Source organism: Diadema setosum, chromosome 20 (genome assembly GCF_964275005.1).
Source record: "Diadema setosum chromosome 20, eeDiaSeto1, whole genome shotgun sequence".
Lineage (NCBI taxonomy): Eukaryota > Metazoa > Echinodermata > Echinoidea > Diadematoida > Diadematidae > Diadema > Diadema setosum.
The window spans coordinates 10,799,799-10,943,977 of NC_092704.1; the positions used below are offsets into that span (position 1 = coordinate 10,799,799).

Here is a 144,179-nt window from a genome sequence, read left to right on the forward strand (position 1 = left end):
TCGCAGGTGCAGTATTCACTGGTATTTTACTTCCAGCCTTTTCAGACGATAGGGAAAAATGTCTCTTGTAATCATCTTTTTGAATGTGTTAGCTTGCCGACCTATTGTATGACATGCGTTTGCCATTCGTCCATGGTCATGTCGGCTTCTTCTGCAGGCGCCCGGCCGCCAACTCTTCGCTGCTAAATCAAATTAACTTACTCCAAACTCAAAAGCCCATGAGCAAATTTGAATACTCGGAAAAGACTCATCCGCGCATTCCGACTAGCTTGGATGCTCTCTACGGGCATTCTAATTTGAACGATGTAAATGCTTAAATTATTGATTGGCGGAAGTGCGAGATTGAATGATTAAAAAAAAAAAGGTTGAATGACTACCTTCATAGCGCTTTCTTTTTCTTTTCTTTTTTTTTTTTTTGCGAGCGAGCAATTTTGAATGACCTGATTTGAAACTGAATGGTACACGTCGTAAAAAGATCGCAAAACCCTATATAACAGTAATTCAGTGATATTTACATATATTATATATATATATACATGCGTGTTTTAAACACTTCTGAGTCAATATACTGCTTTATTTACATTTTAAACCCTTTTAAAATGATATGTAGGCCTACATTCAAGCGATGGTGGTGGGCTCATGATTTCAGAAAAATACTACATGTGAACTGCTACAGGTGATCGATGATATTCGTACTCAAACTTTATAAACGTATAGAAGTCAGAAAACCCTTTGCGTCTTAATAACAATTGCTTGGATTGCAAAATGATCTATGATTTCTCTTAAAGAAGAGATTGCTGATAAAAAATCCCCCAAAATCAAAATGTTATCAACGAGAAGAACATTAATAGGCAGAATGGTGATTTGGTATTTAAATTGGATCAGGAGTAACACGTTTTATGTGACTGAATATAGTATCAAATTAATTGCTTTGCATGAAAATTTCGTACGTTGTTTGTACGTGTTTGACAGACAGTAAATTGTCTTGGCATTAGGTTATATTAACAGTGCGTGTTTTGATTGTATCATTATCTAACGTCAACCCTCAAACCTTTAATGCAGTGAAATCAGTGAAGATTCTTGAATTGAAAGTAGCTTGACTTTCATGCCCTTAGTCATGACTATTTAGTACAGATAATTACAATCTATATACTCTTTCGTGATATATCGTTAAGTGTTTGCAGCAATAATGATGTAGTATGCGTGAAGAAAATGCCAGCGCATACAGTTATGTATAAGTTGTGTACCGTGTTACTCCGAAAATCTCATTCCCGAGGTTTGTCGATCGAAGGCAGTTCTGTGATGTCGGTGGGATCCGCCATTCTGCTATCGTCAATGCCGCCGAAAACGGACTGTAACCCGATACTGGACACTCCGCCACAGAGGTCCTTGACCGCCCGCCTGAAGTTAGGGTTCCGGGAGGCGTAGATGATGGGGTTCACACACGAGTTCGCAAAGGCCAAGACAACAAAAACGCGGTAGAGGGGACTGTACAGGTGGGTGTAGTGGACAAGACCGACGTTGAAGGCGAGAAAGCCGAGCTGGTCGGGAGTCCAGCAAATGACGAAGGTGACGATGACGATCAGAAGGAGCCGGATGACTCGACGTCGAGCCGTCAGGAGTTTCAGGGCGTGTTTCTGCTGCTCCGTGCCCGACGTCAGGTTTTGTGTTCGCACACGCAGACTTCTTATCGTCAGGATGTGCGCGAAAACCATCACAATGACTGGTACGACATACTCGATGAGAAACAGAGCCACTCCAACAACTTTCTGGAAAGTCGGTGAAGGGAATTGCACAATACATGCGCCTTCTTTAATGTACGTGATGTAAAGACTGTATGTGTTAACGACGAAGGCCAAAACCCAAATGAACCCGAGCGCGATCGTGCTTCTATGTGCTGTGAACAGACGTTGGTAGGTGAACGGATAACGAATGGCCATCAACCTCTCGATCGCAATCGTCGTCAGGGTGAAAATCGAGGCACATATCGATGTCCACATGAGCACTGATGAGTGGACGACGCGGCAGTAGAGTTGGCCTAGCGGTGTATTCGGGAGAGTGTCGATCTCATCGTGGGGGATAACAAAGATAGACGTCATGAGGTCGGCGACGGCCAGCCCCGCAATCAACGTATCAGTGGAACAGCGTCTACGCCGCCATCGAAAGAGCACGAGGATGACCAGGAGGTTGCCAATAACGCCGACCATGGCGAAGATAAGTTGGAGGATCTGCCACCACGGCCAGGAGACATGTTTCCACGACCACTCGAATGAATACGATATAGTTGTGTCATCGAGAACTTCGATCTCCTCCGTCAGCAACTCCTCGGTAAAGAAAGCAGTGAACCTTTGTGACATCGCGGTCGACATGGTCAATGTTTCAGCCGTCGGCATGGATGTCTGTTCCCCTCTTGGTCATATAGAAATTCACCTGGATATGGACAATGGCGGTTGATAACTTGATTTACGTGAAATTTCTTTATGTATTCATTAACCGTTTAAGCCTTCTAGATATTAATAATATTCATAACGATGAGAGATATATTGTGTATCATGCTACCTTCTTCAATTTATTGTTTATTTTGTCCTTTCATTTTCACTGTGGTTTTTATTTGTACTATTTCCTGAGTGATATTCATTAAACGAGATTTTCTCATCGACACGCTCCTCACATCCCAAATCAACGAATGCATCGTACATATGCTTCGTACATAAATCGAATTATGATAATGCGTTGCTTCTACGTTGCTGATAATGAAAGGGAATATCCGTTCTCGTTGGACTTGCACTGTCACCTTCTACTATATAATTTTACCAATTTATCATTTTTTCATAGTTGTTTTCGTGAAGATAGTTTCATCACTCTGCTGTTTGATAAAAAGAGACTCTCTAGAATGAAATGAATATTTTAAAACAGGAGTATTGGACCCTGAATCTGATGAAGCCCCATATTTTTGATTGGGTTCATAACTAATGGGGGATCAAACAAAAGTATCAATGCCAGTGAACAAAGGGTATCATAAATATTCCAGATAGGAAAATCAATCTGGATAATGATTCCCCTACCGTCTTGCATTACCATATGAAAAGAGTAACTAGAAGGTCACCGGTCCGTATAGACGCATATCGTACTGAAGGGTGTAATTAGTTAAGCATTTTGTTTTGTATCTGGATGACTAATCTTGTTACTGTCGTCAGACTGAAACGGTCCCCTTCCCCCAATAACAAAACAAAACAAAACAAACAAAGAAACAAACGACTAAAATCATGAAAATTCACCAGCTGTAACGAAAAAAAAAAATCCTCAAATTTATAGACTTTACACTAAAAAAAAAAAAAAAAAAAAAAAAATCCGGGTCAGAACTGACCCGAAACCGGGTCCGTTGGTGTCACACCCCGTTCCGGGTCAAAAATGACTTGGAATTTGGTCATGGAGACTCGGAATGGAACCACCTTGACTCAATTCATGACTCTGAATGGGGTCATATCTGACCCCATTCCTTGTCATTTCTGACCCGAAACGGGGTGTCACCCCAACGGACCCTTTCCGGGTCATTTCTGACTCGGGTGTTTTAAGAGTGTAGATTCCGTAAATCAGAGTTGATTCTAATTTTCTCGCTATAATTTTCATTCAGTTCAGACTGCTTGGATATGGATTGTGTTTATATATTTTATCATCAATACGTCAGAAAAAAAAAACAACAGCAAAGAAGAGGACAACTCCCCAGTTTACTTGAAGAGTGATAATCCGGCATGGCATAAATCGCAATGTGCTTGAAGACAAAATAAATAAATAGAGAAACAAATAAATAAATAAATAAATGATATTTATCCTGTAAATTTTCTCTTTGAATTGTTGCCTTATGATACCTGTTTCCATTACTTGCTGCCATAAACGAAATGTATACATGGTGTGGTATGATCGAATTTCTAAGCAAGCTCCTAACCGTTAACTGGAACACTGCCGACGCCGACTTTTTAAAAGGGGGGGGGGGGGGCAAGTTATCATTTCTGGAGCCACTTCTGGGTTCATCAGCTACCAAGCAAACGAAACAAAAACACACCCACAAAAAAAAAAAAAAACAACAACAAACCTTACCGGCACTTCCCGGGTTAAAAAAGGTGGAGGGGGCTTAAGTGGTTAGACCATGTAATGTGTTAATATGTATTATGAAGAAGTTTTTAGCTGTATACATGACTTATCGCACACCCAAAGTCAAAATCTTTCGCTTCTCGATGCCGAATGTTTTTATGCAACAAATACTTATCATGACGACATGAAACATTGCAACTTTTGTTTTAGAGGAGACTCTTTAATCAACAAAAAAAGCAAAACAAAGCAAAACAAAGCAAACAAACAGTAACAACAGTAACAGTAACAGTAAAAACCCCGCTAACATCAAAGCTGTAATATTTATATGAATAGGGTATCGGTAGTCAATGTTTGATCGCCAAACCTACATCATATTTTCTTCCTTTAAAAATCATGTTTGTTTGTTCCTGTCTTCCTTCAAACTGACATATTATTGAGATTTTTTTTTTTTTTTTTTTTTGGGGGGGGGGGGGCGTGTTTTCTTACTATGAACTGACAATACTCGAGTATTGTCAGAATCAGTAATAGATAGACAAGACACGAAAATAGAGGAGCTGCGGCAATATAGTGTAAGCTCAATAACTTTACAGGTCCTTGTACTTTTATGAAATGGAAAGGGAAAAAAATCCTAACAAACCGATGATTATACTCCATTACCAAATTCCAGTGAAAAGGAACTGTAACCTGAGGATCATCCTCTTTACGCGAGGCTTAATAAAGAGAAAATCCTTCCCGAGACAAACTCATTAGCTGCTTAGCAAAAACGACATCACTTGTCGAAAATGGCAAATCAGTTTGACTTTGACCTGAATTGAGCTTAAACATATTACAATGCTGTTTACAGATTATAGGCCTTTAAAAGCACACCATCCGGACAAGTCTAATGCCATTCGCAAATTTGCTTAAAATGCGAACTACATTTAGAAAAAAAAATAACGCAACCAAACATGTATACCATTTTAGTGTACAGTGCATCCCCCTTTGAATCGCGTGCAACGCAAATATAAATTCTCTTCAAAGAAATTTGACAAATTTTGCGATAATTCATAGTGAGACATAGATTTCAACAGAAAGAGTAATGTCCGAAAGAAACTTGATTGTTTGGATTGAAGACATATATAGTTTAAAACTTAAGACTTTAATCACAAAAGGACTTGACCATATTATGGCTTGTGAAAAACACACACTTTTTTTTTTTTTTTTTTTTTGCTTGTTGGTTAGAATGTCAGTGGTAAAAATGTCAATGGTTAAATTGCCAAGGGTAAAAACGTCAGAGGTAGGAATTGCAGGAGTAAATATGTCATGGCAAAAGTATCATGGTAAAAAGTGTCAGAGGTAAAAATGTCAATGGTAAAATGTCACGCGTAAACTGTCATAGCGGTAAATATAAATGTAAATAATATATATATATATATATATATATATATGTCAGGAACAAAAAAGTTACGGGAAAAGTGTCAGTGGTATAACTGTCCGGGGAAAAATGCCACGTGTAAAAAAAAAAAAATGTCAGAGGTCAAAATGCTGAGGGTTAAATGTCAGGCGTAAAAATATAATGAAGTAAATGTTATGGAGAAAATGTCAGGTACAAAAATGTCAGGGAAACACATCTTAGAAAAATGTCTAGCGGTAAAGATGTCAAGGGCAAAAATGTCACGAGTAAAATGTCAGGGACAGAAATGTCAGGGGAAATATTATGTCAAGGATAAAAGAAAAAGTTTCGCTCTATGGCAAAAAAAAAAAAAAAAAAATGTTAAGAACCAGACTTTTCCCATAGTCATCTTATACCATTGACATTTTTACCTGACACTTTTCAATTACAGTCAGTTAAAATTATCTTGAACATAGATACGGTGGAAAACGTTTTTCGTACCTGAATGTATAGCGTCTCTTGAATTTCTTGGAAAATAATCATTATGCCAGTCAATTGTTAGTTTTGCCTTCAAAACTGCCTCACTTTTGTTGTGACGACGTGATGTGAAGATGTATTTGATGTAAAGGGCATATAGCGGGAAATGTCAAAGAAACTAAACTTAAATCATTAGTTAACGCTCAAAATAGTCACTAATAATCGGTCAGTTTGTAATAATCAGTGGCTACATTTGAAAGTTATTTCTTATCGTTTATGATATTTTATCTGTACCTAATGATTGTCAGCATTTATGAAATCATGAATGGATTTAATTACCTTTGGCAGTAATACTTTGCACTTTTGAAAACTATTTCATCAGATACAAAATCCTTCAAGTATAACGAAGCAAGGGTAACGGGATAAGATAACAACTAATATAGATTAGCAGAAAAAAAAATGAATATCAATCATAGATAGATAAGCATAAAAGCATTGTTTGAGGAAGCATAAAATTATACATACATGGTTTTAAAAAGTGTAAAATACACGTTCCGCCCTGTTAATACTGGCAGTGCACTTACCTGAAATGTTGTGTATCCTCCGGCTGTATTATGATAACTGTTCCTATCTTCAACGACTATATTATTTTGATCTGCAGACGAGTGATTTGCTCTTTTAGCACTTTACAACTTTCCACACAGTATTAAAGAAAGAAAATATTAGGAAATACAATTTGCAGAAGCTGTATACCTTTCATGAAGATTCTGTCTTGTAAGTAAAAAGAACTCTTCCGTTATTATTAGTCCGCGTAGTGTTCTCAGTTCATCCGGGCGAACTGGCGCGAAGAAGACAAAGACAAGCGTTTAAAAGATCCTGAGGGCGCGGAGCATCAGACGGCTTGCAGGCGTCGGATGAGCGTCAAATGCGTATACTAGTAGTCGCTACAAAAACTCGTGACTGCGCCATGCGGTGACACACAAAACTCCACCTATATAGACCTCCCGGACTATTTTGTGACTTTCATTATCTATAGTGATTAGCGAGCTTTAGATCGCGACGCGAACGCTATTTAAAAGACGATGCTTCGTCCCGAATTGATGAAACACCTGTCTCGCGCATGTGTAGAACACATTTTCCTTTTTTAACTACCTTAGCATCTTCTTAGCGTTCGCGTTGCAGATCTATAAAGCTCGCTTTTCCTTGGATACCGCGTCCTCTGCTTTGTAATAGTGTTCACTGTCATATCGTTTGTAATATCGACACATACACACACACACGCACACACACACACACACACACACACTCTCTCTCTCTCTCTCTCTATCGCATATAATAATTATGTCATACCTTTAAATCAATTTCACTAGTTTGAATTTTACCCGTAATTCCTTTTCGGACTGACTTCTCTTTTTTAAATTGCTCTATACAGATTCGGTGTTTCACAGCAGACACTATAATTTCATATGCAGTACAGTATGTCCCCCCCCCCAAAAAAAAAAAAATACAATCGATTTTCGCATTGATAACTTTCAAAATGATGATTGAACAATTTAAATGCTATTTCGGGGAATGAAACTACAACTTCTTACCTACACTTTGCAGAAAACCCCATTAAATTTGGTTAAGTGGTCACAGATAAATGTGGATTGTTGTTAAGCATGTCATGGGCCTGTTTCTTCCAAGTTCAGTACTTGCAAGGAGGTACTTGATGCTCTTGGAACTGAGAACACAATGGACAAAACTTGGAGGGAAGGGATTCCTGACACTGACATGCTCTACAAAGATCTTTATTTCTCTTTGACCACTGAAGCAAATCGGATGGGTTTTTTGTAAGATGTGGGTAATGAGCTATGTTTTCATACCTTGAAATTGTACTTGGATTGATTCACTATTCTTAAAGTCATTGTTGCGGACGGTCCCGTTGTATATTTTTTTTTTTTTTTTTGGGGGGGGAACATACGGTATATTATATAATGAAGTCACTTTAACACGCATATTTCACATGTGTGTGTGTGTGTGTGTATGAAAACTGGTGTGCACAAAATGAAAAGGAGTAAAACGATAAACAGACTGCACTGTCGGGGATGGAAAAATAGGAAAATGGTTGTTGATCTTGTATTATATAACGACTGAAGAGATCCTTGTCATTTGATTGGTTGTCTGACATTGATTATTCGGCCCATTTCACTATGACGTCATCATCCGTGCAATTGTGGTTCCATTTACCGTGCAATTTTGGATCCATACGATCTGCTCCATTGCACGCTCACTGCAAGCCCGGCTTACTACGCGTATACGCTTGCGTGTACGTGTTGCAGTGTATGTATGCGACAGCGCGCTACTGATAATGGCGTAAAGGCTAAAGCACTCAGTAAGCACTCTCGCGATCTCAGATTCTCTCTTGTTTCTAAACGAATAAAACATGAAAGGACAAGGATCTCTTTCAGGCGTTATATAAAACAAATAATAAATGTTTTTCATCCGTGCAATGGACAGAATATTTCATTTGGTGAAAGATGAAATGTTCGATCCATTCAACTCGGCGGCGCCTGGTTGAATGGATCATTTCATTCATTATTTGTATACTATCTTCTGTTGTGTTGCTCTATTATATGTCAGAAACGCCCCCCCCAAAAAAAAAAAAAAAAAAAACCACAACAAAACAACAACAACAACAAAAAACAAAAAAACAAATAAACCAAAAAAAAAAAAAAAAAAAAAACGCCAAGAACAACCTCATTGAACATTTGTGATGTAACAGCGAAATACGGGTGGGTCCGCATAGCGTTCTTCTAATCTGTACATGGGAAATCATTAGCAGAGTGAAAAACAGACTGATCCGGCATACGGATTGAGGGGAATATATACACAAATGCAAATTGCTGCCAAGGCCGATCGGTCAATTAATTGCTAATGATGACGACTCGTTTCTCATACTCCCAAAGGGACAACGTGAAATTTCTTCTCTGGTTGCTTTTTCCCCCACTTGAAATAACAATCAACGGCAGTACATGAAATCCACCCCCAATGGTTAATATTTCCCGCTCGCACATTGTAGCATTGTCGTTTTAGATCACAAGTCATTAGGAAGTTTGTTTCCTCTGTGATGCTTATGCATGTTAATGAATGGCATATATTTCTTTTTTTTTTTCTCGTTGCGGTAAAGATATACTTTTCGTTACTTCATTATCTTCTATTTACAAATATACGATAAACATTTTGGCCCGAATTCACGAAGGTGGTACAAATGAAACCATGGTTTAAACCATGGACAAAAACCATGGAGCGCCAAGTGTCGCATGGAATATTTCGTTACGAAATCAGTCATTTCGTCGATGAAATGATTATTTTGTAAAGAAATGACAACATTTTGTAACTAAATGAACATTTCGTCCACGAAATGATAATTTCGTTAACGAAACAGTCATTTTGTCGACGAAATGACCAATTTCGTAACGAAATATTCCGTTTGACACTTGGCGCTCCATAGTTTTTGTCCATGGTTTAGACCATGGTTTTGTTTGTACCACCTTCGTGAATTCGGGCCTTTAGGTTCATTGCGATCACATCTGTTTGCTTATGATTTCGTTCACTGAAAAAACAACAACAACAAAACCCAAAGTATGATGTGCATCATCTCATTGAGAGAGATTGCGTCTCTAAAACACGACTGATTTGATTGAGGAGACGATGAGATAGTGGCAGATCTTCCGTGACCTCTGCACTGCAACAAGTCCTGTGTTAAATATGAAACACCGAGATGGTGTTAAATTTCTGGTGCTCATTAACACCTCCGTGTGTCATTTCTAAATATAGAATTGTGTTTGTTGTTTTTTTTTATATAGTTTCTTAGTTACTGTTCTTCTTGTTGATTTGGAACTTAAACAAGACGATCAAGAATTTTTCAAAAAAGTACTTGATTTTTGAAAAAAAAAGTGTGAACACATTTACACCACAGTAACACCAGTTGGTGTGGTCTCCTATTGAAGCTGGACGGGTGTTATACCATTGATATTAACGCAAGCAATATCAAATCAACACCATGCGGTGTCATTGTTGAATTAACACCAGCGCAGTGTCAAAAATATCACAAGCTACAGTGTCAAATCAACACCATGAAGTGCCAAGTGAAATTTTTCAACAACATCACAACATACTTTCTACACCTGTGGGTGTGGTCCTCTATCAACACTTGATCGGTGTTAGATTTAACACCCATGGTGTTAAATCTAACAACGATGTTTTTACAGTGTGGGTGTCACTTTCACCTATACGAACTAAGCATTGCCAAACTCGGATAGATTTGCGACAGCATCGTTTTGGATTGTTTTTTTCCGAAAGGGATTCAGCTCATTGGCTAACTAGCACATGATTATTAAGGGTGCTAGGCACTTTTACTGTTAAAATGCTATTATCTACATTTTAAAGTGCTGGGTGACGCTCGTTATTCCGAAAGTTTATCAATCCGAAAATGAAGTGGGGTTCCTTATTGCAAAGGTTCGTTGTTCAGAAACACACAAATTCTCTACACCTTAATGTTCCTTTATCTAGAAATGAAATACGGTTCGTTTAACTGAACATTGCTTGCGTTATTCCGAAGGTTTTTTTAATCTGAAAATGAAAAAAAAGATTTGTTAAACCGAAGGTTCTCTTATGCGAAAATGAAATAAGGTTCGTTAATCCGAAAATGTTCAAAAAAGAATGAAAGAAAAGGAACATATTTAATGAACCTTTGGAATTACGAACTTTATTTCGTTTTCATATTAACGAACCTTAATTCATTTTCGGATTAATGAACCTTCAGAACGAACTGTAACATAATTGTATAGATTATTATATTATATAGCACTCATTCATGTTAACAAAGTCGTGCTCTCGTTCTATCTCAAAGTTCGAGATTTCTTTTAATTACAGGTTGAATTCTATGTTCTTCTCGATAAACTTCTTTCTGCCAAAACTAAAAGGCTTAAATATTTTAATTGATAGTCATGGATAGTTTGCAAAGCGAGTCATCTTACTCCCGTGATGAGGAGAGTCACATTTCATGATTTCAGTCGGTGTTAGTGCAACAGATGGATTTAGCATTAGTTTATTTTGCATTCGTTACACGGAACAATTCAGATCTAGTATATCAGCGGCAATGTTAAGGTGAAATAAGTACAAACAGACACTAACAATACATAGGCCTAACTAGGGAAGAAAAATAAAACCCAGTATGCTAACATCTACCAAAAGCAATGATGACAATGATGCTACAACTTTGAGAATTGTTTCAGTTTATTATGAGTTAGGGCAGTTTTAATAATTTTTTGCACATGCTATATGATCTACGCTTATACTTACATGCAAAATGTTATACATACATGACATATGTACTCTCTTGTAGTCATTGAGGGTGCTATAATACAGAGTAACTTGTTGAAATAATATATCGTATATACACTTTGAATGCTGACTGCCTTTAAACCTGATCATTTTGAAACGATTATGCCGATTTCTATTTTTGTGGCAGTCTATCCTTTCTGGCCGTTCGATTTGCTGCTAGGCTTGTTACGCATTTACAAAATTTATGACATGCCCCTACTAGTCAGTAATAGTTGGGGGGAAATGCCGTTATGGAGATGGATGTTGACTGCGTCATCATGCAACAGCGGTACAGTGTCTGAGCAGGTGAACGGGTTCCGTGCAATTGAGAAGTGCTATTATACATGCCGTTCAAGAGAGAGAGAAAAAAAAATTGTGTGTAACCTTATTTTGGTTATTTCTTTGCCTATTATCGTTCCGTCAGTGCTTTCAACATGACCTCCACCTGTGGGTTCTCCTTGTCAGCAGTGTGCTAATTTTCATCATTATAGGTCATGTGATGTAGGCCTTGCCCTTGTAGTAACTGCAGTATGTTATACCTTACCTCGTTGTTGCTAAAAAGCACTTCGCTCAGATCGTATCCATCTAGGGGAATGCTTGGAACCTCTGCCCCCGCAATGCTGGCAATGGTAGGAAGGAGGTCTAGTATGCTACCGAGCTCTGCAGAAGGGCCCGGCTGGATTTGTCCAGGCCAGTGAGCGATGAAGGGGACTCGCATGCCTCCTTCATACGTCGAAAATTTCCCACATTTCAGCGGCCCGCTGCTACCACCGAGTGTGTATTCTTTCAAGTTCCCACTGCGAAAACCAAAACCGGACGGAGGCAGTATGATTATGCTTTCTCTTTCAGGAATAAGGCAGGTTGACTATACTTTATAATTCAAATACTACCACTGTACTAATATTATTATCCGAAGAACATTGTAAAGTCCTTTTCCCGTCACCCACTATAGATAGAGAAATTTTGATACTTCCAGTATTTAAGTCATGATAGAACTGGTTATCAATCAATCGACTACAATAGACCTTATGTATACCTACTGACAACTTTAAATGATGTAAAAACCATTCATCTATTCAAAAAGCAGTTTAGAGACATGATGTATATCAATACATGACTGAAAATTGCACGTCGCGAGTTATTCCTATGGATGTTCTCACTACTAAGATCTTGTTGTTTTCTGTTTCCTTGTTTTATTTTTTCCTTGGGCAGTTGTTTTAATTTAGTTTGCTTTCACGCTAATTATAATTTTCTCAACAATGAATATCATTTTTTTTTCCATGCAAGTAACGGTCCCTCTATACTCTCTCGGAATATTGGGTCTATTACTATCCCATTGCTTTTCTATGTCATAAAAGGGGAATTCCAGACAATTTTTCATAAGTTTACGTCATGGAATACATATATCGAGAGCTCAGTGTATAGATTTTTTTCTTCGAATTTATTGCGGTCATTTAGGAGAGAAACTAATACCTTGAACAACCTTATGTATATTATTGTTACGACCAAAATCACTCTGAGAATGATCGCAGAAAAGAAACAATCAACTATTGTTCAGGCGGTTTATTAGCAGTGATATTGTGGGTACAGACTCGTAATCGGTTTTCACATCAGTACAATAATGATCAATAGAAACAATTATAAATCGGTAATGGAATCACTTACACGCATTACAGCAAACTCTTAATCACGAGGTTCATATATAGTCCCCTGGTGATGTCCCAATACGATGTTCGATGCACAGATGAATGATCCTTGATGCACCGATGAATGATTCCTCCGACGTTAATCCAGAGGCGCAGGTTGCATTAGCCTTGCCATAGCAAGGGTTTCTTTTACCTTCACAATTTCTCATTATCATTATTTTATAACAAATGTGATGTAAAATCCAAGTCAAGCAACAATAATCACATACTATCACATGCCTTTTGAATAGCTCCATAAATTCCATGTTCTCCTTTCATGGATACCGTTTACAATGATATTGCTTGGATTCTCGGAGCTTATACAATCATGTCAAACTCAAATTGCAAACATCAGTAGTGGATAAGCTAAACACTGTATGTGTGATTTAAGGTGAAAACCTTTCACCCTTAACTTCTACTGTGCTATCCACTACCTATGTCACACCATCTGACTTTCTGTCATAGCACTCTTTCAACACGATGACATGACATATTCTCTGTTCTTTGCGTCTGTCTGGCGTACTGATTACATAGTTCACATCATTGAGTTTCTTTTTGACACAGTATGGGCCACTGAACTTGGCTTTCAGTGGTTCACCTTGTATGGGCAATACAAGAACTTTGTCACCTGGTTTGAAGGTACGGGCTTTGGCATTTTTGTCTGCCTTTCTCTTCATTGAGTCTTGTGACACTTTCAAGTGTTCCCTAGCTACCTCACAAGCCTTTGAAAGCCTTTCACGAAACTTTGACACGCAGTCAAGTACGTGGACCTCATCATCCTCAGTCATGAATTTCTCTTTGATGAGCTTCAATGGGCCCCTAACTTCATGACCGTACACCAACTCAAATGGGCTGAAACCCGTCGACTCATTTGGGGAGTCCCTCGTTGCGAACAGCAGGAAAGGGATGCCCTTATCCCAATCCTCGGGATACTCCTCACAAAATGCCCTAATCATTGTCTTTAGGGTCTGGTGGTAGCGCTCCAACGCACCTTGGGATTGGGGATGATAAGCTGACGACTTCAGCTGCTTCACACCCAAACGATACATCACCTCTTGAAATATGCCCGACATGAAATTTGACCCTTGGTCAGACTGCACTTCCTTGGGCAACCCATACCTAGTGAAAAACTGCACTAGAGCATCTACCACAGTCTTAGCAGTGATATTTCGCAATGGGATATCCTCTGGAAACCGTGTAGACATATCCATGATTGTCAAGAGGTACTTATGACCCGACCTAGTCCTAGGCAAAGGTCCAACACAGTCGACTAGAACCCGACTGAATGGTTCTTCAAACGCAGGTATCGGAAACAATGGCGCCGGCTTCACTGAATGCTGTGGTTTACCAGCCACCTGACATGTGTGACAAGTCTTGCAAAACTCAGCCACATTCAACCCTGGCCAATAAAAATGCCTCATGATCCGATCCTTTGTCTTTCTGACGCCTAAATGGCCGCCAACAGGTAACTCGTGAGCAATCCTCAAGATCTCACCGCGGTAACAGGGAGGGACAACAACTTGACGGACCACCGTCCAATCCTCATCAGCTGGCCTATGGGGAGGTCTCCACTTCCTCATCAAAATGCCATCTTTGACATAATAGCAGTCAGGGACCTTTTCAGCCTCAGCCTCAGAGCACGCCGTCTGAGACAAGCCTTTCAACTCAGAGTCTGATTGCTGTGCTTCAACCAAGGAAGACTTGCTAAACAGCCCATCACTGTTAACCTCGGAGCCTAATACAGCAACCCCATCATTCAAATCCTTGAAAAAGGTGTCTGCCAACCAAACACCGGAATTCTCCTCCACATCAACAGAATCCGCATCATCTTGAACAGCTCTACGAGCCTGAGACCTAGTCACAACACAATCTTGGAAAATCCCAGGAAACTCCTCCTGCAACTGCTCAGTTTCAGCAACCACCACTGGTTTATCCGAAACAACTGGAGACGCAACCACCTTGTCTCCAGCTAAGTCATTCCCCAACAAAAAGTCAATGCCTGCCATGGGCAACTCAGGAACAACTCCAACAGTCATCGGACCAGAAACTAGGTCACACTTCAAATCCACTCTATACAGCGGAACTGACATATAACTGTCAACAGTCTGAATCAAGACTTTTGCATTCACTGCACTATCTGGTGGAAAAGTCATACCACCATCCACCATCAACGACTGAGAGGCCCCCGTATCCCGCAGGATGACTACTGGTTTACCTGCCTCACCAGAAGTACATGGGGTCACCTCACCATCAAACAAAAAGCTACGATAGCTCTCATCTACCTGCTTAGTCCTATCTTTGAATTTGGGAGATCGACTTTCAATGGCCTGTGTTTCACTGAACGGGACACTGTTTTCGGGTAGGACGCTTTTTGACATGACAAATCCCATGTCCTTCTTTGTTTTGTTTTGCAACTTCCAACACTGTGACTTTACGTGCCCTTTCTTGTGACAATGAAAACATTGTATAACATTTGCACTTGTATTGGACCCTTTGTCAGATTGAGGCTGTGGTGCCGACAACATTCCTGAACCAGCATTCTGTTGGTTGCTCGACTGATTTTTGTCTCTCTTATTTCCAGAGAAATTCCTGAAAGGTGGTCTGTTCTCATTTCTATGGATGAGCTCATACTCATCAGCCATAAAGGCTGCTTATGCAAACTTGTCACTTTGTGATCTTCCAGATGCAACCTCACACTGAAAGCAACACTCTTTTTGAATTCTTCCAAGAGAACAACCTCACGTAGGTTATCAAAATCCTGATCCATTTTCAGGGATCTGTACCACCTATCAAACATCATTTCTTTTTCACGAGCAAACTCAACATGTGTCTGGCCTGGTTTGCGGTACGAATTTCTGAACTTGTGTCTGTATGCCTCTGGCACCAACTCATAAGCATTCAACACTGCCTTCTTGACTGTAGCATAGTCACTTGATTGCTCTTCAGATAGAGATGAGTATACATCAGCTGCTTTGCCGACAAACACACTTTGGAGGAGTATGGGCCAAAATTCCTGTGGCTATTTCAAACTGTTAGCCACCTTCTCAAATGACGCAAAGTATGCATCAACTCTGTTTTCTTCAAACTTTGGCACTAAGCGAATGTTCTTGACCAAATCAAATTCAGAGGGAGCCCTTTCACGATTTCCAACAGTCTGTGCATGAGTCAATTCCATCTCACGCAATTTCAGTTGTTGCTCCATTTTCTTCTCTTCAATTTCAAGTTTCTTCATTTCCAGTTATTTTTGTTCTTTCTCCCTCTCTAATCTCATCTTCTCTTTCTCTATTTCCAATTTTGCAAGCTCAAGCCGTATTTGATCTGAAATTTGAGCTTCATCTGGAGTGTCAATTTCTTCTTTGAGCTCCATGTGACCAGCTACTAAGTCAAGAATCTCTGCCTTTCTTACACCTTGTGGAACATCTACACTTAAATGCTGTGCAATAGCAGTCAAATCACATTTGCGTAACCTTTGCAAATCTTTGAGAGACAAATCTGTCCTCTGAACAAATGCCTGAACATCCATTGTACTGATTGACATTGTCACAATGTATTACACACAATATACAATTGAACAATCAACTCACTGGTATTTTGTCTGTACCAATATTTTGGATTCCGGAACGTTCCAAATTCTAAGTTTGGGCTTTAAATTCACCTCCCGGACAAGCCCCCAATTTTGTTACGACCAAAATCACTCTGAGAATGATCGCACAACAGAAACAATCAACTATTGTTCAGGCGGTTTATTAACAGTGATATTGTGGGTACAGACTCGTAATCGGTTTTCACATCAGTACAATAATGATCAATAGAAACAATTATAAATCGGTAATGGAATCACACGCATTACAGCAAACTCTTAATCACGAGGTTCATATAGTCCCCTGGTGATGTCCCAATACGATGTCCGATGCACAGATGAATGATCCTTGATGCACCGATGAATGATTCCTCCGACGTTAATCCAGAGGCGCAGGTTGCATTAGTCCACGATATAAATCCACGGTGTATGTCCACAGCGGAATGTGCAGAATCCAACGTTATGATGACCACGTCCAGGCGATGCGTTAAATGATGATTCAGCCAATAATATCTAGCTAGGAATCCAGCCCGTCACAGCTTTGCCGTAGCAATGTCCGTTGACATTAAAATATGGAGTCTATTTCCAATGAAGGCAAATTAATTCTCTGCAGGCTAAATGTCTCCCAGGCCTTATCTCCACAAACATAACAGGTCAGCAGGTAACACAGGACTGACTATAACAAGTCGCTTCAGAGCCAGAAGTGACGTAACTCTCAGAGCAGAGGTGTTGGGTACTCTGCCTACTGCAGAAGTTCTCCGGCTTTTATATCTATTCACCCCTTTCTAGTACATTCTGTAATTTTCTCCAACCTGGGGCCACACACTTGAACATACTAGCAAGTCCAAGTTCCAGGAATCCTGGATGACTCACTGCCTAACTATGTGCATAACATCATTGCCAAAAATAACTACCAATCACATTGGGCTACAGGGACAGTGCCTCACTCAGCCAAATATGTAAGCACTTCCCAGAACATTCTGGAATGGGTGAAATCATTCTAGATTGAATGAGCTATAATGAATTTCCTGTCACATTCATGTACTGTAGTTACATTGTATACCACCTAGAAAATTCTCCACTGATCTGGTCAACCTGTGTACACACACATTAAAACAACCATGCATACAGTACATCATACATGTACATAACTACTATAGTGTGTACATTTGTGACAAATACACTGAACAATGATGATGACATAGGAGGCTCACACATTTCAGCAGTGTAATTCCATTGCAATACCGTTTGCTTGCAAGTTCACCCGTGAATAGTCTATGCATGCCTTTTTCTTTTGTTCTGCTCCCTTTTTATCATTATTATTATTTTATTTGGCAGAAAACATACAATTCACAATCAATTACAAAACTCAAAATAATCAATCAATACAATAACACAAAAATACCTAAACACTGGATGCACCTGAAGGGCTGCCAGGCATTGGGCAAAGTTAACTAAATAACTGTAGTCCGCGGACCGCCCTAACCTATATCCCCTCCAGGCGCATCCAGTGTTACAGATTTATGTGCCACTGATTATCATAATAAAATATTCATAACTATACCGTTTAAAATCTCTTGCATAAAAATACAAACTATGTAAAAATCCTTATACATTTTCCGACAATATCAAATCACAATTTACAAACTCATGATCACACCAATAAAAGGGTGATATAATTATAAAACAGATCCCTTTACTTTCCCAACCCTCCCCTCACTCACTCCCCAATTAAAAATCCAGTCACAAAAAAAAAAAAAAATCAACCACCCGTCCCCATCATAATTATTACCTCACAAAATATCTATTCATTAAAAAAAAAAAACACCCAAAACCTGGATATGTGTCTCCCCCACACACAATTCATTACATTCACCATATTTCCAAATCATTTATCAATAACCAGTAAAACACCACAATACCAGTTAGAATTCTCTCAACCCACAAAACACCCCCAATCCAAAATTCATATTTTAAAAAAAAAAAGAAAAAAAAACCAACCCCCCCCCCCCAAAAAAAAAAAACCCAACCCCCCCCAACCCCCCCCCAAAAAAAAACCACCCCCGAAAAAAACCCTCCAATAAACCCCAAAATGATTCAAAAACACAAAATGGCACTTTGAAATACAATGTCAGTAAAATTGAAACGAACAATGAATAAGACTTGAGAGGAGATCTGTGGCCTGCCTCACAAAGAAGCGAAATCGATCCCAATCCCACGACTGACCAAAAACCATAACATGCAGTGTGCGTCTCCAATGCTGCTCAACCCTCCAATAAAGATGAAAATCCCGGAGACCCCCTTTATGCAACCATTGGCACAAAACAAAAAAAAAAACATTCTACAAACATTAATAACAAGTTTAGGCGCGTGGTAACCAAGCCAACAAAACTGAACAAGGAAACCAGCAGTATACCACAATCCCTATCCAATCCCAATTTCTAAATTCAACCCATTTTCCCCACGAAACACCCCCAAAAACACACAGAAAAATAATCAATGTTCATATACATAACATGTATAAACATATAATTATAAGTATACAATTATAATTATTGTCAATCTGCTGGATTGACTAAATGACAAAAAACCTGGGGAAAATGCAGCTGTTTCTAAAAAAAAAAAAAAAAAAAAGAGGGTTTAAACTATGACAAACAGGTAAAATCATTGAAGAATTTACACAGATACCAAACAGAAAAAGCAGAGGTAAAAGATTTGTTACAGCCTCCTGGGCTGGGAAGGAATGACGTTTCTCAGACAGAAAGGGGAAGGTAAAAAACAACAACAACAAATTGACTGGCTCACCAAAAAAAGATGTATTACTGCTTTTGTTGAAAACAGTGTTATCAAAAATTAAGGGGAAAACAGCTCGTAGCTGGCAAATCTTAGGCATGAATACAATTCTATATTGTCTGATCTTTGCAGTAAAAGAAAAAAAAACAATTATAAAATTTCATTAAAAAATGTAACAATTATAAACATTTTAATCAGATTAATGCCATGAGGTATGCATACTTATGTACGCCACCCTATACAGATTATACATCCAAGAATTAACAAACACATATTCTTTCACTCATACATATTTCATTATTTCAATTAAAATACCTCAACTCTTAGAAAAAAAAAACTATCCACAAAATTGATTATAGGAAACATACACGTGGACATGAATACATCATTATCATACATATACATGAATACATTTAACGGTGAATGAAATTCATGCCCAAGATAAAATACAATGAATGTCGCTATAAAACTACATGTACTCCACATGAAATCAGTGACATACCAAATCCGACACTTAAGGTGTCTCGGCAAGATGGGAATTTAAGTGACTGCACCATGTTGAAAGAGATACAGTAAGGACTGAGTTTCTGAGGTCAGAAGGTAGAGTATCCCACAGCCTGGGGAACTCGTGTATTGCACAGAAATGCAGACCATCTTTACGTGCAAGGAGATGCCTGAACCTCAGGTCATCAAAATGGCGTGGGTTCACCACCACAAGCGAGTTCACAACAGGACACTGAATATGCTTGAACAGACACTTAGTAATGAAAACCAGGGTAAAGTAGGTCCTTCTAGACTTGAGAGACTTCCAGTTCAGCCTTTGAAGACGTTGCTCGTATGGCATTTGACCTCGCCTTTGCTTCAAGGCAAGACGCGTTGCTCTACGCTGTATCGACTCAAGTCTGTTGATAGAGCCCACTTTGTGCGGTGTCCAAACGGGAAGGCCATATTCAAGAATTGGGAGGACCAAACTTTTGTACAAGGTGAACACAGCCACTGATGAAAGACCTGAGGCTAGGCTGGTTATCAAACCAAGTAAACGATTCGCTCTAGATATCACGTACCCAACATGGTTATCCCAGGACATACGATTGTTCATGATGACACCCAAGTATTTAATTTCGTATACCTCCTCTAGTTGCGTATCATTGAGGTAGTACTGTGCATGGCCCGGATGTCTTTTCCAGGATATTCTCATGACTTTAGTTTTAGAGGTATTCAGGCTCATTTTGTTTCTGTCACACCAGCCTGTGAAAGCATTGACATCATCTTGGAGAGCCTGTTGATCTGTGAGGTCATAGATTGGTCGAGAAATAACAGTGTCATCTGCAAATAGCGCACATCTCGATGTAACAGCCTCAGGTAGGTCATTGATGAATAAGTTAAACAGGCAAGGCCCCAGGACGCTCCCTTGCGGTATACCTGAGGTAGGCGTCGACCACTCTGAGTATTGTTCTTTATATTGGACACGTTGTAATCTATCAGATAGAAATGAACGGATCCAGAACCAAATATCACCTGAGATGTTATACAGCGATAGCTTTTGCAGGAGGACATCATGAGGCATACGATCAAACGCCTTCGCGAAATCGAAAAATATCGCGTCGATGGAAGGAGGTCTCCGCTTGTCAAGGTCCTGGAGCCAGGAGTGGGTCAGAGTCATCAGCTGGGTAACACATGACTTTTGATGAACAAAACCATGTTGGAATGGAGTAAGGAGACAATTTGATTCCATGTGGTCAGAGATTGCATTTGAAATCAAAGACTCCATCAGCTTGACGACAACAGAAGTTAACGCGACTGGGCGATAATTTGAAACAACTGACCTATCACCGGCTTTGAACACTGGGACAATGTTTGCCGATTTCCATCCTTCTGGTACAGACTGTTGACAGAGAGACATACTGAACAGACGTTGCAGGATAGGAGATATCCTACTGTACACAGTAGGATATCTCCTGCATTCTTATGGTGAGGCTGTCATGTTATCATCCTTGTTCATTGCAATTTGTTGGATATTTTGAAAGCATTCTTGTTCTTCATCCCAATCATTGCAAATTCTGAAATGTTGTACAATTTTGTACTCAGTATAACTAATTTATAGTGTTTCAAATATTGTAAAAGTCTGAAAATCATCCGGAGGTCTCCTTTAAAAGAAAGTAAAGTGTGACATTACCAACTGTCTGATAGGAAGAACCTAAGTGTGTTCTCTGTCTGGCCAGCGTCTTGTACCGTCTTCATGACGTCACCGACTGCCGCATCTAGCTCGAAGAGGCCGTTACCAAAAATGCCCCGTCGGCTTGAGTTCGTAAAATCTCCACCTGTAGTTTGAGCATGGGAGCGAAAAGGCAAAACTGCCGCGTAACATTGTGTAATGGGAAATCTACAATCTTGGCAGAGGCAGTTAGAAAAAAACAACAACAACAACAAAAAAGATGTGATGATAGAGATACATTGAAATATAACTAAACAAATATAACAAGTGAAGAACGAAACAAAAGAAATCTCTCCGATGTCAAGTTCGTGCTGAACATCAGGATGACATAGAAATAATTATAGTTTAATGAATAATAATCTGTTGGTTTTCAAAATTTCTATAGTATATTATTTCATTTATCCCAGTCTCCTCGTTAAAAGAACATTGTCTTTGGCCTCATAACATATATATTTCTTTAAATCACGACAACATACCGGAGATATTATTTCATTTCCACAGTTAGTCCTTCCTACTATTTCGTGCTTTTTTAACCTTACAAAATGTTCCGTGGTCGATGAATGTTAACCAATGGCAATGTCCCCATATACTATCAGAAAGATAATTCTAATTATCCAGCGTACCAGCAAATTGAGGAAAGTGTACGTGATTGAAAGCGTAGTACAGGAAAAAAGGGATTATCCTTTTCTGCGCTCTCGGAAATCCACTGGCGTGCTTTCGTGGTGTACTCTTGCATAAGCGTTGTCGGATTCATCGGTTGTTTGTATATATATGTCATCATCGGAGAAGACAGCGCAAGGTGCGACGTCGTCCGATGCGCACGTGTCCACCTTCTCGTCGGCGTAGACGCAGGGCTGATCCGGGTACGTGCATACCGGATAAAGGCACTGGTCATTTGAGAAAGGCAAACCGTAGTAGCGATGAAAGCCTTGCTTTGTTGGCAAAAACTCCCGTTCCCTTCCTATCCCCAAGTGCCACTTCCCGACCATGTACGTGTCGTAGCCTCGTGGTTCCAGGATTTCGGCTATGGTGATCTCACTTAGGGGTAGCCCTCCAGGGGAATTTGGGCGGAAAACCAGCGGGTAAGCACCCACCCTTGTCTGATATCTTCCAGTCATAATAGACGCTCTATAATTTTGAGAAAAAACAAACACAAAGAGACATAATCTAAAGCGTTTTATCGCAAAATAAATTGAATCCCTTCTCGCAGTCTCAAGTTGAGATATTTGCGTTTATTCCTGTGAAAAATGGAAATGTACATTTTTAATCATAACTGTCAAAAATGTTCCTTTTTATGGAACAAGTTAAGTATCAGTGTACTGCGAAAGCTTTATTTTACTCTATCTGGTGATGGACTTTAAAATGATTGATATTGGCACTTAAAGGGGCATTCCAGACGATTTTCATAATTTCACGTTATGTAGTACATAAATCAACAGCTCCATGCATAGACTCCTGGAATTTATTGTGGCCTTTGAACAGAGTAACCAATAATCTGAAAATCTTAAAGTAGGCTTGCTAAGGGCGAAAAAAGGGGCGATTACTGCATTTTATAGCACAAATGTTCTATTTGGCACACATATTCCTCGGTACAATTGGAATTTTTTCATCTAAAGAGACAATCTGTATCTATGCAAATAACCCCCAATTTGCGTAATTTATGCAAACTGATTTGTAAACAATGAAAACCCCTTAAAACTCATAATAGATAGATATGTAACCCGTTAGAATCACTTTATGAAACAAAATGAGAAAATAATTTGAATAATTGAACCATCATTACCACCTAATTTACATAATTACTAAAGAAAATAAAGTAAAAACATTTTCTAAGTTTTTCTTACAGTCTAAGAACTGCATTTTATGATAATAACTACCAAAGTAGTATGCATATCCTTTAGTCAAATGGAAATGGTTTGTAATATCAAAACATTATTTTTCTAAGTAAATATTTTATTATGATATATCTGATCATTTACCTGTTTTTACCATCAATAATAGTTTTTTTTTTTGCAAACAAAACAATATTTTGATAATAAAAAATCTCAAATGTATTATAAGGAAACAGAAAGTAACATTAACTCTTTGATATTTGATTTAGCGCAGGAAGAATGGGGCGATGTATTTGATGAAAGCAATGCTGATACTGCTTATGAAAAATTTATCAGCAGGTTATTGTATTATTATCAGAAATTTGTTCCTTTGGTTAAACGGAAACCTTTAAAGAAAAATGGACAACCCTGGATTACCAAAGGTATTATGCGGTCTATATCAACCCGTAATAAGTTATATAGGCAAGCAATAAAGAATCAAAGTAATAATTTATTTATGAAATACCGGAAATATAGAAATCAATTAACATCAGTAATAAGATTGTCCCGAAAATTGTATTATTCAAATAATATAGAAAAAAATAAGGAAAATCTTTTTTCATTGTGGAAAACTGTCAATGCTCTCATGGGAAAGACGGTAAAAGAAACTACCAACTCTATCATCATTGACAATGAGGAAATTACTGATTTTACCACAATTGCTAACTCATTTAATGATTACTTTATAAATATTGGTCCTAGTTTAGCATCTAATATGAATTCATGTAATACACATTTTACTGATTATTTACCCAATCCTTGTGAAAATTCATTATTTCTCACGCCTACCAATGATCATGAAATAATCAATGTTGTCCAGAATCTGAAAACAACTAAATCGAGTGGGCATGATGGTCTTAGTGTTCATTTATTGAAACAAATAATTTTTTACATTGCAAACCCCCTAACTCACGTATTCAATATGTCTCTTTCAACAGGCATTTTCCCGAACTCATTCAAACTTGCAAAAGTTATTCCTATTCATAAAAAAGATGACTTTAAATTAATGAGCAATTATAGACCAATTTCATTATTACCAAGTATATCCAAAGTTCTTGAAAAAATTGTGTATAAAAGGTTACATCAGTTTTTACAAACCAATAATTTATTGATACCCAATCAATTTGGATTTAGAAGTGGATATTCTACTGATTATGCAATCGCTCACATGTGTGATAAAATAACTGAAGCTTTTGCTGATAAGAAGCATGTTATAGGTATATACATGGATTTGTCGAAAGCATTCGACACCATCGACCATGAAGTATTGATAAAAAACTTAATACGTATGGAGTCCGAGGTCACGCTCTGCTCTGGTTTGCAAAACCGTCAACAGTATGTTAGTTTTCAGTCTTATGAATCACAGAAACTTGATATTAAATGTGGGGTACCTCAAGGCTCCATTTTAGGGCCTCTGTTGTTTAACATTTATATAAATGATATTATAAGTTCTTCTCCATCTCTGAATTTTATACTTTTTGCTGATGATACATCTATTATTACATCAGATTATGATATAGGGACCCTTGTTAATCGTTTGAACACTGAATTATTGAATATATTGAATTGGTTTAAATCAAACAAGTTTTTTTTGAATGTTAACAAGACAAATCTTGTTCATTTTAGAAAACCCTACTCACAGGATCTTAATGTCAATATATCAATTGATGGGTTTTCTCTTTGCGAGAAACAGGTTATTAGATTTTTAGGCATTACAATCGATTCTCATTTGACATGATTATGCAATCGCTCACATGTGTTATATCCTGTCTACAAAGGACCCTGTCAAGAAATATTGGCATACTCTGGAAGTTGAAAGATCTCCTATCAGAACGATCCCTGATTATTTTATATAATTCTTTAATTTTGCCTCATATATTGTATTCAAATATTGTATGGGGAAATTGTAGTATTACTTAACTGAATTCATTGTATTTACTCCAAAAGCGTGCTATTCGCATTATTACTAATTCCACATATTTATCTCATACAGATCCTTTATTTCATCGTTTGCATACTTTGAAGCTTCAGGACATCCACATTTTACAAACAGGTATATTTATGTACAAGTACGCAACAAATCAACTTCCCTCTTTATTTCATATTTTTCACTTAAATTCGAATATACACACATATCCAACTCGCCGTTCGACACACTTCCACCTTGTAAACCCCAAAACTGTCTTAGCTCAGAAATCAATTAGACATTACTACGGTCCCGATGTTTGGAATAACCTACCTGATCAATTACAGCAGTGTACTTCACTTTTTTCCTTTAAAGCTCATTTAAAAAAGTATTTATTATTGAAATATGTTTCCAGTTAGTGGTCTTTGATCAATGTATTTTTTCTTTTTTTTTCCTTAAGTCTCAGTCAGCCCTGATCCATGCAAAATGGTTTTCTTTTTCGATTTTTGTTCCATTCCCTCCCGTTCCCTTCTTTGATAATGCTATTGCATACATTAAGTAAAGCCCATACCTTACCCCCAGAATAGGCATGCTACAGCCTTTATTCTCTCTTGCACTGTCACCTGCACACACGACGCACTGTCACTCGCACACACCTACACTTTTATAGTCTACTATACCATGCAGTAGTCAATGGTGCAGCGTGCTGTTTTTTTTTTCTTGTTTTAAAGCGCCAAGTCACTATTTTTCTTTTCTGTTTTTTTTCTTTCTTTTTTTCTTTTTTCTCTAGCAAAATGTGTTTCGTGTATTAAGATAAAGAGTTTTATGAGTAAATATATAATTGGTGTTGTATTATATTGGTATCACATATTCAGATAGGGCCTCATCCACGTCAAGCTCTGCTTATGATTCAAATTCAAATTCAAATTCAAACTTTATTTTCACTCTTTTTCCAACAGAATGTACAAAAAAACAAACAATATGATACATTTGGCATGCGAGTCGTTGATTATATACATACATATATACATGGTCAGACAGGGATAACAACATGCTCATGTCCTTATGTTTGGTACAAAAAGAAATATACACTCAATTTATACACTCTGTGAGAAAAAAAAGTGGAGGTACCCACTCAAAAGACTATGCTTGTAACATGTGGGCACCTCTGAGGGAAAAGTGGGAAAGAGGGGAAGTAAAGGGGGTGAAAAACTTACAACTACAAAGATTGCGGGAAACTGGGAAAGTCGGGAATAAAAAAAAAGAAAGAAAGAAAGAAGAAAAAGAAAGCAAAAGTGTGAAAATAGGGAACAGAAAATGGGGAGAAGAGAGAGAAAGAGAGAGAAAAAACCTAAATTATTTTGATGCATACACCAAGGGGCGAAGCCCACAGAGACAAATAGCCACGCGTTTTCGAGAGTGAAACAGTGTTGAGCTGCTTTCCAGCCGAACAGACTGCAACCGTGAGGGCACGTGAGGATTACAAAAATACTAAACGCGGTAAAAAATGGTCGATGCCTCAAGAGAATGCTGCCTATAGTGAAAGAAAATACATTACAGAATTATATTTATTCGGTTGCATTATACGACTTCAAAAGAAAACTCTTCAATCTCTTTTTAAAAGAGTTCAATGACGGTGCATTTTGTATGTCCATGGGGAGGGAGTTCCAGAATCTTGGACCTACATAAATAAAAGTTTGTTGAGCAAGCACGGTTCTTAATAAAGGTAAATGAAATTCATTTGACTGTCTGGTTGGATATCCATGATATGTCCGGTTGCGCATGAACATGGAGTTAAAGATAGACGGAAGACAGTTATTATTATAAGTATACATAAATTGTCCGAGTTGAAACAAAAACAAATCTGTAATTTTCAGAATGTTATTATGGAAAAACAAAGGATCTGTATGAGAATATAGAACGGTGTTACAAATAATGCGAAGAGCCTTCTTTTGTAGCAGTAAAACCCTATCCAATAATATTTGATGAGTGTTTCCCCATACTAAAATTCCATAATTCAAATAGGGTAATATCAAAGATGAATACAATGTAAACAACGAATGTTGAGGAATAGAAAATTTTAGTCTATTAATAACACCAATGTTACGTGAGATTTTCTTACAGACATTATCAATATGAAATTTCCAGGAGAGTTGATTATCGACTGTAATTCCGAGAAACTTAATATGGGAAACACTTTCTAAAACAGCATCACCAAAACAAATATCCATATTCAAATTATCTGAAGTGTTACTGAAAAGCATATATTTAGTTTTTTGGATATTTAAAGACAACTTATTTGCTCGTATCCACTCACATACTTTTTTTAACTCAGAATTAACTGTCTGCACAAGGGTGTTTGGGTCTTCATGCGAATAAAATACATTTGAATCGTCGGCAAAAAGTATGAAAGATAAAACATCGGAAGAAACACAAAAATCATTAATGTAAACAATAAACAACAGCGGGCCCAACAAACTACCTTGTGGGACGCCACACTTAAATTCTCTCATATCAGAGTTATGATTATTCAAAAAAACATATTGTTTGCGATCAGTTAAATAACTCCTGAACCACTCCAAGGCCTTCCCACGTATACCATAATGAGACAACTTGTATAGTAAAATATCATGATTTATAGTGTCGAAGGCCTTGGAGAAGTCCAGGAAGATACCAATCATATGAGAGTGATTATCTAAAGCATGTGCTACTTTATCAACAAAATTTAACAAAGCGTGACAGGTGCTATGCTTTTCTCGGAACCCAAACTGCGAATTTGTAAAAACACCATACATTTTCAAAAAATTCAACGTTCTTTTATATATAATTTTCTCTAAAATCTTGGACAAACAAGATAATAAAGAAATAGGCCTATAATTACTTATATCTAACTTATCTCCATTCTTATATATAGGAATAACTTTAGCTACTTTCATTTGTTCTGGAAACACACCCGTTAACATTGACAAATTAAAGATATGTGCCAGAGGATCCGCAACAGAAGATATAACACCTTTCAAAATCATATTGCTTATGTCATCATAACCTGAACTTTTTTTGTTTTTCAAACCAGATACAATATCAATAACCTCATATCTAGTGGTAGGAGTAAAAAATATTGAATGCATATTATACTGATTTAGAAAATCAGAAAAATGTTTATTAGTATCAGGAATTTCTTGAGCAATGTTTTCTCCAATTGTTGTAAAATATGTGTTAAAAATATTTGCTATATCCACAGAATTATCAATAATTTCATCATTATATCTTATTTTCGATATACCAGACTTTTCATTTGATACATTCATTGCTTGTTTTAATATATTCCATGTACTTTTTATATCACATCTATATCTTTCTAATTGCTTATAATAATATTTTTTCTTTTCAATACGTATTATCTTAACAAGGGTGTTCTTATACAAGGTATATTTCAATCGTGCTTGTTCAGTTCTTTTCATTTTAAATACATAAAACAATTTATTTTTTCTATTTATCGAACGCAAAATGGACTTCGAAATCCAAGGAAGCTTTGGCGTTGTTTTATAATTCCCTCGCTTATCCTTTCTTTTAGGGATACAAATATCCAAATGATTATTAAAAATATCCAAAAAATTATTCACAGCCAAATTGATGTCATCAGTATCAAACACACTATCCCAACTGAGATCATCTAAAGAAGCAGAAAATGAAGACAAATTTTCTTGGGTTACCCTACGCCTCAAAGATGGCTGGGATGAACTTTTGCTAATATGGTTAAGTTTAAAATGCGTCATTATTGGAAAATGATCAGTGATATCTGATAAAATTATCGACGAATCTGGAAGGGTTATAACATTACTAAATATGTTGTCAATTAAAGTGGCCGACTGACGGGAAACGCGAGTCGGTTTCGAAATAAGAGGTAAGAAGGAAGAGGATAAGAATGTCTCAAGAAATTCTCCCGAGATATTTTCCGTTGTGTGTTTTAACAGATCAATATTGAAATCACCGAATATGAAGGAATCAGAGTTTATAAATAAAGGGTTGGTAAGCAGCTCAGTGAGATATGATAAAAAATCTTTGTTGTTGGAATTAGGAGGTCTGTAAATAATACCTATCACAATTTTTTTACTACCAGGAACAGTAATCTCAATGAAAAGTGACTCAACAATGTCATTCATTTTGCTAAGCTCTTCATGTACAGTGCATTCATAACAATTTGAAACATATAAAGCGACTCCACCACCAGAGCGATCCGGTCTATTATTCGCAAAAATATTATACCCATCAAGCGAAAAAGATTGTTTTGGACATGAGGATAACCATGTTTCAGTGAGTCCGATCACTGAAAATAAAGATTTGTTTGGATTGTCTAACAATAACTGTAATTCTTCAAAATGCTTGTTAATACTTCTTATATTCAAATGTACCAAAGAAAATGTATCTTTCATAAAACCCTTATTAATATCTTGAAATTGATTCAAAGTGACATAATTACACAATGGAGCTTGAGTCAAGTCATTAAAATCATACTGTATTTCTTCCGCTGCTGAATTAATGTTGTCAGCGACTAAGTCCTCATAAAAAAATGCACGATTGTTAGAGACTTCTTTTTCTAAGGAATCAGATTCAGGCGTAGTTGGTCTGAATAAATCAAAGAAATCATCGTCTAACATAGAGTGAAAAGGTACATCTATTCCGTCATCCATTCTGGATTGAGACATTACTGACTAGGTGTATTATCCGCGCCATTGATGCGAAAAGGCAACCGTGATTAACGTTGGCACAACGTAGAAATTGGCACGACCGAAACCAAACGTGATACTGTGGAATAAAAGCAAGTGGAAGGTAGAATAGTAGGCAGCAAACATGCGTGACTGTGAAAGGTACGTGCTCTTTGTATTCATGCGAGCTGTATAACAAGGCTAGTTGACTGTTAACGAGAAATGAAGTGCTGATAGTGTCAGAGAGAATAAAAAGATATAAGAAACAATGAATAGATAACATGTAGAACGTGGCTAATGTCTCAGTAGGCTCTCCCCCCGATAGAATGCACAGTAATAACAGGAGTGAAACGAGTTGGCCAGTGAATATCTTCATTCTGTCACCAAACGATGAGTATATCCAGCATCTAGCAATGGTGAGCTCCCTCTCGGGGTCTTTTTTTTTGAAAAGGAAATACGTTGCAATTTACCAAATGCAATAAGATATAAAAAAGTGCTGATCAGCGTATGTACTAAGCACATTGGGGGGGGGGGGGGGAGGAGGAGGAGAAGGAGATAAGGAAAGGGGATAGAAGATATGAAAGTGAGTAAAGTAAGCTGACCGAGATCTATGTACAAAGTTTTCCTAATAATGAATCAATTGAACAATAATTTACCAGATGTACCAATTGTGCATGCATGCATGTAGAAAACACCAAAACTTATAACGTTTCCATCCATTTGCATATGCATTCATTAATATTCTTGTATACAATAATAACGGTTGTACGAAAAACCGTAGTCAGACCATTCTGTGAGCAAAAATACACGTATGCATTAGTATGACAGCAAGGTCTGATCATTCAGACAGCAAGAGTTTCAGTGTATTCAATATACACAAATGAACAACGTCTATGATTAAGCGTTAACCCTTATCTAGCGTACAGCTCTACCACTGAAAAGAGAGAGAAAAAAAAAAGAATATGTAATAGTTTTCCTCACATGTGTGCGCAGTTCACTGAAGAACTGTACCTATTCAAAGTTACGTAATTTTCTGAATACAAGTAGCAAAGAGAGAGGGGAAAAAAAAAAACAAATTGGTTGCGCGATCCAATAAACATCAGAATTCAGAGGTTCATCCAACAGATATTGCGAATCATAAGTTCACCAAAATTCACCAAACGCCCAACTGAAGCCATTTAGGACGGACAGCAAAATTTCAGATACCCGTGACCAACGTTTATCTCAGGTCATTGTCAAAAAAGAGAGAAAAACACAACAAACATAATTATGTGATTACGCATACCATGAATAAAGTTCAGTTATTTAAAGGTAACATATAATTGGTGACAACCAGGTCGTCATAATGAAGAAAGCACACACTCGGATATTCATTAAAATATTTCATTTGAATACATAAGCAGATATTATGAATATACAAAGAATACATATATTTTTTCATTTCATACCATACAGTCACTTTCGAGGCGAGGCCATGTCCTTGAAACAAATAGAGATATTAGTGAATTGAAAGTACAAAACAGCGGATAATTTTTGTGTTCTTTGTGAAACATATATGTATTGAATGATTGCTCTGAGCATCCTAATCTAGGTTCGAAGAAAAAAAAAAGTACAGATGAGAAAGATCATGACTTGTTCACGCCATTTTCCAAGAAACAGCACTGGTCATGCGTTACGTGAATTTCGGCGAAAAAAGAAAGAAAATAAAACCCACAAAAAAGACCAAAATAAAGTCCTTCGAACATGACAGACCTGACCTGTTTCTCGTGCAGATGTTACGAAAATATTTGTTACATATAACAGAATACAGTGCCCTTAAATTTATCGACAACAATGGAATTCTTCAGACGCGTTCATAAGTACAGGGGTATATACGCAAAATTATTTTACATCAGGTGTCTGACTAAAAATGCAGACGAAATTTTCAATTTACATAATAATAAGGCGAGCAAAATGTGACATGGACAAAATTCATGACAATCAGACTGTTCAATTTCAAAAAAAAAAAAAAAATCATGATATTAAAGACGGTTCTTCCAGCTCTGGATGAAGAAAAAGAAAACGTAACCGTATCAGAGGTCAAATATCAGTTCGAAACATGAAAGCTTTACCCAGGAGTAACAGAAGTTTACTAAGTTTAGACGTCTTTTATTACAAAGGATAATAAAATGAATATGAGCTAGGCATAGGAAAGGGGAGTATGCTTCACTGATTATATGACCGGCACTGGCGCCACCATGTGATTTCAGCATAAGCAAACCAAACAGTCATCTCTCGACTGCTGTAGCTGTCGAGAGGCAGAACATGGATATAACGAAGTAAAAAAAAAAAAAAAAAAAATAGTATGCGAAAGTATATCACTAGTCACTATGAGGTGACAACACGTTACGTCGATTAAGTCATCGTATAGTGCATCAACTTGATAATGCTGGTATTGTAATGTGCCAGTACTGCAATAACAAAAACCCAGATATTTGAAGATGCACACAAAAGCTTGAAAAAATACAATAAACAGCTATTCTTCAGATACACAGAGGTCAACAGCCAGTGTTGCGTGGGACCTCGAGCTTCTTTTGGCTTATACATGTCAGTGTCACAAAAGGAGAGCAAGACAAATCAGGTAGGCATGCGTCAACAGTTTAAGAACAAAAACAAAGAAAAGAAAGAGGGTAAGCCTACTGCTTTTTTATTTGCGTGATGCAGAGATAATTACAACCAAATCCATAGGTTAAGATGGGGAATATAATATTTTGCTACATGCTGCTGGAGTTGAATAACCATCAAAAGATTCGTGCCCTCGTTTTTCGTGTGGACAAAAAAATTGGGCATAGCTGTATATTACGTAATTCGAAGATCATTGCTCGATAGCTCATGGCTTCTAAATAATCAGCTCGACATACCAAGGAGGTTTGGACATGCTAAATTTCTGTGAATCGAAACAGCTGAACAAAATCTAGCACGATGTATTCATTGGCTATTCCAACACTATCCTAATGTCCTTAACTAGACTTAGGAACTTTGAAAAGTAGTGAGTTTCAAGCACGTTAAGAATTCAGACAGGTTTGAGTAACTACAGCGCAGATCGGAAATACCGACCTGGTGTAACAAAAAAGGGGAACCTATCTCAATACAGACCATGGTGACTTGCCTACAACGAACTCAAACGAATTACTATGTATGCATTGCAAATTGAGGGTTGGGTCTTACGTAAAGGTAGTTCAAGGGTAGATAAGGGTAGAGTTCACTGACCGAGCGTTTTTCAAGTCGGTTGCGTAGTCAAAAACAGTGTAAAAGGCGACGATTTGTAGCGGAATTAAATGACTTGGATTACAATGTATGAACTTCAGGTGGTCTTATGGCGTCCAAAAAAAGAGAGAGAAAAAAAAAAAAAGATCTGCATTAGGTCGTTCATAGTAGATATTGGATTTGTGTATCTCTAAGGTACGGACATTATAGTACATATCGGATTTGTGTGTCTCTAAGGCGCACATGTCAGTCTTCGCACAATATTGAAATCCCACGAATACAAAAGGAAGTAAGTATAAGTAACGCTCTGAGCTTTGACACCAACAGAGATATCTAATAAAAGTGTAGGGTATTCAAACCTTTAGAGGCATTGTCGAAATAAAAAAAGGGTGTATTCTTTTGTAATATAAAGGCGTTATATCCTATATACTCATGATATCATTTACTTTTTCAACATTCTTATGTGAGGGGAATAAACGAGTGAATACCATGATGACAGTCATAATCACTTAAAGGAGGGAAAATGTAAACGATAGATACTGAAAATTCCACATCCTTGGAACACGATTTCTTGTATAACCATTGGAATTAACACAATCTTCTTCAGACGTATGTTATAAATTTCTCTTTTATATTAAATTTGTTTTTGTGGGGTTTTTTTTTGCAAAAAAAAAAATAATAATCAGTGAAAGTATTGCAATTGAAATCATGGTTCTCTACAAAACTGGAAATCGTTTCATTTAAACCATTATAACATTATTTGACTTCGTCATACTGTCATTTAAAAAAATGATTATATCAGGTACAGTATCAGGGTTCGCGACTAGCGTCGCATGGCCGTTTCACGGTCTACATAGAATAATCGGGAATACAGACTGCCTTCGAAACAGATTTTGAACGATTCATATCAGAACTGTTTCTTTAATGACAAAGAAACACACACGTCTGCACACCCCATGACTATGCGGTGAAAAAACGTCAAATCAAATCATATCAATTACTGTATTCATACAATATATCAAATCCTATATTAGCTGTTTAAATACATTATTCCTTTCAATTTTACAGACAACTTTCGTCAGATTCTCATAATATATGTGAATATTACATCACTTTATGATTATATTGTCTATAGAGTACATATTCGTATCTAATTATATTCGATGAGAAATCAAAGAACGTAACCGTGGAATATTTGCATGGACAGAAAAACAGACAAAAATGAGATTTTGATAGTGAAATGTATGAGAAACCATAGTAAACACCTTACATGATTGATGGGCTACTCTGACCAGTCTGTCCAGCGAGCCGGTGTTCCACCACTCCTGGCAGGTTTTCTTGTTTGAAGGATGACTTTTGTGCCCACTATCTTGATCCTGGTGGACAGGCCGTTGTTTTTACGGATGTTGTATGCTACTGTTGCAAGTTTCCCTCTCTCACGTTTCATCATCGGTGGTAAGTCGGTACGGATCGACACACGGCTGGAGGCAAGTGGGACCGGGGACGCGTCACTGCCAGGTGGTGAAGGTTGCTTGCGCTGTTGCAGACGATGGTCGTAGGCATACAGCAGCCTGTCTCTGTCCAGCATGCGAGCGAATCTGACGATTATTGCAGGCGGTTGGGGCTCCGAGGCTGAGGTACTACGGTTCGATGTGGGTAGGCGATGGACATTGATGAGCGGTATGGACGAGGCATCCTTCTTGGGGATGTTCAGGAAGCTGCAGAAAACTTCGATGACGGTTTCATGGATGTTTTCATTCGGTTTCGTTGGAACACCGTAGATGAGCAGGTTCTGTTTCCTGTCATGGATCTCACTCAAGGTAAGTTTTTCGTTCAGCTCTGCTATCTTGCTATCGATGAGGTCACGAAGCTGAGGAACAGTGGCCTTCTCAACCGTGTCTAGCCTGTCAGAGGTGTGTGTTAAGCCAGTTTCCAAATCCGAAACAGTCTTTTTTGTGTCTTTCAGGTCAGATTTAAGAAGAGCGATTTCGTTCACCACTGAATCAAGTTTGGAATTTACCTGAGTCGTGAAGGTGGCGAACATTTCCTTCATCTCCTTCATAAACGTGAGGAGCTCTGGTGGCGCAATAGGGGCAGCAGTAGGCTGGTCGTTGATTTCTAGCAGAGACGCGTCACTTATGGTTGATGAAGTAGACGTGTCGGTAAGCGATGCGCCACCCGAAAAGCCCGTGGCGCCTCCCGTGGCGCCTCCCGTCGCTCCTTTTCTCAACATGGCGCCGTGTGTACTAGAGCTCCTGGAAGGATTTTGGTTCGTCTCCTTTCTCATTGCAGATGACGAATTCAGGTTTTTTTGGCTTGTCTGTGGGCGAAAATTGTAATCTTTTCTCCTCACGTCCATATTGAACTGCAAATAGCACAAAATTTCGCGTATTTCCACAGTAAGTTGATATGGATTTCGGGAGCTCACTCAAAATGCTGCCGCTACTCTGACATCACGTGACCAATCTGATGACGGTCCCCTGTATTGATTTCTCCTTTGTTAATAGATACAGTATGCCTTAATATGTTATTTTGATTCATATGTCACTTCAGACTAATGTTGTTACGCAAATGATTTTTTTTTTATTGATTTGTATGTTATCTGTATCATTCTGTTTTCATTTGCAATTGTATTTGGAGAAAGAAAATGCAAAAATAAACCAAACAAACAACAAAAACACCTAATTAGCATATTGCGCATATTAATACCCGAATATATCAGAAGTCAATGGTCAAGGTCGACTCATGAAATTATATCAGCTTCCGCGATAACTCAAGACTGCATTAAACAAATTTCACCAAACTTGGTCCAAAGATGACGCATGATGGGGCAATAAAATAAGCAGTTTTTGAGTAAAATCGGCAAGACGTCAAAGGTCAAAAGGTCAAGGTCAGTGCTCAAAATGTCATTATTTCCCCATATCTATGCAATAGGATTGTACTAAAGGTTTTTTTTTTTTTCTTGAAACTTAATGACTGCATACATGTTCTACCAAATAAAGAATCTCCACAGAGTCAGAGGTCAAAGGTCAGGTGAAAATGTAAAAATTTCACTTTTTTCTTCTCCGTATCTCGCAAATGGTTTAAGGTAGCTTCATGGAAATTGGCACTGGCAGGGATTTTCTAGGGAATTTATGGGTCATTTGTCAAAGGTCAGGGGTCAAGATCAAGGTCAAGTGGGCCCTCCAAATTTCACTATTTCCCTCATATCTATGCAATGTTTGTAGGATTTTTCTTGAAACTTAACATATACATGTATTACCTAATGGAGATTCTCTGGGAAATTTCCTGCCAAAAGGTCAAAGCTCAAATGAAAATGCTATATTTCACTTTTTCCTCAATATCTTGAAGGTGAATCAAGGTATCACGAAACTTGGTACATATTTGAGCATGCTCTACCTGACAGTGATTCTCTTGTTGATTATCGGAAAAAATGTCAAGCCCTCCCCTCTCAAGTGTTTTTTTTTTACCTCTTGATACGTAGGAAAGGACATGGAATTCAGTGATAGGGTATAGTCATCACCGTCATTGCATTTGATATATGGGTCGCATGAAAGTATAACCTCTGACATTCTTACCTTTTAGGCCTACATGTTTACCTGTGTAATTTTTATTTTTATTTTAACCTATTACATCTTTCCACAAAACCAGTTAACATGATTACTTTTGGAAAAGCTTCAAGATGATCATCTATACAGATATTAGCTGGTATGTGGTGGAATATTACATTCTTTGAACCGCCGGGGAGTTACGTTATCCCAAGGGAAAACAATCACAACCAGCGAGAATATGACATTTACGATCCTCGCAAACAGTAGCATGTGACGATCTGTCGACAAATCTAATAGGCCTATACTCTTTTATGGCTATGAACATATCATTTCTCCTTTGATTTATTGTTGAAAATGACTGATTTTATGTCAGAGACTAAGATTATTTCGCTTTATGTGTAACATCTCCTAAATTATTCACATGACAATTTTTGCATAAATCATTGCCTTATCGCCTTTCTTGACACATTGGTACATCGCGACACCGGAGGCCGCTTGACCACTACCGTGTACAGAAAGCCCACGTACACCGATCAGTACCTGGCTTACGACTCACACCATCCGAAGTCTGTGAAGCGCGGGGTTGTGAAGTGTCTCTGCGAGAGAGCTTCACGCATCGTCTCCAAACCCCATTGCACTGCGCCGGAGAAATTGCATGTATCATCAGCGCTCGTTTCGAATGGCTACCCGATTTCGTTTGTGAACCGCGCCTCCCGGAAAAAGCGCGCCACTTCCGAGGAACCTGCCCGATTTAAGTCTACCGTGGTCCTCCCGTATGTGGACAGCATCGCTCACACACTCCGGCGACGTTTGGAGAAGCATGACATTCGCGTCGTTTTCAAGTCCGATACCATCCTTAATCAACTGGTCCTCCCAAAGGACCCCGTTCTCCCCGACAGGCGCGATGGAGTCGTTTACAAGATTCCATGCTCAACCTGTGAGAAGGTCTACATTGGCGAGACTGGTAGACCTGTAGGCGAGCGCATGCATGAACATCGCCGCCGAAATGTTCGACTTGGACGCACGGAGAGTTCCGCTGTCGCCGAACATGCATGGTCATCCGAGCACCATCCCAACTGGAAGGTTAGCTGCATTGCGCAGGACAAGCATTGGTACACGCGCCGTGTCAAGGAAGCGATCCACATCCGTTTACACCCGAATAACATCAACAGGGATAGCGGTATTGACATCCCTGACGAATGGATATCGGCCATTCGACGCCACTCGACCAACCGGTTCGAACCGGTTCGAGAGAGCACGCCCCCCCCCCCCCCCCCCTGCCACGGCAGGGAACAATAGCAGCACCGCGCCCGGTGATTGGCCATTGACATTGTGGTTGTGGTTGGCCATTGGCCAACCACAACGCGGCTCCCGCGCCGGGATCACCTCAACCAATAGCAGGCCAGCGGCACCGGCCAATGGCAGTCCAGCTCACGCCTCGGTAGAGGCGGACATAATAGCGCGCGCCCGGTCGCCCCGGGCCCCCTTCGCGGCTATATAACCCGCGCGCAGCAAAGTCTATGCTCATTGCCTGACGAAGACTAGCAGTTTTAGCAGTCGAAACGTCGCAACCTCTCAACGTTTGCACATCGTGAGACAACTGATTACTTTCTTCATTCATTCTTCACCACGATGAACCTCTTCCAATCTATTAAAAAGAACGGACTCCAGCTTTAATCTCAAGGTGTGCATATAGAAAATCTGAGTCCGATTTCGGTTAAGCTGAACAGGCTGAACTGAACAAAACTGAACTATGATAAAGCCATATTTTTTATGTATCATATCACCATTTATAAAAGATTTTAAACGTCGGTATCCATTTTTAATATTTGTCTTATTTTTGTGTTTTGTTTCTTTCAGGTCTGTAGCAGTCATATCTCACGGATAGGGGACCATCTAAAGTTGATCACTACACACTAAGATACAATCAGCTGACAGCAATCTTCTATTGTTAAGAATGTCTTCTGCCGATCTCTCCACCTTCGCACCGGTCCAAACCACGACCAGCGGCGTTCACGAAGCCATGAATGGTTCCAACAACGATTGGGTGCGGACCCCAATGGATTGGCAGTGGTGGCGGATCATCACGCTTCTACTCTCACTGGTCGGGATAGTGGGAAACCTTCTGGTAATGTTGGTTCTCTTTCGTCCAAGACGCTCTCGCCCTTCCACAGATATCCTGATCGCCGGGCTGGCCGTCGCTGACTTCTTCACATCCATCTTCATCTGCCCACTACCAGAATTCGAGAGGGTACCGAGTACGCTTGGCGCCCAGTTCTACTGTCGCATCATCTTCTCCCATGTCTTCATGTGGACTTCCATCTGCGCTTCCATATTCACCCTCACGACCATCTCTGTCGAAAGGCTGCTGGCAGTGCGCTTTCCGTTCACCTTCAAGCGGCTCTTTACGGACCAGCACACCAAATTGACCCTTGTCCTCATCTGGCTCTTCGCAGCACTCATCAACACTGCGAGCACCTACGTCACTTTCATCCGTGACAACAAATGCGTTGTGGAATTTTCGACGCCGCAATTTCAGCAGTTCATCGGCGTCTTCTTCTTCTTGGTTGAGTACCTACTCCCAGTAGTGGCCATGATAACCGCGCACGTTCTCACCATACGCAGCCTGAACAACCGCGCGCAGGCATTGACTACGGGCAAAAATCGCAGGAAGCCAGATCTCAAGCTACTCGAGGCGCGTCGCCGCGTGGTGAAAATGCTATTCCTCGTGCTCGTCACGTTCATCATCTGCTGGACCCCCGACCAATTTGGTTTCCTTGCCTTAAGTGTGGGCATCGTAGACTTTTCTCATCTTAACAGTCCCCTCTATCACACGTTCGTGGTGCTGGCCTTCGTCAATTCCTGCGCGAATCCGTTTATTTACGCGGCGAGGAATGTGAACTTTCGGACTGCGCTCAAGGAGCTCTTTAGATTACCAGGTCAAGACGGGATCAAATCCAAAGCAGTGTTCGCCGTGCCTGATGACAGCAGCAAAACATCTACTGAAATGTTAGACAAGTCGGACACTGGAGCCAGCAGCATGGATGAGCTGGATGACCCCGCTTAATTATCAAAGAAAATCAGTTTACTTTTGGTCCAGAACACATCCGTGAAACAGTGACAAATCGTGTTCAGAGACTCTCCGAACAATTTTGATTCTCGAAAAGAAGATTATGATAGATATCAGGCAGCACAGATGGTGCGCGCTCCTTTACGAATAGCGTGAAATGCAAAATGGTGTAAAATGCGATTTCCCTGAAAACCGAAATAAAGATTCACCTCTTTGTATAAAGACTACAAAATTAAATGTAACTTGACTTTTGAAGTTTATCGAAATTGCCGTGCAACGTGTTGCAAAGTTGATTACAAGTTGATTCGATTTTCAACGGAATGACGTGGAACTGATAGGACGTGTCCTCTTGAGCTCCCGCTCCCAATAACTCATCTCAACTTAACACTCAGCTGAAAGTTGTAAGCTCACGTTTTTTCCCACCCTAAGCAAAGAAAGGATGTCTAACCCAGCAGTGAGACCCAAAATTCCAGCCGTGAAATCTACCAGAATGTCAACCAGAAATAAATCTACAAGAAACCAGAAAACAGCAAATGAAAGTTGTGCGGCTGACTCGGATCAGGAACATGACGACGCTACGTCAAGCACTGCGGGGAGCCCCTCCCACCCTGTGGGAGACCGTGCGCCGGCAGCTGAACATTCGGACCAGGCTGACACCACTGCTACCATTGGAGACATTGCTGAAATGATTTCTGAACTAAAACAGGCAAACGAAGCTAATAATCGCCAACTGCTGACACCACTGCTACCATTGGAGACATTGCTGAAATGATTTCTGAACTAAAACAGGCAAACGAAGCTATATGATAATCGCCGACTCAACTCAAAGATAGACCTACTTATGAGCGACGTGGCCTCCTTAAAGATGGACCACATGACCACCAAGAAAACCGTTTCTGATCTGGTGGTGAGTGCCACTAACACCAGTAGTCGACTAGACGAGATAGAGTCTACAAAAATGCCGAACATACTAAAAGAAATCGAAAAGGCCAAAAGTGAGCTAAATGAAAAAACTTTTGCTATTTGAGATCCACGAACGCAAACTCAACCTACTGCTGTACGGGGTGCCAAAGGAATCCAACGAAAATGTCCTGAAAGTGTGCGCGGAGGTCTTCGCCATGCTGCTCAACATATCCCCATACAGGAAACGGCCCGAATCCCCGTAATCAAAGCACATCGTCTTCCCCGGAGACAACCAGCCCGAGGACCCAACGACTACCAATCCCAAACATCGCCCGGTGATGGTGTTGCGAATCCCAACCCGATTATCGTCAGATTTGAGCGAATGTGCGACCGTGAGCGTGTCCTGCATGCATCCCAGCGTGAACGTCCAGGCCCTCGGCCACCGCAGGCTGCTGAAATGTCCAACGCCAACGCAGCATCGAGCCCGCAAGCGCGTATACCAGTCAGGACCGACCTACCGGCATCGATGAAGAGAGAGCGCTGAAGCCTGGCAGCTACCACCTACCGTCTCAGAAAGGAGCAAAAGCTGGCTGCTAGAATCATAGTCAATGGAACTAGAGTAATTCTGCAAACGAGAAAGCCAAATGAAAATGCTGCAACTCCGTCGCCTTGGAAAGCCTGGAATGACTGAGAGACGCCTGTGCTAAAGTAAGAATTTGTCAACTTATAGCTGAATAGTATAGGATTTAAAACTTTGTCATGAGATTTTGATACTTTTCATCTTCACCAATGTCTCAGAAATATTGTACGTTAATTTGTTAAATCATTGTTTGAAAAAACCCAAAGAATATGGTGAGAAAAAAAGTTCCCATCCTGCAATTTCTTAATGATATGTGTAATAACGAGTACATCTGTTCTGTTTGATTATCAGATAAAGTTCGTGGTTGATTTTGATAATCTCTCTGAAGCTGCAGTTTAGTAGAGATAAATCAAATTTGTTCAGTTGTATCAGTTATCCACCTATTTACTAGTAACAAACATGTTTTCGTCCGTTTTTATAGGCATAAGATATCATGTCCCATTGTGTCTGGTAGACGGATGAGACTACTGCAATTTCATACCCTTTAAGATATACCCCGTTACCAGACTAATCTGCTTACGAAACTGCTATGAGAATTCCCCTACAAAGCGGAGAATAAGTATGTATAAATGATTGTATAAAGCATTATTTAGTCATTTTCAAATTCTCATTGTCAGTTTCAAGGATCACTTAGTCTCATGAAGAGCCTCCTTCAGCTCATTTCACTATCAGTTGTAATGACTGTTGATGATTTGCGGTCTGTTTCATCTTATTAGTAAAACTTCGTATAAAGTAATAATCGGTGAAGATGAGGTAGAGTTATTTTTAGAAAAGCAGCCCTTCGATTTATACGCAGGGAATGTTCAATATTTGCTTCTTATTTCTACATTTTTTTCAATTTCTATGTCAAAAATTTCCTCTGCAACTTAATGATTATACTCATAATCAGTATATTGCATTTAATTATGTGTGAATGCAGCATATATTTTGATATGTGTACGGGAGAGAAGAAAATCAGATTTATCAGTTTTGATAGCACATGCACACACACACACACACACACAACACACACAACACACAAACACACAAACACACACACACACACACACGCACACATACACACACACAGGTCAAGTGGGCGGAGCTTGTTTGTGCATGACCGGCTGGCTGTTTAGTTTGGGTACCGGGTCTGGGAGAGTGTTTTGTTTTGGCAGGGATGAAAGCACGCAGCTGAGAGAATGTCTGCCAGCAGTGGCTACCTATGTTGCACTATAGACATAGCACATGCACACATATACACACACACACATACACACACACACACACACACACACACACACACATACATGCATGCAAATGTACTATACATGTACATAACTGTGAGTCAAAAAAAAAAATGGACTCTCGCCAAAGTCGCATTTTTTTTTCAGTCCCGAGAGCTTCGACTCGTGTGAGGTTTGCTGTATATGCAACATTTGCCATAGCCTGTAGCTCGTCACATATTTTCATGCTCATTGTTGCCTCTCTGTTAGACTACAATATCTCCCTTTGAGGAATATCTCATTTCAATGTTGTCATGGGAACTATTATTATGTTTTCGTTGTTTTTTGTGTTTGTGTTTGTGATGTAATGTATTTTGTAAGGCAGCTCACCACAAGCTTTGCTTTTTTGAGGTTCTGCCTTCCTGTACAATAATTTCATGCATGTGATTTCCTACATGAAAAAAAAGATGGAAAATAAATGTTATACAAACTTGAACTTGAACTTGATATTGCAATAAGCAAAATACCCTTATTTTCCCAGCGCAATCACGCTGTCGCTATTATTGTTTTTCACATTTCTCTGTCAGCAAGACATATCCACCATCTAAATTTCATGTATTTATCATAAAACTACAATTTTGTAAATTGCTTTCATATCGGTATGTTTGCAATACCAAGATGATATGAGATGGTTAGTCACTCACAAAGTTGCAAATCAGGGCATTAATAGGAAGACTATTTTTGCCTGCCTGTATATTATGATTTGCAAATAATTCTCATTCTTCCAAATATATAATCTTTGTTATTTTATAAATGTTGAAAATAGAGTAAGCAATTACACGCCGGTGGCGGTCCGGGGTTTGGGGCTGGCGGGGCGTTGGAGAGGCGCACATGGTACCAACGGCGTAAATCCGTACTGAGGAGTGGGGGGGGGGGGGGGGGATGGTCACCATAACCACGATTACTAGCCTTTTGTCAAGGCCCTCTCGCTGTATGGTGAAGGGAGCCCAGCTGAGTGGGGTTGCGCTGGCGCGCTCGGCTGGGCTCGCTTCGCTCGCCCATTACAGCGAGAGGGCCTTGACAAAAGGCTACACGATTACAAGCCCATAACAGGACCGGCGCAGCCTTGGGGGGGGGGGGGGGGGGGGAAGGGAAGCTTGGTGACCCCCCCCCCCCCACACACACACACTTTGCAGGGATCGGATGTCCCCCTCTTTTGCATGGAATAAGTTATAGTGGGAGGAAAGTGGCAGCAAAAATATGAAGACGTTTTGTTCTTGTTGCTTTTTTTTTTTTTTGCTTGTCAGATGACTTTCGGCGGAAAATGAGACCTTAAGAGTATGAAAACATTTTTCTTTTTGTTTTTGAAATATCTGTGAGAGGGAGCGGAACGACCGAACGGGGGGAGGGTGTGTATCCCTCTCCACACGAAGAAAATTTTGCATTTTCAGACCTGAAATTCAGCGATCTGGTGCACACTTTTGGTGAAATTTTGTTTTCTTTTCTTTAAAAAGCAATAAGAAAATGAAATATTCACAATATATTATTGAATGACTAAATCGTGGTATTTCAGCTCTTGCTCCGCCTGTGCGACATCACTGTGAAGGCCTACTAAATAATGGGGCCTATCACCGGCGTAGACAGGATTTGATCTTTAAATAGGATGAGCGGTTATGTGCCACGGAGGGAGCGAAGCAAGCGAGGGGGGGGGGAGGGTATGGTAGGGAGGTTTCCCCCTCCCACGATGAAATCTTTTTGCATTAATAATTTAGACATTTTACAGTCCCAAAACTGCCGTTTGTAGCTACATTTTTCGCTTTGGAAACTAAGGAGGGCCGCACCGGGCGCAACTGCTGTCAATCACTGGCAGCAACATCAGGAGAATGGCATAGCAATTAAATGCGAGCGAGCGGAGCGAGCGAGCTTGAAATTTTTGACATTTTACAGTCTAAAAACTGCCGTTTGTAGCTATATTTTTCGCTTTGGAAATTAAGGGGGGCCGCACCGGGCGCAACTGCTGTCAATCACTGGCAGCAACATCAGGAGAATGACATAGTGGTTAAATGCGAGCGAGCGGAGCGAGCGAACTTGAAAATTTTTGACATTTTACAGTCCAAAGACTGCCGTTTGTGGCTGTATTTTTTCGCTTTGGAAATTAAGGGGGGGGGGGCACACCGGGCGCAACTCCTGGCAATTACTGGCAGCAATATCAGGAAAATGGCATAACGATTACATGCGAGCGAGCGAAGCGAGTGAGCTTGAAAATCATGTTGATATTTTACAGTCTAAAAAATTGTCCTTTGTGGCTGTATTTTTTTGCTTTGGAAATTAAGGGGGGCGCACCGGGCGTAAACTGCTGGCAATTACTGGCAGCAACATCATGAGAATGGCATAATGATTAAATGCGAGGGAGCGAAGCGAGAAAGCTTGAAAATTTTGACATTTTACAGTCTAAAAAACTGTCGTTTGTGGCTGTATTTTTTCGCTGTGGAAATTAAGGGGGCGCACCGGGCGAAAACTACTGGCAATTACTGGCAGCAGCATCAGGAGGATGGCATAATGGTTAAATGAGAGCGAGCGAAGCGATCGAGCTTCAAAATTTTGACATTTTGGAAATTAAGGGGGGGGGGGCGCACCGGGCGAAAACTGCTGGCAATTACTGGCAGCAACACAAGGAGAATGGAATAATGATTAGTAATGCGAGCGAGCGAAGCGAGAGAGCTTCAAAATTTTGACATTTTACAGTCCCAAAACTGCCGTTTGTAGCTATATTTTTCGCTTTGGCAATTAAGGGGGGCGCACGTACCGGGCGCAACTGCTGTCAGTCACTGGCAGCAACATCAGGAGAATGGCATAGCGGTTAAATGCGAGCGAGCTTTAAAATTTTGACATTTTACACTCCAAAAACTGCCGTTTGTAGCTATATTTTTCGCTTTTGTTTGTCCCACTTTTATGGGGGAACCACCCCCCCCCCCATCAACGCCTCTCCATAATATGAGGGTGCTTTTGTTAAAGGACAAGTTCACCTTCATAAACATAAGGATTGAGAGAATGCAGCAATATTAGTAGTACACATCAGTGAAAGTTTCAGGAAAATTGGACAATCGATGCAAAAGTTATGAATTTTTAAAATTTTTGTGTTGGAACCGCTGGATGAGGAGACTACTACAGCTTGTGAGTCATATGCGTACAACAGTATAAAGAAAATGTAAAGAAAATTCAACATATTTTCACTTTTTTCGCATAATAAAAGAGCACTTGACTTGCCTCTTTCTAAAGGCAGGGGGAATGATATTACCCCAAACATATGTCGGTAACGAGTCAAGGGAATGTGTACTTTTTTCAAAAGATGAAATTTTGTGAAATTCTCTTTGTATTTTCGTTATATTGTTGTACGCATGTGACATCTAAGTTATTCATACAATGCAGTAGTCTTCTCATCCAGTGGTTACTGCATTAAAACTTCAAAAATTCATAACTTTTGAACGGATTGTCCGATTTTCCTCAAACTTTCAATGATGTGTTCTGCTAATATTGCTACATTCTCTCAATCCTTATGTTTATGGAGGTGAACTTGTCCTTTAAGTGAAAGATCTGCTCCACACTCTTTGATAATTAGGGAAATATACGTCAATATCAAAAGTGTACAAAGTTTATCGAAAGGGATCCTGTATAGCAGAGCATTTGCATGTTTATGATTGCAATACAACGATCTGGTGCATAATTCTGGCGATATTTGGACAATATTTTCCATTAAGAAAGTTCGAGATTTGTCCTCATCTCGGGAATCTATTGCTTGGGGGATAAATGATTTGTCTGCCTAAACACATCCGTATAGGGGCGGGGCAAATGCCCCTTTGCCCCCCCCCCCCCCCCCCAATAGATTCGACGCCCCTGATCTTCCCTGGGTATGCCCATAGATGTATCCCCCCATCCCCCCCCCCCCCCCCGGGATTTACGCCCATGCATGGTACCCCTCCGGTGCTTTGTTAGTCTAGCGGGCGACGTATTTTTAGCCTAAATCAGTGATTGGCAGTCAATAGAGGGCGCGACGATGTGGAAGTCAAGTTGACTAAAAATACGTCTAGTAAGAAACCTCCGAATAGAGGCGTGGAACCGGGTGTGGCATGGCAGTTGTCAGTCGTCAACTCTCGAAGTTTTATTGGCTGAGCATCGGATGTCAATCAAAACACGTCGCAGAGCCCGAAGAAATGCTAGTCTACTCTCCTAGGTATACTACAGATAATCTTTCAATAAAAATACAGTTTGCCTGTCTCTTTCAGCTTACTACAGTATTTTTTCACTCTTCTCCATTCTTTTTAAGGTGTATTACATTTTACCTTACTTCAAATAGAAAAGAATGATGGTAATCAGTGCAACTGACTTCAGTTGTAAATCTATGAGGGTTTTGCACGTGGAAACTACGCCCAAATTACTGCCGAATGCAAACCTTCAATTATTGGAGTAAAGTCTACTTGATATATACTTTAATTGTACGTTTTGGAAATATATCTGATATCACTACTCCCCTCTATCATTTTTAACCTTGAGTTACAATATATTTTTGTATCAAACTTTGTAAGATATTTGCTTAACATCAATAAAGCTGCCGTCAAGACATCAATCTCTATATCGGAGCACCGTAGACTTTAAACAGGCATTTTCTGTCGTGTTCAGGCGTGATCATACTGTCACGGAAGAACACGTCCGCGGTACATGGGCGTCCAAGAGGAAAACAAAAAGGAGCTGCGACACAAAAAGATTCCTGCAAAGCCAAAGGCACAGGTGAACTATGGTGCATCCTTTGCAATCATGAAATTACGAGATGCCATCTACGTGGTGCTGGCAACAAGTAATGATAAACCGATTCAATCTGAATCATATTTTATTACAATGCATATGAGGACATCTTTGTGGCCATTCTGTATGCATATTATGTATTGCTAAATTGAGTATCATCAACAAGCTAACAACTGTGGTAAAATACACATACAAACACGCACGCACACACACACACACACGCACAAGACGTATTACGCAACTGAGGCACAACACGCAAGATTTGTGTCCATGTCCAAATCGCTAGAAGTGACACGTATGGCTCTGCTAAAGAGTCTTGTACAATTTTCGCCTGGAAGATCTCGTTTAGAGGTAAAGCGTGGTTGTTAAATTAACATTCACATGATTCGACCTGTCAGAAATAAATTATACTCGTATTTTCTGACAAGATTTAAGAAATGATTATGTTCCTTCGTGTCCTTTCTGGGATGCATCATTTCAAGGATCGTTAATCTGATAATAAAATCAGGTTCGTTATTCCGAAAACGAAATATTCCTCTTTTAGTTACAAAATACGTTGATGTGACACCAATAATAAAAGGTGGAATATTATGCAGTAAAAATTGAACGAAAACACGCACACGTATTCATGCCTACACACGTGCACACACACGCATTTACACACACAAAGACAAGTATAATGACAAACATACACAAACTAAAAAGGTAAAAAATAAAGCACTCGTGTATGTGCTGATAATCCCCTTTGAAATACGGCCAAAATCATAGATCAGCCCCTTCCCACTCTCATAACTCAAATGCATCAGACATGCAGATGTAAACCAAGGATGACAGAAAAAGGCAGCAACGGTGACGAAATTAAATCAGCCCACAATGTGCTTATCTAATGCCTCAACTTATTTTCCACTTTGCTTAGAGTAGCAAGCTTCTGAATGTGCTTTATCAAGACGTTTTGTCCAAGACACACTTGCTTTGGATTGCAGGGGTCAAATACCTCAGACAGTTGTAAATAAGGGGTGACGAAAGAAGGCGGCCACGGTATCGAAATCAATTCAGCAACAATACTCTTAAATAATCCATCAACTCGTAATTCAACATTGCTGAGAGTTGCATGCTTCTCAACGAGCCAAATCAAGACATCTTATCCAAGAGACTTGCCCTTTGGATTAGAGGCTCAAATACTTGATGACGTTGTAAATACAGGATGACGAAATAAGGCAGCAGGGTGACAAAATCGATTCAGCCAAAAATATGCTTAGCGAAGACATGAAATCATTCTGCCGCTTTGATTAGAATTGCATGCTTCTCAATGTGCTATATCAATAATTTCTCTCCAAGTGGCATGAGCTTTGAATTAGAGGGCTGAAATGCATCAGACCAATGTACAGAAAGGGTGACGAAAAAAGGCAGCAACGGTGACAAAATCGAATCAACTTACAATGTGCTATGGTAAAGCAATATCATACCACTTTGCTAAGGGTTACATGCCTCTCAATGTACTATATCAAACAGTTTCTTTTTTTCCAGGACACATGTGATTTGGATCAGAGGGCTAATATACATGATGAGATGTAAATAAAGGGCGAATAAAAGAAGAAAGGAGAACGCTGACGAAATCGATTCAGGCAACAAAACGCTTGAATAATACATCAAATCGTTTGACTACTATGATCGGAGTTGCATGCTTCTCAGAGTGCTTTATAGTGCATCAAGAAGTTTCCCCCCTGTGACGTGTGCTTTGCATTCTAGGGCTCAAATACATGAAACTAATTGTACATGAAGGGTGGTGAAATAAGGCAGCAACGGTGTCTAAATCGATTCAGTCCACGATATGATTAGCTAATACGTCGAATTGTTCATTTTGTTCAGAGTTGCATGTATCCCAATGAGCTTTTGCTATGGGGACTCAAATACATAAGAAAGTTGTACATAAAGGATGAAGATAAATGCAGCAACTGTGAGGAAATTTTACTAATCCTAAATGTGGTTAGGCAATATATCAACTCGTCATACCACTTTGCTGAGAGTTGCATGGTTCTCATTGTGCTACAGCAAGACGTTTTCTCCAAGGGGCATATTGTGCTTTAGATTTAAGGGCTCAATTGTATCAGGGAGATGTAAATAAAGAGTGACGAAAACAGACAGCAACGGTGACGAAATCGATTTGGACTAAAATTTATTCAAGTACTACTCCACTCTTTATACCTTTCTACAGAGAGCCGAATGATTCGCATTGTGCTTTATCAAGGCGTTTTTGTCCAAGAAGAGTGTACTCTGGATTTGAGGGCTGCGTGCTTCTCAATGTGCTATATCAAGAAATTTACAAAAGAGACATGTGTTTATATTAGAGGGGTCGAAAATACATGATGAGGTTGTAAATAAAGGGTGACGAAAAAGGCAATCAGGGTAACGGAAGCAAACAATGTGTCTAAATGATGCTTCAAATTGTTATATCAAAGTAGTTATTGTTCCATGCTTCTCAATGTGTTACATCAAGACATTTTCTCCCAGAGACATGCTCTTTGCATTCGAGGTCTTAAATACATGATGCCGTCTTACACGAAGGGTGACGAAAAAGGCGACAACGGTGACGAAATCGATTTAGTCCAGGATATGATTAGCTAATACATCAAATTGTTATACAATTTTTACAGTTGTATATCACAATGTACCTTATCAGTATTTTTGTCAAGTGGCATGAGCTTTGGATTAGGCAACTAAAATGCATCAGAAAGTTGTACGTAAAGGTTGACGAAAAGTTAACCAGCTATGACGAAATCAAATCAGATCAAAATGTGGTTACGTAATATATCAACTCGTCACGCCACTTTTTTGGGAGTTGCATGGTTCTGAGTTTGCTACATCAATACGTTTTATCCAAGAGACGTATGTTTTAGATTAGAGGGCTTACATGCATCAGACAGTTGTAAATAAATAGTAACAAAAACAGGCAGCAACAGTGACGAAATCGAATCAGCTAACGTGTTAAGCAATAAATCAATTCGTCATATCACTTTACTGAGATATGCATGCTTTTCAATGTCAGTAAATGTGCTTCATCAAGGTGTTATATCCAAGAGATGTGTCCTTTGGATTAGAGGGCTCAAATGCATCAGTCATTTGTAGATAAAGGGTGACGAAAACAGGCAACAGTGGTGACGGAATCGAATCAGCCCACATTTTGCTCAAGTAATAAATCAACTCGTCATATCACTTTACTAAGAGCTGTGTGCTTCTTATTGTGCTTTATGAAGACATTTTATGCAAGACATGTGGGCTTGGATTAGAGGGCTCAAACGCATCAGATAGTTGTAAATGACGGGTGACGAAAACAGGCAGCAGCGGTGACGGAATCGAATCAGCCAACAATATTCTTTATTACTAGTACATCAACTCGTTATATCGCTTAACTGAGGCTTGTATACTTCTCAACGTGCTATATCATGACGTTATATCAAAGAGAAAAGTGTTTTGGAATAGTATATGGCTCAAGTACATCAAAGAGTTGACAAACAGGGGAAAACCCCACAACGGAGAGCTGTACGGTTCATATGCAGTTACTACATTATCCGCGATCCAGACTGTACCACGTGCATGAGGGAGAAACTGAACTTGCCAACTCTTACCTTGGGATGCCAGGTCCGGAGATTAAAATCATTCTTCAAAGCGGTAGAGGGGTTGGTCCCAGCCCTACATTCTGGAATTGTTTTCACTAAAGTAAGACCCAAGCGAAATATTACAGCAAAGAAATATAAAGAATGTAACGTCAGAAAAAAAAAAAGAATGTCGAAAATTACGTTACAAATCAAACTAAATGTTACACACTAAGGCACTGTAACACATCAGTATACCGACCGAGTTTCCCTCTTTTTTGTGAAACCGATCCTGGTTTGAAATTAACTTCCAGCTGAAGTCGTTAACAGTATATCAAGGAGGTTTTCAAAGCAAAGATTGAGCAAAGTCTTCTTCACTTTGACTACCAACGCTCCCAATGTGCCCTCTCTCACCCGGTGCCTTATACCGCAAGGTCCTGCACCGTACTACATCCAGAACCAGGAAGGATGACAAAAAAAAAAAACAAAAAAAAAAACAAAAAAAAAACAAACGGCAGTAACGGTGACGAAATTTAATCAAGCCCGATGTGTTTAGGTAATGCGTCAACTTGTAATACCACTTTGCTGAGAGTTGCAGGCTTCCAAATGCTCTACATCAATATGTTTTCTCCCAGAGACAAGTGTTCTAGATTATAGGCTCAAATACATGATGACAAAGTGAATAAAGGGTGACGAAAAAGGGCAACAGCGGTGACGAAATGGATTAAACCAACAATATGCTAAAATATTACATCAAATCGTTACACCAATTTGTTTAGACGTACAGGCTTCTCAATGAACTATTTCAAAATGTTTTTGTCGCAGAGATATATGCTTTGCATTCGAGTTCTTCAAGGACAAGTTCACCTGACTAGACATGTGGATTGAGTGATTGCATATTGTTGGCTGAATCGTTTTTGTCATGTTGACTCTCTCATTTTCGTCACCCTATATGTACAACATGTACAACTGTCTCATGTACTTAAAGGACAAGTTCACCTTCATAGACATGAGGGTTAAGTGAATGCAACAATATTTAGTAGAACACATCAGTGAAAGTTTGAGGAAAACTTGACAATGCGTTTAAAAGTTATGAATTTGTAAATTATCTGCACAATCACTGCTTCATGAGAAGACTATGATATCATAGAACCATATGAGGAAAATAATAAGAGAAAAACTTCGCTTTTTGAATAAAGTGCATATTTCCTGGACTTGTTACTGACCTATGTTATATTTAAAGAAACATTATCCCCCTCGTCTTCTGAAATAGAGAAGTCGGTTGTTCTTTTGTTATGCGAGAAAAGTGGAAACATGTTTGATTTTCTTTATAAAATGTGCTGTTTTATATTGTTGTACACATGTGACATCACAAGCCATAGTAGTCTTGTCATCTAGCCATGACTAAGCAGAAACTTCAAAAATTTATAACATTTGAACGGATTGTCCGATTTCCCTTAAATTATCACTAATGTGTTCTGCTAATATTGTTGCATTCACTTAACCCACATGTCTATGAAGGTGAACTTGTCCTTTAAATACATGAGACAGTTGTACATATAGGGTGACGAAAATGAGAGGCAACAGTGACAAGATCGATTCAACCAACAATATGCTTAAATAATGCATTAAATGGCTATGTATATTAAAAAGTTTTCTCAAAATTACAAATGCTTTGGATTTGGAGGACACGCATGATACACATCAACCAGGCAATTACAGACCTGTCTCCCTGACATCCGTGATGTGTTAAAAACATGAGCAGATGATATGTAAGCCTTCTTGCAACATTTGGAGAATCAAAACATCCCGTCGCCCTTTAATCACGGTTTTAGACTACTGATTGAACAATTGCCCAGCTCCTCAGAACAATAAATAAACGACCTACCAAATACTCTCAAGTCCCGACTCATTACGCCTTTTGGTAGATGACTGCCAATTAAAAAAAATAATAATAATAAGTCAAGTCTTAGCGTGATTATCTCAAGTTGCAAGATTTATTTCAACTGAAAAAAAAAAATGGGCATCCGACAGGGGAATGAGGCTCAATGGTGACAAATGCCAAGTATGAGTACTGACGACAAATCCTCATACTTGCCCCAGGCCACCATAAACAAAATTATCACTGAATGCAATGTACATAATTATGACCAAGAATGGATTTCTCAGGAGGTATCACTTTTCATGTGCTGATATATTGAAGTATACAAGGACACTTTATTACACTTGTCTGGGAAGAAGCGAAACTGAGCTTTCATCAAGAGAGAACATTGAACTTGATGATCTCACGTCTGAAGATGGCTCAGATGTTTGGCCTATGAACGAGTATGCTGATGCACAAGAAGGGAATAGTGACAGTGATGATGATTAGATACGGGAGTAGATCAAGTTCAAGATACTTTACTGAACCAAAGGCATTATCTACCATGTCCAGATGAAACAAAAGCCTAGCTTAAGTGCTTCAAAATATTTCTAAGATTTGGATTAGGGATAGAAACGACGTACTATGTAGGTAAAGTACTATGAATTGTTGATTTACAAATTGGGTACAATAGTTATGATAAAACATGTAGCTAGACTAAACCATATTAAGTTTTAGTTTATTGAGTAAGGCTTTATTGGTTGGGGCTTTTTTATACAACTGACCTACACAAATGCATCAAAATTCACATGATAATTCGAACATTTTTAAATCACTACTCCCAATGGTAAACATTTTTTTGTATTTCTGGATTTTATTGATCAGATCGAAGAACATCGTGCTTTTTCACAGGGTATATGACAAATACATTTTTGAAATCACAAAACAAAAGTTTGATAGCATTCAATGATAGTAAAACTACCAGGCGTCTGATCCTTTTTTGGACTATAGTCTCTAATACACGTTAACACCAATAGTTCTAGAATCGTATACACAGAAAAACGAGGGGAAAAAATAAAAAGAAAAAAAATAGGCTTCAATGGAAATACCAAATATTACCAAAGACCAGACAAAACAAAACCAAAGGCGTAAGAACACACACTACAATCTTAAAAAAAAACAAAAGAACAAAAAAACAAAACAAAAGACAAAACAAAGGTACTATTCACCTAGCTCATTTATGCACTCTCCGTAATTTCCTTTGTACGATAACATTATTATACACCCAGCCCTGGGCTGCAGATGCGAAGTCTCCTGTCCTTTCTCCCGGCATGGGGGGGGGGGGGGGGGGTATTCGACGCAGCAAATCTTTGAGGTGATAATGCAGGACAGAACAATTGTTTCATGAACATAAAATACCGTGAATGCCATGACAAGAGAGAGAGATGTAATGGTAAACATTGCCTTTAATGATCTGCATTGCCTCGTTACATGTTTTTTACTGCTACTAATAAACAGTATCCATCTCTTTGTGTTGGATAGGCCTACACAGCATTTCGATAAAATGTTTTTATAGTTTCTAGGATTCCTTTTAAATCATCTGCTCTTATCGTCAGGGTTCGCTCGCATCTTAATAAAAACCGTGTTTAATTGGTCTTCTTGTTTTTGAAGGGAATATAAGCAACATTATTATGAATTATGATCAGTGCACTTCAATACACAAGCGCTGCACTGGAGCAAACTGCAACCCACTGGTAGAATTGAAGAGTTTGTTCGCAAAAACCATAAGTTCATTTTTGAAGATTTTGAAGTACGGTCTCTGTCATAACATTGCATAAAGTACAAAATAATGCCTTTTAAATGATTATATTGGTCACTACATTATAAAGGTACATTTTTGAAGTTATGGTCAAAAGAAGCAAACATTTTCCTATTATTCTCTTTATTTTTCTTGACCTTTAATCGCAACTATCTCCATTTGGCAAATATGGACTTATCGGTTTTTGCAAACAAACTCTTCAATTATAACTAACTAATCACATTGTTATGTGTACTATGACTGAACTGCAAACCGAATTTGGTTCAGGTGAGTGAACATCATATGACACATAGTGTATTACACAATATAGGCCTATTTGCAAATGTAGGCCTATTGGAATAAATTTCCAGTTTAGAAAATATGAGCAAAAATAGCAAGATTGAACAACCTTATTGCTTTACTCAAAGCCAACATAACTTTAATCCCCTTTGCTTTCTAATATAAATGCTATCTCGACTATATCATGGCCATTTGAGATAAAATATGTGTTGTATGGATGATTAAACTGTAGTCCTATTATTATTATACTGACCCGTTCGTCTTGCACTTTATGGTGGAAAAGCACAGGCAACCTTATTTTCTCAAAAGAAGGGCAATACAGAAAGCGTTTCAGCGCCTCTGTCACAAATTTCCATCATTTATCCATAAATTACAAATATATTTATCTCCCAAATTGATATGTTATAATAATCATCATAGATTTAAGCCATTTTCACCATGATCATAATTATAAATCGTCCATGCTATATCTCCATAGTTATTAAACGACTCTTGGCGTTTTATGATAGCATGTTTTACAGTAGTCGTTGAGATAAGTAATTTGTCGGCCTATTTGCACACATATAGAATGCAAGGTTTCACTTCATATCTATTACTCGATAAATTAGTACTCTATTTAGGCACTTCCATCATGACTGGTGATGTATGTGCCGCTGGACAGAATCTACAGCTTTATAAAAGATCGCATTTCCATGTTTCGCTATTCGAACAGAGTCACTTTATTTGTCAGCTGAATTGGACATTGTGAAAATAGCCGTCTTTTTTTTTCAGGCAAACGTATATCAAAGCAATGAAAATTCTTGCTTTCGTGCGCCGATCACTAACGCAGGTTATTTATACAGATATTTGGTTAAATAGATGCAGAAAATCATGGTGGATAAAGCTTGATAAGAAAACTATAATAGTGTGCTGATAAAAGAGAAAACAGGGTCTTTTAGGAAGCGTAAAAGCGGTATCGTGTTTAACATCTTCTACGGAGTGAGAATGGTGAATCTCCACATGCAAGCGAAGCTTCTATCTGAAATCGTTCGTCACTGCATTCAGAGCAACAATTTTGTAAATTCCAATTCAGATGTCCTCATGCTCACTCGAGGTGCATCCATATTCAAAGAGTATGCTTTACCCATTTACGCCTATACTTCCTAGTCATATTTCACACTTTCGACAAAAATATAAAAAATACTGCTGGTGCTCGCGCATTTCCAAACATTTGCCTAATGTCTATATTTTGTGATGCCACGTTGACCTGCTGTACACCTGGAAATATAACTTTAACTTTTCAACCAATGTATAACGTCCTTCGAAGCACTTTCTAAGATATGAAAACCAGGAAAATGAGGTATAGGAATTACCATGAGCTACCAACTATATAAGCATGTATACATTCGTCGATGTTTGATTTGACAACCGGGAAATTTGATAAAAAATGGCCATCACTTGTCTTTTCCGGCGCTTTGGCCATGGTCACATATCGTGCGTGTTATGCTTCAGTTTCGTAAGTAGGTCGTGGTTTGTTTTTTTTTTTCTCCTTTGCGTGTGTGTGTATGCATCAGCCACATTGGTTAGCTTAATTTTCTGCATTGGCATGCATTCGGAATGGTTAGAAAGGTGTCCTAATTTGCATTTGTAAAGAAATGTGAATCAGATTGAATCGGTTTCTCCTTACTTGTTGCCAGCACCACGTAGAAGGCATCTCGTAATTTCATGATTGCAAAGAATGCACCATAATTCACCTGTGCCTTTGGCTTTGCAGGAATCTTTTTTGTGTCGCAGCTCCTCTTTGTTTTCCCCTTGGACGCCCATGTACCGCGGACGAGTTCTTCCGTGACAGTGTGATCACGCGTGAACACGACAGAAAATACCTGTTTAAAGTCTACGGTGCTCCGATATAGAGATTGGTATGGTATGGAATGGTTTATTGATCAAACTTCGCAGCCGAACGGCTGAATTGTGTCTGATTTACATCGATAAAAATACAGTGAGACAAAATAACTTACATACATTTGTATACAACACACGAACAAAATACAACCATTACGACAACAACAAAACAAATCATCGGTACATCAGTAGTGGAAGTAGATTCAGTATATAAATTACTTGTATATTGGAACAAAAACAGAGTTGAGTGAAAAAAAAAAACGTTTTACATACATGTATCTTATTTCCTCCATTAGTGACGTATCACAACCCTTTAAGCTAATAAAAAGGGTATAGAAGGATAAGGGAGGAGGCGTGGAATGAGGAATGTTGAGAGATAGAAGATGCTACATGTAGTGTGAGGCTGAGACAGGAACAGAGTGAGGGGGAGACAGGAGAACAAAGAAAACAAAGGCTACGGGAGAAGAAAAGGGAGGCACAAAGAGAGAGCAGGAGGAATGTAAGGATAATGGAGAAGGAGAAGAGGAGTGAGTAGAGGGGGAAAGGGAGGAAAGAAAGGGAAAGAAGCTGTATGCGTCTGGATAAATATAAAAACAAGACAATTCAAACAAAATGGACATACAGATGTAAGCACATATATTGCTCTTCAGTTGAAGGACAAATACTAACAAACATATTTCTATATAAACTTCTGCATTTAAATACTTAAAATTATGAAATCTTTGTACCAGTTCTTTGATTGTCAAAATATATACAAAAATAAATACACTAAGCGAGTCTGAACATTATTATGCAACAACAGTAGTGATGATATGATTCCAACATTAAATAGTTGAGCCTTGACCTTTCACCAAATCTTTACACCATACATGCGTGTATTGAAAATTACAGAAACATAACTTGCTTCCTTCCTATTCTCTTAACCATTAACCTTTAGACTCTGGCCCAATGACACAAGCCCCCACCCCAAAAAAGTCTGATATCTAATACAAGTTTGTAAACGCATTGTGTTTCATGAAAATCATGCGCTATACCATCAGACGGGAGTAAACCTGACATGAATTGTGTAGTAAAATCACAAAACGTTACTAATTTCAAATATACAAAAACAAAATGACATGTAAATAATGTGTACGCAAGAAACTGCAACTTTAAAACTCAGCATAAAATGTGCATCAATGCACATACCTGTACATTACCATTTGTTCATTAGGTCCACTAGGAATGGTATGGGGCTTTTCTTGTACCTGTTAGTTCTGCATCTGATACCAGTGAATGGGACGGCTCTCCTCAGGGAGCTAGTGTATGGGTTTTGTCTAGGAGTGGGCAGCCATTCTCGAAAATGGGGTGATTTTAACAATGATTTTGCGAACTGACTGCATAAATCCGTTCTTCTTTCATAGAGGGGTTGGAGATTGGTTATTTGCAGGGCATTATCATATGTCTCATATAAATGTCCAAGCACGACTCTGAGGGCTCTTTTTTGAATCCTTTCTAGCTGGTTTCGTTGTTTGGTAGTGAGGCCGGGATGCCAAACTGGACAGGCATACTCAACCACTGGTCTAACGTACCCCTTGTAAACTGTGAGGAGGTCTTTCCATCTAAGTTTGAATTGTTTGAGTGACCTGAGCATGTACAATCTTCTGTTGGCCTGGGCAAGCATATTATTCACCTGGTCATCCCATTTTAAATCTGACCGCAATAGTATACCAAGAACCTTCACTGCTTGAACCTCACGAAGAGTTTCTACGCCTAGTTGTATCGTACACAAAGGCAGCTGAGTTCGGCCAAAATCAATCCTCATCACGTTGCATTTACTTACATTTAACTTCATATTGTTAGCCATACACCATATGTGGAGATCGTCTAGTGAACCTTGGATTGTGCACTGTGCACCTCTTAAAATTGTTTCTGCTATACTCATATCATCTACATACTTCCAGTGTTGCAGATCGGAAGAAGTCAGGGCATCATTTATCAAGACCAAGAACAGAACGGGACCCAACCGTGTTCCCTGCGGCACACCTGCCGTAACAGGTTGCCACTCAGAGCAGACACCCTGATAACGAACACACTGTGAACGGTCTGACAAGAAGCTAGCAATCCAGGGTACAAAGGACCGATTTGAAATGAGATTGATCAGTTTGGTAATGACAACCCCATGGTCCACTCGATCGAATGCTTTGGAAAAGTCTGTTGTTACCAAGGTTGAAGTTGTTCCTAGTTTGTCAGCGCCCTTCGCAAAAAAATTTACCATGTCAACAAGGCAATGTGTGGTGGACCTTCCGGATCTACAACCAAATTGTTTAGGGTCTAATTTCGTTGATATATCTGACATCAGCCATTTGGTGATGAATAACTCGGCTACCTTAACAAAGTGGTCTGTGAGGGCAATCGGCCTTAATTTGTCTATTCTCGCTGGCTTTTCCTTAGGGATAGGGACCACTATTGCCTTTTTCCACCTTTCAGGTACTTCACCACTTTCAAAGGAACTGTTAAGGATGGTTGTTAATGGGTATGCTAACTCATATGAAAACATCTTTATCAAACGTGCAGGTACTTCATCGGGTCCAGCTGACTTTCCAACTTTGACCCGCTCCAACTGACGCATCACCTCCCATGGTTGGACTGATGGGGGAGGTCCTCGTGCTGGTAGGTAGGCAGGAAGGTTATTGCGATTTAGTGGTGGTATGTCACTAGCAACCTGCACAAATTGCTTATTGATAGCTTGAGCTATTTGAAGCGTCTCTGATTGGTCGATATTGGGGACATCGATATTGGGACTTTGCCGAGATCCATTGGTCATGATTCGAATATTCCTGTACCAAGACTTTGGGTCTTCATGCTTAAGATTATGAACACGGTCATGATAGAAACGCTGCTTCTCCCTAGCAATGGTTCTGATCACTTTGTTGCTGCAGGCTTTCCACTGATATTTGGATCCACTCTTGAACAGGCTTTGTCGTTGTTTTATCATTGCTTTGAGGACAGGTGTCACCCAGGGCTTATCATTTTGGTGAGTTTTCACTTGTTTCGTTGGGAAAAATTGATCGATGGCTGAATGCAGAGCTGCGTAGAAAGCATCACATTTTCCTGCTGTCTCACCTGCGTCGCTGACCTCACTCCAGGTTTGGCTTGATATCCATTGACCAAATGCTCGGATGTCGGAGTCTCGCATGGGCCGAACTACTCGTGTGTGAACAACATTCCTATGTAGAAGGGAGCTCAGTTGTGGGTACCACAAGATAACATTGTGATCACTGAGTCCAAGAGGGGATGTAATCTCTGCATTTCTGTAAAATCGCATCAGGTTTGTCATTATCTTGTCCAAGAGCGCATTGTTACGTGTAGGGGCCTTGATAATTTGCTGGAGTGATATATTTTGGCAGATGGTATCAGTGTCCAGTTGGTTGAAGTCCCCCAGCATTACGAAGCCAGCATCGGGGTGTTGCGTGCGGATTGTGTCGACACTGGTAATGAGATGGTCAGTCAAGTCTGGCTCGATACCACAGTTGGGTGGACAGTACACCGAGGCAATGTAGATACTGGATACCTCACGTGGAAGGCGCTTAGGTCGGATATGACACCAGACCACCTCTATGTCTCTCGGGACTGAAATTTCAGGTACATGCTTAGGGGATAGGTTGTTTCTCACATAAATTGATACACCTCCTCCTCTCCTCTCTGCTCGGTATTTGTTAAAATGGGTGAAGCCATTTATGTCGAAGAAGTCTACTGATTCACTGGTCATCCATGTTTCACTGAGGACACATATATCTATCTCATTATTTATCATGACTACATGAAGTTCATCAGCTTTGTTTTTTAGAGATCTCACATTGCTCATAAGGAAACGAGGAAAGTTGTACCTTGGTGACTTTTTCTTTACAGCAGTCGCGGCTGTCATGTGGACCAGGTTAGAAGGATTGACTGATCGAACCATGTTATTGGTTCTTATCCTGTGCAAATATCCTGTAATCAGTACACTTATTGGGTGCTGAGTGTGATCTGTACTGCAGCTTTATTGATGTTAAGCAAATATCTTACAAAGTTTGATACAAAAATATATGGTAACTCAAGGTTAAAAATGATAGAGGGGAGTAATGATATCAGATATATTTCCGAAACGTACAATTAAAGTATATATCAAGTAGACTTTACTCCAATAATTGAAGGTTTGCATTCGGCAGTAATTTGGGCGTAGTTTCTACGTGCAAAACCCTCATAGATTTACAACTGAAGTCAGTTGCACTGATTACCATCATTCTTTTCTATTTGAAGTAATGTAAAATGTAATACACCTTAAAAAGAATGGAGAAGAGTGAAAAAATACTGTAGTAAGCTGAAAGAGACAGGCAAACTGTATTTTTATTGAAAGATTATCTGTAGTATACCTAGGAGAGTAGACTAGCATTTCTTCGGGCTCTGCGTCGTGTTTTGATTGACATCCGATGCTCAGCCAATAAAACTTCGAGAGTTGACGACTGACAACTGTCATGCCACACCCGGTTCCACGCCTCTATTCGGAGGTTTCTTACTAGACGTATTTTTAGTCAACTTGACTTCCACATCGTCGCGCCCTCTATTGACTGCCAATCACTGATTTAGGCTAAAAATACGTCGCCCGCTAGACTAGTGCTTTGTCTGCTCCGGGCCTCGGTCTGCCACTGGCACTGTACATCACCACGTTTTACGGTGGAACGAGACGCAGGGGAATTCAGCACTCGAAAAGTCACTGAGTAATGAATGGTCTGGTTTGTTAGTTTATTCAGGGAGGTGCCTCCCTGGTTTATTGTACTACAGCTTTTCAGGTACTTTTCATCTTACTCCATTCACCTCATTAAGTATCTCACACGTAATGCAATGTATACTCCTGTAATGAGTGGAGTTTCTTTTTTTTTTCTGGGCTATCCATACTCATTTACGCTGTGCCCTCTTTCTTTGAAATGTTCCTCATGTATGTCAACGTAAGTTTAATGAAAAGCGTTTGATAACTGAAAACATACGCTCAATTTTCTCTTGATTATCGAAAAGACACATAATCATTATTTCCATGTCATAGGCCTTCATGTTACGATACTGATGTCTTATTTTTGGATTTTGGTTTTGGTCACGTAAATGTACAAATTTTGGCGTGTGTGTGTGTTTTTCCTTCTGTAGTTTCTTGTAGTTTTACGTATACTATAGCTTAGATAAGAATTTTCTGTCGCTCCATGAACTGCTTCACATGTTTGTTATTGCGTCTCTGTACATGTCCTGAATGCTTTGTACCACAAGCTTCATTTATTCACGAATGCAGTTCTCTTTTGAGCGAACCTCCTGTTACATACCAGAAAACATGTCAATTCTTTTTTAAGTCACTGCCCTTTGTAAACGTGTCGGCAAGCAGAACTCTTTCGACTTAATTTGATTTCACTTCCTATCCACATTTCAACGTATGCAGTTTCAGAATTCCAACCTTGCTGTTGTTACTCTAGCTTTCATTCTCATGTATACTTCCTACCTGTTTTTTGACATGCAAGTTTCTTGCCTTACGTAAGTCCTCCAACAAATGCTTTAGCAAGTCTTTGAACTGATACGCATTCTTTTTAATTGACCCAATGCCAAAGTTCATACGTTTGTTCCCTGTCCCAGATTTGTTAAGTCTTTTGTTTGGCGATGTCGTAGATTACCGGGTTCACTTGGTGTTGTTCTGCCCATCACACCTAGTTCGGAAGTATGTGGTTTTGCAATTCTAAACTGGTTATTCTTTTTCTTGCTATCATACCCACGTATCCTACTTGTTGATACCTTCCCTTCTAACATTTTTTCTCACTCTCTTTCGTCAACACATCGACAAAATGCTCAGCTTTATGTGCTTTATTACATGATATATGTACATTTTTTCTCTTTCTTGCTGTTGTTACTCTAGCATTCATTCTCACACTTCCCACTCGTTTTTGATATGCAAGTTTCCCTGTCTTACGTAAGTCCTCTGACAAATGCTTAGCAAGTTTTTGAACCGACACACATTTCCTTTAATAGATCCAATGCCCAAGTACAAACGTTTTGTTCCCTGTAACAGTTTTTTTTTCACCGATTTTGGTTTGTCTTGTTACAAAGTTGGGAATAGGTCAAAATTCCTCAAATCATTATCCTTGTTAAGTCTTTGACGATGTAGTAGATTACCGGGTTCAATTGGTGTTGTTTTGCCCACAGCTAGTTCGGAAGTATGCGGTTCTATACGTCTTACTTGCTGACACCTTCCCTTCAAACATTCTTTTCTCTCTCTCTCTCTCTCTCTCTTATTTTTTTTCTTTCTTCATATTTTTGTCTTACGTAAGTCCTTGACCCTGACGTTGAGCAAGTTTTTGAACAGCTGCACATTGATAAAAAGAATCGATGAGTGATGTCAACATGTCGATAAATTGCTCAGATGTACATGCTTTATTACATGTTACATGGTATGCACATTTTTCTTAACCCGTATAGAGTTCTCTTGATCTTCTCTTTTTAATGCTGTTGCTACCCAACAGAGAATACGTTAGGCTGCGTTCACATAGAAGTATTCGGTATTCGTATTCGGTATTCGGGCACATTCGGTATTCGGGCACCGAATACACCATCACCCGCACCGTCAACTCACCATCCCATGCAGTGAGGATTTCTTCCTCCTACATCCCAGCAAATCTTATTAACAATTTCTAAACTGCATCAGAATGTCAGTCTACATGCTTATGTTTGCTAAAGGGCAAATCCAGACCAAAAGTGTCATTATTTCATAAACGAGAGACGGTATACGCTGCAAGAAAATCGAACAAGCTCGATTCCCACTTTGCTATACTTTTCGCAGCTATTCGTACTTTCGAATAGTGCCCTCCTATGTGAACCGGTGTGAGGAAATCCTATCGTTCGATTCAAGCTATTCGCGTGCCCTCGAAAAACGAGCCCGAATACCCGAAAAGCATACTTCTATGTGAACGCAGCCTTAAAGTCCCCCAAAACTCTACCTTTCGAAGCCCTTGGGTTCATTTGGTGTCATTCTGCACATTCCAAGTCCACTGAGACGAGACTCTCCCCGCCGCACTTATTTCTTTTCAAAATACAAGGTGCTCTGACAATACTCTCACTATTCACCCTCTTGATCAATTATCCTACTTTCTTTTTCTCCTTTTCACAAAGGCCTACCTCATTTCGTGTATCTCGTTATAAATCAGCTGTTGATGGTTTTTAACACTTATTGGCGGGAGCTCTACCTGCAACTGGGATTACACCCTCGTTTCATACGAGAAATTTACCTGTACTGTATAGTGTATCGTGTAAGATCAATGTCCATTATGTGTATTTACAACATTTTGTTCTCTTCTTTTCTATGTATGTTGTGTTTTATAACGAAGTTGTCACAAATGTACACAATAGTAGTTATGTACATGTATGATGTATTGCATGCATGGTTGTTTTAATGTGTATATACACAGGTGGACCAGATTAATGGAGAACATTCTATAGTACATACAGGCTGACCAGATCAGTGGAGAATTTTCTAGGTGGTATACAATGTAGCTACAGTACATGCATGTGACAGGAAATACATTATAGCTCACTCAATCTAGAATGATTTCACCCATTCCAGAATGTTCTAAGAAGTGCTAACATATTTGGCTGAGTGAGGCACTGTCCCTGTAGCCCAATGTGATTGGTAGTTATTTTTGGTACGCTGTTATGCACATAGTTAGGCAGTGAGTCAGCTAGGATTTCTGGAACAGTCTTGGACTTGCTAGTATAAACAAGGGTGTGGACCCAGGTTGGAGAAAATTACAGAATGTACTAGAAAGGGGTGAATGGATATAAAAGTCGGAGAAATTCTGCAGTAGGCAGAGTACCCAACACCTCTGCTCTGAGAGTTACGTCACTTCTGGCTCTGGCTCTGCATCGCGGATCATTCATCTGTGCATCGAACATCGTATCTGGACACCACCAGGGAACTGTAGGGACTTTGTGATTTCAAACTTGGCTGTAATGCGTGTAAGTGATTCCATTACTGTTTTATAATTGTTTCTCTTGATCATTATTGTACTGATGTGAAAACCGATTACGAGTCTGTACCCACAATATCACTGTTAATAAACCGCCTGAACATTAGTTGATTGTTTCTTTTGTGCGATCATTCTCAGAGTGATTTTGGTCGTAACAAAAGTGTAAGTCTACAGAGTCATTAGCCATGTTTTATATTATCTTGACTGTTCAACGCTCCTCTTATTTCTTTGTCTTTAACTACCCTATCTGTACCCCTGGTTTTGCTGATTGCATGACTGTGAAAAGCACGTACCCTTCATTGTCACACATGGCGCCTGCCTACTATCTCACTTTGCGCAAAATCCGGTGCGGTGTCCGGTGCGTTATCTGATTAAAAAGAAATGATAATTAAAGAAAAAGAAATAACAATATTTAACATTTTAGCCTCGAAAGGAATGTATGTTTGTCCCCACCTTCCAGGAGCCATAAAAAGGCTGCCATGCATGCAGGAATGTTCCATTTACCCTGTCATGCCTGTTGGATTTAGTGACGGGCATTACCCTTTGATTAGTAAAAAAAAAAATTAAAAAAAAAAAAATCTGATTGAACATGGGCTGCCTTCAATTGCCAAATCCACCATCACTGTGGCCGGGAATGTAAAAAAAAAAAAAAACATTTTCCAACCCGGAGCTCTTTGGTTGACAATTTTCCTTTTTCTTACAACGTATTGTTGCTGAGCAAGAACATCTGAAGTCAACAAATTGTCAACTAAGCTTCCATACATTTTTCTTTTTTTTATATTCAACCATACAACTCAATTGTGCCTAATACCCTCACTACTGTGTTGCTAATTACGTGTCTTATGCGTAAACCAATGTCAGGGCGAGGTTTCCCCTCCACGCCTCTGCTATCCGACCTCTTCGTTGATCCACTGTGAATCAATGTATATTATAAAGATTCACTTCATATTATATTTAAAGAAATCACTTCATATTATAAAGATTTTGATGACCGATAATATGAAAAACTTAGCGAGAAAAAAAGAAAATAATTTTCTGTCATCATTTTAGGGATACACGGTTCAAATTAGTCTAGCGGGCGACGTATTTTTAGCCTAAATCAGTGATTGGCAGTCAATAGAGGGCGCGACGATGTGGAAGTCAAGTTGACTAAAAATACGTCTAGTAAGAAACCTCCGAATAGAGGCGTGGAACCGGGTGTGGCATGACAGTTGTCAGTCGTCAACTCTCGAAGTTTTATTGGCTGAGCATCGGATGTCAATCAAAACACGACGCAGAGCCCGAAGAAATGCTAGTCTACTCTCCTAGGTATACTACAGATAATCTTTCAATAAAAATACAGTTTGCCTGTCTCTTTCAGCTTACTACAGTATTTTTTCACTCTTCTCCATTCTTTTTAAGGTGTATTACATTTTACATTACTTCAAATAGAAAAGAATGATGGTAATCAGTGCAACTGACTTCAGTTGTAAATCTATGAGGGTTTTGCACGTAGAAACTACGCCCAAATTACTGCCGAATGCAAACCTTCAATTATTGGAGTAAAGTCTACTTGATATATACTTTAATTGTACGTTTCGGAAATATATCTGATATCATTACTCCCCTCTATCATTTTTAACCTTGAGTTACCATATATTTTTGTATCAAACTTTGTAAGATATTTGCTTAACATCAATAAAGCTGCAGTACAGATCACACTCAGCACCCAATAAGTGTACTGATTACAGGATATTTGCACAGGATAAGAACCAATAACATGGTTCGATCAGTCAATCCTTCTAACCTGGTCCACATGACAGCCGCGACTGCTGTAAAGAAAAAGTCACCAAGGTACAACTTTCCTCGTTTCCTTATGAGCAATGTGAGATCTCTAAAAAACAAAGCTGATGAACTTCATGTAGTCATGATAAATAATGAGATAGATATATGTGTCCTCAGTGAAACATGGATGACCAGTGAATCAGTAGACTTCTTCGACATAAATGGCTTCACCCATTTTAACAAATACCGAGCAGAGAGGAGAGGAGGAGGTGTATCAATTTATGTGAGAAACAACCTATCCCCTAAGCATGTACCTGAAATTTCAGTCCCGAGAGACATAGAGGTGGTCTGGTGTCATATCCGACCTAAGCGCCTTCCACGTGAGGTATCCAGTATCTACATTGCCTCGGTGTACTGTCCACCCAACTGTGGTATCGAGCCAGACTTGACTGACCATCTCATTACCAGTGTCGACACAATCCGCACGCAACACCCCGATGCTGGCTTCGTAATGCTGGGGGACTTCAACCAACTGGACACTGATACCATCTGCCAAAATATATCACTCCAGCAAATTATCAAGGCCCCTACACGTAACAATGCGCTCTTGGACAAGATAATGACAAACCTGATGCGATTTTACAGAAATGCAGAGATTACATCCCCTCTTGGACTCAGTGATCACAATGTTATCTTGTGGTACCCACAACTGAGCTCCCTTCTACATAGGAATGTTGTTCACACACGAGTAGTTCGGCCCATGCGAGACTCCGACATCCGAGCATTTGGTCAATGGATATCAAGCCAAACCTGGAGTGAGGTCAGCGACGCAGGTGAGACAGCAGGAAAATGTGATGCTTTCTACGCAGCTCTGCATTCAGCCATCGATCAATTTTTCCCAACGAAACAAGTGAAAACTCACCAAAATGATAAGCCCTGGGTGACACCTGTCCTCAAAGCAATGATAAAACAACGACAAAGCCTGTTCAAGAGTGGATCCAAATATCAGTGGAAAGCCTGCAGCAACAAAGTGATCAGAACCATTGCTAGGGAGAAGCAGCGTTTCTATCATGACCGTGTTCATAATCTTAAGCATGAAGACCCAAAGTCTTGGTACAGGAATATTCGAATCATGACCAATGGATCTCGGCAAAGTCCCAATATCGATGTCCCCAATATCGACCAATCAGAGACGCTTCAAATAGCTCAAGCTATCAATAAGCAATTTGTGCAGGTTGCTAGTGACATACCACCACTAAATCGCAATAACCTTCCTGCCTACCTACCAGCACGAGGACCTCCCCCATCAGTCCAACCATGGGAGGTGATGCGTCAGTTGGAGCGGGTCAAAGTTGGAAAGTCAGCTGGACCCGATGAAGTACCTGCACGTTTGATAAAGATGTTTTCATATGAGTTAGCATACCCATTAACAACCATCCTTAACAGTTCCTTTGAAAGTGGTGAAGTACCTGAAAGGTGGAAAAAGGCAATAGTGGTCCCTATCCCTAAGGAAAAGCCAGCGAGAATAGACAAATTAAGGCCGATTGCCCTCACAGACCACTTTGTTAAGGTAGCCGAGTTATTCATCACCAAATGGCTGATGTCAGATATATCAACGAAATTAGACCCTAAACAATTTGGTTGTAGATCCGGAAGGTCCACCACACATTGCCTTGTTGACATGGTAAATTTTTTTGCGAAGGGCGCTGACAAACTAGGAACAACTTCAACCTTGGTAACAACAGACTTTTCCAAAGCATTCGATCGAGTGGACCATGGGGTTGTCATTACCAAACTGATCAATCTCATTTCAAATCGGTCCTTTGTACCCTGGATTGCTAGCTTCTTGTCAGACCGTTCACAGTGTGTTCGTTATCAGGGTGTCTGCTCTGAGTGGCAACCTGTTACGGCAGGTGTGCCGCAGGGAACACGGTTGGGTCCCGTTCTGTTCTTGGTCTTGATAAATGATGCCCTGACTTCTTCCGATCTGCAACACTGGAAGTATGTAGATGATATGAGTATAGCAGAAACAATTTTAAGAGGTGCACAGTGCACAATCCAAGGTTCACTAGACGATCTCCACATATGGTGTATGGCTAACAATATGAAGTTAAATGTAAGTAAATGCAACGTGATGAGGATTGATTTTGGCCGAACTCAGCTGCCTTTGTGTACGATACAACTAGGCGTAGAAACTCTTCGTGAGGTTCAAGCAGTGAAGGTTCTTGGTATACTATTGCGGTCAGATTTAAAATGGGATGACCAGGTGAATAATATGCTTGCCCAGGCCAACAGAAGATTGTACATGCTCAGGTCACTCAAACAATTCAAACTTAGATGGAAAGACCTCCTCACAGTTTACAAGGGGTACGTTAGACCAGTGGTTGAGTATGCCTGTCCAGTTTGGCATCCCGGCCTCACTACCAAACAACGAAACCAGCTAGAAAGGATTCAAAAAAGAGCCCTCAGAGTCGTGCTTGGACATTTATATGAGACATATGATAATGCCCTGCAAATAACCAATCTCCAACCCCTCTATGAAAGAAGAACGGATTTATGCAGTCAGTTCGCAAAATCATTGTTAAAATCACCCCATTTTCGAGAATGGCTGCCCACTCCTAGACAAAACCCATACACTAGCTCCCTGAGGAGAGCCGTCCCATTCACTGGTATCAGATGCAGAACTAACAGGTACAAGAAAAGCCCCATACCATTCCTAGTGGACCTAATGAACAAATGGTAATGTACAGGTATGTGCATTGATGCACATTTTATGCTGAGTTTTAAAGTTGCAGTTTCTTGCGTACACATTATTTACATGTCATTTTGTTTTTGTATATTTGAAATTAGTAACGTTTTGTGATTTTACTACACAATTCATGTCAGGTTTACTCCCGTCTGATGGTATAGCGCATGATTTTCATGAAACACAATGCGTTTACAAACTTGTATTAGATATCAGACTTTTTTGGGGTGGGGGCTTGTGTCATTGGGCCAGAGTCTAAAGGTTAATGGTTAAGAGAATAGGAAGGAAGCAAGTTATGTTTCTGTAATTTTCAATACACGCATGTATGGTGTAAAGATTTGGTGAAAGGTCAAGGCTCAACTATTTAATGTTGGAATCATATCATCACTACTGTTGTTGCATAATAATGTTCAGACTCGCTTAGTGTATTTATTTTTGTATATATTTTGACAATCAAAGAACTGGTACAAAGATTTCATAATTTTAAGTATTTAAATGCAGAAGTTTATATAGAAATATGTTTGTTAGTATTTGTCCTTCAACTGAAGAGCAATATATGTGCTTACATCTGTATGTCCATTTTGTTTGAATTGTCTTGTTTTTATATTTATCCAGACGCATACAGCTTCTTTCCCTTTCTTTCCTCCCTTTCCCCCTCTACTCACTCCTCTTCTCCTTCTCCATTATCCTTACATTCCTCCTGCTCTCTCTTTGTGCCTCCCTTTTCTTCTCCCGTAGCCTTTGTTTTCTTTGTTCTCCTGTCTCCCCCTCACTCTGTTCCTGTCTCAGCCTCACACTACATGTAGCATCTTCTATCTCTCAACATTCCTCATTCCACGCCTCCTCCCTTATCCTTCTATACCCTTTTTATTAGCTTAAAGGGTTGTGATACGTCACTAATGGAGGAAATAAGATACATGTATGTAAAACGTTTTTTTTTTTTCACTCAACTCTGTTTTTGTTCCAATATACAAGTAATTTATATACTGAATCTACTTCCACTACTGATGTACCGATGATTTGTTTTGTTGTTGTCGTAATGGTTGTATTTTGTTCGTGTGTTGTATACAAATGTATGTAAGTTATTTTGTCTCACTGTATTTTTATCGATGTAAATCAGACACAATTCAGCCGTTCGGCTGCGAAGTTTGATCAATAAACCATTCCATACCATACCAATCTCTATATCGGAGCACCGTAGACTTTAAACAGGTATTTTCTGTCGTGTTCACGCGTGATCACACTGTCACGGAAGAACTCGTCCGCGGTACATGGGCGTCCAAGGGGAAAACAAAGAGGAGCTGCGACACAAAAAAGATTCCTGCAAAGCCAAAGGCACAGGTGAATTATGGTGCATTCTTTGCAATCATGAAATTACGAGATGCCTTCTACGTGGTGCTGGCAACAAGTAAGGAGAAACCGATTCAATCTGATTCACATTTCTTTACAAATGCAAATTAGGACACCTTTCTAACCATTCCGAATGCATGCCAATGCAGAAAATTAAGCTAACCAATGTGGCTGATGCATACACACACACGCAAAGGAGAAAAAAAAAAAAACAAAAACCACGACCTACTTACGAAACTGAAGCATAACACGCACGATATGTGACCATGGCCAAAGCGCCGGAAAAGACAAGTGATGGCCATTTTTTATCAAATTTCCCGGTTGTCAAATCAAACATCGACGAATGTATACATGCTTATATAGTTGGTAGCTCATGGTAATTCCTATACCTCATTTTCCTGGTTTTCATATCTTAGAAAGTGCTTCGAAGGACGTTATACATTGGTTGAAAAGTTAAAGTTATATTTCCAGGTGTACAGCAGGTCAACGTGGCATCACAAAATATAGACATTAGGCAAATGTTTGGAAATGCGCGAGCACCAGCAGTATTTTTTATATTTTTGTCGAAAGTGTGAAATATGACTAGGAAGTATAGGCGTAAATGGGTAAAGCATACTCTTTGAATATGGATGCACCTCGAGTGAGCATGAGGACATCTGAATTGGAATTTACAAAATTGTTGCTCTGAATGCAGTGACGAACGATTTCAGATAGAAGCTTCGCTTGCATGTGGAGATTCACCATTCTCACTCCGTAGAAGATGTTAAACACGATACCGCTTTTACGCTTCCTAAAAGACCCTGTTTTCTCTTTTATCAGCACACTATTATAGTTTTCTTATCAAGCTTTATCCACCATGATTTTCTGCATCTATTTAACCAAATATCTGTATAAATAACCTGCGTTAGTGATCGGCGCACGAAAGCAAGAATTTTCATTGCTTTGATATACGTTTGCCTGAAAAAAAAAGACGGCTATTTTCACAATGTCCAATTCAGCTGACAAATAAAGTGACTCTGTTCGAATAGCGAAACATGGAAATGCGATCTTTTATAAAGCTGTAGATTCTGTCCAGCGGCACATACATCACCAGTCATGATGGAAGTGCCTAAATAGAGTAATAATTTATCGAGTAATAGATATGAAGTGAAACCTTGCATTCTATATGTGTGCAAATAGGCCGACAAATTACTTATCTCAACGACTACTGTAAAACATGCTATCATAAAACGCCAAGAGTCGTTTAATAACTATGGAGATATAGCATGGACGATTTATAATTATGATCATGGTGAAAATGGCTTAAATCTATGATGATTATTATAACATATCAATTTGGGAGATAAATATATTTGTAATTTATGGATAAATGATGGAAATTTGTGACAGAGGCGCTGAAACGCTTTCTGTATTGCCCTTCTTTTGAGAAAATAAGGTTGCCTGTGCTTTTCCACCATAAAGTGCAAGACGAACGGGTCAGTATAATAATAATAGGACTACAGTTTAATCATCCATACAACACATATTTTATCTCAAATGGCCATGATATAGTCGAGATAGCATTTATATTAGAAAGCAAAGGGGATTAAAGTTATGTTGGCTTTGAGTAAAGCAATAAGGTTGTTCAATCTTGCTATTTTTGCTCATATTTTCTAAACTGGAAATTTATTCCAATAGGCCTACATTTGCAAATAGGCCTATATTGTGTAATACACTATGTGTCATATGATGTTCACTCACCTGAACCAAATTCGGTTTGCAGTTCAGTCATAGTACACATAACAATGTGATTAGTTAGTTATAATTGAAGAGTTTGTTTGCAAAAACCGATAAGTCCATATTTGCCAAATGGAGATAGTTGCGATTAAAGGTCAAGAAAAATAAAGAGAATAATAGGAAAATGTTTGCTTCTTTTGACCATAACTTCAAAAATGTACCTTTATAATGTAGTGACCAATATAATCATTTAAAAGGCATTATTTTGTACTTTATGCAATGTTATGACAGAGACCGTACTTCAAAATCTTCAAAAATGAACTTATGGTTTTTGCGAACAAACTCTTCAATTCTACCAGTGGGTTGCAGTTTGCTCCAGTGCAGCGCTTGTGTATTGAAGTGCACTGATCATAATTCATAATAATGTTGCTTATATTCCCTTCAAAAACAAGAAGACCAATTAAACACGGTTTTTATTAAGATGCGAGCGAACCCTGACGATAAGAGCAGATGATTTAAAAGGAATCCTAGAAACTATAAAAACATTTTATCGAAATGCTGTGTAGGCCTATCCAACACAAAGAGATGGATACTGTTTATTAGTAGCAGTAAAAAACATGTAACGAGGCAATGCAGATCATTAAAGGCAATGTTTACCATTACATCTCTCTCTCTTGTCATGGCATTCACGGTATTTTATGTTCATGAAACAATTGTTCTGTCCTGCATTATCACCTCAAAGATTTGCTGCGTCGAATACCCCCCCCCCCCCCATGCCGGGAGAAAGGACAGGAGACTTCGCATCTGCAGCCCAGGGCTGGGTGTATAATAATGTTATCGTACAAAGGAAATTACGGAGAGTGCATAAATGAGCTAGGTGAATAGTACCTTTGTTTTGTCTTTTGTTTTGTTTTTTTGTTCTTTTGGTTTTTTTTTAAGATTGTAGTGTGTGTTCTTACGCCTTTGGTTTTGTTTTGTCTGGTCTTTGGTAATATTTGGTATTTCCATTGAAGCCTATTTTTTTTCTTTTTATTTTTTCCCCTCGTTTTTCTGTGTATACGATTCTAGAACTATTGGTGTTAACGTGTATTAGAGACTATAGTCCAAAAAAGGATCAGACGCCTGGTAGTTTTACTATCATTGAATGCTATCAAACTTTTGTTTTGTGATTTCAAAAATGTATTTGTCATATACCCTGTGAAAAAGCACGATGTTCTTCGATCTGATCAATAAAATCCAGAAATACAAAAAAAATGTTTACCATTGGGAGTAGTGATTTAAAAATGTTCGAATTATCATGTGAATTTTGATGCATTTGTGTAGGTCAGTTGTATAAAAAAGCCCCAACCAATAAAGCCTTACTCAATAAACTAAAACTTAATATGGTTTAGTCTAGCTACATGTTTTATCATAACTATTGTACCCAATTTGTAAATCAACAATTCATAGTACTTTACCTACATAGTACGTCGTTTCTATCCCTAATCCAAATCTTAGAAATATTTTGAAGCACTTAAGCTAGGCTTTTGTTTCATCTGGACATGGTAGATAATGCCTTTGGTTCAGTAAAGTATCTTGAACTTGATCTACTCCCGTATCTAATCATCATCACTGTCACTATTCCCTTCTTGTGCATCAGCATACTCGTTCATAGGCCAAACATCTGAGCCATCTTCAGACGTGAGATCATCAAGTTCAATGTTCTCTCTTGATGAAAGCTCAGTTTCGCTTCTTCCCAGACAAGTGTAATAAAGTGTCCTTGTATACTTCAATATATCAGCACATGAAAAGTGATACCTCCTGAGAAATCCATTCTTGGTCATAATTATGTACATTGCATTCAGTGATAATTTTGTTTATGGTGGCCTGGGGCAAGTATGAGGATTTGTCGTCAGTACTCATACTTGGCATTTGTCACCATTGAGCCTCATTCCCCTGTCGGATGCCCATTTTTTTTTTTCAGTTGAAATAAATCTTGCAACTTGAGATAATCACGCTAAGACTTGACTTATTATTATTATTTTTTTTAATTGGCAGTCATCTACCAAAAGGCGTAATGAGTCGGGACTTGAGAGTATTTGGTAGGTCGTTTATTTATTGTTCTGAGGAGCTGGGCAATTGTTCAATCAGTAGTCTAAAACCGTGATTAAAGGGCGACGGGATGTTTTGATTCTCCAAATGTTGCAAGAAGGCTTACATATCATCTGCTCATGTTTTTAACACATCACGGATGTCAGGGAGACAGGTCTGTAATTGCCTGGTTGATGTGTATCATGCGTGTCCTCCAAATCCAAAGCATTTGTAATTTTGAGAAAACTTTTTAATATACATAGCCATTTAATGCATTATTTAAGCATATCGTTGGTTGAATCGATCTTGTCACTGTTGCCTCTCATTTTCGTCACCCTATATGTACAACTGTCTCATGTATTTAAAGGACAAGTTCACCTTCATAGACATGTGGGTTAAGTGAATGCAACAATATTAGCAGAACACATTAGTGATAATTTAAGGGAAATCGGACAATCCGTTCAAATGTTATAAATTTTTGAAGTTTCTGCTTAGTCATGGCTAGATGACAAGACTACTATGGCTTGTGATGTCACATGTGTACAACAATATAAAACAGCACATTTTATAAAGAAAATCAAACATGTTTCCACTTTTCTCGCATAACAAAAGAACAACCGACTTCTCTATTTCAGAAGACGAGGGGGATAATGTTTCTTTAAATATAACATAGGTCAGTAACAAGTCCAGGAAATATGCACTTTATTCAAAAAGCGAAGTTTTTCTCTTATTATTTTCCTCATATGGTTCTATGCATATGATATCATAGTCTTCTCATGAAGCAGTGATTGTGCAGATAATTTACAAATTCATAACTTTTAAACGCATTGTCAAGTTTTCCTCAAACTTTCACTGATGTGTTCTACTAAATATTGTTGCATTCACTTAACCCTCATGTCTATGAAGGTGAACTTGTCCTTTAAGTACATGAGACAGTTGTACATGTTGTACATATAGGGTGACGAAAATGAGAGAGTCAACATGACAAAAACGATTCAGCCAACAATATGCAATCACTCAATCCACATGTCTAGTCAGGTGAACTTGTCCTTGAAGAACTCGAATGCAAAGCATATATCTCTGCGACAAAAACATTTTGAAATAGTTCATTGAGAAGCCTGTACGTCTAAACAAATTGGTGTAACGATTTGATGTAATATTTTAGCATATTGTTGGTTTAATCCATTTCGTCACCGCTGTTGCCCTTTTTCGTCACCCTTTATTCACTTTGTCATCATGTATTTGAGCCTATAATCTAGAACACTTGTCTCTGGGAGAAAACATATTGATGTAGAGCATTTGGAAGCCTGCAACTCTCAGCAAAGTGGTATTACAAGTTGACGCATTACCTAAACACATCGGGCTTGATTAAATTTCGTCACCGTTACTGCCGTTTTTTTTTGTTTTTTTGTTTTGTTTTTTTTTTTTTTTGTTGTCATCCTTCCTGGTTCTGGATGTAGTACGGTGCAGGACCTTGCGGTATAAGGCACCGGGTGAGAGAGGGCACATTGGGAGCGTTGGTAGTCAAAGTGAAGAAGACTTTGCTCAATCTTTGCTTTGAAAACCTCCTTAATATACTGTTAACGACTTCAGCTGGAAGTTAATTTCAAACCAGGATCGGTTTCACAAAAAAGAGGGAAACTCGGTCGGTATACTGATGTGTTACAGTGCCTTAGTGTGTAACATTTAGTTTGATTTGTAACGTAATTTTCGACATTCTTTTTTTTTTCTGACGTTACATTCTTTATATTTCTTTGCTGTAATATTTCGCTTGGGTCTTACTTTAGTGAAAACAATTCCAGAATGTAGGGCTGGGACCAACCCCTCTACCGCTTTGAAGAATGATTTTAATCTCCGGACCTGGCATCCCAAGGTAAGAGTTGGCAAGTTCAGTTTCTCCCTCATGCACGTGGTACAGTCTGGATCGCGGATAATGTAGTAACTGCATATGAACCGTACAGCTCTCCGTTGTGGGGTTTTCCCCTGTTTGTCAACTCTTTGATGTACTTGAGCCATATACTATTCCAAAACACTTTTCTCTTTGATATAACGTCATGATATAGCACGTTGAGAAGTATACAAGCCTCAGTTAAGCGATATAACGAGTTGATGTACTAGTAATAAAGAATATTGTTGGCTGATTCGATTCCGTCACCGCTGCTGCCTGTTTTCGTCACCCGTCATTTACAACTATCTGATGCGTTTGAGCCCTCTAATCCAAGCCCACATGTCTTGCATAAAATGTCTTCATAAAGCACAATAAGAAGCACACAGCTCTTAGTAAAGTGATATGACGAGTTGATTTATTACTTGAGCAAAATGTGGGCTGATTCGATTCCGTCACCACTGTTGCCTGTTTTCGTCACCCTTTATCTACAAATGACTGATGCATTTGAGCCCTCTAATCCAAAGGACACATCTCTTGGATATAACACCTTGATGAAGCACATTTACTGACATTGAAAAGCATGCATATCTCAGTAAAGTGATATGACGAATTGATTTATTGCTTAACACGTTAGCTGATTCGATTTCGTCACTGTTGCTGCCTGTTTTTGTTACTATTTATTTACAACTGTCTGATGCATGTAAGCCCTCTAATCTAAAACATACGTCTCTTGGATAAAACGTATTGATGTAGCAAACTCAGAACCATGCAACTCCCAAAAAAGTGGCGTGACGAGTTGATATATTACGTAACCACATTTTGATCTGATTTGATTTCGTCATAGCTGGTTAACTTTTCGTCAACCTTTACGTACAACTTTCTGATGCATTTTAGTTGCCTAATCCAAAGCTCATGCCACTTGACAAAAATACTGATAAGGTACATTGTGATATACAACTGTAAAAATTGTATAACAATTTGATGTATTAGCTAATCATATCCTGGACTAAATCGATTTCGTCACCGTTGTCGCCTTTTTCGTCACCCTTCGTGTAAGACGGCATCATGTATTTAAGACCTCGAATGCAAAGAGCATGTCTCTGGGAGAAAATGTCTTGATGTAACACATTGAGAAGCATGGAACAATAACTACTTTGATATAACAATTTGAAGCATCATTTAGACACATTGTTTGCTTCCGTTACCCTGATTGCCTTTTTCGTCACCCTTTATTTACAACCTCATCATGTATTTTCGACCCCTCTAATATAAACACATGTCTCTTTTGTAAATTTCTTGATATAGCACATTGAGAAGCACGCAGCCCTCAAATCCAGAGTACACTCTTCTTGGACAAAAACGCCTTGATAAAGCACAATGCGAATCATTCGGCTCTCTGTAGAAAGGTATAAAGAGTGGAGTAGTACTTGAATAAATTTTAGTCCAAATCGATTTCGTCACCGTTGCTGTCTGTTTTCGTCACTCTTTATTTACATCTCCCTGATACAATTGAGCCCTTAAATCTAAAGCACAATATGCCCCTTGGAGAAAACGTCTTGCTGTAGCACAATGAGAACCATGCAACTCTCAGCAAAGTGGTATGACGAGTTGATATATTGCCTAACCACATTTAGGATTAGTAAAATTTCCTCACAGTTGCTGCATTTATCTTCATCCTTTATGTACAACTTTCTTATGTATTTGAGTCCCCATAGCAAAAGCTCATTGGGATACATGCAACTCTGAACAAAATGAACAATTCGACGTATTAGCTAATCATATCGTGGACTGAATCGATTTAGACACCGTTGCTGCCTTATTTCACCACCCTTCATGTACAATTAGTTTCATGTATTTGAGCCCTAGAATGCAAAGCACACGTCACAGGGGGGAAACTTCTTGATGCACTATAAAGCACTCTGAGAAGCATGCAACTCCGATCATAGTAGTCAAACGATTTGATGTATTATTCAAGCGTTTTGTTGCCTGAATCGATTTCGTCAGCGTTCTCCTTTCTTCTTTTATTCGCCCTTTATTTACATCTCATCATGTATATTAGCCCTCTGATCCAAATCACATGTGTCCTGGAAAAAAAGAAACTGTTTGATATAGTACATTGAGAGGCATGTAACCCTTAGCAAAGTGGTATGATATTGCTTTACCATAGCACATTGTAAGTTGATTCGATTTTGTCACCGTTGCTGCCTTTTTTCGTCACCCTTTCTGTACATTGGTCTGATGCATTTCAGCCCTCTAATTCAAAGCTCATGCCACTTGGAGAGAAATTATTGATATAGCACATTGAGAAGCATGCAATTCTAATCAAAGCGGCAGAATGATTTCATGTCTTCGCTAAGCATATTTTTGGCTGAATCGATTTTGTCACCCTGCTGCCTTATTTCGTCATCCTGTATTTACAACGTCATCAAGTATTTGAGCCTCTAATCCAAAGGGCAAGTCTCTTGGATAAGATGTCTTGATTTGGCTCGTTGAGAAGCATGCAACTCTCAGCAATGTTGAATTACGAGTTGATGGATTATTTAAGAGTATTGTTGCTGAATTGATTTCGATACCGTGGCCGCCTTCTTTCGTCACCCCTTATTTACAACTGTCTGAGGTATTTGACCCCTGCAATCCAAAGCAAGTGTGTCTTGGACAAAACGTCTTGATAAAGCACATTCAGAAGCTTGCTACTCTAAGCAAAGTGGAAAATAAGTTGAGGCATTAGATAAGCACATTGTGGGCTGATTTAATTTCGTCACCGTTGCTGCCTTTTTCTGTCATCCTTGGTTTACATCTGCATGTCTGATGCATTTGAGTTATGAGAGTGGGAAGGGGCTGATCTATGATTTTGGCCGTATTTCAAAGGGGATTATCAGCACATACACGAGTGCTTTATTTTTTACCTTTTTAGTTTGTGTATGTTTGTCATTATACTTGTCTTTGTGTGTGTAAATGCGTGTGTGTGCACGTGTGTAGGCATGAATACGTGTGCGTGTTTTCGTTCAATTTTTAATGCATAATATTCCACCTTTTATTATTGGTGTCACATCAACGTATTTTGTAACTAAAAGAGGAATATTTCGTTTTCGGAATAACGAACCTGATTTTATTATCAGATTAACGATCCTTGAAATGATGCATCCCAGAAAGGACACGAAGGAACATAATCATTTCTTAAATCTTGTCAGAAAATACGAGTATAATTTATTTCTGACAGGTCGAATCATGTGAATGTTAATTTAACAACCACGCTTTACCTCTAAACGAGATCTTCCAGGCGAAAATTGTACAAGACTCTTTAGCAGAGCCATACGTGTCACTTCTAGCGATTTGGACATGGACACAAATCTTGCGTGTTGTGCCTCAGTTGCGTAATACGTCTTGTGCGTGTGTGTGTGTGTGTGCGTGCGTGTTTGTATGTGTATTTTACCACAGTTGTTAGCTTGTTGATGATACTCAATTTAGCAATACATAATATGCATACAGAATGGCCACAAAGATGTCCTCATATGCATTGTAATAAAATATGATTCAGATTGAATCGGTTTATCATTACTTGTTGCCAGCACCACGTAGATGGCATCTCGTAATTTCATGATTGCAAAGGATGCACCATAGTTCACCTGTGCCTTTGGCTTTGCAGGAATCTTTTTGTGTCGCAGCTCCTTTTTGTTTTCCTCTTGGACGCCCATGTACCGCGGACGTGTTCTTCCGTGACAGTATGATCACGCCTGAACACGACAGAAAATGCCTGTTTAAAGTCTACGGTGCTCCGATATAGAGATTGATGTCTTGACGGCAGCTTTATTGATGTTAAGCAAATATCTTACAAAGTTTGATACAAAAATATATTGTAACTCAAGGTTAAAAATGATAGAGGGGAGTAGTGATATCAGATATATTTCCAAAACGTACAATTAAAGTATATATCAAGTAGACTTTACTCCAATAATTGAAGGTTTGCATTCGGCAGTAATTTGGGCGTAGTTTCCACGTGCAAAACCCTCATAGATTTACAACTGAAGTCAGTTGCACTGATTACCATCATTCTTTTCTATTTGAAGTAAGGTAAAATGTAATACACCTTAAAAAGAATGGAGAAGAGTGAAAAAATACTGTAGTAAGCTGAAAGAGACAGGCAAACTGTATTTTTATTGAAAGATTATCTGTAGTATACCTAGGAGAGTAGACTAGCATTTCTTCGGGCTCTGCGACGTGTTTTGATTGACATCCGATGCTCAGCCAATAAAACTTCGAGAGTTGACGACTGACAACTGCCATGCCACACCCGGTTCCACGCCTCTATTCGGAGGTTTCTTACTAGACGTATTTTTAGTCAACTTGACTTCCACATCGTCGCGCCCTCTATTGACTGCCAATCACTGATTTAGGCTAAAAATACGTCGCCCGCTAGACTAGGTTCAAATTGGCAAGGTTATGCTCATCCTCCACCAGCCTGCGAGCTGAATGGTGACAATTAGTACCTTATGTTTTCACGTATTAATTGTAAAGCCAGAAACGTTCATCCGCCTGTTTCACTTTAAAGTTTTAAAACTTTTTTGAACCCATATCTCTAATTTTTGTAATGAAAGTTACTAATTTAATGGGCACATGGTTAAAAGTCTCGTATTTCATAGTCAATATAGATGTTGTAAGAAATGTACCTTTACTCCCCCTTTACTCCCCCCCCCCCCCCCCCAACTGGCCAAGGGTCACGGTCCTTTGGTTCTCATAAAGGAACTCCAAAGTTTATAATGAATTTGTATCAAGCAATGATTTTATTCAGTCATTTCTATAACGTACCCATAATTATACAATATTAAAAAACAAACAAACATGTAGTCTTTACAGTTGTCCACACACGTCTAAATATAGACACAGGGCGTGGCTCCCCTTCCTCACCACGGTAAAATTATAGTCAATATTTTATATCGGGTCTTATGGGCCATCTTTGCTGTTCGTATGGAGGGATCAAGGGACACCTTGACTCTCATGATCTATTTGTATTGGTTTTATTGTGGCTAAGAACTATGCAAGGCATAATTCCCATCCGGAGCTCTTTGCTTGACAATTTTCCTTTTTCTTACAACTTATTGTTATTGAGCAAGAACATCTGAAGTCAACCAATTGTCAACTAAGTTTCCATACATTTTTCCTTTTTTGATATTTAACCATAGAACTCAACTGTGCCTAGTAACCTCACTACAAATATATATGTGTTGCTAATTACGTGTCTTGTGCGTAAACCAATGTCAGGGCGAGATTTCCCCTCCACGCCTCTGCTATCCGACCTCCTCGTTGATCCACTGTGACGCCCAACGCTGAGTGTATAAAATGATAGAACCACGGCTTGTTACAGCCATTTTTACTTTTTTTTGATGGTGGTTAATACAAAAAGTTTAACGGGGAAAAAGAAAACCGTTTTCTGTCATCATTTTAGGGATACACGGTTCAATTTTGCAAGGTTATGCTCATCCTCCACCTGCTCATCCTCCACAGTATGGTGACAGTTAATACCTTATGTATTTACGTATTGATTGAAGCCAGACATTTCTACCCGCATATTTCACTTCATAGTTTCAAAATATTTTTGAACCCATAACTTTGCCGAATTTCTAGAGAAAGTCAGCAATCTGTTTTAATTAATAACGGGTAATTGATTTTTTTAAACCTCCCACACCTTTTGTTATTGAACTCCCATTTTCTCAGTACAGCACATCCCGCACTGCTTCGGCAGATACTTCTACTGTGAACTGACCGACAAAATCCTTTTGTTCTGCAAATCATCTGTATCATCGCGGAAACTCAGAACCTATTGACAAGACGTCTTTATTACACGTGTACAGTAAGAAGTTTCCATGAATGTGTAATCGTTCACATGTTGTGTGTCGACACTTACTAGGCGTGGCTGCTTTTTCGCGCCACGGCCGACTGATCTTCTATGGGAATCAAGCCACTGCAAGTAGCACCTGCGTTTGACACATTGTGAACGGGTTGCTATTTGAACACCCTGGTTTCCATTTAGTATTTGTACTGGGTTTTTTTTTCTCTGATACTTGTACAGTGTTAGTGGGTGCATGGTTAAAAGTCTCACATCCAATAGCCAATAAGCCAGTTCGGAGTTCCACTTTGCGCATGAGCAGAAACAAGGTCATTCGGACCAACAGGCATGTTGGTTTTTAAATTTACTGGGATAAGCATCTGTCATGTAATGATTATTCATGTAATCCTTATAAATGCCGCTTGCCAGCACATCCACCTGACAGCAAAAGTGGTATTTGGCAATATCAATAGAAAGAGATTGTCAATACATCCAATGCAAAATAATGAAATGGATGCTTTCTCAAGTGTGAATTGACAGATCATTCTGCTCATCTGGTCTATGCAAGTTTATTCTTTGTTTGAACGGGATTGATGAATCCCATTAATTGTTACGTAAAGCTTATGCATCATGTCGCTCTGAAAACGAGTGAAGTGCCCCTAACCAACTGAGAAAAAAGAAAGGTCATTCGTACCAATATGCCCATGAGCTAACTCCGAACTGGCTTATACAGATGTTGCAAAAATTGTACCTTCACTCCCCTTTACTCCCCTCCCCCCCCCCCCACCCCATGCTGAAAAGTCTCACTGAACTTCAACTGGGCAAGTGTCATTTTGTATTGTATATTGAAACCCCACACACATTTGCACTTTGTACACACACGTGCACAGTAGTATGCAGTTGCAAAATGCACATTAGCACCTATGCAGTTGTTGTCTTTCAAATATCCGGTAATTTACATTTCTGTATTACAAAATGGCGTCACAGGTGAATACTCCCGATATTCTTGCTGACGTTATGCCTATGCGCGACAGTGTATATCACACACCCCTTGAATTCAATGATACTTTACCGTATAGTCCAGATAATATTTCACTTCTTCATATAAACTCTAGGAGTTTGAATAAAAATTTTGAATATTTGGAAAAAATTTTGCACTCTTTAAACGATTTTGAATTTTCTGTTATTGGAATAAGTGAAACTTGGTTACATCAAAACTCCCCAGATATCTTTAATTTACCCAATCATAAATTAGTTAGGGCTGATCGTCAAGGAAAACGGGGTGGCGGTGTTGCGTTTTACATAGCACAAAATTTACAGTTCAGAATCCGTTCTGAAATCACATTAGAATATGCAGAAACGTTATTTATTGAAATTGATAACCCAATTTCTAAAAATTTTATTATATGTTTAATTCATCGACCCCCTGATCTGAACTGTGAATTATTTTGTGATGAATTGGATTTGTATCTCCATAAGATAGGTAATGAAAGTAAACATGTTTTTATTTTTGGTGATTTCAACATTAATTTTTCCCCCACATCCGATAACAATAATTTTATGCATTTAATGTACTCATATGGTTTTGTGTCGATTATCAATAAACCCACCAGGATAAATCCGCACTCATCAACTCAGATTGATAATATTTTTTCGAACGTATATAATAAGACAATTACGGGGGGTATAATATGTTCTGAAGTTTCTGATCATTTACCAATATTCTCAATTTGTGAATGTAAATTGGGTCGTAACAAAAGTTACGTGATAAAATATGGCATTATAAAGAATAAAAACGCAATGTAGAATTGCTGAAACAGAATTTATTTTTAGAGGAATGGACAGATATTTATAGTATTAATAATGTTAATTTGGCATATAAATGTTTTAATAATAGACTGTTGTATTATTATGAAAATAATATTCCTTTATGTAGAATAAAAAAAATAACCGAAGTAAACCAAGAAATCCTTGGATTACAAAAGGTATTTTGAAATCCATAAACACTCGTAATTCTTTGTATAAGTTACATATTTGTAACCCAACTGAATTTAATTTGAATATGTATAAAGTTTATCGAAATAGATTGACAAAATTGATTCGTTTATCCCGTAGATTACATTTTTCTGATAGAATGAAAAAGGTCTCTTCGAATATCAATGCAACATGGAAAATCATCAAAGAGGTCCTAGGTAAAAAGCCTGATTCTCCGCCAACGGATGATATCACATTAAACGACATCAAAATAAATGATCCCAATATGTATGCAAACTCATTTAACTCATTTTTCGTTAACATCGGTCCGGAACTTGCTACTAAAATTAGCAATACTTCTGCTCATTTTTACAGATTATCTTTTTGACCAAAATCAAGAGTCTATTTATTTCAACCCAACAAGTCCCAGTGAAATTATTAATATCACCAAATCTGTAAATAGTTCCAAATCTTGTGGTTTTGATAAAATAAGTATGACGCTTTTAAAGGTGATCGAATAAATCATTGCGTTGTACAATTAATTTTTGACGAGATTTCAGTTTGCCGCGAATACGCGTTTCTGATTGGTTAATTCCCTCTAAGTGGAGAGTTGAACGGCGCGGAAGGACAGTAAACGTGTACTGTACATACAATAATACTGCAACTAAGATCTCCACGTAAACAACAAGAACAACAATCAACTCTGATCGACAGCTCAACTTTGGCTTGGATTTTGTTTACTCAACTAGATGCAGTAACTGTTGCATTAATAAATAGCTTCTCATTAAAGGACAAGTTCACCTTCATAAACATAAGGATTGAGAGAAAGTAGCAATATTAGTAGAACACATCATTGAAAGTTTGAGGAAAATCAGACAATCTGTTCAAAAATTATGAATTTTTGAAGTTTTTGTGCAGTCACCGCTGGATGAGAAGACTACTGCAGCGTATGACGTCACATGAGAACAACAATATAAGGAAAATATAAAGAGAATTTCATCTAATGAAAAAAGTACACATTCCCTTGACTCCTTACGGACATATGTTATGGGTAATGTTATTCCTCCTGCCTTTAGAAAGAGGCAAGTCAAGTGCTCTTTTATTATGCGAAAAAAGTGAAAATATGTTGAATTTTCTTTGCATTTTCTTTATACTGTTGTACGCATATGACATCACAAGCTGTAGCAGTCTCCTCATCCAGCAGCTCCAACACAAAAAATTTAGAAATTCATAACTTTTGCATAGATTGTCTAATTTTCCTCAAACTTTCACTGATGTGTTCTACTAATATTGCTGCATTCTCTCGATCCTTATGTTTATGAAGGTGAACTTGTCCTTTAATCAATAATAAAAGATATAAAACTTACTTTGCACACATAGTTCTTTGAGACTCTCTATTGTGTATTAAAATAATCATTCCATATCAATCCACTGTATACATCGCTGAGTAATTTAACTAATGATACCCTGGGAGTGCATGATCATGCATGTATCTCAAATTGCCACACCACGATTTTTACTCGACGAGACTTTCAATTTTTATAGTTTTCTAACCGAGGGACCAATTCAGTTCTTACTGTGCTATTATAACAAGAATCTCTACAACGTTGGATATCAGTAATGAGGTGATTCAACCTTGGAACGGGTCGAGTGATCAATAAATAGAAAGCCTTGTCATAATCTGTCTTAGGATCGTTTTAAAAATGTCAGTAGGATGCAGTGATAAGAATGATGGTATCATAAGTTCATTGTACATGATGTAAGCATGTGATTTATATCAAATATTCACAAATCATGTCAATTAGTCACGGAGAGTAGATCTTAATGTCGTCCCTAAGTGAATCTCGTCGACCATGCAATTCGCCTCTGAATATCTCGCAGAATCTCGGGTGCCGAGAAGGACATGCGCAAAAACCTGTGCGTACGATAAATTTTTGATTTCAGCTCATTAACAGCCGCGTTGCGGTCTGACTGTATACCTTCGTGGAAATTTGCAAGCAATCTGATCTATAGGTACGTGCTCATGCAGTATGTGTGGTACATGGTATCCATGTCATAATACATTTTGTTAAATAAAACGAACAAATTGAATCCAGGGACGTTAAAAATAGCAGACGTTATCATTTATAACTGTGAAGAACCCATAACATTAGTCAGATCACTGCTCCAAATGTTAGATAGAGCAGGGCCCTTTATCAAGCAGATCCCTGAAAACGTTTATTGTTTTTGTTGTTGTTGTTGTTGTTATTGTTGTTGTTGTTACAGGGGTGCTGAACCCCTGAGCCACCCGACAGTTTGCCGGACAATAAGCAGCGTGTCATAAAGAGGGGAGGATTATTTCAACAAATTTTCACGCTCTCACGCTGATATCATCACTCTCAAGCAAAATAAATGTTTTGATAAATAAACAAATAGGAGAGTTAGTAAATAAATACAAAAACCCAATAAATCAAACAATATGCCTTTAAAGGACAAGTTCACATTCATAGACATGTGGATTGAGTGAATACAGCGATAATAGTAGTGCACATCAGTTAGAGTTTGAGTGAAATCGGACAATATCTGTCAAAATATGAATCTTAACAGTTTCTGCTCAGTCACTGCTGGATGAGAAGAATACTACAGACTGTGATGTCACATGTGTACAACGATATAAACAAAATAATCACAAATAAAGACAATTCAACATATTTTCACACATAATAAAAAAAAAACCGCTTAGTTGACTTACCGCTTTCAGAAGACGGGGGGAGGGGGGGGGGGTGGGGGGTAATATTACCCGGTAACATACGTCAGTGACAAGTCAAGGAAATGTCCATTTTTTTTTTCAGAAAGTAAAATTTTGTGAAATTCTCTTTATATTTTCCTTATATCGTTCTACGCATATGGCATCACTCACCATAGTATAGTCTTCTCATCCAGCAGTGACTGTGCAAACAGCTGGCAAATTCTTTAAAAACTGATAACTTTTGAACGGGGTGGTTTGGAATGCTGCACCCGACGGTTCAACAGCCCTTGCAGACGTGACACGCAGGTTTAGTTATTCCCAGCACAAAAACTGAAGAGATTTGACTTTGATGAATATTGTATTTCTGTATTATTATGAGAGAAATGACCGTCATGTTCAATATCATCTTGATTTTTTTTTTTTTTTTTTTTTTTGTAATCAAACAGTACCACATCTCATATGCTTATTTCTTTCATGGGCAAAATTAACGAAGCTATCTTACATTGTACATTTGCGTCCATGTCATCATTGAGTAGGCCTGGTTACTGAATTCGTGTGATGTCTCAAAAGCGAACTGTGTCTCGGTTCATAGATGCACCAGTCAGCATTATGCGCGCGGTAAACACATGCATGCTTATATTAATCCAATAGGAGTAAACGGGTGCGCATGAAGGAATGTTATAACCAAAAAGATTTAGTATGCGATCTCTTTGGGTTATAACCCATAAAAATGTATCTGCAAATACGCCTTTCTGCTATACCCATTACCCGGCATAAGTTTGGAAACACGACTTTGATCAATTTTATTTCTGTCATACTAGAATTACAGTCGTCATGTTTGGCTGACCATCTTAAAGCTTGAATAACAATAGGAAGGGTCCTTAAAGGAAAAGCTCGACTTTGATTGATTATGTTCCTGTAATATCGGAATAACAGTCGTTATGACTGGTATCATGTTAACGGTTGACACGGATGAACGGATGGTATATATGGAAACTTAATTTTGATCATTATTCTGTAATATTAGAATACTAGTCGTCATGTATAATATATTGTCATCTTAAAGTTTGAACAATGCTCATAAAAAGGTAGAAAACACCCAACGTTAATCGGTCAGGCCTATATTTCTGCAATATTAGAGTTCATTAGAACAATCTATAGCTTACTGTAAGTACGTTCCATTAGCATTCACGTTTAGATTCAAGCTTTCATAGATTGACCACCGTGTTCTATCTTTGTGTTGGCAACATTTTCTTGTGCATCCTATCATGTATTATTTTATTTTGTTATATATTTGATTTATTTTATTTTCACTGAAAAATATGAAAATGAATTGAAATTGAAATTATCAAAGAAATTGAACGTCGCAACTCAAATACAAAGTGAAATCTCCCTGTATCAGGCATAATTATAGTAACTCTCAATGATACTAAAAGTGAGATTGTCACTGGACGAGGTAAACAACGTCTGTCAGGCATTTCGAAGAAACAGTAGAAGCTCTAGCAAGAGATACAACAGCCAACAATGAAAGTGATGATCTGGCACAGAGATACGACACCCAACAATGGAAGTGATTTTTTTTTTCTTTCTTTTTCTGTCAAGGGACGACACTTTTCGTAGCAGTACAATAATATTCGGCAGTGCAGAGCCGGGGTGCGAAAGTGAAAGTGCGATGTTTTTTCCCCAACTGTAGCCCACCATAAATATAAATCATAATCGCTATAGCTGTTTGCAGAGTCTTTTTAGAGGTATGATATACAACTATGTTATTGTAACGTGAAACCCTCCAAACCGGTATGCTGCCACCACGTGTCAAGAGAGGGACACGACCTCATTAAAGGGCTCACACCTGTAAATAAAATGGACTGTCCCAGACTCCTGTACAAATTCGTACCAAAGATACCAAAATAAATGAAGAATAAATAAATTAAAAATAAATGATATAGTTTGGCAAAAAACTGAATAGCTGTAGATATTGAGTATGAATTCCTCTACAAACTGCATTTTGGTTGGAAGATGAAAAATTTTATGATGGAATTTGAGGGGACTATATTTCATTGGGTACGTGTAAGGAAAATAGGTGATTTTTTGAGTGACAAGAACTTGTAGTCTGGCTTTGCGGACCCTTGGACAGAATTTGAGCAGAAGAACCCACCCTGGAAATTTGATGGATGAAAGGGTATATCTCACTTATCCAGGTTAGTGAAGATGAAACACCTCATTTCTCCCAGCTATTTTACAGAATTTTTTGAAATTTGAATTTTAACACACGTCTCTATGGGGAATTATTTACCCGTGTGATCCCTAAATGGTCTCATTACCATGTGTACATAGAATTACGTGGGCGGGAGAATAGTGTCAGGACCTACGCACCATATGACCACAACCGTATCCGGGCAATTACCCCCAGAGGGCAATTACCCTCCGGCTAAATACTGGTTAGTGGTAAGCTTAGAGTAAAGATTAGGGTTAGGGTTAGGAGTTTGAGTTAGGGATAGGATTAGGTTCAGGATTAGGACTAGGATTAGGGCTAGGGGAAGGGTGCGGGGTAATTGCCCAGAGGGTAATTGCCCTAGACCCATTTAGTAGGCAGTTTGGAAATAATAGTTCGTGGACTGCGAGCTACTTACCCAGCATCGAAGCTCGGCAGCATGATAAACTGTGAACACGCTACACGCGAAACGTATAGGGTTACTAGTTAAGTGGTGATGTGGTTGTGTGGATAATTGGAGTAGGCGGTGTGGAGGTTGTTGTGGTCCACGAACTATCATTTCCAAACTGCCTACTATATAGATGTTAGGGGATACACTGCCACAATCCACACACTCATAGATACTTGAAACCACGGCAACTCTATGATGACTTTGCTGTAGACTTCACACTAAAATACTAGCATCCATGTGTGATTCTCGAGCGTACGAGGGTAGGGCATGATTGTCATGCCTACAATACTTGTCATTATGTTCATGCATGGATAACCATAGCTTACATAGACCTGTGTGTGTATCCATCACTAACCACACATAGCACTAGCAACAGCACTTGCCATTATCACCTGCCATGACATTGTATCACTTGCCATCCTCACCTGCCGTTATCACATGACATCAAGACATGCTACTTTGTACTAAAATACTGCATGCCATCAAGACATTCCACTTAGTATCACATGCCACATACTAGAATACGCACTGCATGCCATCAAGACATACCACTTAGTAGGCCTATCACTCGCCATTATCACCTGCCGTTATCACATGCCATCAAGACATGCCATTAACACATGCCATATACTAGAATACTGCATGCCATCAAGACACGCCAGTCATTACCTGCCACACATCACTTGCCACTACATTCATCATTCACCAGCACCCTCACCAGCACCACATCACAAACCTCACCTTCAGATTATTCTATACTGCCTAATTCTCCTAACTGTGTGTGTAATTGTTGGTATCAGTACAAGATAACTGTAAGTAACACAAATTTCAACCTCGAATACTGAGTAACGTTTGTACATTTATTCACCGGCCATCCAGTGCCATGGCCTGAAAAACGTATTTACAATTCACAACCATCACTGGCTGGCAGGCTCAATTATTAGCCCATCCACTCATTATTACTGACTATTAAAAGAAGCCTACAAAATACTGTATGTGCACACCTTACCATACAGTGTACTTAGCACAATGTGGTAGTTCCCATTAATTGTCAGATGTCAATAACAGCTACGTATCAATAGCCTTATCCTCACACTAAGTATTTATTTTAAAACCTGTTATTTTATCCCCTACAATACATTATTTTAAATGTACGTGACTTTTATTACTACTATTTCCCTAATATAACAGATTCTGAATTTGGAGGACATATTGGCGTTATTTTTGGCAGTATACAAATTTTGCAGTCTAATGAACTCTTCCGAGGTAATAACTTTCAACGTCCGCGTGACAACCACGTCTGCCACATTGAGACCCGTCCTTGTCAACTGACCGGCATGCCTGGCCAAGGCATCCTTTATCATAATAATCCTTAATTTACCGTTCCTTGTCACCTCTCCGGGTTTTTAATAAGAATAAACCAATAACAGTGTAGCACCACTCAACTGGTATCCTATGCAACATGCAACCACTCAGTCCGTCGGTGGCCATGCCATAACCATACCGTCCACCTGCCCCGCATTACACCCTAGCTTCGAGCTCTGATACATGATACTCCTAATGCCATATGCCAAACGAAAACTCTTAACCTCTTCAGGTTTCACTTAACTGACGATATATCTTGCTCAACATTACTCCAAACCAGTTTCTGGTTACTTAATAGCTTTTATAACCTGTACTACATACAGTAATCAAACTGTAATAGACGTATGGCATGGTAAAGATAAGAAGGGGAAGGGGGGGGGGGGCACCTAGTTCTAAAAGGGGGGGGGGGGTGTCATTGCCAGCTTCATCAACTGCCATCACTTGCATCCACTGCACTCTGCCACGCCATGGCCAGTGATCTCGTCTTGCCTTGTTCAGGCTTGCGATACGATCTACGATGGTTGTTAACATTCCTTATTCAGGATTACATCCAATTTGCCAAAGCCGTCCCATTCTTGATGGCGGTTGTTGATGATCTGCCAGCGCAAGACCATTTACTCATACCTTGTTCAGGATTTCTATAGGGCTCCCTGTTCGGGATCGGCTGCCGTTTCTCGTTATTGGCGACCATCAGCCGCTAAGGGCTAAATCAAATACTTGTACCACTTAACTTTACCAGCCATTGTGTCTTACCATTCAGTATCACCTACCAACTTAATCTCCTGCAAGATCTAACACATAATACATCTGACAGTTTTACAATATTTTACCCTACCGCTAACTACTGAGGCACACCATTATTCGAATAATTTGCATTCCATTGTAAACTTCGTTCTCGCATGTCACTGCCAAAATGACACATTAACCAAATATTCTTTCACAAGCCATTTGTATTGTCAATCATTTCCAGAAATTCAGATTAACGAATGAAATGTGCTACCACAATTTGTTCTCGTTAATCGTTTCCAGGATTTGAGCAACCATTAAAACGTTCTATCAAAGTTCGTTCTCGTTGTCAATTGGTTCCGTAATGTCAGAATAGCCAATAAGTTAAAAAAAAAAATTGCTGCTCCCTCTTGTGGTCATATATCACTAGCCGATAAAATAGATTTTAAATTGACTGGGGGGGGGGGGCAATAAATTTGGTGTCAATTTTTTTGGTCTCTGGGGTGTGGTTGCTGCGCTTCTTGAGGGATTCCACTAGAATTATTCTGTGGCTTTAATATGTTTGTATATATATTAGTGAGTTGTTATATTACATGTCTTAACTTGCCTTTTCAGGGGTCTTATTATACAAGCTTGCTTTTCTAAGACCCCTCCACTTTACATCTATAATGCATCTACATGCATTGTCAATTTATATTCAAATGTTCTGCAAGTTGTTTTAATCGCATATATTCAACAATGTATTTCTTGTTACATATTCTTGTTCGGCGCAGAATCAGACGAACACCCTCTCTTGTGGGGGGTTCCGCAAGGCTCTGTAATGGGTCCATTGGCCTTTGTCTTGTATACTGGCCCTCTGAGTGAGGTCATCGCGGCTCACAGACATATAAGCCACATGCTGTATGCAGATGATACCCAGTTGTATGTTGTCATAAAAAGTAATCATCTAGCTGGCGGTCTTTCATCTATGGAAGACTGTGTGAGGGACATAAAGGCTTGGGCTCGTGGCAACAACATGATGTTAAACGAAAACAAAACAGAAGTCGTCCACATTGTGTCACAATTTCGGAAAAGAATTGAGTCTGTTAGCCTCACCATCGATGGGGCCGTCATAAATGCGTCCAAATCTGCCAGAGATCTCGGCGTTATCGTGGACAACTCCTTGGATGTAAAGGAGCACATTCGCAAGGTGTGCCGGGCTGCTTCTTCTGGCATCTACAGGATCAGGAAAATCCGGAAATACCTCAACCAGAGCTCCACAGAACGACTTGTTAATGCTCTTGTAACATCGCATCTGGATTATTGCAACAGTTTGTTCATCAACTTACCTGCATGTCATCTCGCTCCACTTCAGCATATACAGAACACTGCTGCCCGTCTCATCACCTGTACTAGAAAGTTTGATCGCATCACCCCTGTCATCCGCAATCTGCACTGGCTGTTAATCCCACAACGAATCAAGTTCAAGATTCTTCTCATCACCTACAACATCATCCATAACCGTTCACCTATATATCTAACTGACCTGATCTCATCGAAACCCAGACCGGATACACACATTAACCTAAGATCATCATCTGCAACCCAACTTAAAGGGGAAGGCTAGTAACTGATCAGTGGGAATCAGTGGAAATGCTGGGAGATGATTGTGGCAATCCTTATGGGATTCATTTAAGAGTTCATTGTATATCTATTGTTGTGTGAAAATGATTTGCTTCAGAATGGTCTCATATTCAAGTAATGTGCAGTTTAATGCTTCCAGGTTAGCGTCCCTGGTCAGTGACGGAGCATTAATCTGCACATTACTTGAATATGAGACCGTTCTGAAGCAAATCATTTTCACACAACAATAGATATACAATGAACTCTTGAATGAATCCCATAATGAATCCCATAATTTTCTCCAAGAACTCTAGGGTGAGGGTTTGGGTTGCGATAGGGTTTTAGGTTTCGTTTGATGTGAGGACTAAGGTTAGGCAGAATCTATGTGTGGCTTAGCGTGCAGATATTCAATGGGAGCAATTTGTCGCAGAAGCAAATGTCACCCATCCTTGTAAATCACAAGTAATGTAATTTCAGTAAGCAAAGTCTGTTAAGGGAGAATGAGGGGGGGGGGGGGGGGAGGAACGTCCCTTTTGTGACAACTTGAATGGGTGATGTAACTGTAACCAATCTTATCCTATTTCTTTCAACCATGTTTAAATAAGAGGAAGACTTAGCTTCAACAAACATGGTTGTGTATGTGGATTTAGCGACAACTGTAAAGAGAATAGTGAAACGCATCTGTTTGAAGAAAATCGGAAAAAATTCAATTAACATTTTTTACTTAAAATAGTTTTAGTTACCCTAAGCTCCATCAGAATCAGAATCGTGCAACCGGTTGCTATGTCACAATGTAGTGATCTTAAAGCCATTATTTACCGTTGCAGAAAAAACAAAAACCCAGCATTAGTACTTCAAATTATTTCTAAAATGTGAGTTAGGGATAGAAACAACCAGTGTAATAAAGTCAATCATCAATAATCAGCGTTAAGTTATGTTAAATTTACCAAATGTGAACAACAGTTATCATAAAATTGTTTTCACACTAAATCGTTTACAGTAATGGTTTAGTGAGAAAAATAGTGATATCTGTTTATATTGTAGGCTTTACTGCAAAAAAAAAAAAAAAATGGTAGGATGTTTTGTGATACAACTGACCTACGAATAAACATCAAAAGTGATAACTCGAACATTTTTTTTCTCTGCTTTTTAACTGCTCCCAATGGTAAATACAGTAGTATCTTTAAGAATTATTATGACCTTATTTTTTCCTTTGAAAAAAAAAGGCATTCCCTCTACTTGTACATAAGATGATTATGTAAATTTTATTTTTATCCATGTCTGCTGAAGGAGCCAAAAAGAGAGCTCTCTTTCTATGTTACTGAAGACTGGCATGTTTTTCCTCGTCACTCTTAAACAAAAGGAAAACAATGTAATGTTCCGTTCAATCGCCTATAGGTTGGGTCTTTGGAAGGAAGTGCAATTAGGAGGGGAAATATGAAACTCCAGTTTCATCTTCTTTTGCTTCCATCACAAGGCGATATGAGGTGAGCAACTCTTTGTTTTGTTTTGTTTTTTTTCTTGTTTTTAATTGGGAAGGACGCCACGAGGAAGGAAGGCAAGTGTCTGGCTTGGAAGTTTGGAACTCGGCAGTTCCCTTCTTTGATGCCTTCAGTTTTGGTTTTATAGCTGGGCTGCTGTGACATTTTGTCCTTATTTTTTAGATTGAATAAGATTGAAGTGCACGTTGGTAGGTGTAATCCCTGTTACATTCAAGTGTAGGCCTACTATAAAATGTCATGCATCTAACTCCACGCCAACACAGACAACGCATATCCATAGTGTGTCTATTTCTTGCACGGGCATGTGCTAGAGAAATAGATACAAGGAAAATGTTACAATCAAAAGATTGCTAGAAATTCAGATTACTACAAATCATATATTTCGTTTTTTGGGCATTCAACGATAATTTATTGGCTCTTTCCCAATTATTCACTTTTTGTAATTCAGTATTGACTTTTTGAACAAGAAAATTAACATCATTGTGGGCAAAAAATGCACTGGTATCGTCAGCAAAATGGATAAAGGACAGTACATTGGATGCCTGACAAAAATCATTAATATAAGCAATAAATAATAGTGGCCCTAATAATCTTCCTTGTGGAACGCCACTAAATAATTGTCTTTAATTAAGGAAGATACAATATCCATAACCTCATGTCTATTAGTTGGAGTAAAATAAACAGAAATGGGATTACACTGACCTAAATATTCAGTAAAATGATGCTCTGACACAGGAATATTTTGAGCATAATTTTCACCTATCTTTGAAAAATAAGAATTGAAAACATTTGCAATATGAACAGGGTCACTGATGATTTCATCATTCAACTTGATATTATCAATAGCTGAATGTTTACTCGAAACATTCATAGCTTGCTTTTAAACATTCCAAGTGTTTTTCATATCAAACTTATTTCTTTGCAATTGCTTAAAATAATATTTTTACTTTTCAAAACGTAAAATCATAGTTAGAGTATTTTTATATTATGTTTTAATCGCTCATTTTTTTTTTAATTTGTGTCTATAACATAATCGTTTTTTCCTGTTAATCGACCGAAGAATTGATTTTGAAATCCACGGTAACCTAGGTGTCTTTTTAAAATCTGGTTTCTTTTCTTTCTTTCTTTTTTGCTTTGGAATTACATTATCCAAATGAAAATTAAATGTTTCCATGAAATAATCAAAAGATAAATTGATGTCATCACTTTCAAATACTATTGACCAGTCAGCATTTTCGAGAACCGCATCAAGACTAGCTAACTTTTCAGGCTAAACCCTACGACTTAATAAAGGAAACTTAAAAAGAAATAGCATTATTAACAGAGGTTTTAAGAGCAAAATGAGTCATAATTGGATAATGATCAGTCATATCTGAAAGAATTATATAAGAATCAGTAAGGGGTAGGGTGTTACAAAACAAATTATCAATAAGGGTAGCAGAGTGATCTGTGACACGCGTAGGTTTCGAAATAAGCGGAAGAAAAGAGGAGGACAAAAATGTCTGAAGAAACTCGTGTGCGACTGTATCATTTTCCGACTTAAGTAAGTCAATATTAAAGTCGCTGAGGAAGAAACAATCCTTGTTTTTTGAAAACAGGGGATGTTACCAAATCAGAAAGGTAAGTTAAAAAATCCTTGATATTGGAGTTGGGAGGTCTGTACATAATGCCTACCACAATATTTCTAATTCCTGGTGTGTAAATGTCTAAAAAAAAAGAAGAAGGAATTCAACAATATTATCCATTCTCGAAATATCATCATGAACAATACATTCAAAAGTATGCGATATATACAGTGCAACACCTCCACCACTCCGGCGGCGGGCCTGTTATTGACAAACATATTGTAGTCGTCAATCGAAAAACAAAAAAACAAAAAACAGAGTTGGAATTTAACCAGGTTTCACTTAAACCAATAACAGAGAATGACTGATCAGCATCAGTCTCAAGAAATAATTCAAACTCCTCAAAATGTTTGTTCAAACTCCGAATATTTAAATGCAACAAAGAAAATGTATCTTTAGAAAAGCTATTACACATATCTTTGCATTGATTCACAGTAATATAATTACACGACATATTTTCAGTTAACATTGTAAGTATACACTCACATACACATCAGTAGTTCCTGTGTAAAGTTCAGGTTTTGTACAGAGGATTCAAATATCACCAAAATCTGGAACCTAACTCTGAAATTGATCATGGATTTCATGAAACTGGTATTGGTTTTCATATTCAAATCACCTCCAACTCAAAACTAAATTGTACACTATTTAGCTATTACTCATATCAATGACAGTTTTATCTGATATATAGTTTTTGAGCTACTCAGCATCAAAAGTGGGAAATGATTTTTGTCACACCTAGTATCATTACCAGGTTTGTTTGCCCTGTTATACTTATGCATGTTAATCAATTTCATATATTTCTTTTCTTTTCTCGGGGCGGTAAAGGTATTCTTGTCGTTACTTCATTATTTTCTATTTACAAATGTACGATTAGTATTTTAGGGTCATTGCGATCACATCTGTGTCTGTTTGCTTGTGATTTTCGTTCACTGAAAAAAAAAAAAACCCACAAAAAACAAAGTTCCAAGAGTATGCTGTGGATCATCGCACTGAGATAGATTGTCCGAATTCACGAAGGTGGATGGTACAAATGAAATCATGGTTTAAGCCATGGACAAAAACCATGGAGCGCCAAGTGTCGCACGGAATATTTCGTCACGAAATCAGTCATTTCGGCGATGAAATGATTATTTTGTAACGAAATGACAACATCTTGTAACTAGATGAACATTTCGTTAACGAAACGGTCATTTTGTCGACGAAATGACCAATTTCGTAACGAAATATTCCGTGCGACACTTGGCGCTCCATGGTTTTTGTCTTTGGTTTAAACTATGATTTCATTTGTACCACCTTCGTGAATTCGGGTCATAGTGTCTGCAAAGCACGACTGACTTGATTGAGGAGACGATGAGATAGTGGCAGATCTTCGACCACTGCACTACAATTAAAAAAGTCCTGTGTTAAATATGAAACACCGATATGGTCTTAAATTTCCGATGCTCATTTGTGGTGTTAGATAAACTCCTCCGGGTGTCATTTTAAAATATAGAATTGGGTTTTTTCATAGTTTCTTAGTTACTGTTCTTCTTGTTGATTTTGAACTTTAGCAAGACGATCAAGCATTTATCAATAAAGTACTTGATTTTTTAGAAAAAAAAAGGTGTGGACACATTTACACCACAGTAACAACAGTTGGTGTGGTCTCCTATTGAAGCTGGACGGGTGTTATACCATTGATATTTACTCAAGCAATATCAAATCAACACCATGCGGTGTCATTATTGAATTGACACCAGTCATGCCAGTGCAGCGTGAAAATATCACCAGCTACAGTGTCAAATTAATACCAGGAAGTGCCAGATGAACACTTTTCAACACCATCACAACATACCTTCTACACCTGTGGGTGTGGTCCTCTATCTTTAACACTTGATCGGTGTTAGATTTAACACCCATGGTGTTAAATCTAACATCGATGTTTTTACAGTGTGGGTGTCACTTTCACCTATATATACCAGTATACGTGCCAAACATTGCCAAGCTCAGATAGATTTGCGACGGCATCGTTTTGGATTTTTTTCCCGAAAGGGACACAACTCATGTGGTAACTAGCACATGATTATTAACCCATTCCATACTAAATTCTGAAATCTCCATTGACTTAATACACAGGCACCCAGGTTCCCGTATGGAACGGGCTAAATGGTTGCTAGGCATTTTTACTGTTCAAATGCAGTATTTACATTATAAGGTGCTGGGTGATGCTCGTTATTCCGTAAGTTTATCAATCCGAAAATGAAGTGTGGTTCCTTATTGCAAGGATTCGTTGTTCAGAAACACACAAATTATACACCCCTTGATGTTCCTTAATCCAAAAATGAAATACGGTTCGTTAATCCGAAAATGTTGAAAACAATGACAGAAAAGGTGCATATTAATGAACCTTTGGAATTACGAACCTTATTTCGTTTTCATAATATTAATGAATGCACCTTCAGAATAACGAACTGTAACCTAATTGTATTGGAGTTCGAAGACCACATATAGCACTCATTCATCACGGCTGTTCATGTTAACAAACTCTTGCATGAATTCTCTCTCAAAGTTTGATGACCTTATGTCCTCATTTTCAGGATAAGATTTCTTTTACTTACAGGTTGAATTTTATGTTGTTCTCGAAGATCTTCTTTCTGCCAAAAGTAAAAGGCTTAATGATTTGATTGTTAGTCATGGACTTGGAAAGCGAGTCATCTTACTCCTCTGATGAGGAGAGTCACATTTCATGATTTTATTATCCAGGGCCGGCGGAGTGTTTTCAAAAGTGGGGGGAACTTCCGGGTTTCATGAGCTAACAAGCAAAAAAAAAAAAAAAAAAAAAAAAAAAGGGGGGGGGGCCTTTAAGATCTTCACCCCATCTTTCACATTCCAATTCCGATTTTTTCAAAAAAAAAAAAAAAAAAGACCGCTCAAACTTATACCACTACAATGCTACCGGGTACATTTCGTAAAAACAAATAAACAAAACAAAACAAAAACCAATAAAACAGCATCAACAAACAAACAAACCAGAGAAGCCGTGGGATAATCAAAATACAACAGAAGCTAAAATGACGCTAAGGCAGCTGTAAGAACGTTAGTGTCTCTCAAAATCGGAAGCATGGAATTTGTATTTTCATGGACATTTTTATTTGTGTGTATCAAAGGCAATAATTTAGATGTAAAAGAAGTCAATTGTGGCGGTCTTTTTGAAGTTTTTATAGGGCCGCTGCAATTCATTGTTAATATCAATATTTTATCTTCAGTATCTGATGTACTTTATTTTATACTTTTTTTCCTTTTGATTCTAATGTATTTTTGTGCTCATTGTGACGTCGATATTCTTGTTTGTACAGTTAATACATCATTTTGAAAGTTTCCCCTTATGACATAACAATTAACGTGCAGATGCAAATATTTATACTCTGTATGCAAACATTCAGATAATTACGTTGTGTTTATGACCGTGTATAGTTTTTGTTGGAAAGGGAAAAATGACTGAAATGAACTGAAAAGTGAGTCCTATTTCATATTTCGTGGAATTTATTGTATAAAATAAGCTCTCTTGGAAATAACATCATAATTTCATTTTCAAAACTACTTCGCGTAACATACATGATCATGATGATAGACGTGATTAATGGACTAAAATTTCATATCCTCTAAAAAATCATTGCGTATATTATACTCATCATTGATATTGTTTTATATCATCTATAGAATTTTAGCATTGGGCAATGCTCACCAGACTCTACTGAACAGAGCATCATCCCTGCAAAAGAAAGCTCTACGTGTCATTTGTAATTTTCCCGTACGTTTACATGAAAATAGTAACAACAACAACAACAATAATAATAAATAAGAGTAAACAGCGCTTATAGAGCGCGTAATACATGGTGCATATGTCCCTATATCCGCTCCAAAAATGGAAAGATTATACAAAGACATACTATCCAATTACAATGATGGTACCGAGCTTCATGTTTGCTTACACTGTAAGAAAAAAAAAGAAAAGGAAAGAGTGTTTTCAAAGCAGAGTTGAATCTATTTATACATATAAAGTCAATTTGTCTTAGATTGTGGCGTAAATCAAAATTCCAAACAATAAAGGCATTATAAGCAAACGTTCGTTCTCCATAAATTTGGTTCTTCTATTCGGAATTACAAATGTATTCTTTGCTTCTAATAACCTGTTAAATATTAAAAGATTTGTGTTTATTCGTTATTTGACATTTTATTCATTTAACAGCAGTCTATTTCCGTCCATTGCTTATTCTATATTCCTCCTAAATCATGTTTTCATGCATATCCAATTCGACGTTAATGAATTCCACTTATATCTCTCTTGTAACCGCGAGTAGCTCAGAGGTATAGTGTATCGTCTGCATTATTCCTTTATTTAAAAAAAAGACTGAATTGTGTTACATGTTCTATCGAAAAATAAAACCAAGATTATAATTGAATTAGATTTTTTTTTTTAAGATAGATATTGAACTCTTCCATTTGTTCTTAAAATCGAAAGGGTATACTTTCACCTTGTTAACCTTATGAAAGACTGTGTATAACTACTGACCATAAACATTGTTTACTGTTGCAAAAAAAAAATGCTCAGTCGACAGACGTCATCACCTTTTCCTTCTCAAACGTCTAGAAACTTCCTGGCAAAGCTTTCTATGAACCTCTTTCAATCCATAGTGAGCTCAAATACTGCAAAACTCTTTGTCCGATATATCACTGCAAATTTTCCCGTTCAGTCAAGTGTCAAATACATGTATTCTATTCGTTAAAGGACAAGTCCACCTTCATAGCCATGTGGATTGAGTGAATGCAGCAATGTTAGCAAAACATATCAGTGAGAGTTTGAGGTAAATCGGACAATCCGTTCAAAAGTTACAAATTTTTGAAATTTCTACTCAGTCATTGCTGGATGAGAAGACTACTACAGCTTGTGATGACACATGACGCTATTGTGTACAACGATACAAAAGAAAACATAAGGAATATTCAAAATTTTTCCACTTTTCTCGCATAATAAAAGAGCGCTTGACTTGCCTCTTTCAGAAGGGAGGGAGAATAATATTACCCTTAACATACATCAGTGACAGGTTGAAGAAATGTGCACTTTTTTCAAAAAGTTAAATTTTATGAAATTCTCTTTATATCTTCCTTATATCGTTGTTCGCATGACTGTGACACCATACACTGTAGTAGTCTTCTCCCCCAGCAGTGACTGCACAGATAATAAGAAAAATCTTAACTTTTGAACGGATTGTCCGATTTTTCCCAAACTTTCACTAATGTGTTCTATTAATATTGCTGCATTCACGTAATCCACATGTATATGAAGGTGATCTTGTCCTTTAAAGCAGCGACAGTTGAGATAAAGTCGATCAATAATTTCAGAAGTATACTAAACCCAAAAGACGCCCTCTTGCGTCAGACTGCTCATCTTCTTTCAGGTCTGTTATAATAACCAACATTGTGAATCTGAGTTCTCACGCAAGAAACATTTGGTTTGACTGCTCCCTCTTTCCTGGATCTCTCTTATGTCTATTTTATGGATACAGGGTTCTCGCCAGGAATTTCTTCACGCTTGTCGGCATTTATTCGCGCTGTTCTGGGGGTGGGTACGGGAGGGGGGTTCCCCCTCCCGCGCGAAGCGCGGAAGCCTTCGCTAATGCTCAATACAACACAGATAAATCGCCGCTAAAATGCCACTAAATGCGACATTCTCACGGAGATGTAATGAACGTTGTGAGGGGCATATTCTCACAGAAACAATGCAGAAACTCCATACCTTATGTTAGCGGCAGTTCCTAAATAATACCGGTAAATGAAAGAGAAGTAGGTGCTGATGGTGGAGGTTCCGATTTCTTTTAGGCCTTTCCTGTTTCACTGTTGCAATAATTAGCCGCCTCTGCATCGCAACAACGCGCGCTGTGTTGCTTTCTCGCCGTCTGTCTGCTCGACCACGTGGTAGGCCTATTGCATGCAGATGCGCGAGAAGCGATCGAGAACTTTCGGGACATCGTTGCACTTTCCTTTCTGGGTATACTGCGGTAGTTTGGCCGTGACATCAAAGAGATATCCTACAATTTTAAATGTAATGATGGTCATTATTCCGAAGGTTTGTTTAATCATAAAATGAAACGATTCATTACTGAGTACTTCGAAGGTTTGTAATCGAAAACAACAACAACACCAAAGGTCGGTACTACAGATGAATGTTCAAAATAAAACTGATTTCGTTCGAAGATTAACAAGCATTTTTTCTTTATTATTTTCCGATCAACGAACCTTCAGAAAGGAATCTATCATCTATCGTCGTTATTGTTTCAGAATAAAAAACCTTGAGAATAAGAAAACACCGTTTTGGGGCCGTTGTTGTATTCCGAAATTATACTGGCAGAACATTCGAAATAACAACTGATTTCGTTTGGATATAAACGAATATTTTCTCCTTTATAATTTTTCTATTAACGATCATTCAGAATTAAGAATGTAGAGTATTATTTTGCCATTATTCTGTCCGAGTAACGAACCCTAAGGGTTAGAAAACTATAACCGTTTTCATTTCTTCTTTATCGTTTTCCGATTAACGATCGTTCAGAATTAAGAATCTAAAGTATTATCGTTATTCTTTCGCAGTAACGAACCTTCAGAGTAAAAGAAAACTAACAGTTTTGGGGCCGTCGTTTTATTCTGAAATTTCACTGACGGAAACGTTCGAAATAACAAAATTCAAGTGATTTCTTTGTGAAATGAACGGACATTTTTTAAAATCATTTTTGGATTAACGAACCTTCAGAATAAGGAATATAGCATTGTTTCATCATTAATCTGTCGGAGTAACGAACCCTAAGAGTAAGAAAAGTGCAACTGTTTTTTTGGGCAGTTGTTTTATTCCAAATTTCACTGGCAAAACGTTCGAAATGACGCACTGATTTCGTTTTGAAATTTACGGACATTTTTCTTTATTCAATTTTCGGTTAACGAACCTTCAGAATAAAGAATCTATAATTTATTATTTCATCATTACTACTTCTGTCGGAATAACAGACCCTTATAGAGTACGAAAACACGCTGTTTTGTGCCGTCGTTTTATTCCGAAATTTCACTGACAGAAACGTTCGAAATAACAAAACTGATTTCGTTGTGAAATGAACGGACATTTTTTCTTAATCATTTTTTTTTTTTTTTTGATTAACGAACCTTCAGAAGAAGGAATCTAGCATTATTTTTTCATTAATCTGTCGGAGTAACGAACCCTCAGAGTAAGAAAACTGCAACTGTTTGGGGGCAGTCGTTTTATTCCAAAATTTCACTGGCAAAACGTTTGAAATGACGCACTGATTTCGTTTTGAAATTTACGGGCATTTTTCTTTATTCAATTTTCGGTTAACGAACCTTCAGAATAAAGAATCTACAATTTATTATTTCATCATGACTACTTCTGTCGGAATAACAGACCCTTAGAGTACGAAAACACGCTGTTTTGTGCCGTCGTTTTATTCCGAAATTTCACTGGCAGAACGTTCGAAATAACAAAACTGATTTCGTCGTGAAATGAACGGACATTTTTTCTTAATCATTTTTGGATTAACGAACCTTCAGAATAAAGAATCTAGCATCATTTTATCATTAATCTGTCGGAGTAACGAAAAAAAAAAATGAACCTTGGTGGCGATAACTGATGCTGGTGTAGAGAAAAACAAAGACAGCTCGCTCAAAAGATGCTTCCTTCTTTCAGTTTATTTTCTCCCCAGTCATTCTTATCGTTCTCCTCCCATGAACCCCTGCCATGCACGGACGATGAACAAAACAAAATGTTACCGACGCTGCAATGAAAAAAGAAAAAGAAAAAAAGAAAGAAACACGTCCTCGAAGCAAATTATCTACACTTTTCAAGTTGAAAAAATTGATGTTCGTAATGAAGAATAAAAAAAAAAAAAGCACGACCTCAAGCAGTGGGGAAACTTGATATCATGGCTTGTGGAAATTTCCACGAAATTTCCACGAAAGCCAGGTGTCAGGTAAAGAATGTCGCGCGTACTGCCACCTTGCTTCAGTAGTCGTAAACAGCGTGTACATAGCATGTAAACCAACTGGGAATATTGATGAATGATCAGCCATTTATTTTCTGCCCATGAAGGCCCCCTAACCCACCTTCTAACAAACCAACCCAGAAGCACGTGGAGCATTACGTACGTTGAACTTGAAAGACCATCATGACAGAATTACTATAAATTTCGGCCCGGAGAAGGAAAATGAAATATTCACGAATGACGTTTACAAATCCATGGAAGTTGAAAAGGCTAAAATGGAACGAATGGCTTTTTAGATTAAAAAAAAAAAAAAATAACCCACTGAAACTACCAAAAACCTAAATAACAATTTGCATTTGCTTACTCCATCGCACATTCTTTTTTCTTTTCTTTTTTTTAAACGAAAAATGGAGTTAATTTTCTCTCTGCGGCAATGCTTTGAACGCATCTAATTTTGCATCATTGCCGATGGCCAGCTTCCTAAAGAATTGATACGAATCCTTTCAAATATACGAAACAAAGTCTAAAAATCCTGGATCCTGGCGGTGAATTTCGATGGTATTATAAATCCTGCTCACTATCAAAATTTAATCAATAATCATCTGTTCCTTGCGCTATTTTACCAACCAAGTGTAACTGTTCCTGAAAATTTCATCCTAATCTGTTCCCAAATTTTGACTTATTTTGCGAATAGAGAGACAGACAGGCAGACAAACTAACAAACAAACCAAAGCAGCCAAAGGCAAAAAAATAAAAAAAATAAAAAATACAACCTTTGGCGGAGGGGGGCATGCATTTCATATCGTTTGTTTTTGCGTAACCCGACAACAAGCGTGACAACAAGCGAGCACGTGTCAGCCTTCCTCAGCCTCCTTCGGCCTCCGACCCTCTCTTTCCGTCCTCTCTCTCCTTCTCATCACAAAACTACGAGTACACTGTACCGTTGTACACGCAGGCAGCTGTAAGTGGCCGGCTGGGTGCTTGTGCATGTGTGTGTGGATCCCAAATCAGAGCGCATGCGAGTGAGCAAGTGTGTGATGTGGTGTATATCAGCTAGTACGTCGCTCTGTTGAGCCGCGTTGTTGTGATCGGTGTGGTGACTGCGTAGATACATTTTTGCGCTTGTATAAGTATGTAAACTGCTGCTGCTTTCAACATCTAGCTTCTTTTCTAGCCAGATAATAAAGACTGAAAAAGGCGAGAAATTGGTCCGAACTTAGCTCGTCAAGCAAGTTACCCTTGTCGGCAAGTTCACGCGTGGTGTTACCCTTGTCGGCAAGTTTTACCCTTGTCGGCAATTGCTTCTTCAAACCGCACGCTTGTCGGGGCCGACAAGGGTGATATACGCTGGCGAGATCCCTGGGATATCAGTCCACACATAATGCTTCGCTTTTTTTTTTCATGTATAATTCTCTAAAATCTATGCGTAAATTTATAGGTTTTATTCAAAAACATTAATTTGCGTATAATCCTACATTATAATATATACATATTCAAGGTAAGGTTGGCATATCAGACAAGTAAGAGGTAGAGATAGAGGTACCTACAACAATATCATATCCCAGATAGTAATACATCTTTAGTGGCAATTCACCCTTTGATCATTAATGCGCAAATGTACGCCTACATGATCCAACACGACATCAATTGTCATGGTATTTCTTTGTTTGTTTTTATACTACTAGTCAATGTACCCGTGGAGTGCCAGAAATCCTCTATGGGTCTACGGAGGTCAAATAACTGTTTTCCGCTACTCCTTGGTCCGATCTTGGCCAAACTTGCTTATCTTGTTATCTATATTCGGTTTTTGAATAAAATTGAATTGAATTCAATTGGATTGAACTATTAAATAAAAATCACCTATGATGACCCATGATGATGAACTTGCTTGAAGCATTCCCAGGTGTACGCCTACTTATTCAGTAGGCGTACACCTGGGAATCCCCATATAAGTAGGCCTACATAGCACCCTCTATCGGGTGTCTGATTATATTGTTACGAATTCTGTTGAGACATAATTCATGATATAGCATTTACATCGTATGTTCTGTATATTCCATATATATTCATTTAATTTTATGTATTGTTGTATAGAATTACATTTAAATTAATATTGAAAGTAAACTGAGTTCTATATCAGGCCTTGCTTCTCGTCCTCGCTCTATCCTTGCTTCTCGTCCTCGCTCTATCCTTGCTTCTCGTCCTCCCTCTATCCTTGTTCTTTTCGTCCTTGCTCGACGATCGGCCTCTGTCCTCGTACGATCCTTGCTACTTTCTCCTCCAAATGTCCTCTCGTAAATTTTACTTGTCTCAACTGCCTGTAGCCCTCCTTCTCGTTTTCTGCTGACTATTATTTCTAACCCACGCTATCGTTTCATTTCTGCTTGCTTGCACTTTCATCTCACCTTCCCTCGTGATTTCTCTGACCCTGCAGCCTGCGCGTCCGCGAGCAGTGGCCTCGTGTCGTAAAAAGCAAGGATGCCGCATGCGACCTCGGTATTACGTAACGAGAGGACGCGTCCGCATGCGACCCCAGCTAAGGACAGGGTCGTGTGAGGACAGGGACGCGTAAGGACACGCCCTCGTCCTCGTAGTGATGGACGGCGACAGCTGTCCGTAAGGTCAGATTGCTTGCTCACAGGAAGGCCACTCTCGCTGCCGCTAACAGGCGAACTCAGTATAAATAGACTTGTTTATGCCAAGTTGAGGGGCTTGTTCGTTTAGGAGTTTCAGCATGTAGATCATAAGTTTTTCGTTGTAGTTTTCGTGGTGGACATAACTTTCTTCACAAATAAATTGGACAAACTCCATATGATGCCTCCTGTGGTCTTTGTGACTTGTGACTCTAGTATTTCTTGTTCCGCAATAGCTTACAATTAATTACATGATTTCCAGTACACTGGCTACCAGTAGGCACGCTTACCAACCACATAACGGATTTTGAGGAGAGTAAACGAGGAACGGAAACTAAGTACCCTCAGTATACCAATCGCCCTCTCCATACCAAAATTTCGTTACACTGGTGGCAGCGGTGGGATCTGTACTTTAACACGCACAAATAATCGAATCATGGCACCAAAAAGGAAAAAGATTGAGCTGGAACAAGAGGTACATCGCCTTGAGAGAGAACTGGAGTATGCGAATAGGCAGATTCACGAGTCCCGGGCGAGTCAGGGGTCTCAATCGCAAGACTACGTAAGAGAGAAGCCGCAGCGAGCTGGTGCTACTGACCGTGCTCGTGTAACAGTTAGTCTTCCTCCACAGGAGCACTACAACGGCCATGACAGACCATGGGAAAGTTTCATTTTCTCATTCCGGAGTTTAGCGGCCACATGCGATTGGGATGAACGGGAACAGCGCTTCCGTCTTCTTGCCTGTCTTCGCGGGGACGCCGCCGACTTCGTCTTTCAGCAATTGAGCGCCGAGGTCGTCAAAAATCTCGATCAGCTGATCGCTGCCCTGGAGAGTAGATTTGCTGCTCGGAGAACCCCCTCTGCCTTTGTTTCCCAACTCGAGGCTCGTCGGTTAGGAGCCAAAGAATCAATCCCCGAGTACGCAGCCGACATCCGCCGGCTCACCACTTTTGGGTATCCAACGGCAGACACAGCCACGCTGGAAACAATTGCAACAAGACACTTTTTAAGGGGGCTTGGAGACAATAGCATGTCGATGGCCATCGGTATGCAGGAGCCTAAGACTCTCCAGGAGGCCAGGGAGATCGCTGAGCGGTACCACCACTTGCGAGAGGAGGCTAGCAGGAGTAATCCTCGTGGAGTCCGCTCGATCGCGTCTTCCGTCGTGGATAACGTAGTGACGGAGGAGCGGCTCGTGACATTTGAGCGACGGCTGCTGTCAAGCATGGACGACAAGATAACTGAACTTTCCCAGGCTATCAAAAAGCAACTCCAGCAGCAGGGAGAGCAAGGACCGCGATACAGGCAGGGAGTACAGCGTGGTCGACCACAGGGTCGCCCCACGCATTGCTACGAGTGTGGGGAAAACGGGCATTTCGGGAGAAATTGCCCCCTTCGATTATACCAGGAGCAAAATAGAATGAATCTTCCCTACTCCAACAATCAAAGGGCTGCATGGGAGCATAACCAGCTACAGCCAAACTGGGTGTCACAGCAACCACGCCCGGCCCAACAGCAACAAGCTCCTCCACCACGCCCCCAGCAGCAACAGCCGCCTCACCCTCCTCATCCAATGGACCGTGGGTCGGGAAACTAGTCGGGGCCGGCCCGGTCGACCAGGACCCGGCCCGTGATCATGAACCAGCGCCAAGGATTATTCAGATTAATGAGTGCACTGGAGTAGCGGCGTACGTTAATGCATGTGTGAACGGTGCTACATGTAAGTTATTGGTCGACTCAGGCGCAGCGGTGACGGTTATCTCCACAAAACTGTATAAAACAATGCCAGTTGAAACGCGCCCGGAACTAAACTCCCCCTCAGAACACATTCAACTGCAAGCGGCAGATAGTGGATTACTAACTGTACACGGGGTCATACAAGTAAGTGTAAACATTGAAAATGACAATTTCATATGGAATGCATATGTTGCGGATGTGTGTGATGAGGGATTATTAGGCTTTGATTTCTTACACAATTTCAACTGTTCCTTGGAAGCGAGGCGTGGACTTCGTATCAGTGATCGTCTCTATCCAATCGAAATCGAGAGTAACTTTGTAAATAGTGCTGTTTATGTCAAGCATGATGTTGTTATACCCCCCAAATCGGAATTCATTGTCCCGGGGACCACTAACAAAGTTAACTGTGATGGCTATGATAGTGCGCCGCTGGCAATAATTGAACCTTGCCTACATAGAAGCGGCTCACACGAAGTCCATGTTGCATCGTGCCTCATCGATGCGACGCGAGATGACATTGACATGCCCGTTCGCGTTGCAAACTTGTCGAATGAGGAAATTAAATTGTATGCAGGCACACGGATCGCGACTTTGAGTAGGACTATAGACGAGGTTTATGAACATCATGGAGATGATGATTCTTGTAAATATGTCGACATAAATGTCCGCAATGTGAAAATAAATTCGAGTGGAAACAATAACCCTCCAAGTGGATGGTCGGACGATTTAAAACACCTATATGAGAGATCGTGTGGTGACATGGACTCAGATGAAAAGGAGCGATTGTTAGCCTTATTCGAAAAACATAAATCGACTTTTGCCTCTTCACCCACCGACCTCGGGCGGACCTCGATAGTCCAACATTCAATTGACACTGGAGATGCAGTGCCCATAAAGCAGCGACCTCGACGCCCCCCTCGAGCCTTCGTCGACGAGGAGGATAAAATAATAGAGACCCAACTCAAGGCAGGCATCATCCGCGAGTCAACGAGTCCCTGGTCGAGTCCCCTGGTCTATGTTAAAAAACGCGACGGAACGACTAGACCATGCGTCGATTACCGGAAACTTAATGAGGTGACGAAAAAGGACGCATATCCTCTTCCGCGAATCGAAGACTGCCTTGACTGCTTGAGTGGTGCCAAAATTTTCTCCACCTTAGATTTACAATCGGGTTATTGGCAGATCGACATCGACGAGGAGGATCGCCCCAAAACGGCATTTAGTACTCGTACTGGGCACTATGAATATGTCACCATGCCATTTGGATTATGCAATGCCCCTAGCACCTTTGAAAGGGCAATGGAGCTCATCATGAAAGGGCTCCAGTGGCGAACCCTCATCCTCTATCTCGACGACATTATCGTCATCGGATCGACATTCGAACAGCACATTGAAAGACTTGACGAAGTACTCGGGCGTCTTGGGCAAGCGGGCCTTAAGCTCAAACCGAGTAAGTGTCACATTTTTCAGTCGGAAGTCGCTTATCTCGGCCATATCGTCACTGCGTCCGGCATCAAACCCGATCCCGAAAAAGTAGAACGAATACAGAATTGGCCTGTACCGTCATCAGTGAGCGATGTGCGATCTTTTCTTGGATTGTGCTCATACTATCGTCGCTTCATTCGTGGATTTTCGACCATTGCTGCCCCCCTTAACAAGCTCCTCGAAAAATCACATAGATTTCAATGGGACGAGCCATGCCAAGCTGCTTTCGATCAACTGAGGGGCGTGCTCACCAGCGACAACGTCATGGCCTACCCCGACGATCACGGGATGTTTATACTAGACACCGACGCGTCCTCGACGGGGATTGGGGCAGTTCTATCTCAACTTCAGTGGGACGATGTTAATCAACGCGAGGTCGAGCGGCCGGTGGCTTTCGTGAGTCGATCTCTCACTCGAACGCAACGACGGTACTGCACGACACGACGCGAGTTACTGGCGGTTGTCTCGTTTGTCCGCCATTTTCGTCATTTTCTTCTCGGGAGGAAATTCCTTATTCGCACGGACCACTCCTCTCTTCGCTGGATAATGTCTTTCCGCGAACCGACGGATCAAATGGCCCGATGGATAGAAATACTTTCCCAATTCGACTTCGCAATCGAGCACCGCGAGGGAAAGAAACACGGTAATGCCGACGCGATGTCGAGATTGCCGTGTGATCCCGAGAAGTGCGACTGCTATGACAAGTTCACCATATTGGAGGATTTACCATGTGGTGGATGTTCTACGTGCCAAAAGCGACACCGCGAATGGTCGGATTTTTTAGACGAGGACGATGTCGTCCCACTTTCTGTGAAAAATATCCGACCAACGCGTGAATCTACTTTGCCTACTGGAGACACGATGTCTTCCTCAACAGGGGGCGACTATGCTGAGAACGAGGGGAATTATTACAAAGGATTATCATACAATGTGTTGCCGATGATCGTAATCATTGTCGGTCTCGTTGCAGCCACGATTATTGGTCTATTGCGATGTGATGATTTAATTTTGATCGGTTATATTGTCGGAATTGTCGCGATTATGAGTTATGTGCATTACAATGCGTGTTCTGTGAGAAGGGGAAAATGGCCACTCCCCGATGTTTCTACGTCTAAGTTGAAGTATTGGATATCGCGTACCAGAGCATTACGTCGCAAACGTGTGCTCGATGTCGCTGACGACGGCAACCTGCCCTGCACCTCCGAAACAGGTGCCATAGCTGGAAATCTCTCCGGGCAGCAGGAAGTCCCAGTCAGTAATATCAATCGCGAAGAATTAATCAAAATGCAACGAGCGGACCCCGACATCGGGATCGTAATCGGATGGCTGACCACCTCGGGGAGTAAACCTGACCGCGGCCTCGTGCATAACAAGAGTCCTGCAGTGCGCAATCTGTGGCTAGCCTGGTCACAACTTCGCCTGGTGGACGGCCTACTTTACAAGCGTCATGACACGAACAACAAATTGACGTCGAGACTTCAACTAATTGTCCCAGCCAAACTCCAAGCAGAGATCCTTCAATCGAATCACGCCACGATCATGTCGGGGCACTTGGGGGTAAAGAAAACCCTCAGCCGGATCCAAAGGAGTTTTTATTGGCATAACATGAAAGAATCGATCGGACTTTTCATCTCCAACTGTGTGGTATGTGGTGCCAGAAAACGACCGCCAACGAAGCCGAGGGCGCCACTTGGAGAATATAACTCGGGCGCCCCTATGGACCGAGTCGCCATCGATATCATGGGACCCTTTCCAGTGAGCTCAAATGGAAACAAATATGTTTTGGTCATTGGTGACACTTTCACAAAGTGGATCGAAGCGTATGGTATCCCCGATCAGTCTGCCCGGACCGTGGCCGACGTAGTCGTACGGGAGTTCATAGCGAGGTTCGGAGCCCCGCTGGAAATTCATTCGGATCAAGGGAAAACGTTCGAAGCCAATCTTTTTCAAGACGTGTGTAAGCTCTTGGAAATCACTAAAACCCGAACTACCCCTTACCACCCGTCGTCAAATGGCATGATCGAACGATTTAATCAAACCCTTGTCAATATGATTTCATCATTCGTCGATAAGAAACAACATGACTGGGATGAGAATTTATCATTGTTGACTGCCGCCTATCGAAGCGCAATTCATGAGAGCACTGGTTTTTCCCCCAATTTTCTGATGTTGGGTCGCGAACTTCGAACCCCTATTGAGATAGCGCTTGGGATGGACCGGCCGGACATCGACCAGCGCGACTACGACGAGCACGCCGTCGACCTGGTAAAGACGATAGGGGACGCATGTCACCTAGCTCGTAAAAACTTAGCGTCGACTTGCGCAAGACAGAAAAAGGATTACGACGCCAGGCTTTCAGTCAACACATACAACGTGGGGGATCTAGTCTACCATCTAGACACAACCAAAAAACAAGGGCTCTCACCAAAGCTAAAATCAGCGAACTGGATTGGGCCTTGTGTGGTAACGCGGAAATTCAGCGATATCATCTTCGAAATTCAGTCCCAACCAAAAGGAAAGCGGAAAGTGTTACATCATGACCGGTTAAAGCCATTCGTAAGCACAACCATTCCCTCTTGGGCGCGGGAACTGTCCCGAAAAGCTGTTGTCGGCCTTTCCCTAAACAATAAACGACAGGCTGGGACACAAACTAGCATCAAGGACGCTCTTCCCCCTCGCCGATCAGCTCGCACCTCAAGGATGCCAAATCGTCTCAAATTGTAACCCCCCCCCCCAAAAAAAAAAAAAAAAAAAAAAAGGAAACGACGAGGGATGAGTGCTGGCGCTAAGAATTGCTGAAGACTGCGTTTTCTCGGATTGATGGGGGCAATAAAATTTCTTCACTGAATTCATGTTGCCTCCCTGATGTTTCGTCATTTGAAACGAAACCCTGGTATCGCGAACATTGTCTAATACCATACGATTTTTCTTCTCCCTCTCTGTTAATTCGAAATTATCGAATTATCATGGCGTTTAACTACTTTCTCCCTTCCACCGCTGGTGCTGGACAAGGGTATATTCCACTTAATACCCCCACCACGCCCTTGCTCGACGAGGAAAACCCGGGCTACTCCCCACCGATCACCGGGGGTGATGTCGAGAGAGGCGACGTCGGAACCGAATTTACATCCACTAGACCAGGTCCTTCCCTTCCACAAACGAACACACCACCGGTGGCTTTTCAACCGAACCCTCTGCCGCAAAGGAAGACCCAGCCCCCACGAAAAAGAAAATACTGCACTCTTGGCGAAGACAATGAGACCCGACCTGAAACTCCCCTCTCTGAAACGGACCGCATCATCCGGGCCATATCAGCGATGGAGCAAACACTGAAGGCAGATATCGCATCGCTTCGGTGCGATATTGCCAGCCTCTCGCACGCGGTCGCCAGGCTTGAGGAGAAGGTCGATTCCGAAGGAGACGATGCCCGCGAGTACGCCCAGCATATTCAAAATGACCTCAAAAATGGAATAAATCATCTGTCTGGGGTTCTCGGCGGACAACGGAACAAAGTCTACCGGGCTTCGTCCATTCTTCAGGACCTCCTAACGACGACCTCAACGCCGAGCTCATCCTCGCTGTCGGATTAGCAGTTAGGTGGCTACGATACAGCTGGGGAATCTGAACGACCCTATGGGAATACAGTCATCAAGAAACGACTTTTTTTTTGTCCTTATTAATCCGGCCGAGTTCGTGCCTTTAGTTGATTTCAGTGTAAAAGAAGCCCGGCCTATAACGGCCACCTTATATGATATATGCTTTTGGATTCAACTTTGAAGAGAAAAATTCCCGTACGCATTCCGTATCACTTTTATGCGTGGACTGTTCGACTTTTGCCACGGGATGATGTAGAAAGGAGATCTGATTTATAACACGGGACACAATTATTGCCTCCTTTTGGACAATGAACTGAGTGTGACCAAAAGGGACACTAAAAAAACAAAATGTACGTATGAATTATGGTGATCATTTCATTTATTTGGAATCATGCTTTGATGACGTATATACTTTTCTGTCGCAATAGGCAATACTTTTCTTGGAATTTTGATTTACCTTTGCGTATATGCAATTGTGACAGACTAGAACTCTCTACTTTATTTTTCTCTTTTTTCCTCTTCTTTATGTTTTTCCTTCTTCCTCTCTTCTTACTTTCTTTATTCGTTGCATAATTCGTTTGAATAATACGCATTATATTCTTTTTTTCAGTCATGAAGTTATAATCTATCATGCAGTTATTTTTGTGTTTTCGCCAAAATATGTCCTTAAATAGTTGCTGTGAGGATATATCGTTTACACATTTTCATGATGTATCATTAGTTGTACATAGATTTTTTTTCTCCTTTCATGCATTCGTCCCTTTAATTATGGTAGCGCCATTACTCGCTCTTGAATTTCTTATATCCATCTACTTCTTTTTTTCTTTCTTTCTTTCTCTCTGGCCTGTCACACCCCTGATCCTCTTTTACTCACTGGTTCCTTCGTCTGGCTTTTCTCTTGTTTACACTCTCCCTCATTTCACTTTTTCACTTCTCCGTCTTTTTTCTTCTATTCATCGTCGATCCTTTCTGAGGAGTACCTCGGGCTTCTCGATTTCTTACATTTTTTATTTTTGTCTTTTTCGCTAGTGCTTACTATACGTACATTTTGATTTAATTTGTTTTAATTTGATTTGATTTTATTGGCGCATTTCGAACCACGAACAAGGTCATGATATTGTTTGTGTATATTATGTTTCTGCATTTGGGAAACGCTCATTTTTTTCGCATCATTCTTTGAAAGTGTTTATTTTTGTCTTTTTCGCTAGTGCTTACTATACGTACATTTTGATTTAATTTGTTTTAATTTGATTTGATTTTATTGGCGCATTTCGAACCACGAACAAGGTCATGATATTGTTTGTGTATATTATGTTTCTGCATTTGGGAAACGCTCATTTTTTTCGCATCATTCTTTGAAAGTGTTAATTTTCGTTGTTCTGGATACGTTTTTGGAATCTAAATAATAATAAAAAAAAAAACAACAAAAAAAAAATCCTCTACTCAAAAAAAAAAAAAATGTAGCAAACAACTCGGCCATGAGAATCATTTGGGATAGTAATCATCTCCTGGTCGGGGGACTATACACCCAACTGGACTTTCTAGCATTTATCTCGTTATTTTAGTCCGTGTTACGTAAGGAAGAATGTATCCTTGAGTGTAGTATTTCTCAAATCTTGTCGGCGAGCACGTGTAGTAATTCATTCCTTCGCCTTCGTAACTTTTCCGATGTAAATACCACTTTGTAAATAGCTGGATTTATTTCGTAGGTCTGTTTTTTTTTCTCGAGCTTTGTGCACAATGATGGACTTGTTCAGTACAGACACGTGCTCTTGTCATGACGACTGTTTGATTTGCCGCAATGATGATGATACACTTTTGAATTTGAGTTGATTTTCATGCTATTTTTTTTTATTGCTGCGTTGTTAGTACATACAGTAAGCCTGTTACCGAAGTTGCTTTAAGTTGTTAATTAGAATCGATTCTCCCATATCACTTATGTGCCCATCTGGTTCTTCTACTTTGTTTTCCTTGCCTTCCCTTATCTACTCGTCTTTACATCCTCACTGTCGGCACCTATCTTGGTTCGCTCTCGCGATTTCATTTTGATTGTTTAGGCTTTATTTAGCTCTCCGTTTCCTCAATTTTTTTTCTCCTCTTCTGATTTCTCTAAGTTCTCTGTCATCCTGCTAAATGTATTTATTCCATCTCTATCATTGCGATGCTCGTGTATATAGAAGTTCCTTTCGTTTAAATTTTATCTTACAACGCCATTGCTGAGGACAGCAATATTTTCGAAGGAGGGGGATGGTGTTACGAATTCTGTTGAGACATAATTCATGATATAGCATTTACATCGTATGTTCTGTATATTCCATATATATTCATTTAATTTTATGTATTGTTGTATAGAATTACATTTAAATTAATATTGAAAGTAAACTGAGTTCTATATCAGGCCTTGCTTCTCGTCCTCGCTCTATCCTTGCTTCTCGTCCTCGCTCTATCCTTGCTTCTCGTCCTCCCTCTATCCTTGTTCTTTTCGTCCTTGCTCGACGATCGGCCTCTGTCCTCGTACGATCCTTGCTACTTTCTCCTCGAAATGTCCTCTCGTAAATTTTACTTGTCTCAACTGCCTGTAGCCCTCCTTCTCGTTTTCTGCTGACTATTATTTCTAACCCACGCTATCGTTTCATTTCTGCTTGCTTGCACTTTCATCTCACCTTCCCTCGTGATTTCTCTGACCCTGCAGCCTGCGCGTCCGCGAGCAGTGGCCTCGTGTCGTAAAAAGCAAGGATGCCGCATGCGACCTCGGTATTACGTAACGAGAGGACGCGTCCGCATGCGACCCCAGCTAAGGACAGGGTCGTGTGAGGACAGGGACGCGTAAGGACACGCCCTCGTCCTCGTAGTGATGGACGGCGACAGCTGTCCGTAAGGTCAGATTGCTTGCTCACAGGAAGGCCACTCTCGCTGCCGCTAACAGGCGAACTCAGTATAAATAGACTTGTTTATGCCAAGTTGAGGGGCTTGTTCGTTTAGGAGTTTCAGCATGTAGATCATAAGTTTTTCGTTGTAGTTTTCGTGGTGGACATAACTTTCTTCACAAATAAATTGGACAAACTCCATATGATGCCTCCTGTGGTCTTTGTGACTTGTGACTCTAGTATTTCTTGTTCCGCAATAGCTTACAATTAATTACATGATTTCCAGTACACTGGCTACCAGTAGGCACGCTTACCAACCACATAACGGATTTTGAGGAGAGTAAACGAGGAACGGAAACTAAGTACCCTCAGTATACCAATCGCCCTCTCCATACCAAAATTTCGTTACAATATTTCTGGGGAAATCCCCATATAAGTAGGCCTACATATATAGCACCCTCTATCGGGTGTCTGATTGCAGCTGACGAAGATTAGAAGTTATTTGACCTTTGACCCCAGTGACCTTGACCTTTTCAAAAATGAACCCCTTAAGGGCAATTTCGCGGTCAACCTGCATCCACCCACTAAGTTTGATGGAGATCGGACCAAGGACCTGGGAGGAGTAGAGGAACAAACAGACAGACAGACAAACGTTGCTCGAATTATAGTATGATGATGTGGCCACAGGTAGATCTGAATAATATAACCATGTTAACAACAAAACTTCCAATCCAAGCACCAGAGGAAATAATGAAAACAAGTTCAGATATCTAGAAGGTGGTAATAGTCTTCATGGAGACATGGACAGCATTTGGGAAAATTGGGGTCGTCTGGCGGACAGTCCGGATTGCAGCAGGGTTGCACGGCCGGGTCTGATGCAAGTGTTTGAGATGGTACCCATGTCAATTCTGCCATAAATTTTTTCCGCATTCTTCTGATCTCCTTCAACACCTCTTCGGCCCAGGTGGCGTTGTTCAAGTTGAAGCTTTCGCATCACATCGACAAGAGAGAGAATGAAAGTGGATTGAAGGAAATAGAAAACTATTAAGTTCATCTTTTTTAAACTGCATGTAATATTTAGATATATTCTTCCTTCGAAATAACGAACTGTAACCGTTCCAATTAGTCTGACTTTTTTGTGTTTGTCGATTCCTGATCAAAGTTGGTCAACGTGATTTGTTGGAATACAAACTATTTCGAAATTGTGTTTTGAACACCCAGGACATTAAACAACAACAACAAAACAATATTGGTAACAATATGCTGCCCTACGAGTTTATTGCTGGCCGACAGGTACATGTCATAATCGTCCGGATGACGTCACAGATGATGACTGCAGGTGTGTGTGTGTGTGTGTGTGGGGGGGGGGGGACACAGACAGGCTGATCCACTTCAAAGGTTTGAAACGCTATACTGAAAGAAGTCATGAATCCCAACATGAAAGTGGGGGGATTTATACCATCTCACCGAAGGCGATTCAAACCCTGCAGTTAAAACATTATCCCCTCATCAGGAAAAGTCATCACTTGATTCATCATGGTGGGAACAATAAAGTTATCATTTATCAAATCATGGTAAGCTAGCAAGGTAATTTGTGGCGTTAAAAGCATAGCATTATCAGAGCATCACCAATAAGCCCAAGCTCACAGCTTCAGTGTCTTGCGCCCTACATAAAAAACTAACCGCAGTGCGTGCCTCAAAAGGAGTTCACTGATTTCATCACGTGTGACTTTCCTCGTTTCCATTAGCGTTTTGGTTTTACCTATGGGACAGTATGAGAAGTGGCCAGCTATTACGTAATGATTGGTTTTTTTTTTTTCAATCGCTGACTGATATTTAACTAACCAATGTGTCAATATGATATGATTATTTACCTCTCCTCGGGGTCGCTATTGAGATCGAAGAGCAGCGGTGGATCCAGTTTCTCGAGCTTATTAGGCATGCACTCCCTCGCGTCCATGGCGGGCTGGTATGGTCCTTTGATGAAAAAATGCGCCTTAAACTGTTTGAACCTCACCGCGAGAGGGCCTACTATAGGGGAAGGAGCAGGTCCAAAGTAGAACAGCTTTTCTCTTGGACTCTGAAAGAGAGAAAATATCAAAGAGAGGAATAGAAGTAGAGAAATAGAGGGAGAGAGAGAGAGAGAGAGATAGACATAGAAAGAGGCTTTGACAATTGATAAAATACAGAAAAGAAAACACACACCCACATAAACTGGACTGATTATGCACTTATATCGTATGTAATAAAATGTATGTTTTGTTGGAGAATGAATGAAGGAATTATAAATGAAAGAATTCAAAATAGAAATTAGATTTTGAAGCTTTGACAGTTAATAAAACACAGAAAAGAAAACACACACACATACTCTGGTCTTAATATGCACTTATATAGAATGTATTATACGTGTTTTGTTGACGGAGGAATGACTGAATTCAAAATAGGATTTAGACAGAAATATTTTGAAACCACAAAGTTACGGTGTAACAACGAATAAGGGACATCAGGCGATGATCTATGTCGTTTTTCTGCTTCTCATATTTTTTTTTTCCGTCCGTGAACAAAGGATCGCACAGTCTTGATTGTGATTAAAGGGGTGACATATTGGTTGAGGTGAGGATTCAGCTTAAACCTTTTTGCGAGATATTCAGATACCACTTGATGAAATGTTAAAGAACACACCATTCTAAGAAGAATTCATACTTTGTTGTTTTGATGAAAATCGGTTTTGAAATGGTTGAAAATATCCCAAAACAAAGTAAAACTATAGGCAATCTTTATTTATCAGGATCACTTTGTCGTTTTTTTTTATATATGTCTCTTCAAAACCAATTTTCTTCAAATTATTAAATTTTTAATTCCTGTGGGAATTATATGCTCTTTGTCTAAAAAAAAAAAAAAAAATCATCATAAAAAGTTGGAAACCTGAAGCCCCATCTCAAGCAAAACTGTACAATCCCCTTAATGATCAAAAGTGAACTCCCTCCCCCCCCCCTCTCTTTATTACAACTTAACATAATGTCACGAGAAGGATACTTGTATTCTTTTTTAATAAAAGTCCATTTCAGCGAAAACATAATGTTACTATCACCATCAGCATATTTGTGTCTTCATTATATTTTCTGATCTGAAGTTACATGATGCTATTAGAGTCAGGTTGCATACAGAGTGTAGCATTTAAATCAAACCTTTCCCTTTAGTATTCCTTTCTAAAATTGATTAAGTAATAATCTCGGCTCTTGGCAACCTAGCGTCCTTAAACGCCAATTTCAAATCTCTGGTCATCGATTTTATCTTGACTTCAGTCGGTGTTGGTGTATCAGATAGATTTAGCATTATTTTATTTTGCATACGTTAAATTTATAGTATAACAGATCAGCGGCAATGATTGCCGCTGATCTGTTATACTATAAATTTAACATATTTTCTTATGCAAAATAAAATAATGCTAAATTTATCTGATACACCAACACCGACTGAAGTGAAGATAAAATCGATGACCAGAGATTTCAAATGTTAAGGGATAATAAGTGCAATCAGATACTAACCATCATTATATGAGCATAACTAGGGAAGAATAAAATATACTGACACCTACCGAAAGCTGACGATGTCGATGCTGCAACTTTGAGAATTGTTTCAGTTTATTATGAGTTAGGGCAGTTTTAATAGTCTCTTGCACATACTATGATCTACGCCCACAAAAAAAAAATCCTTCCAAACCAATATTCTGGCGATGACCTCATCTGTCAATCATTGCTAAAGTACTGAAATGTTTCACAAAAGACCTTGGAATGCACCTTCCTCTGGACTCGGCATAACTCTCATGTTTCTGTGATATTAATGTGACTAACAAAAGACATGGCGAGGGAACATGTAGGTTATGCTGAGTCGAGGGGAAGGTGCATTCCGTTGTCTTTTGTTAAACATTTCAGTACTTTAACAATGATTGATAGATGAGGTCATCGCCAGAATATTGGTTTGGAAGGATTTTTTTGTGGGCGTTCCCAAGTAATCTGAAGAAAAATAGAAGAGAAAATCGTTAAAGATATATGGAATGTTTCTAGATGTTTGTTTCACTGCAAAAGTGCTGTTGAGGGTATCATAAATCAACACAAATCAACATGCATTTGGATTTCAGAGCTCCTTTAAGACATTTTTGATATGCCCCTAATAGTCAGTGATAGATGGGGGAAAATGCCGATGATGCCATTTCCTACATGACCATTGACAATCAACATCATACGCAAATTCTTCACTAGGACCTAAACAAAATTGGTGACTCGGCGAAAAAAAAAATGGATGATGGTTTTGAACACAGATAAGTGCAAGGTTTTGACAATATCCAGGAAAAGAAGAAAGGTGCAACACGTGTATCATCTAAAATAACGCCCCTCTTGAGTCTGTTGAATCCGTGAAGTACTTGGGTGTATCCATCACTTCTGATTTGAAGTGGACCCAACACATCAATAATACTGTCAATAAAGCCAATAACGTCCTTGCATTTCTGAGACGCAATCTTCGCATAAGATCTTTTGATGTTGAAGCCACAGCTTACAAAACGTTGGTTCGACCAATTGTAGAGTATGCTTCCACAGTTTGGGACCCATCTTCCCAGAACCTCATCCACAAAGTGGAAATGGTCCAGAGAAGAGCTGCGTAATTCACTTTGAATCACTACCATAACACCTCAAGTGTCACCAAAATGCTGCAAGAACTTGATTGGACCACTCTGGAACAGCGCAGAGAAAATGACAGACTAATCATGATGTACAAAATACACAATAATCTTACTCATCTTTCAGCACAGGACTATAGTATCAAACAGGTTACTCAGTTGACGAGACCCACGCAACCACATTCCTATCAGGTACCATACTCGAGAACTGAATCGCATCACCATTCGTTCTTTCCAAGAACTGTAAGGAGCTGGAATTCCCTGTCGTCGGAAATTGTTTCAGCGCCATCTGTGAGATCATTCCGTAACCGACTAACGGTTGATCACAGTGGTTTTCAAATTTGTTATGTGCTTGTAAATATCTGTAAATAATCTGTATTATAATGTAAATAGCACAGTCTGCAAAAATCTTCAGCCTATTGAAGGAGGGAGACTTAATCAGAAAAAGAAGAAGAAGAAATGCCGTTATGGAGATGGGTGTGAACTGCGTCATCAACAGCATTACAGTGACTATGAGCAGGTGAACGGGTTCCGTGCAGTTGAGAAGTGCTATTATACACGTGGTTCAAGAGAAACAAAACTGTGTGTAATTTTATTTTGGTTATTTCTTTGCTTATTATCCTTCCGTCAATGTTTCCAATATGACCTCCGCGTGTGGGTTCTCCTCGTCTGCAGTGTGTTGAATTTCATCATTAAAGGCGCTATGACATACAAATGCATGTTGATTTGTATTTAGATTCATAATGCCTCAACATCACTTTTGCGGTGAAACGAATATCTAGAAACATTTCATGTATTTTGAAATAATTTTTCTTCTATTTTCCTTCAGATTACTTGGATACGCCCACAAAAAAAAAAAAAACCCTTCCAAATCAATATTCTGGTTGTGACCTCATCTGTCAATAATTGCGAAAGTACTTATATGTTTAACAAAAGACATTGGAATGCACCTTCCCCTCGGCTAAACACAACTTGCATGTTTCTGTGATATTAATGTGACAAAAACATGGCGAGGGAACATGCAAGTTATGCTTGGTCCCAAGTTATCTGAAGAAAAATAGAAAAAAAAATTAAAAAATCCTATATATGGACACCTGATGGATTGTTTTTAGATACTCGTTTCACTGCAAAAGTGATGATGAGGGTATTATGAATCAACACAAATCAAAACATGCATTTGTATGTCATAAAACCTTTAAATTGGTCATGTGATGTCGTAACTGCAGTATACTCATACCTCATCGTTGCTTAAAAGTACTCCGCTGAGATCGTACCCATCTAAGGGAACGCTTGGAACCTCTGCCCCCGCAATGCTGGCGATGGTAGGAAGGAGGTCGAGTATGCTGCCGAGCTCTGCGGACGGGCCCGGTTGGATTTGTCCTGGCCGCGATTTTTTTTTCCGTAACCCTAACGCGTCGAAATTGCCAATTGTGGCACTTGAGCAAAGACTATCAGAGTACTAGTTGGTTGCGATACTTGTGTTGCTTTCTTCTATACAGTACCATGGTCGTCTGCTAACCACAGAATCAGATAAGAATGCAAGAATGGCACGCCGCCTTGTGAACTGTCATAACAACGGCTTCGTGCGTGTGTGTGTGTTGTGTGTATGCGTGTTTCCACTTCGCCATCGGCATCGCGTTCTGCTTTGCCGTCTGCTTACACTACTGGTATTCCTGTGGTTTTGTTCGCCGTCTGCTGACACTTTTCCTTTTATCGTCTCGCACGACTTGCGTTGATAATAATAAATATCATTTATAAAGCGCTTATTACAATGTTTCTAAGCGCTGAGCGTCTCGATGAAAACATTAGAAAAGAGAAATTCAGTCATGGAGTACAAGATGCAAACTCGAAGTTTTCATCAATATCTTGCAAAAGTAAATTGGAAATCTAAGCTTGGAATGAATTATGATATAATATATAGGCCTATATAGGCGTCTAACTGCAGCAATTGCTATTGTTAACATTGATCACGTTTATTAGTCACGCAGAATGAGATTCGAAGTGGGCATTATGTCTAATTGGGTAACATGAATACACTACTTGGTTAATTTGGGTTTATACTTCTCAAACCTCACGATGATTGTGCTTAAAAAAAATGATTCAGAAAGGCGTAGTAGGCTCCTTTTTAGTTCAGGTTCATGTAGATCAATGATCAATGATCAATGTAGATCAATTAATCAATGATTAAATTCTCATGCACTAACATCCAAGATGAAGATGGGGGAGGGAAGAGAAGCTGTGATGGGGGAGAGTAATCATTGATTTCGATCGATAAAATCTCTATATTGATAATATATTAATTCAATCAGCTTTATAAAGGCATTTTGAAACAGCATTTATAAAGCAAACAGCAACTCATTTTCATCTAAAATTCTAATATCACGTACGATTTGAATTGATCTATCAATATAAATATATAGGTCTATATTTTTGGATGTTCACTTTATCATTGCCAACCCTATAGTTCTCCTCATCAAGTGCCTCGTTACCTCACCAAAACGACCATCAGTGAAGGAAACCCAAACCCAAAGAGAAATGTGAATTGAGTGAAAGCAGCAATATTAGTAAAACACATCAGTGACAGTCAAAGAAAAATCGCACAATATTGTAAAAGATGCAAAAGTTATGCATTTTTAACGTTTTGATGTTGGTACAACTGGATAAGGGGATACTTGAGTTCATGATATCATGTGTGGACAACAACATAAAGAAAATATAAAGAAAATCATAAAACATGTTTTCACTTTTCTTGCGTAATGAAAGAAAATTTGACTATAAAAACTGTCATGATATGACATATTTTGTATTTGTCACGTAATAATTTGTCTCATTGTACTACTGTTTATTAGGTAGCTCATGTAAGAAATTGATGTTATCTCAATGGTTACAAAAGAAGTGCAGCTTTAAAGACAAAAGCTTGCATCAAAATAACCATATAAGGAGATGTTGCGATGCACAATCAAAGTAAAAGAGAGTGATTTGGAATTAAATGTTTTGGGGATGAGTAAACCCTATATGACGTCAAAATACAAGGAAAGGGTATCCCTGGTAGTATGCCTCATACTAACTGGTATGTGGACGTCATTCACGTTTCTAGCTAGGTCAAAACAGGACCACTTCAAAGAATTTTGGTTTCTGTAGACAGGAAGTGGTGACGTCAAGCAGAGGCTGACCAATGCAAAATGAGATACTCAGGAAAGTTTTGACAGACAGAAAACGCCAACCAATAAGAAAAGGGGGCAGGACTTCTGTGAAAACTTTCTAGGAAGTCACTTCATTTAATTAATTTTACATGGAGACCTATGGTCCAACAAATGTATAAATATGCAGTGTTTGGGCATAAAATTCAGATGCCACATTATTTGCGGAACACTCAGGACCAGGCTACGGTACTTCGAGATTGCGAAGTTAGAGAGTAGCAGAGTGTTATTTGGAATCAGTGTAATTCAGGGATTGTTGCATTTCGGCTTGTACAGCCTGACCGTCCAGAAGAGAATCTAGGAGGATTCGAGTGTAAACACCAACAACTGTTGGTGTTTAGGGTTCCAGCGAGGACCAAGTCTAGGGTTCCAGAGAGAGCCACAGTTTACGGTTCCAGAGAGGACCAGAAGTAAGGGGAGACGACCCGCTACTTCAGGCAGGGCATCGTCGACAACCTAGAGCAACCAAGCACGGGAGCTTCTAGAATAAACCAACGAGCAGAGCAACCAAGCTCAAGACAAGTGGAATTGGATATCTGTATTCAAGTTTGTACGATGTTATTATTGTAAACGACCACAATTTGAGACCAGTATAATAAATCTTATTGCTTGTTACATTGTAAGAACACTGTGTGATTGGCTACTTCTTTCGAGGCACTGTAGTTGCACAAGTCGAAAGAGTTGAATGAGTGAATGGTCTGCTAACAATCTGCTGCATTTAGAGAAAGACAACCTTTGACTATAGAAAAGATCCCAGTCGCAGGGAGGACTTTCGTTCCCCACATTCAGAGGAAAGTCCCCTGTGACAAAAACGGCTTTCATAAAGTAGGGGGAATGATTACTGCCTTTAACATAACTTATGTCAGTATCAATTAAGTTGATGGAATGTGTAATTTTCATGAAAAATGATTTCTTTGTGGAATTCTCTTCATGTTTTCTTTACATTGTTGTCCACACATGACGTCATGGACTTTAGTAGTCTCCTTATCCAGTGATTACAACACCAAAACTAGAAAAATGAATAATTTTTGCATCGATTGTCGGATTTTCCTCAAACTTTTACTAATGTTGCTGCGTTCACTCAATCCATATTGCTCTTTTGGGTTTTGGTTTCTTTTAATATCAAGCAATCATCACTACCATCATTGCTTCAATTAGATTATAAAACTGAGGGATCGATCACAGAAAAGAGTTCTGTGGGATCGACCATAAACAGTCTATATCATTTCACAACTGGATATCATCTTATCATCATCATCATCATCACCATGATTGCTACTCGTATTACCATCGCATACATATTACCACAAGCAATCTATCCTCCACCATATTGCACTATCAATACTTTTTTTTTTCATGTCACCAATCCATCAACAACTTCACGAAATCTCTTGCATATTTTCAGCTTCATCATTATCATCAGTCTAAACAGGGAGGTGAGACAAAACGTCTCACCTCCCTGGTCTAAATAAGCATTGCGACTATCAATATATCCTACTCGATCCCTCCCTTCAATGCCCACATGGCTTAGCACCCTTATTGTAAGTCGATTCAATGAAATGATGAAGATAATTAATGATTGAATGTTAAAACACTGATTTGTTTGTTTGTTTGTTCGGTGCAAGAACACTAGCCGCATTCATACGTGTTAGCTGGTTACCGCTCCAAAGCTCGAGTTCTTGTTATACTCGTAACTTTTTATGAAACTTCATGATCGATATATTATAGAAACAATCACCTGGCATTAACTGGTATCAGATTCCCAGGTGGGTTCATGAGTTTATGAGTAATACACATTTGTCAAAGCGACTTGAAACGATCGTTTTATAATGTGTTGTTATTTGGCATAAATTAATTTCATTTATTCTAATGGTGAAGGATAACCAAAAGAAAATTAATCTACCCGATATTAGCCAAATTTAAGGTCTTTTCATTAAGTTGGAACATCAAGCATCTGTTCAGAGTCACAGATGCTACTTAAGCGTTTTTATGATATGCATTTATAGGAAACTGATATACGTTTAAACGATGATAGCCATCATAATAATTATGGTCACCTATATAGCTCCATACCAAGCCTGGACAAAAGTACGGAATCTATCAGCAATGTTGCAATGTGTGTGTGTGTGTTGTGTGTGTGTGTATGTTTTCTTTGGACCGAAAACTCGAGGGCGGGCGCCTGAAAGTGCAATGATTACACCTTCCGTGCACTTTTGTGTGTCTATTTGTGTATGTGCGAGTGCGTGCAATGTGTGTTTGTGTGTTTATGTGTTTGTGTGGGTGTGGTAGGTGTGCAGTATATCGTTACTTTCAAAGTTTTGTGTATGCTAACATAAAAAACGTATGATAATCAAGAGTTATTCTGAAAGAAAATGAAAGCGAGGTCACAGCTGGTCGTTGTTCACGTCTGAAAAAGTAAACATTCTGGTCATAATCATTAAAGTGTCAGAAATTGTGCACTCTATTGTTAAAAAATGCTATTCAAACTTCAGCGGGTTTTATGAACATTTCAAGATTGAGCATGCTGTGACCTAGTTTAGTAACCATGTCATAAAGCATTACAAATTTTTCCCCTTAAACGTGATACAACAGTGCTAGCAACTATAGGTGACCGTAGATGTAAGGCTTAGGATATTTGCAAGAGTAGGGTATAGGTTATATTTTTTATCATGATTGTACCTTGAGGTGCTCACAAACGCTTTATTAGATCTTAAACTGAAATACTGATCAACCAACTGGCCACGACTTCAAAATGACGTCAAAATCACGTCCATTTCCCTTGTTCTTGAAGAAAAGGCGTCTTTCAGATGTATTCCTTTTCTTTTCCAATATACGTTAAAAAGTCATGAATTGACGTGTAAACGACGTGCTCATGACGTTCTGACGTACATCTTGTCTTTAGAATTGTGATTTACACGTCATTAAGACGACTCTTATATGACCACCAATGACGTCTTTTGGACAACTTCCATTTGAGCAAAAATACGACATATTGACGTAAGTTTGAAACGTTTAAATGACGTCCAGTATCTGTTTATTTTCGTTTAAAAGATTTTTTTTTGACGTCAGTCTCGTCTTTAAATTAGTAATTTACACGTCTTTATGACGTCTTTGTATAACAACCCAGACGTCAGAAAGACGTCACAAATATGTCATCTTTTACACGTCATCCATTTGAGCAGAAATACGACTTTCTGGCATCAGTTTAAGACGTCTAAATGATGTCTGCTTTCTTTGCTTATTTACGTTAAACAAACGACAATTATTGCGCCTTTCTGAAGTCTAAATAATGAGGTCATTTTTATATCTTCCATTTGAACAAAAATTCGTCTTATTGTTGACAGTTTCGACGTCTTTCTGACGACAGTAATGACGTGAAAATGTCGTCATTCTGACGACAGTATGTCGCATAGCAAACTGATATAACTCTATAAAACTCTATAATTAGTAGGCCTAACTATATGACATTATAAAGACGTCGAAAAACTTACGTAAACATAACGTTAATATGTCGCTTATATATAATAACGTCATAAATACGTCGCAAAACAACGTAAATTTAACGTCATAATACATCATTAATATGACGTGATGAATACGTTGCAAAACACACTGATATAACTACAAAACTATAATTCGCAGACCTAATTATATGACGTCATGAAGACGTCGCAAAACTGACGTGAACATAACGTTCATATGTCGTTAATATAACGTCATAAATACGTCGCAAAACAACGTAAATTTCACGTTATAATACGTCATTAATATGACGTGATAAATACGTTGCAAACCAAAGCAATATAACTATAAAACTATTCGTAGGCCTAATAAAATGACGTCATAAAGACGTCGCAAAATTGACGTGAACATAACGTTAATATGTCGCTAATGCAACGTTATAGATACGTCGCAAAACAACGTAAATTTAACGTTATAATACGTCATTAATATGACGTGATAAACATAACTATGAAACTCTATCATTCGTAAGCCTAATTATATGACGTCACAAAGACGTCGCAAAATTGACGTGAAGATAACGTTCATATGTCGCTAATATAACGTCATAAATACGTCCCAAAACAATGTAGCCTAAATTTCACATTATAATACGTCATTAATATGACGTGATAAATACGTTGCAAAACAAACTGATATAACTCTACAAAACTATAATTCGTAGGCCTAACTATATGACGTCATAAAGACGTCACAAAACTGACGTGAACATAACGTTCACATGTCGTTAACATCACGTCATAAAAATGTCGCAAAACAACGTAAATTTAACGTTATAATACGTCATTAATATGACGTGATAAACACATTGCAAACAAACTGATATAACTGTAAAACTATAATTCGTAGGCCTAATTATATGACGTCACAAAGACGTCGCAAACTGACGGGAACATAACGTTCACATGTCGCTAATATAACGTCATATATACTTCCCAAAACAGTGTAGCCTAAGTTTCACGTTATAATACGTCATTAATATGACGTGATAAACACGTTGCAAAGCAACGTAAATTTTACTTCACTTATGCGTCGTAAATACGATGTGAATAATACGTCACAAAATTGACTTGAATTTTACGTCTTTAGTTCGTCGCTAAAATGACGTCATAAATACGTCGCAAAACTGAAGAAAATTTCACGTTAATACGTCGCTCATATGACGTCATAAATGCGTTGTAAAACAAAGTATATATTACGGTATTAAGACGTCATTTAAATAACGCTATGAATACGATGCAAACCAACGTAGATTGCGTCATTAATACGTGTTTATGATGTAAATTTTACGTCATCAATATGTCACCAATATTAGGTAATAAATATGTCGGAAAACTGACGTAACACACCAGGAGGTCCATAACATGATGTGATAAATTCGTTTCAAAGAGACGTTGAAATCACGTCATTTTCTGGTCATTTTAAGACTTGCGACAACTTTGACCATGTAGCTGCAACCAAATTGAGACGTCTTTTTGACCTCCGTCTGCTAGCTGGGATGTTCATAAAGTTTGTTCCATCCCTTTCTGCCAATTTAACCGCTCATATGACTACTTTAGTATTAGTGCTATATGTTTTTCCTAACCAATTTCTGTGCATTTTCTTCACGTATCCTAATGCATCCATTCTGTAGAAATCGACAACTTTTGCTGATCTGAGATACAACGTCAAACGTTGAAATAGATGAATTTACATGTCTCTGTTTGAAACCCAAAGTAAGGGGAAGTCCAAACTTAAGATAACTTCTTTACAAAAAAATAATAAAAAACCTTGGCAAATAAGAAAATATTATTGGTTAAAGATTGAGGAAAACTTTCTTAAGAAAGGTATGATTCTAATCTTCAACAAATTATAAACGATCAAGAAAATCAGGCAATCTATGACGTTTCCAGGGACTTCCTTTACAAGAGAATAGAAAAAAAGGTACATGTATGCAAAATTTCATATTCTAACGTAAAGGCATCATTTACCTTTTGCATATGAAACAAAAACCCAGCATTGGTGCTTCAAAATAGTTCTTAAATGTGCTTTAGGGAGAGAAACAACCAATGTAAATATTTGAACCATTATCATCGATGTTATGTATTTTTAGATATACAAAATGTGTACGATAGTTATAATAAAAATGTTTTCAGATTAAACCGTCTACAGTTATAGTTTAGTGAGAAAAATAGTGATATCTCCTTATATTTCATGCTTTATTGAAAACGTTTTATATGGTGGATGTTTTGTGATACAACGAAATGACCTACACATAATATGCATCAAAAAGGATATCTTGAACATTTTTAAATCACTGTTCTCAACGGTAAACAGGACCTTTAAAATACATGTTTGTATTACATTTTAAATTCATCCTCTATAGTAATCACTCCAAATATTTTACAAATAACCTCTGTGACATCAGTTCTATTACTTCATCATGGAAAATACATTTCAAATAAATTTCTCAATGATTTCTTTACAAATTATCAAAATACTCTTCATAAATTAAGTGACGAGCACATCAAAACACCACTTTTCTGCGGGGGAGGGGGGCAGAATGAATTTTTGAACACTGTGTAGGTGATTAATTCCTAGTGGAGTCAACATCTTGGTTTCGAACCAATGTTGGCTCAACCTTATACATGCACATAGTTATGTCGTGTCACGCTGGACTAACCAATCATGTAAACGTCACATGGATCGATGTTGGCACAATGTTTCACTGAATACTCTCATTGCTTTTAACATCTTTAAACCGTAGATTTTTGATGTTATAAAAATGCGATCCTATACACTAACCCTTCACAGACAGCTGTTAACGCCATCCTAACAGTTGACTACCAAATTACTATATCATACAATATCTCAGCTGTTGTAAAACAAAAACAAAAAAAAAAACAATAGTGTGGATGTCATTTATACGGTTTTGTCAAAAATCATAGACTTACATTTTTGTACGTTCACACACGTATACACATATACACGCACACACACGCACATATTAAACAGCCTTCGAGATTTTTATATACACCATCACTTATTTAGACGTAAAGATGTATTAATTTATATTGTTTAAAAGTTTTATATAGTTATCATAAATCTGATACATGTTTACACACTTGTGTATGTTAATGCACACCACACCCAATACAACGTTGATTTATACAGATTAATATTTCTTTAATATTATATATTTCTGACAATGACATTGACATTGTATTGCTGTATATCTCTTGCGTGTTTATCATGTCTATGTATCCATGTTAAACGTGTGCTCTGTATATTGTATGTATCGATGTAACTTGTATGCATGCTAACAAAACAAATTTCCAGAAACGGACAATAAAATCGAATTGAATTGAATTGAAATGAAATTTCTTTTACCTCACGGCCTATGTATACACATCATTATATCAAGCAGCACTATTATCCTACCCCCCCCCCCCACAAAAAAAATAAAAAAATAAAAAAATAAATCATTCGTGGCTTGTCAACGGACACCACCTGACGCTTACTCCACTTATGAGGCTGCCGCGTAAGGCAGCCCATAAATAATCTGAACAGAAGTGATCGCTGTCAGTGAAAGTGACCAGTGATTTGTAACTTTGATTGAAAAAGGCACCCTCCCGTGTACCAGGGAGGTGAGAGAATTTTAGTCTCACCTCCCTGCTAATATACCAGCAAGGTGAGTCACCTCCCTGCTTATGTTGTACACGATATACCGAGTGCTGAGTTTTGTAAAATGATATACTTGCTAAACGGCTTGCTCATGTGAAACGTCTTCGAATAAAGCTCCAATTTCCCATGTACGACTTGTGTCCTCACTTCTCATTTTCCTCTGGAACTTCGATAAATGGGAACGTGTTACTGTTGAGTGTATACTTGCAGTGCGAACAGAATAATACACAAAAAAACTTTTTAAAAAATGATATTCTTTATTAGAATTTCATCGATATCAGGCCCATGTTTACAATGAAATTAATTTGAACAAAAATAAGCAGCTGAATTCTTATCTCTTGTGCTTCTAAATCATAGTTTTCTTACACACAGTACAAAATAGGCCTATATACAAATAATCATACCATGCGTAGCGTATTACTTGACATAGAATTCTGCATGAATATCTCAGAAAAGGCTTTCTTATTACTTAGTAACTTCAAGCCAATCCATAGCTGCGTTACGCCCACTTGTGCTACTGAATCACCTTCTTTTTTAAACACACACACACACACACACACGCACACACACACACATACACACACACACGCGCACACACACACACACACACACACACACACCTACACACAAACCCGTTGTTATGTTTGAAGGGCGTACCATTCACATTCGAATCTGATTCTTTGTTAGCAGACGACCATGCCAAAGGTATACAGTGTATGTGTACATACTGTATAGCAGTACAGTATGCATAACCGAAGTCCAAGCGCATGCGTATAAAACCAGTGAGTACACTGATAGTCTTTGCTCAAGTGACACAATTGGCAATTTCGACGCGTTAGGGTTACGGAAAAAAAAATCGCGTCCTGGCCGCGATTTTTTTTTCCGTAACCCTAACGCGTCGAAATTGCCAATTGTGGCACTTGAGCAAAGACTATCAGAGTACTAGTTGGTTGCGATACTTGTGTTGCTTTCTTCTATACAGTACCATGGTCGTCTGCTAACCACAGAATCAGATAAGAATGCAAGAATGGCACGCCGCCTTGTGAACTGTCATAACAACGGCTTCGTGCGTGTGTGTGTGTTGTGTGTATGCGTGTTTCCACTTCGCCATCGGCATCGCGTTCTGCTTTGCCGTCTGCTTACACTACTGGTATTCCTGTGGTTTTGTTCGCCGTCTGCTGACACTTTTCCTTTTATCGTCTCGCACGACTTGCGTTGATAATAATAAATATCATTTATAAAGCGCTTATTACAATGTTTCTAAGCGCTGAGCGTCTCGATGAAAACATTAGAAAAGAGAAATTCAGTCATGGAGTACAAGATGCAAACTCGAAGTTTTCATCAATATCTTGCAAAAGTAAATTGGAAATCTAAGCTTGGAATGAATTATGATATAATATATAGGCCTATATAGGCGTCTAACTGCAGCAATTGCTATTGTTAACATTGATCACGTTTATTAGTCACGCAGAATGAGATTCGAAGTGGGCATTATGTCTAATTGGGTAACATGAATACACTACTTGGTTAATTTGGGTTTATACTTCTCAAACCTCACGATGATTGTGCTTAAAAAAAATGATTCAGAAAGGCGTAGTAGGCTCCTTTTTAGTTCAGGTTCATGTAGATCAATGATCAATGATCAATGTAGATCAATTAATCAATGATTAAATTCTCATGCACTAACATCCAAGATGAAGATGGGGGAGGGAAGAGAAGCTGTGATGGGGGAGAGTAATCATTGATTTCGATCGATAAAATCTCTATATTGATAATATATTAATTCAATCAGCTTTATAAAGGCATTTTGAAACAGCATTTATAAAGCAAACAGCAACTCATTTTCATCTAAAATTCTAATATCACGTACGATTTGAATTGATCTATCAATATAAATATATAGGTCTATATTTTTGGATGTTCACTTTATCATTGCCAACCCTATAGTTCTCCTCATCAAGTGCCTCGTTACCTCACCAAAACGACCATCAGTGAAGGAAACCCAAACCCAAAGAGAAATGTGAATTGAGTGAAAGCAGCAATATTAGTAAAACACATCAGTGACAGTCAAAGAAAAATCGCACAATATTGTAAAAGATGCAAAAGTTATGCATTTTTAACGTTTTGATGTTGGTACAACTGGATAAGGGGATACTTGAGTTCATGATATCATGTGTGGACAACAACATAAAGAAAATATAAAGAAAATCATAAAACATGTTTTCACTTTTCTTGCGTAATGAAAGAAAATTTGACTATAAAAACTGTCATGATATGACATATTTTGTATTTGTCACGTAATAATTTGTCTCATTGTACTACTGTTTATTAGGTAGCTCATGTAAGAAATTGATGTTATCTCAATGGTTACAAAAGAAGTGCAGCTTTAAAGACAAAAGCTTGCATCAAAATAACCATATAAGGAGATGTTGCGATGCACAATCAAAGTAAAAGAGAGTGATTTGGAATTAAATGTTTTGGGGATGAGTAAACCCTATATGACGTCAAAATACAAGGAAAGGGTATCCCTGGTAGTATGCCTCATACTAACTGGTATGTGGACGTCATTCACGTTTCTAGCTAGGTCAAAACAGGACCACTTCAAAGAATTTTGGTTTCTGTAGACAGGAAGTGGTGACGTCAAGCAGAGGCTGACCAATGCAAAATGAGATACTCAGGAAAGTTTTGACAGACAGAAAACGCCAACCAATAAGAAAAGGGGGCAGGACTTCTGTGAAAACTTTCTAGGAAGTCACTTCATTTAATTAATTTTACATGGAGACCTATGGTCCAACAAATGTATAAATATGCAGTGTTTGGGCATAAAATTCAGATGCCACATTATTTGCGGAACACTCAGGACCAGGCTACGGTACTTCGAGATTGCGAAGTTAGAGAGTAGCAGAGTGTTATTTGGAATCAGTGTAATTCAGGGATTGTTGCATTTCGGCTTGTACAGCCTGACCGTCCAGAAGAGAATCTAGGAGGATTCGAGTGTAAACACCAACAACTGTTGGTGTTTAGGGTTCCAGCGAGGACCAAGTCTAGGGTTCCAGAGAGAGCCACAGTTTACGGTTCCAGAGAGGACCAGAAGTAAGGGGAGACGACCCGCTACTTCAGGCAGGGCATCGTCGACAACCTAGAGCAACCAAGCACGGGAGCTTCTAGAATAAACCAACGAGCAGAGCAACCAAGCTCAAGACAAGTGGAATTGGATATCTGTATTCAAGTTTGTACGATGTTATTATTGTAAACGACCACAATTTGAGACCAGTATAATAAATCTTATTGCTTGTTACATTGTAAGAACACTGTGTGATTGGCTACTTCTTTCGAGGCACTGTAGTTGCACAAGTCGAAAGAGTTGAATGAGTGAATGGTCTGCTAACAATCTGCTGCATTTAGAGAAAGACAACCTTTGACTATAGAAAAGATCCCAGTCGCAGGGAGGACTTTCGTTCCCCACATTCAGAGGAAAGTCCCCTGTGACAAAAACGGCTTTCATAAAGTAGGGGGAATGATTACTGCCTTTAACATAACTTATGTCAGTATCAATTAAGTTGATGGAATGTGTAATTTTCATGAAAAATGATTTCTTTGTGGAATTCTCTTCATGTTTTCTTTACATTGTTGTCCACACATGACGTCATGGACTTTAGTAGTCTCCTTATCCAGTGATTACAACACCAAAACTAGAAAAATGAATAATTTTTGCATCGATTGTCGGATTTTCCTCAAACTTTTACTAATGTTGCTGCGTTCACTCAATCCATATTGCTCTTTTGGGTTTTGGTTTCTTTTAATATCAAGCAATCATCACTACCATCATTGCTTCAATTAGATTATAAAACTGAGGGATCGATCACAGAAAAGAGTTCTGTGGGATCGACCATAAACAGTCTATATCATTTCACAACTGGATATCATCTTATCATCATCATCATCATCACCATGATTGCTACTCGTATTACCATCGCATACATATTACCACAAGCAATCTATCCTCCACCATATTGCACTATCAATACTTTTTTTTTTCATGTCACCAATCCATCAACAACTTCACGAAATCTCTTGCATATTTTCAGCTTCATCATTATCATCAGTCTAAACAGGGAGGTGAGACAAAACGTCTCACCTCCCTGGTCTAAATAAGCATTGCGACTATCAATATATCCTACTCGATCCCTCCCTTCAATGCCCACATGGCTTAGCACCCTTATTGTAAGTCGATTCAATGAAATGATGAAGATAATTAATGATTGAATGTTAAAACACTGATTTGTTTGTTTGTTTGTTCGGTGCAAGAACACTAGCCGCATTCATACGTGTTAGCTGGTTACCGCTCCAAAGCTCGAGTTCTTGTTATACTCGTAACTTTTTATGAAACTTCATGATCGATATATTATAGAAACAATCACCTGGCATTAACTGGTATCAGATTCCCAGGTGGGTTCATGAGTTTATGAGTAATACACATTTGTCAAAGCGACTTGAAACGATCGTTTTATAATGTGTTGTTATTTGGCATAAATTAATTTCATTTATTCTAATGGTGAAGGATAACCAAAAGAAAATTAATCTACCCGATATTAGCCAAATTTAAGGTCTTTTCATTAAGTTGGAACATCAAGCATCTGTTCAGAGTCACAGATGCTACTTAAGCGTTTTTATGATATGCATTTATAGGAAACTGATATACGTTTAAACGATGATAGCCATCATAATAATTATGGTCACCTATATAGCTCCATACCAAGCCTGGACAAAAGTACGGAATCTATCAGCAATGTTGCAATGTGTGTGTGTGTGTTGTGTGTGTGTGTATGTTTTCTTTGGACCGAAAACTCGAGGGCGGGCGCCTGAAAGTGCAATGATTACACCTTCCGTGCACTTTTGTGTGTCTATTTGTGTATGTGCGAGTGCGTGCAATGTGTGTTTGTGTGTTTATGTGTTTGTGTGGGTGTGGTAGGTGTGCAGTATATCGTTACTTTCAAAGTTTTGTGTATGCTAACATAAAAAACGTATGATAATCAAGAGTTATTCTGAAAGAAAATGAAAGCGAGGTCACAGCTGGTCGTTGTTCACGTCTGAAAAAGTAAACATTCTGGTCATAATCATTAAAGTGTCAGAAATTGTGCACTCTATTGTTAAAAAATGCTATTCAAACTTCAGCGGGTTTTATGAACATTTCAAGATTGAGCATGCTGTGACCTAGTTTAGTAACCATGTCATAAAGCATTACAAATTTTTCCCCTTAAACGTGATACAACAGTGCTAGCAACTATAGGTGACCGTAGATGTAAGGCTTAGGATATTTGCAAGAGTAGGGTATAGGTTATATTTTTTATCATGATTGTACCTTGAGGTGCTCACAAACGCTTTATTAGATCTTAAACTGAAATACTGATCAACCAACTGGCCACGACTTCAAAATGACGTCAAAATCACGTCCATTTCCCTTGTTCTTGAAGAAAAGGCGTCTTTCAGATGTATTCCTTTTCTTTTCCAATATACGTTAAAAAGTCATGAATTGACGTGTAAACGACGTGCTCATGACGTTCTGACGTACATCTTGTCTTTAGAATTGTGATTTACACGTCATTAAGACGACTCTTATATGACCACCAATGACGTCTTTTGGACAACTTCCATTTGAGCAAAAATACGACATATTGACGTAAGTTTGAAACGTTTAAATGACGTCCAGTATCTGTTTATTTTCGTTTAAAAGATTTTTTTTTGACGTCAGTCTCGTCTTTAAATTAGTAATTTACACGTCTTTATGACGTCTTTGTATAACAACCCAGACGTCAGAAAGACGTCACAAATATGTCATCTTTTACACGTCATCCATTTGAGCAGAAATACGACTTTCTGGCATCAGTTTAAGACGTCTAAATGATGTCTGCTTTCTTTGCTTATTTACGTTAAACAAACGACAATTATTGCGCCTTTCTGAAGTCTAAATAATGAGGTCATTTTTATATCTTCCATTTGAACAAAAATTCGTCTTATTGTTGACAGTTTCGACGTCTTTCTGACGACAGTAATGACGTGAAAATGTCGTCATTCTGACGACAGTATGTCGCATAGCAAACTGATATAACTCTATAAAACTCTATAATTAGTAGGCCTAACTATATGACATTATAAAGACGTCGAAAAACTTACGTAAACATAACGTTAATATGTCGCTTATATATAATAACGTCATAAATACGTCGCAAAACAACGTAAATTTAACGTCATAATACATCATTAATATGACGTGATGAATACGTTGCAAAACACACTGATATAACTACAAAACTATAATTCGCAGACCTAATTATATGACGTCATGAAGACGTCGCAAAACTGACGTGAACATAACGTTCATATGTCGTTAATATAACGTCATAAATACGTCGCAAAACAACGTAAATTTCACGTTATAATACGTCATTAATATGACGTGATAAATACGTTGCAAACCAAAGCAATATAACTATAAAACTATTCGTAGGCCTAATAAAATGACGTCATAAAGACGTCGCAAAATTGACGTGAACATAACGTTAATATGTCGCTAATGCAACGTTATAGATACGTCGCAAAACAACGTAAATTTAACGTTATAATACGTCATTAATATGACGTGATAAACATAACTATGAAACTCTATCATTCGTAAGCCTAATTATATGACGTCACAAAGACGTCGCAAAATTGACGTGAAGATAACGTTCATATGTCGCTAATATAACGTCATAAATACGTCCCAAAACAATGTAGCCTAAATTTCACATTATAATACGTCATTAATATGACGTGATAAATACGTTGCAAAACAAACTGATATAACTCTACAAAACTATAATTCGTAGGCCTAACTATATGACGTCATAAAGACGTCACAAAACTGACGTGAACATAACGTTCACATGTCGTTAACATCACGTCATAAAAATGTCGCAAAACAACGTAAATTTAACGTTATAATACGTCATTAATATGACGTGATAAACACATTGCAAACAAACTGATATAACTGTAAAACTATAATTCGTAGGCCTAATTATATGACGTCACAAAGACGTCGCAAACTGACGGGAACATAACGTTCACATGTCGCTAATATAACGTCATATATACTTCCCAAAACAGTGTAGCCTAAGTTTCACGTTATAATACGTCATTAATATGACGTGATAAACACGTTGCAAAGCAACGTAAATTTTACTTCACTTATGCGTCGTAAATACGATGTGAATAATACGTCACAAAATTGACTTGAATTTTACGTCTTTAGTTCGTCGCTAAAATGACGTCATAAATACGTCGCAAAACTGAAGAAAATTTCACGTTAATACGTCGCTCATATGACGTCATAAATGCGTTGTAAAACAAAGTATATATTACGGTATTAAGACGTCATTTAAATAACGCTATGAATACGATGCAAACCAACGTAGATTGCGTCATTAATACGTGTTTATGATGTAAATTTTACGTCATCAATATGTCACCAATATTAGGTAATAAATATGTCGGAAAACTGACGTAACACACCAGGAGGTCCATAACATGATGTGATAAATTCGTTTCAAAGAGACGTTGAAATCACGTCATTTTCTGGTCATTTTAAGACTTGCGACAACTTTGACCATGTAGCTGCAACCAAATTGAGACGTCTTTTTGACCTCCGTCTGCTAGCTGGGATGTTCATAAAGTTTGTTCCATCCCTTTCTGCCAATTTAACCGCTCATATGACTACTTTAGTATTAGTGCTATATGTTTTTCCTAACCAATTTCTGTGCATTTTCTTCACGTATCCTAATGCATCCATTCTGTAGAAATCGACAACTTTTGCTGATCTGAGATACAACGTCAAACGTTGAAATAGATGAATTTACATGTCTCTGTTTGAAACCCAAAGTAAGGGGAAGTCCAAACTTAAGATAACTTCTTTACAAAAAAATAATAAAAAACCTTGGCAAATAAGAAAATATTATTGGTTAAAGATTGAGGAAAACTTTCTTAAGAAAGGTATGATTCTAATCTTCAACAAATTATAAACGATCAAGAAAATCAGGCAATCTATGACGTTTCCAGGGACTTCCTTTACAAGAGAATAGAAAAAAAGGTACATGTATGCAAAATTTCATATTCTAACGTAAAGGCATCATTTACCTTTTGCATATGAAACAAAAACCCAGCATTGGTGCTTCAAAATAGTTCTTAAATGTGCTTTAGGGAGAGAAACAACCAATGTAAATATTTGAACCATTATCATCGATGTTATGTATTTTTAGATATACAAAATGTGTACGATAGTTATAATAAAAATGTTTTCAGATTAAACCGTCTACAGTTATAGTTTAGTGAGAAAAATAGTGATATCTCCTTATATTTCATGCTTTATTGAAAACGTTTTATATGGTGGATGTTTTGTGATACAACGAAATGACCTACACATAATATGCATCAAAAAGGATATCTTGAACATTTTTAAATCACTGTTCTCAACGGTAAACAGGACCTTTAAAATACATGTTTGTATTACATTTTAAATTCATCCTCTATAGTAATCACTCCAAATATTTTACAAATAACCTCTGTGACATCAGTTCTATTACTTCATCATGGAAAATACATTTCAAATAAATTTCTCAATGATTTCTTTACAAATTATCAAAATACTCTTCATAAATTAAGTGACGAGCACATCAAAACACCACTTTTCTGCGGGGGAGGGGGGCAGAATGAATTTTTGAACACTGTGTAGGTGATTAATTCCTAGTGGAGTCAACATCTTGGTTTCGAACCAATGTTGGCTCAACCTTATACATGCACATAGTTATGTCGTGTCACGCTGGACTAACCAATCATGTAAACGTCACATGGATCGATGTTGGCACAATGTTTCACTGAATACTCTCATTGCTTTTAACATCTTTAAACCGTAGATTTTTGATGTTATAAAAATGCGATCCTATACACTAACCCTTCACAGACAGCTGTTAACGCCATCCTAACAGTTGACTACCAAATTACTATATCATACAATATCTCAGCTGTTGTAAAACAAAAACAAAAAAAAAAACAATAGTGTGGATGTCATTTATACGGTTTTGTCAAAAATCATAGACTTACATTTTTGTACGTTCACACACGTATACACATATACACGCACACACACGCACATATTAAACAGCCTTCGAGATTTTTATATACACCATCACTTATTTAGACGTAAAGATGTATTAATTTATATTGTTTAAAAGTTTTATATAGTTATCATAAATCTGATACATGTTTACACACTTGTGTATGTTAATGCACACCACACCCAATACAACGTTGATTTATACAGATTAATATTTCTTTAATATTATATATTTCTGACAATGACATTGACATTGTATTGCTGTATATCTCTTGCGTGTTTATCATGTCTATGTATCCATGTTAAACGTGTGCTCTGTATATTGTATGTATCGATGTAACTTGTATGCATGCTAACAAAACAAATTTCCAGAAACGGACAATAAAATCGAATTGAATTGAATTGAAATGAAATTTCTTTTACCTCACGGCCTATGTATACACATCATTATATCAAGCAGCACTATTATCCTACCCCCCCCCCCCACAAAAAAAATAAAAAAATAAAAAAATAAATCATTCGTGGCTTGTCAACGGACACCACCTGACGCTTACTCCACTTATGAGGCTGCCGCGTAAGGCAGCCCATAAATAATCTGAACAGAAGTGATCGCTGTCAGTGAAAGTGACCAGTGATTTGTAACTTTGATTGAAAAAGGCACCCTCCCGTGTACCAGGGAGGTGAGAGAATTTTAGTCTCACCTCCCTGCTAATATACCAGCAAGGTGAGTCACCTCCCTGCTTATGTTGTACACGATATACCGAGTGCTGAGTTTTGTAAAATGATATACTTGCTAAACGGCTTGCTCATGTGAAACGTCTTCGAATAAAGCTCCAATTTCCCATGTACGACTTGTGTCCTCACTTCTCATTTTCCTCTGGAACTTCGATAAATGGGAACGTGTTACTGTTGAGTGTATACTTGCAGTGCGAACAGAATAATACACAAAAAAACTTTTTAAAAAATGATATTCTTTATTAGAATTTCATCGATATCAGGCCCATGTTTACAATGAAATTAATTTGAACAAAAATAAGCAGCTGAATTCTTATCTCTTGTGCTTCTAAATCATAGTTTTCTTACACACAGTACAAAATAGGCCTATATACAAATAATCATACCATGCGTAGCGTATTACTTGACATAGAATTCTGCATGAATATCTCAGAAAAGGCTTTCTTATTACTTAGTAACTTCAAGCCAATCCATAGCTGCGTTACGCCCACTTGTGCTACTGAATCACCTTCTTTTTTAAACACACACACACACACACACACGCACACACACACACATACACACACACACACGCACACACACACACACACACACACACACACCTACACACAAACCCGTTGTTATGTTTGAAGGGCGTACCATTCACATTCGAATCTGATTCTTTGTTAGCAGACGACCATGCCAAAGGTATACAGTGTATGTGTACATACTGTATAGCAGTACAGTATGCATAACCGAAGTCCAAGCGCATGCGTATAAAACCAGTGAGTACACTGATAGTCTTTGCTCAAGTGACACAATTGGCAATTTCGACGCGTTAGGGTTACGGAAAAAAAAATCGCGTCCTGGCCAGTGAGCGATGAAGGGGACTCGCATACCCCCCTCATACGTCGAAAATTTCCCACATTTCAGCGGCCCGCTGCTACCACCGAGTGTGTATTCTTTCAAGTTAGCACTGCGAAAACCCAAACCGGAGGGAGGCAGTATGATTATGCTTTCTCTTTCAGGAATTAGGCAGGTTGACTATTATATAATTCAAATACTACTGTACTAATATTACTATTATCCAAAGAACATTGTAAAGACCTTTTCCCGTCACCCATTATGATAGAGACATTTTGATACTTCCAGTGTTTGAGTCATGATAGAACTGGTTATCAATCAATCGACTACAATAGACCTTAATACAATTATATATACCTGCTGACAACTCTAAATGACGTAAAAGCCATTCATCTATTCAAAAAGCAGTTTAGAGACATGATGTATACCAATACATGACTGAAAATTGCATGTCGCGAGTTATTGCTGTCAATGTTCTCACTACTAAGATCTTGTTGTTTTCTGTTTCCTTCTTTTATTTTTCCTGGAGCACTTGTTTTCATTTAGTTGCAAGGAACGGTCCCTCTATACTCTCTCGGAATATTGGGTCATATAGTACTATCCCATCACCCATTGCTTTCCTATGTCGTTAAAGGGGAATTCCAGACATTTTTTTTTTCATAATTTTACATCATGTAATACATAAATCGACAGCTCAGTGTCTAGATTTGTTGAATTTATTGTGGTCCTTGAGAAGAGAAACCAATACTTTGAAGAACCATAAACAAATTACACTGAATAATGATTATGACATACGAGGGTCATTAAAAAATGTCACGAGCAGTGTAATTCCATTGCAATACCGCTTGCTTGCAAGTTCACCTGTGTATAATCTATGCATGCCTCTTTCGTTTGTTCGCTTCCTTTAGCCCCAACTCATGCATTCTTATGGTGAGGCTGTCATGTTATCATCCTTGTTCATTGCAATTTGTTGTAAATTTTGAAAACATTCTTATTCTTCACCCCAATCATTGAAAATTCTGAAATTCTGTACTCAGTATAACTAATTTATACACTGTAGTTGTTCAAAATACCATGTTAAAGTCTGAAAATCATCCTATTACCCATTGTCTGATAGGAAGAATGTTAGTGTGTTCTCTGTCTGACCAGTCTCTTGTACAGTCTTCATGACGTCACCGACTGCCGCATCTAGCTCGAAGAGGGCGTCACCAAAAATGCCCCGTCGGCTTGAGTTCGTAAAATCTTTGCCTGTAGATTGGGCAAGGGAGCGGATAAGGCAAAACTGGCGCGTAACATTGTGTAATGGGAAATCTACAAACTTGGCAGAGGTGGCTAGAAACAAAACAACAACAAAAAAGATGTGATGATAGAGATACATTGAAATATAACTAAACAAATATAACAAGTGAAGAACGAAACAAAAGAAATCTCTCCGATGTCAAGTTCGTGCTGAACATCAGGATGACGTAGAAATAATCATAGTTATTATGAAAAATATAAACAATGTTGGTTTTCAAATTCCCTAGTATGTTTCATATATCCCAGTCTCTTCGTTAAAGGAACATTATCATTGGC

General features: G+C 38.8%; 5 protein-coding genes across 5 annotated transcripts; 2 read left to right on the forward strand and 3 right to left on the reverse strand.

Moving 5' to 3' along the window:
* Positions 1-1,265: 1,265 nt before the first annotated feature.
* LOC140243390 (galanin receptor type 2-like) lies at positions 1,266-2,369 on the reverse strand. The gene has a single exon (XM_072323071.1). It carries the CDS (start codon positions 2,367-2,369, stop codon positions 1,266-1,268), a length of 1,104 nt encoding a protein of 367 aa, XP_072179172.1.
* A 10-nt stretch (positions 2,370-2,379) lies between these two features.
* Positions 2,380-22,699, reverse strand: LOC140243392 (arylsulfatase A-like). Its single transcript, XM_072323072.1, has 6 exons — positions 22,297-22,699; positions 21,543-21,687; positions 21,193-21,251; positions 20,431-20,653; positions 11,853-12,105; positions 2,380-2,430 (listed from the first exon to the last, which is right to left on the reverse strand). The coding sequence occupies exons 1-6, from the start codon at positions 22,697-22,699 to the stop codon at positions 2,380-2,382; spliced, it is 1,134 nt and encodes a 377-aa protein (XP_072179173.1).
* Positions 22,700-35,541: 12,842 nt separating this feature from the next.
* Positions 35,542-38,749, forward strand: LOC140243393 (uncharacterized). The gene is made up of 3 exons (XM_072323073.1): positions 35,542-35,615; positions 37,377-38,096; positions 38,722-38,749. The coding sequence occupies exons 1-3, from the start codon at positions 35,542-35,544 to the stop codon at positions 38,747-38,749; spliced, it is 822 nt and encodes a 273-aa protein (XP_072179174.1).
* A 69-nt stretch (positions 38,750-38,818) lies between these two features.
* Positions 38,819-39,928, forward strand: LOC140243394 (galanin receptor 2a-like). The gene has a single exon (XM_072323074.1). It carries the CDS (start codon positions 38,819-38,821, stop codon positions 39,926-39,928), a length of 1,110 nt encoding a protein of 369 aa, XP_072179175.1.
* A 17,367-nt stretch (positions 39,929-57,295) lies between these two features.
* Positions 57,296-60,660, reverse strand: LOC140243395 (uncharacterized). The gene is made up of 2 exons (XM_072323076.1): positions 59,460-60,660; positions 57,296-57,312 (listed from the first exon to the last, which is right to left on the reverse strand). Exons 1-2 carry the CDS (start codon positions 60,658-60,660, stop codon positions 57,296-57,298), a joined length of 1,218 nt encoding a protein of 405 aa, XP_072179177.1.
* Positions 60,661-144,179: the final 83,519 nt, after the last annotated feature.

Excerpts from the sequence above, each read along its gene's own strand:
- LOC140243390 (XM_072323071.1), bottom strand. The coding sequence starts at position 2,369 with ATGTCGACCGCGATGTCACAAAGGTTCACTGCTTTCTTTACCGAGGAG.
- LOC140243395 (XM_072323076.1), bottom strand. The coding sequence starts at position 60,660 with ATGACCAGTGAATCAGTAGACTTCTTCGACATAAATGGCTTCACCCAT.
- LOC140243393 (XM_072323073.1), top strand. The coding sequence starts at position 35,542 with ATGGCGCCGTGTGTACTAGAGCTCCTGGAAGGATTTTGGTTCGTCTCC. Across the intron at positions 35,616-37,376 it reads ATTGCAGATGACGAATTCAG|AAAGCCCACGTACACCGATC; the intron begins GTTTTTTTGGCT and ends TACCGTGTACAG. Across the intron at positions 38,097-38,721 it reads CGACGCCACTCGACCAACCG|GTCTGTAGCAGTCATATCTC; the intron begins GTTCGAACCGGT and ends TGTTTCTTTCAG.
- LOC140243392 (XM_072323072.1), bottom strand. The coding sequence starts at position 22,699 with ATGACTGGAAGATATCAGACAAGGGTGGGTGCTTACCCGCTGGTTTTC. Across the intron at positions 12,106-20,430 it reads TCCTGGGATAACCATGTTGG|TGGGAACTTGAAAGAATACA; the intron begins GTACGTGATATC and ends TGGTTTTCGCAG. Across the intron at positions 2,431-11,852 it reads TGCTTTTTAGCAACAACGAG|GTGAATTTCTATATGACCAA; the intron begins GTAAGGTATAAC and ends GTCCATATCCAG.
- LOC140243394 (XM_072323074.1), top strand. The coding sequence starts at position 38,819 with ATGTCTTCTGCCGATCTCTCCACCTTCGCACCGGTCCAAACCACGACC.